Source organism: Eurosta solidaginis, chromosome 5 (assembly GCF_040869045.1).
Source record: "Eurosta solidaginis isolate ZX-2024a chromosome 5, ASM4086904v1, whole genome shotgun sequence".
Taxonomy (NCBI): Eukaryota; Metazoa; Arthropoda; class Insecta; order Diptera; family Tephritidae; genus Eurosta; species Eurosta solidaginis.
Genome location: NC_090323.1, coordinates 149104665 through 149248843, shown reverse-complemented (window position 1 = coordinate 149248843; position 144179 = coordinate 149104665). Strand labels below are relative to the sequence as shown.

At 38.5% G+C, this 144179-nt stretch overlaps 4 protein-coding genes across 12 annotated transcripts; 3 read left to right on the top strand and 1 right to left on the bottom strand.

The window, feature by feature from the left end:
• Nucleotides 1-7459: 7459 nt before the first annotated feature.
• Nucleotides 7460-17576, bottom strand: LOC137253830 (F-box only protein 33). 7 transcript variants are annotated; one of them, XR_010953897.1, is made up of 11 exons: nucleotides 17434-17576; nucleotides 16916-17218; nucleotides 16553-16708; nucleotides 16370-16474; nucleotides 14965-15196; nucleotides 14619-14891; nucleotides 14483-14557; nucleotides 14182-14421; nucleotides 13929-14132; nucleotides 13705-13735; nucleotides 7460-13614 (listed from the first exon to the last, which is right to left on the bottom strand). XR_010953897.1 is itself a non-coding variant. In XM_067791347.1 (10 exons), the coding sequence occupies exons 2-9, from the start codon at nucleotides 17053-17055 to the stop codon at nucleotides 13977-13979; spliced, it is 1377 nt and encodes a 458-aa protein (XP_067647448.1). In that variant the 5' UTR covers nucleotides 17056-17218; nucleotides 17434-17576; the 3' UTR covers nucleotides 7460-13735; nucleotides 13929-13976. The 7 variants fall into 7 exon arrangements, 6 of the variants coding, with proteins under 6 accessions (XP_067647448.1, XP_067647452.1, XP_067647451.1 ...); XM_067791347.1 differs by having other exon boundaries at nucleotides 7460-13735; XM_067791351.1 differs by having other exon boundaries at nucleotides 7460-13735; nucleotides 13929-14117.
• A 29538-nt stretch (nucleotides 17577-47114) lies between these two features.
• On the top strand, nucleotides 47115-49342 carry LOC137252212 (cytochrome c oxidase assembly protein COX18, mitochondrial). The gene is made up of 4 exons (XM_067787618.1): nucleotides 47115-47747; nucleotides 47811-48086; nucleotides 48742-48852; nucleotides 48917-49342. Exons 1-4 carry the CDS (start codon nucleotides 47196-47198, stop codon nucleotides 49148-49150), a joined length of 1173 nt encoding a protein of 390 aa, XP_067643719.1. The 5' UTR covers nucleotides 47115-47195; the 3' UTR covers nucleotides 49151-49342.
• Nucleotides 49343-83656: 34314 nt separating this feature from the next.
• On the top strand, nucleotides 83657-121879 carry teq (Tequila). Of its 3 annotated transcripts, XM_067791342.1 has the most exons (18): nucleotides 83657-84190; nucleotides 94321-95245; nucleotides 97482-97757; nucleotides 97832-98059; nucleotides 98139-98402; nucleotides 101406-101645; nucleotides 101716-102048; nucleotides 102122-102571; nucleotides 102628-103143; nucleotides 103204-103419; nucleotides 113387-113842; nucleotides 114887-115335; nucleotides 115399-115519; nucleotides 118735-119126; nucleotides 120061-120216; nucleotides 120503-121304; nucleotides 121371-121547; nucleotides 121609-121879. In XM_067791342.1, exons 1-18 carry the CDS (start codon nucleotides 84134-84136, stop codon nucleotides 121746-121748), a joined length of 6198 nt encoding a protein of 2065 aa, XP_067647443.1. In that variant the 5' UTR covers nucleotides 83657-84133; the 3' UTR covers nucleotides 121749-121879. The 3 variants fall into 3 exon arrangements, with proteins under 3 accessions (XP_067647443.1, XP_067647442.1, XP_067647441.1); XM_067791341.1 differs by having other exon boundaries at nucleotides 101406-101624; nucleotides 113387-115335; XM_067791340.1 differs by having other exon boundaries at nucleotides 113387-115335.
• A 6813-nt stretch (nucleotides 121880-128692) lies between these two features.
• On the top strand, nucleotides 128693-143528 carry LOC137252205 (uncharacterized). The gene is made up of 4 exons (XM_067787599.1): nucleotides 128693-129021; nucleotides 131623-131733; nucleotides 142602-143018; nucleotides 143093-143528. Exons 1-4 carry the CDS (start codon nucleotides 128842-128844, stop codon nucleotides 143249-143251), a joined length of 867 nt encoding a protein of 288 aa, XP_067643700.1. The 5' UTR covers nucleotides 128693-128841; the 3' UTR covers nucleotides 143252-143528.
• The last annotated feature ends 651 nt before the right edge of the window (nucleotides 143529-144179 follow it).

The window sequence follows — 144179 nt, the reverse complement described above, 5'->3', positions numbered from 1 at the left end:
AGGTCCAAAAATTTCTCACCAAAACATTGAAACCGGATATCTTTGTAAATAGGACATATCCCAATAAAATGAAAGGTGTCTTCAGCAGTACATAAGTTGCAAACCGGGCAGTTTACAGAAGTGACATTTTTAAAAGCTCTTGCATTGAGGTTTAGCAAGCCATCACTCTAGCGCGAAAGATCAGACTTATGGCGTAGGCCGAAAACTCATCGGAGAAGTAAGTGGCGTCCATAGGGATCAAGTACGGGTAAAGATCGTGTGACCTAGATTGCAGTGCACTCTCGGTGTAGCTAGCAACTCTCTTATTATAATTGTTTATTTTTAGTATATTAGTTTAAAACAAGTTTAAGCATGGATATTATGACTATTGGATTTCTCTTTTAAAATTCTCAATAATACCAAAGGATTTTTTTTTGCAAAAGTCAAAACGAATTGTCACGCAGAACAAACCTTGGAAATCGAATTAGCTGTTTGCGCAGTAAATTCAATTTCGGTTGCTCTCATACAATTTGTATGTAGATGAGATATTTTTGACAGAAAACTGCCGCAATACGTTTTTATTAGGTTGGCGTGTTATGGCGTTTTATTTTCTGGAAAAAATGTTACACTCATGTTGCACTCTTGAATTCTAACTCTTGAGCTGTCACCTGCAGCTACGCAAAATGGCTTGATTTGGGGCCCTATTCAGTAACTATGAGTATTGAAATGTACATTTTTCTTTCATTCAAATTATATGAAGAAAAAGTGTACATTTTAAAACTCACAGTTACTGAATAGGGCCCCTGTAGAATATTTTGTAAAAGGAGCCCGCAAACTAGTTTCACAAAAGTAAACGCCATTAGTTGCCTCGTTTGCCCATTTTTCCCAGGGGGTTGATTTTTCGCGAATAGCCTGCTCGATTAGCTACTTATTTACTTCTCTCATTTGTTGCATCTAATATTCGCTGTTGTCTTCTATGTATACATGTGTGTGAGTCATGTCATCTGCGCTGTTTGTTGCATAGTATATGTGTGAGTAATATCGTCTGCGCATTTATTTACTAGCGGCATTGTGACGTGTCGAAATTGCTAATATTCGCCACAATATTGTGACGAATATTAGTAACACTAAGGAAAACTATCATATCTAAGCGGATGCTAAGAAGTGACTTGTATGCACATCAATAAATCAATATACGTACACGCAGCGGAGAAGAGACGCACAAACACATGCAGATATCTTATCTGAGATGCTCCCAAAAGTATGCAATTATAATTGTGCTCACATATACACGCGCATATGAGAAGCTATAAACGTAGTAATTTTATAGCTGATAACCAACTGGTAAATTCTAGAAATGGAAGCGCCTAGAAGATGCGAACGAGAAATCACAGAGTATAAAAGGCAGCAACAGTAGAGGCACGACAATCAGTTTGGTTTAAGACGCTATCTGGCGAGCAATAGTAGTGTTATTCTGAAGTACTTTAATAAAGGCTATTTTGCATTATTGAATAGTGGAGTTATTTATTCAACAGTTTAGTGATTCGAACGTTAGCAGAAGGTTGCAAATAAGGGGAATTGCAGTAAATTCGTTACAATATATATTTTTTTTAATTACTTTGTAAAAACTTGCCCTACTTGTAATTTACAATCTTTTCCTCATTTAAGGTATATGTTTTTTCTTTGAGATATATCAAATAAGCTTACCTCATATTCGATACATTCGTTCACAGCACATGCAAATAATCTTCCAATGAGAAACGTTATCGGAGATCTTCTTCTTGTTTCAACAAAAACCAGTTTTTAAAGCGAAATCAAACCCAATTTTATGTGTTAAATCTTTATTAAGTTATTTATATACATATGTATGTACATACTATCAGTTTTATAAAAAAAAAAAAAAAAAACAATTTATAGTACATATACTGAAAGTATACGAAAATTAATAGTTGAATTTTTTTTTTAAATAACAATCGTCTTATGGTTTTAGAAATTATAAAAAAACACGTTTTCCATTTTTTGAGTGTGTTTTTTAAAAATAATTTCTGTCAATTTTTGAAATTCGATGTTCTGAATTAACAGGAAAATATTTTTTAAAAGAATCTTCATATCCTAGAAGCCGTAAAAAATTCAAACAACTTATGATTTAAAGTTTATTGAGCACATTTCATACAAGGACATTCACAGTAATCCTAACGCACTCGGCATATCACGTTTCAGTAAATTGTTTATGTTAAGAGGATTGTGATAAAAAAAAGGTGATTAAGATTTTTTTTCCGAAATTAGTGTCAATATCTGAAATCTGCAAAGATTTTTGTTATTTCTATCAAGTTTCGCTCGGACCAGCACAGCACAAGGCGAGTTCATACAACGTGATGGCAAAGCGAATTCAACCAATTCGCCGTGCAGAAGAATGTCAAGCCAAAAGAAATTTTTTTATTGATTTCAATTAACTGACATGTGTTGAAAAGAGCGTTTTATGAAAAATAATCAAGAGGGAGCAATGAGCTGTTGAGATAGCAACTGGTACTGAATTCGCTTTGGAGAAAGCTATCAAAAAGAAGCAATCAGCTGATGGAATACAGCACGTTTTACTGAATTCGCCTTGTATTCAGTAAAGTATTTTCGCTTTTTTTATTACAGTGGGAGCCAAAAACCCTCATACAAAATTCTACCAATTTTCATAAAATTTTAAATTTTGTCTTTTTGTTAAAACTTTTGTGATTAAAATATGGTTGCCACCAGTGTACGATCCAAAATGTTTTGCTCAGGAAAAAGTTGGACTACATAAAGCCCGATGTAATGTGTTGCCCTTTAACTAGTATTTTAAAAACAAATGTAAATATATGTGCATACACCTGCGAATAAAAAAATAGCAGCAACAATTATTTGCAAAATGTTTGCAGTTTGTATTTATTTTCGTTTACTTGATAAAAATTGCGTGTATTGTATAGCGAAAACTATACAAACCAGTTTCGAAAACGTTTATGAAAATTCGAAACGTTTTTAAATATTATTTTCGAATTTTCATTTAAAATCTCAGAAAGCTTTTTGGTCGGCAGTTTTGTAATTCTAGTTAAGTTTAGTTTTATAGAAACGAGGTTTGAATTCTCACAAAATTCGGTAATGATTTTTGAGAAATAGCTTTAGTAGTGCGTTTTAGAATTCTATTCTTAAAAAAATTTAAAGACTTTGCAAGAAAAAGAGCCACAGCACACTTCAGAAAAGAAAACTGCAAAAAAACCATTGCGAATTTATAGAGATTTTAAGCTTCTACTTTGTTGGACTAAAATTAATGCCTTTTGCTTACAATCGATTAATCGTGTGGCAACTTTTGCATTGATTAAAAGACGAATATCTGATAAACGACTTTTTTTATAAAACATGCAATCGACGAACTGTCATTATTCGAATGACAGTTTCTAAGATTGAATTTTTGTTCTTAAAAAAGTAAAATTTTGAAATTCATACTTTTCAACTTTTTGTCATAAAAGTTTAAAAAATGCAGATGGCTGACAATAACTCCATATCGCAGAACTCATTAAAAGTTAAAAAAAAAAAAAAAAAAATTATTCGAATCACTAATCCAATGCAAAGAACTAGTTGATTCTTTTACTAAACGACTAATCGATTATTCCAAATGTCCAAATGTCCAAATTATCAAGAAAAAACTATGTAAAAATTTCGAAAATTCCATAAACGTTTTTAAAAACCTATCGAAAATTTTTATTATTTTCACAAAGATTTCCCTATACTCGAATTTTCGTTTTTTTGGTATGAAATGTTTAAAATTAGTTGAGAGTAGAGTAGTTAGTATTCGTTATACAATACATTAACATTTTTGGTTTTTTAATTAAACAAAAAAAAAAAAAAACATCAATATCATATGCGCTGGTATTTTTTACTCACAGATGTATGTATATAGTTTTTGATGATTTCACAGCATAACTTTTAGCTTAATTTTTCTTTTTGACTAAATTTTGTAATTTTTAATTACTTATATGAATTAATTTCCTTATTTATTATTGATTAATTGATTTATTTACTACTTTAAGTTTTCATAATTTTTCTGCCTTTATATCTGTGAATTTAGTTGTTGTTTTTTTCTAATACTTAACCCTAAAGGGGTATCCACTTTTACATTGTTATTGCGATGAGAATTTTAGATGGCTTTGTGAGAATTCGTTCATAGCACTTGGTAACGAGCGTACATTAGAGTATGTAGATATAGATATTAATATTTCTCTTAAGGATGTTCGCCTACATATCTACATATCTCAAAACAATTGATTTTAAATGGTTTTTATTACAAATATTATCCTTCTCGGTTGTTGTTTCGTTTGTTTTTTGTTTACCGTTTTATTGGATTATCACAGCTCCACTTAATGATTTTATCATTGGTCATTCTTGTTGTTGTTATAACAATTATCCGTACATATTTATGTCTATAGTGTATGTATATGGATGTAAGATTTTATTGTATATACAAGCAAACATATGTACATAGTACTACATATTTATATCGGTGTCGTTAATAATGCTTATTGTTTATCATTTATATGTTGCTTAATTTGATTTTCTTATAAGCGTATTTATGTTTTTATACCTACATATATACATTAGCGTGTCCGCTATTTTGTAAATTGTTTAAATTTTACCTGCCACGAAAAGTTTTCGCGAAATTTTCTAAAGGAAAAAGAATATGAAATAAAAAATTTTTCTCCCGACAGGTTCCATAATCTGAAGACATATTAATTTAAAGTATTTAAAAAAAAATTCGAAATTTAAGAAATCTTCTTTCATGTAGTTTTTCACAAGTTTGAAGTCCCTTAAAATCGCAAAATGAATTTTTTATTGAATTTTAACTTGACTTATACTTTGGTGGACTAAAAAGCTTCATACAAAAAATTTTCTGAAGATCTTAATCAAAACTTTGAAGTTTGCTAATTTTTTCGAAATTGGTTTATGTTAAACGATTCATTTTGTTTGTTCTTCTCAAACTCTCATGTGGTAAAATTGGTTGTTTCCAACTACACTGTAAAACATTTGGCTGGGTATTGGACCAAACAAAATTTGTTTTTAGATATTAATCCATAAGTAAATAAGTAATTTCTCCGTTATGCGAAGTTAGCCTCCAAAACGTAGATATTGCATTTCATGGTTCGAAATTGCACCAATATAAGGTCAATTTTTTATTTATTATTTGATTTGTATATGTTCTTTTTATTCTCAAGATAATATAAAAGTTTTATATACAAGCGGTCACAGGGCAGATTTCCGATAAATTAAAAAAGTAAGAGGATGTGATAACGCGAATTATTATTTCTACGCATTTTGGTGTGCTAACTCTGAATCCAGATTTTTTTTTGTGGCTGCTCACAGATGCATTAAATATTTTATTAGAAGTGACATTTTGAGTTATTTTCCCTGAAACAAATTTCAAACTTCGCAAAACTTAAAGTTAAGAAGATGGCAATGAAAATAAAACAAACTTGCTAAATAACGGACACCCTAATGCACATATTTCTGAGTGTCTTTTGTTACCAATATCGTATATCAATATTCGTTTTTAGATGCAACTTTCTAGTTCAAATCAGTACCATTTTATAATATACATATATTTCAAGAAATCTATTTTACGTAAAAAAAATTGTAGTTTTAAAATAAGGATCCTTCTTAGCCTCCAAAATTCCGCCATAATAATGTAGGACAAATTTTGCCAGAAAAAACTTGACCTTTCAATAATAGAGTTTGTCCGATCCCGCAATTTTAAGGGAACAATCTGATCTGAGACTATGCCTTTTCAGTCACAGAGAATTTTAAACGTGACTGTAACTCAACAGTGAAAGAAGAGCATAATGATCTTAATCGCAGTTCACAACCACTCTTACAAATGCTAGCGATCACAAACCCATTGACACATAATGGCGTAATTGTAAACACCCACTCTCGCAGCTAAATGCGACATCTAGCATTAATTAGATAGCAGCACAAATCACGAATTCATCGACAGCGTCAGGTAGTGCTACCTAGTGGCAGCACAAATCATATGTTCGTTGGATTCATATGAGCTCAGCAATGTGAATGTGTCTGTGGCGTAATGGGTAAGCGTGAGTACGAACAAGACATTGATACCAATCATTTCAGTCTGTCACGGTGATTTCTTCCAAACTGTCGCTGCGATTTAATCTGATCTTTCAGTTGCTGAGGCAACTCGCAGGTACATGTATGTTCACCAACCCTACCATTAAAACACATTTGTCACTTAATTTATTTTGGAGATGTGGAGGCCTACAAAAACTTATTGTTCATAGTATGAGAAGTTAGGGTAAAGATATAATTTTGTTCGACTAAAGTCGATTCCGTTGCCAGGCGACAATTGCAACAGGCGGCTATATAAAATAATATAAACAATTTTATCTTAGCTTAAAAAACAAAGCTTTTAATAATTTTTTTGCTCATATAAGTGTTTACAAAATATTTGGGCAGCTCGCTTGAATTTCAGAATAAGTAATATTTGAAATCTACATTTTAATAGAAAGAACGACTTTCCGTATTTTAATCCGTAAGTATATTGAAACAAATATAATAATAATGAAGGAATCGGTGTTTATTAAATATTATATGTTGTTGTTATTGTTGTTGGGAGTGTTATCGATGTTGCCATTATGGTACGGGCCCACTCATCTCGGCAACAATTTAATATGACCAAATTATACCTTCTGCGCCATAACACCTGCTTCGGGATTGTTTTTAGGATTACTTCGGGATATTTCTAGATTGTTGTGTGTTTTATACAGCGACCTAGACAATTAATATTGGTCCGGAGCGCGCGTAAGGGTAGTATAGGACAAAATTGAGAGATTCGAGTACGGCACATTGCAAAAAACTGGTATTAATACAAAAAAAAAAAAAAAATGCCCGATAACACATTAGGAAGACTCGCTTTGCCTTGCAAACGGTACACGGATTTAACGGAATGTACGGATTGTAAAGTCACAACAAAATACATGCAAAATATTATATGCCATCTGTGATATTTATATTATGCTCAAATCTCTGTATATTTTCGTGAAACGAATGGTAGGAAATGAAAATAAACCCTGCTTCAACGGTATTCCTCTCAATCCTTTCATTTGCCTCCCGAAAGGGTTGAGCAATTGTTTTTATATTTTTTCGTATTTATATTTTTTGTATTAAGTTATTTTATGTGCCAATTTGTTGGCGCTTCATACTGATGCATGCTATAATTGCGCAATTGATTGCTCTCGACGTGCAATCCGTGCACCTTGCCAGACAAAGCTAATCCCCTATTATATAATGAGGATAACACAAATGCATATTCAATAAACTACAGTTATGTTTGTATTCAAGCGTAGATTTCAAATATTTTTTTGTTTCCCTTTGCTACTCTTAAGAAGGGCTGCAAATTATATGTTGTACAATTTTATAGTTGTAGAGTTTTGTAGTTTGAATACAGTTTTGTTTTTTTTTTAACTAAACATAGCATCAAATTTATTTATTTATTGTTGGTATTCTAAACAATTAACTACGTTATTATGTATGTTGTATAGCACAATGATGTTTATTATTATTTTTTAACAAGTTTGGCAAACTTTTCGTATTATATAATTGTTGTAGTAGCTTACGTTTTTTAACAGCTTTCTTTTTGTTGTTTGTTTCGTTTACCAATTTGTAATAGTTGTTGTTGTTGTTGTTATTTACTAAATTATAGTTATTATTAATATCACTTGTAACGCTCTTTATTTAGATGTTGCGTTTGTTTGCTTGTGTTGTTTTTGTATTTTTTTGTAGTAGGTTGCTTTCCGCTAAACTTTTGTTTGTATTTGTTTGTTGTTATTGCGGTTGCATATCACATTTAAATTAAATTGCAAAGTACATACACGCGTACATTTGTTTTTATAGGTACGTATCACACATAATTTGTATGCGGATGTGTGTGTGTGTGGGTGTTTTAGTGCTTTTGATTTTCGTTCTGAATATTTTTCAATTCATTTGCGCTGACTGCTTTTTTGTTCTTATAACTTATTCACATAGGAGTACGATTTTTTGTTTAGCAAAATTTGTTGTTGTTTTTTAGTTATTTTTTGTCTTTCATAGTTATACTTTTCATCACAATATTGTTTGTTTGTTGTTGTTGTTGCTGTTATTAGCCTAATTTACACACTTTGTCTTATATCGATTCATAATTTTGTGGTACTTTTTTAATTGGGTATCTCATTTATCTAAATTTGTACCGTTTTCTACATACATACATACATTGGGTTCTTAAAAACAATTTGTAATGCTGTTAAATAAAATATATGTACGTTTTTAAAAATATGCACATATACACACACATATTTGTATGCACTACTTATTCTTATTAGACTGTATAAGAAAACTTTATGTTCTCAATGTATGCGCCGAGTTAGTCTCTTTTTTCTCAAATTTTTTGCAATTGCCAAAATATTGTAAATTGCGCACGGCAAAATTTTTTTATACAGCCTAATGTTAATACATATATGCACGTTTTAACAAGCATCTTTGAGCATTGTTGACATTTGAGCTCAGCGTTTTAAAGTAACTGCATTTATTTTACATTCGCATCTTTTAGCAGAGAACCTTCAGAGTTACATACAGTTGTGGTAAAAAAAATAGCAGCAAAAGTTGCTAGCAGATTTTGACAGTTTTTTCCTTTCTCTGTTTCATATTTTAGAAAAGCGTTTGTTATGTAAAAAAACCTTCGAAAGCGTTTTCTAAAAAAACGTTTTGAAAACTACGAAATCAATCAATTCTGTTCCAATCAGTTTTAGTCCAATAGAGTACAAGTTTCAAGTCGCTCCCGATTCGCATTAATTTTCGAATTTTTTTAAGGGTGTTACTGTTTTTCTCCCATATGAAACTTTTAATTTTACGGCCCTTTTTGATAGAGAAGTCGTCGAAAATCAATACGAATTGTAAGCCGCTTTAAACTTGTAATTTTTATAATAATGAAATAAAATTGTTAATATTCCAATAAAATGCAGATTTTAAATACATAATTTTCCAAAAAAAGAAGAAAACTAACGGATACAGTTTCCTAATAATTTTTGCTGCCATTTTCATGTTAACACCTGGACGCAAAAAAAATGTTATAAAATACTACATCTGAAATAAGCAATAGCATCAGAATAGAAAAATCAGAAATAAAAATTAAGATAAATCCAGTACAAATTTCATGGTAGGGTAAAATCGAAAATGATTTATATTTAATATTTTATTACAAAAACTTAGAACCTTATGGATGGGAGCAAATATAAACGTTTTCTTCAAATATATGAATTTTATTACAAAGCTTCAAAACTTAGTTTTGCAAAAAATGGAAAATTTCGAAGACCTGTTCGAAAAAGAAATGAATAAATTCAAATATTTTTCATAAATATGATATTTATCACAAAACTACAAACTTTAACGAGTTTTGAAAAAATGTACAACTCAAATTTCGAACAAGTATTCGAAAAAAGAAAAAAAATTTTTTTGAAACTATCGTTATTTTTACAAATAATTTTTAATATAACTTTTGTGAATACTTCTTGTATAATACGGTATAAAATTCATTGCAGGTCTATAATGAAACAAAAAATTAAGTAAATCGAACTTCCCAATTGATTTCTTTTTCTTTTATAACAAAAATTACACTCACTTTGGTGACGTTTATTTATTTGTGGTTTCTCTCACAAACCTGCAAAGCTTTTTTTGCACTTTTGTAAGAAGTGGATTGCTCAATTTCGAATACGTGTTCGAAAAATAAATAATAAAAGTTATACATATCTTCAAAATTATACGAATAATCAATTTTTATCGTTGGTTTCCATTCTTTGCAGTAAACTTTTATCACTGAGTTTTGTAAAAAATGGGAAATTAATATTTCGAAGTGTTCAACAAATAAAAAAAAATTATCTTTTGAATAAATTCAAATGTTTTGCATAAAGATGGCCTGTAAACCTTTTCACTGCCTTTTTTAAAGAATGGGTCACTTTTTTCGAAATTAACGTTATTATTTTTTTAATTATTTTTTATTATAATTTTTGTATATACTTCTTGTATGATACTGTATAAAATTCATTGCAGGGCTAAAAATTAAGTGAGTTTCGAACATGATTATTATTCTTATTTTATAACAAAAGCTACTTTCACTTGGGTAAGGATTATTTATTTGTGATTTCTATCACAAAACTGTAAAGCTTTTTGCTAACCTTTGAAAAAAAAAATAGAAAACTCATTTTCGAAAACGTGTTCGAATTATAAAAAAATAGGTATATTATATAAAATTATAATTTTTTTCCATTTTCTATTCTTTTTACCTTTTTTCGTTGTTTTTTTTTTATATATATGTACATAGATCGTATGCTAAAACACTTAAAAAGTTCGAATTTTTAACGCAACAATAAACAAATGAAAGGAATTCAAGTTCATATATTATTAAACTTAAACAAAAATTTTGATTGAAAATGAAATTTCGAAAAACGATAAAGTAGAAAATTATTGGTGGCTTAACAAGTTTTACTTCAAATTTTTTTGTATAAGTTATTATTTTTTAATGATTTTTTGTTTGTTTGTGCCGTTTAGCCAGTAACTACTATTTTCAAGTAATTTAAAACAAAGCTCTCTGCCAACAAGAACGTATCTCATCCGCAATTATTCGTTCATCTTTTATCGCTGTCAACACGCTGTTCTTAACTTAACTTATCTAAACATTTTAATTGAGTTATGTATAATATATTATTTGTTCTTCATCTTACAATAGATTTTGTTGTTGTTGTTGTCCTTGTCTTCGTCATGTTGTTGTTGTTGTTGTTGCATTCTTAACGTATGCTGGCTTGCATTAAATCACAGCTTTGTTTCACATTTAACAAGATATTAATAATGATGTTGTTTGTTTTGTTAGTTTTCTTTAAGGATTTTAGACATTTTTAACTTTTGTTGTTGTTTTGCATACATCATTTAACTTACATACATAATTTAGTTTAATACGTTCACATTCGTTCTTATTACACGCAGTTTTGATAGTGATGTTTTAGTCTTTTAAATCTCTTTTATAGAATGTTTCTACACACAATTAAGATATCGACGAAGCTTTTGCAATATAAACCGTCATTGGCTTCAGATATCAGAGCATTATTTATTAAAACTATCATAAAATCATTAATAGAATATGTAAAATAACGCTTAAATCAAATATCGATTATAGTAGATGCGCTTGTAAGCGCTGTGATGTAAGTAAAGCAACTTAAGTTATCCATACAAAAAGCTTTAGAGAAATTAAGGTAAAGCTAAAGTTTTTTCGCTCTGCTTTTGATTGAGTTTTCAGTTGCTAATACGTGATTTTGCAGACTTATCGTCGATATATATTGCATTCTTAAAACAAAAAACATAAGTTTGCTGCTTGTAATCAATACATACATATATAGATATAAACGTTTCTGTGAATAATTACTTGGTAATTTATAGCTTTAGAAATGCACATATTTTTGGATTTTCCGGTTCTTTGTAATTTTTTTTTGTAATTGTGCAACGCCTTATGTATAAATTAAGTTTTTTTGTTGGTATATAAAATGCAGTTAACTAAAAATTATAAATCTTTAAAATAAGTATGCTTTTTGATAATAGTGATAGCACGAATTATCAACAAACTTATTTTAAACTTATTTCCTTTTTTATTTATTTCGTTAATTTTAGGAACTAGTTTAATTAATGGTATACTGAAAGCTTCTAAAAATAACTTCAAAAATGTTTTCGATAAAATTCCAAATTTTCACTTGTAAATTTCCGTAACCTTATTAGACTTTATTTATTCGTCTAAAAACTGCATAGTCAAAAATTTATTGAAAATTTCAAAATGTTCAAGGTTCTAAAGCAGTTCTCAAGTTTTCAAATTTTTTTCGAAATCTTTGTTGACATTTTTTTGCATAGTTTTCGTTATATAATAATTTAAAATTTATGTAAGTAAATAAAAAAAAATTAAATAACTTTAAAAATTTGTTAATAATTTTTGCTGGTACTTTCACGTTCACTACTGTAGGTTTTTTTTTGATGAAATGTAGAATAAAATTATCTCTCTTTATCTATTTTTCAACTTGCAACTAAACTTAAAAATTGTATCGTTAAACCATTCATAAAATTTAGTATCAGTACGAACCCCTTTTAATATATTTCACACGTTTCAGAATGTTTTGGAATTCAAATTTGCTATGCATTGAACAAATTTTATATATTTTGTTCACTTTATTAATTCATCTGAATTGAATTCCAGGACTCTTTCTCCGTCATACTGCCGTTTTTCATTGGTGAATACGAGTCGCAATTAGTGTTGAGTTATCACTTTTAAAACAAGCTTTTTTAAATAATATGTACATAAGTCAAATATGTATTAAAGTTTCAGTTCTCATTCATCCACATTTCATCAGTGATATATTATACAATTCATATTTACTTTCCTTTTCTGCTGCTCAAATCTTTCAGATTATGTTTAGTCTCTTTCAGTACGCCCTATTCTGTTTAGTAATTACATAATTTTGCAATTGTTTTTGTTATCATACTTTTTTTATAACATAAAATTAATCTGTTAAATGTTTACATGTTTACAGAAAATAACATGCAAACAGTGTTCACTTTAACAAAAAAAAAAAAAGAAAATCATTACGTAACCAATCAACACACAAATAAAGTAGGAAGTATAATTTTCTTTATAGAAGTTATTTTTTTTTATAAATCAAAGAAGAAATTAATATATGGAATATATACGTGTGTTTATATACATATGTAACACATTGCATATTTTAGTTTAGTTGCGTGTATCTAAGAAGTATGCTTATACAAAAATAATAATGACAAAAAAAAAAAAAAAACTACGCACGCTTTTGAAATGTACATTGTTCTTGTTGTTACAATATTTTGGTGTTATAATACATACATAGAAAAATAAATATATAAAAACTTCGAATGTTTCGTAGCATTATGCGGGAGTTCTATTTGTAGACTGTTTGCTTTTGTTTTCGTCAGACAGCATTCCATAAATTTTCGTTATTTCGCTATTCTAATGGCATTTCTGCGACACGCAATTGATTATGGCAATAAAATGTGGTAACAAGTACTTATTTACTTCATTTTAATTCGAATGTTCTCTTTTCTTTTTGTTCTTTGCTATGGGAGCTATTGTGGTTTCGAACGCACTTCTTTGCATTCGGTTGGCTTTTCACTCCGTGAGTCAACAGACAAAGAAATTTATTGCCCACTTTATCACAATAGAGGTTATTATGATTTATTCTTAAACTATTATCGCCTAAAAAGAATACGTTGTTTCGTATTATACGCAAATGTAGGTAATTGAGTTTTGATGCTTTGATGCTTCTCCAGTTATCTTTGTTGTGTTGGGTTTTGTTTTTATTTCTTATTTCATATATGATATTATTTGTTAAAAACTTTCAAAGAATGCTCTCGTTTAAGTTTAATGGCGCTTCGTTTGGTTATATATTGTATTTAATATGTTATGATTTTTAAAAGATATAGAAATAAAATATCACTGACAAGCTTTTCATCATCCAACTTTGCGTTATACTTTGGTTGTTGTTTTAATGAAGCTGTTGTATATTGCTACGATATTTTTAGAACGACGTAATTTTTGCTTAGTTACATGATGTTTTGCAGTATATGTTGTATGCATTAAAAATTTTGTATACATACTTTTATTGTTTGTTAAAAATCTACAGTACACCTGTAATTAAAATAAATTAGTGACTGTTGTAGAACCTAAATCAGGTAATATATACGCAGTGTAGAGTTTAAGTTAGACATCAAGTTTAAACTATTCCCAAATTTATATTCAGATATAAATATGTCTATAGCTATCTTTATTTCCGTATGCAACCAAACTTTACCACTGTTTATATTAGTTCCCTTCTACTAACCTAAATTCGCATAAAAATTGTGGCATAAGTTGCTGCAATAATAAATTTTTAATAGCCCATATCACGACGCATGAGATCGAAGACGTATTCATCACGGACATCATCTGACACTGGTATATAACCAAGTGCAGGATGTAAAGCATGTGGGTTGAGTGGTTCCCATTTTTGGCCCAGGAGAGTATTGATTTCCTGCGTATAATACAACTGATAATTTTTTTTAAAACTAAACATACAAACGTATAATAATACAAACTTCAATAAATGAATCCAAGCTTGCTTCTGTAGGAGTGTTATCGATCATGGAAACTTCTAAACGTTTCAGGGTATGTCCGCGTAGGCGTGAAATTCCTACAATGTTATGAGGATCCAAAACATAGCCATGTATAACGATTTCTTCTAAACTTTTACAACGCCAAGCCATCATTACAAACGGATCTTGACCGGATCGCAAGATTAAATCCATCAAATTGTTATCGGAATGCTTGTAGGCCTGCTTTGAAGGTAGTCTCAATAATTATATTTGTATCAAAAATTATTTTAGAAAATATACTAACAGAATCAATCCATTGAATACTTCTTAGAGTAGTACTGTTATTTATAGACATCCACTCTAAGGCCTCAACGTTCATCTATAAAATAATATCATATTGGTATATAAGGATTAAGTACGCACAATTTTTCAAAACTTACAAAGTCACAAAATAATACTCGCAAATGTGTTATCGGCATATTGTGACGTAGTATGCGCACTTGCAGCACTTCAACAGCTTCAAATGCATACACTAATGACACAATTAAATCAATATTTGGAAAGGTAGCTGCAAATCTAGCCCATGAAGTATCGGATATGCCGGGATGCTGACGATCCAACCCATGTATACAGATTAGGAGCTTTTTCAAAGGTAATATTTCCATGGAGTGCAAAAGATCCTCATTTAAAGTATCATAATCAATTGATAAGACCTATAGTAATAAAAGTTTAAAAATAATTTAAACAAATATTAATTCTAGCTTAGAAGTACTTTTGCTTTCTTACCTGTAGTGATCTATACTTTTGCAATAGTGAAGTTTCGATGGTAAATATAGGATAATGACTAGGATCAAATTTTATTGAAGCCAATGTCAGTTGCTGCAATCTTTCTGGTTTGCTTAAAGCCTTTAAAACATCTAAGCCGTAATAGGTTAAAGCTTCGATGGCACCCAAATCTAAAATCAGACATGGAAACTTTTTGCGATTTAAAAACATCTTCAATGGCTCCACAAAACATCTGAAATTGGAAGGAAAACACTTATTTAATATTATAAATTCGGTAGTTTGGGTGTATGAATGTCCAGGCGCTTGTCTTTGTGAAGGATGTGGATAAAATGGGGTTCGCGGGGACAATCCCCTGAAAGCAAATACCCACTATATTTTTTTGAAGAAATATAGGGTCTGTTTCAGGAGATTTCGGATTACTTCGGAGCTTTTTCGTAAACATTTCGCGAAAAGATAACTTCATCAATATCTCCGCTAGTTTTCCGAATTTTTTCGGGATTACCCTCAAGTAATTTAGGTCCAATTAATTTTCATATCGAAACTATTGAGGAATAATTTCGGGTCTATTTTCTGACCATGTCGAGATCAATTCCGGATCATTTCTGGTCTATTTTAGAATGTGTAGCCACTCTTTCCGACGGTTTGAGATAATTCCTCATACTCATTAATTGGCGCTCAAAGACCTACGAGAGTTTGGCTGATTCGTAACAAGTCATTCCAGTCATCCCTGTGCCGCCATATCGCCGCAATTGGGAGCACAAGGGCCATCATCAGGAAAATTATGATGATCGACTTGTAGAGCGTGATTTTTCGTCGTCGGGAGAGGTCATTACTTTTAATAGCCTACTCTGTCCAAAGTAGCCCTTTTAGCAAGAGTTTGTAGTTTCAAGCGGATATTGCTGGTGCCCAAAAAGACGAGTTGCCGTCACCTCAGTATAAAATATTTTAAGCTCCGATATATTATTGCTCTCTAAAGAGGTTTTAAATCTTTTATATTCATTTAAAACAATGGACGTTGTCTTAACTCTAGAGCAACTCCATGGCTGATCTATGTATCCAGGGCTTCCCTGTCAGTCAATCAAGAAAACAAATCAGTTAAAAAAAACGTTGCCGTGTTAAACGGGCTACTACCAGAAGATAAAAGCACACCCATATCAAGAAGACTTGCCTTTCTTCTACTAAGGTCGGGTTTTCAGTTCAAGCTCAAATTCCAGTTAATGTGTACTAGAGTTTAACCTTGCCAATGTGTTCATAGTTAAAATTGTATTGCACATCTCAGCTTAAGCGGCCGAAGTGGCAGGTAGTTTAAACTTGAACTTTAACTGCAGTTTAAAGTGGACTGTATTCGTAACTCCCCAAGATTCAATGAGACAAGATAGTACATTTCCACAAATTCAATTCTTACTGTTCAATATCGATAAGATTCTCTTCGCTTATATCGCCTGGTGGGACTAAGCCGACACTGTTAGTGCAAAAATGGAGCCCCTGCAAATTATCACAACGTGCAATCCTATAAACAAAAAACAAGAATTATAAAATAAAATATTTGTAGTAGAAAGAGTGTAAAAGACGTTCGTTACACACATACCTATAGAGAATACGTCTTATTTTTTCGATATGAAAAACATTAAGAAAATCAAAGATTAGTGTAACTTCACTTGCCAGATTACAAAACGTTTGACGAAAAAATGTGCACTGTCGATCATTGTTTATATGCAATTTAAACTTGAAATTGTTGAAAAATCTGTAAACAATAAATAAAATATTGCAATAACATACATATAAAGATAATAGCTCTTACTTTGCAACTTTTCTCTCATATCAATAACAAAACAATTGTATAAAGCAATATGAGCAAGTCTCGCTAATTCTTCCCGTTGATCATTTTATCAACTCCCTATATGCCTTATACAAGATATATTACATACACACAAACTTATATAATACAAACCTCTTTTGGAAAAGCACCCCACGCCAATGACGACATGTCTGCGATGCATTTAATCGATCCCGTGGCTCGAGATATTCATAAATATTACCCAAGATGAGAGTGGGCAGCTGTTCCCATTTAGGTGAAATGCAATGGCCCATCTCGTGGTATGTAATAATCACTTAGTTGAGTTAATTGCAATCACTTTTCTTTGCCCTTATCTGCGTCACTGTCACAATTTCTATTTTACGTTTGCTTCCGCCACACAACTCCAACTGCGAAGAAAAAAACAAATTCAACCCAAAGCTGCCGTTAATGGGACAGCTAAGATTTTATGCTGGATTTTTAGCTATCAGTTTAATATAAATTGTTTTAATTTTCAAGTATTTATTGCAAAACTAAACATTAAAAAAACGACGCAAAAATTGTTTGCTTAAATTGTAAAACTTTAAATTTTGATGAACAATGAAAAAATTTTGTTTTCTGCCCTTCCTCTACTATGTTCCCTTCTTGCACAAAAATAACAGAATTTTGCTTACCTCTTATTTGTATTTCAATCTTTTTCAATTCGTAAGTAATTTTCTTTATTTAATTTATACTAAAACAACTTTCCTAATGCGTTTTTTGCAAAATATATATTATTTTTGTATCGCATTAGATTTGCTTATTGACTACTTTTCATCTTTTTTACTCATATTCGACAGAATGAAGTGTAATGTTGCCAGCTTTGATATTTATTTGCCAGAAGTCAAAATATAATACCCCATTTTCATTAAACAGTGCCGTATTCAATAGCTCCTTTCAGCACTCGCAAAAGTATCGCATTGTTTTCTTAGTAGAAATGTTCATGTAATAACACTACATATTCGTTAAATGTAATATAATGTGTTTTATAAAGTTATGTGTAGATTACAAATTGTGTTTTATTTAACTAAATAAACTTTTGGTTTATATTTAAAAAATATAAAATCTTAATAATGTGCAATATAATAATCAAATTTACCTGAAATCTATTATCATAGTCGTATGATATAACGGAGCTACAAAACGGTAATATGAAATTAATGGACAGACTATTTCTACACAACATGTACAGTCGTGTGCAACTAATTTCAACATTAAATAACAATTTGGGAAAGCCTAGTTGAGGGGTCGACTGCTAATACGCTACCAAATACGTGTCTTTTGACACCTCTCTCGATATTTTTGGTAGCGTATCAGCAGTCGACCCCTCAACTAGATTTTTACCAACACTTTTAATTACTTCAAAATTTATAAAAAAAAGGAAATAAAGACATAAAAAATTTTACAATTAAACGAAATAACATATAACAAATATTGAAAATAATAAATAAAGGAGCTGGACCTACTGAAAATAACGGAAGAATATATAATTGATTTTGTGGCTGGGGTGGTTATGACAAATATATTTGACTACATATAAGGCAGTCGGTTCTATGTACCGGAGCGACTCGGGGTTTTTCCCGACCAAGGAATGTCATTTCAGTGTAACCCCATTTAATTTTTAGCGTCCCTCCCACAAATTGTCATCCTCCCAGCAGCTCCTTGCAGCGGGACTGCTACATATTCTCTTGCTCCGGGAAGGTATCGAATCCAATCCCTGTCCGTCTCCTGACCCCGGTCCTGAGAAATGGGTTTGCTGCATCTGCCGGAAAAGAATCTTTTTAGAACGGTCATACTCTGTTTAGTGTGTCTCGTGTAAGGGATGGTTGCATCGGACAGGTTGTTCTGGGCTTGATCCCAAAACCGACGTCCACGAAACTTTTATAAATCTTTTGTAGCCCCTTGCTGTTCACGTCCAAGGGCGTCCCGTAGTCTACGCCTTAGCGCCCCCCCCCCCCACTACCTTCCAGCAGCCCAATAACAGCAGCTGCTCAACAAACCACAACTAGTACCCGCTGCTGCTCTCGCCCCGCGGCGCCAACAACTCAATCAGCTGCTACCACTCATAACTACTATCTTCGTAGTAGAGTCGGAAGCAATGCTGAGCATCAGCCCCTGTCCCCATTTTCTCACCCCCACTTTTCCGGCAGCAATGGTTTAGGTCAGGGAAACAGACTCTTAGTCCCTAACCCCGTTTGCACCGTTTGCCAGCACAGAATATATATGTTTGCGACATCCGCCCAATGCAGCTCGTGCCTTGGGCGGTGCCACTTTCCTAGATGTTCTGGTCTCCGCGACGGCAACCCCCCGACGGGTTTCATTGCACCATGTTACCAGGTCGCAAACCCCAATCTACCGGGTACCCCAATGCTTGCCCAAGGATGCCCAGTGCCAGGGCCACAACAGCAGTGCGTCCTGGCCTTCCTCAACCCAGGCGTAGTCACCCGTCACTTACTCCCAGAGTGGCGACGTCTCCCCCTATGCACTTCAGAATTCTGCAGTTAAACTGTAATGGATTAACTGGGAAGATCACGGAGATAGTCGATTTCATGAAGCGGCACAACATCCGCATTGCTGCGATTCAAGAGACTAAACTCACAGCAAGATCTGCACTGCAAACCTGTTCTGGGTATAATGTCCACAGAAAAGATCGCGAGAGCGGAAATGGAGGCGGCCTGGCGTTTATCATACACCACTCTGTGCAATATCATATACTTGATCCTGGCATCGACCGCAGGGACAATGTCTTAGAACGTCAAGGCCTATCTGTCCGGTCAGGCGATGCAAACCTAGAAATCATCAACATCTACATCCCTCCTGCCACCTGTTACCCCAGTGGATACCACCTTACTCACTGGCAACAATCACATTATCTTAGGCGACTTTAATGCCCATCACGATCTATGGCATTCAAACTTGCGGGCGGACAGTAGGGGTGAGATGTTGGCGGATCAAATAGAAGATTCGATATTCTGCACAATAAACGGAGACGCCCCCACACGTGTGGCAGGAAGCTGTCACAGTTTGCCGGATATCTCAATCGTGAGCGCAGAACTCATAAACTGTGTCAACTGGCAGCCGATGGTAACATTGGCATGCGACCACTTGCCTCTACTTATTTCGTTCGAGCGTACCGCCGACTTCATAGTTACAGAAAAACGCACTTTCACAAACTTTAAAAAAGGAAAGTGGGAGGAGGAATACGAATCTTTTACGGACAACCTCTTTGCTGCCCTCCCTATCCCGACTGATGCCCGCCAAGGGGAGCGTGCTTTCCGCAAGGTCATTGAATCCGCCTCGGCACGTTTCATTCCCGCCGGGAGAATTACCGAAATTCGGCCCCACTTCCCGGCGGAGGCCGCAAATTTAGAGAGAGAACGTGACCTTATAAGACAGCTCGACCCAGGCGACCCCCAAATAAGGGACATAAACCAACGCATTAGATTGCTTGTGGATGAACACAAGCGGGCGAAATGGGAGGAGCACCTAAGAGGTTGTAACCTCTCTGCCGGTGTGGGTAAACTTTGGTCCACCGTAAAATCCCTATCGAATCCATCTAAGCACAATGACAAAGTTTCCATTACCTTCGGGGATAAAGTGCTGTCGGATTCGAAAAAATGCGCGAGCGCTTTCCGCCGTCAATATGTAATGCATTCGACGGTCGACAAAGATAGACGGAGGGCCAATAGACACGCACATAAACATAAATTTAGCGCGTCACCAATTACCATCACCGCTAGAGAGGTTGAAGGTGCCATTGGTCACGCTAAACCATCCAAAGCAGTGGGCCCAGACGGCATAGCCAGGCCGATGCTTAAAAGCCTAGGGAAAGAGGGTTTCAAATACTTAGCACATGTATTCAACCTGTCTCTTTCCACCCTTGTCATACCCAAAAAATGGAAAATAGCCAAGGTGGTCCCGCTACTAAAGCCTGGGAAACCAGCTAACATAGGGGAGTCGTATCGTCCGATATCTCTCCTATCGCCAGTAGCAAAGACGCTTGAAGCCATTTTGCTCCCCTACTTCCAAGCAAATTTGCAGCTAGCCTCTCATCAGCATGGCTTGTAGCGCACTACCCTAAGAATTTCCTACTGGGACATTCGAGTATCGAATGAGCACGGTAATCCGATGCTAGCCTCTAAAGGCAATATGTTAATAAGCATTTACAGACGTATGCACGTACATGTTCATAATGATACCGTTAAATCCAGCGAGCGAGTGAACTTTTTGCACATTTGCTTATAGCCGGAGTCATTGGTGCCGTATGTCGTATCGCTGTATCCGTATCCCTAACGTAATCAGCTGTTTATCGTTACGACGGTAAACCAAAACCCAATTGGTTGGCTACGATACGGTTACGACCTTAGCGGCACCAATAATCGATTGCATTGATTCTCATAAGATTGGTCGAATCAGCTGTTATACGGTTACCGGTACGGTTACCGATAAAGCACCAATGTCTCCAGCTTATGGCCTCTATTTGTTTTTAAAATTGCATTCCGATGTCTAGCAACAACTTGCTTGTGGACCGCTACCTGGCACAGAATAAATCGATGCTAGACAATTAATGAAGCCTAATTTGAAGCTGACTAGAAAAACAAGAGTCAGTTCCTGACAAGCATCGAGAATTAAAAGTCGCTCCGGTTATGAATAAAGCGGTAGAAAACCCGAGTGATAAGGAAGTGTGCTTTTGCTTTTTCTGCTGTCTGATGCACTGCTTATCAAATCATTGCATGTGATTTGTCAATTTAATTGATTTACTTTTAAGTAAAAAAAAAAAATTAATTAAATGCGCTAACAAAAAGCAATTACTACAGTGTATGACGACGATAAATACAATAAAATTATAAACTTGCACATTCACACAAACATAGATAATGTGAAGTGTAGGCAGTAGCCCTTTACCGCGGAATTGACCAGACTATAAAAGAAAAATCTTAATATTTAGTTTATCGACCGGCCATAAATATAATTAAAACTTTAATCGAACTTTAATAAAAAGTGCAGTGCAACAACAGCTAACTCAACTTCTTTTTGAAATACGAAGCAATAGATGAGAAATTGCAAAATACATATACGTTCATGTATTGCATATGCACCAAATTATGGAAACATAAATGTTCAATAAAAACTGTGAATAGAGATCGTGCATTTAAAGCAGCCACAAGGGCTGACATCCAACCGCCTTTAAACGGCTAATCAAAACGTCAATTTGCGATAAGAATCTCCTTGAGTTTAACATGAAACTTATTGGTATTTCATCAACAAGTCTGAGAGGGTAAAGGATAACCAGCTTTTCTAATGGATACAGGCAGATTTGCGATATATCCAAAACATCGGACTTTAAGTACCTATAATATCCCCGGAGGGATATCATTGATGTTGATTTGATAGATTATCTTAGGACCGTAGGCGTATTTTTCTTGCTAGCACATACATAAATATGATTAATGCTTCAGTGCAATTCTGTTAAGACGTACATAGCTATTAGTAATTATGTACTAACAATTGAAAGTTTGATTAGTTTCATTGAGCAGAAGTTTATTTGCTATAGCAGTCTGTTGTGGTGATTTCGACGATTTTAGGGTTCTTGCACCTAAATTGATATACAAAAAGGTCAATTAATAGTGTTAAGCAATAGTGCATAAATCATAATGTGATAAAGAGTTTCAAATTTTATATGTAAATTCATGTGTAAAAATTATATCAATTTCTTGGATATTCGCGAGATACAGTTTCAGGCGCAATAAAGCGCATCCTCATACATTCATCTATGCTCATACATCTCTAGTTATCAGGGTGTGTGCAAAACATTTGCTGTGCATGCACATGTATGTATGTGACGTACACAGGCATAATTCGGGTGTATCTATTTAGCTATAGAACCTCTGGTTCTAATTGATTATGATTCTTCAACTACACGCATGTTTGATTACAGCATAAACCTATCGCGTTTGCATCCTCGTCGTCGCTGGTACCAACGTCGCATCGATGGTGTAGCCGAGTAAGCGCATGTAAGTAAATCCGTTCACATTCTATTTTACATATGTATGCACATGTTTTATGTCATTATTTTTTTTTTTAAGTCAAGAGGGCATTATTTTCAATAGCCTCTTAAACTAAAATTTTCAATCCTTGGGTTTTAACCACGATCTCCAGGATATTACCGTTACATTGATATGCGCTTTTGATCGCATGTGTAGGTCGATTTAAAAATCGCGTGGTTGCAACAATTTGCACACCCAAGTTAGCTAAATATGTTTTGAGGAAAATACTACAAGGATAATTATGGTAGTAACCTTAACCAACTTCGTCCTCATATTTAGCCTACGTTCTAAATACATTCTAGTAAGCCAAATACAATTATATTGAATTTCTGTTTGTTAATACGTATATCTTCAGGGATATTTAGACTAATAGGCTATCTGTTTTGAACATGATGATAAAGTTGATTGAATCCAAAGTATTTCGTTTGGATAGATAACTATTAAATGCTAGTAATAAGCAAGCAGGGAAATTTTGTTACAGATTTTCTTATAAATAAAATGAGAAATTGTGAATTGCTAAAGATGGAATTCTAGGGCTTTATTGGCCGTTGACGAAATGTAGGGATATTGGTGGCTGAGATGAAGTAAGTATTAAGAGGGTTAACCGACGAACATACATTTTTTTTTTTTTGGTTAACAGGTCGGGTGGGTAGAGACATGGGGAGTTCTTCCAGCTTTTCTTCCCCATAAATGACGATTGGTGTAACGTTCCTCGTTCTTCTTTCTTGCCTTGTTCATTTTCCTAGTCACTTGGTTTTTTTCTTTGTTTGTTTTGCGCTGTCAATTTGCTGGCGCAATTCCGCGTGGAATACCCCTTTGTTACCGTAGGCATATATTTAAATATTTTTTGTGCGACTTCGTTGCGTGAGGCTGAAGCACCACCACCCCCAATTTCCCTGAGCTAAGCTGAAGCATAGCTAGATATGCCACCTCGCCTCAGTCCAATCGCACCTTTGTAAATTTTCCTTATTTGAACAACGTCGTGAGGAGAGGTTCGCTACAGAAAATAAATGGCGCCCAACGTGTGGGGCCCGAATGTAGGCATTTCGACAGTAGATAGAGTGTCTATATTGCGGATTAAGTCCCCATAAATTTTTTTATATTTTTACCGTTTTCTTATGTTATCGGCCGAAGAATGGGTAAGGACGCAGGACCTACAGATTTCTGGACAGCTTCGGAATCTGACCGCTTGTTTTTCCATCTCTTTTAGTTCGCTGATAAACAAATAGCAGTCACTCCAATATTTTTTTTTTGAGAGTTGTTAGAAAAGATCGGATTCTTGGCAAATTGAGTCATCTTGATTGCTTACCAGAAATCTAACTTCTTTCGATTGGATTACATTTTGGATCATAGTAATTGTTGGAATACAAGTTACCTATAATTTCTTTGGAAAGGTAAACGAAGTAGATCTTTGCTCTTGGCTCATGTCGATGGCATATCCTTCGAAATCGTCCCGAAAACTATTTTTTTACTTGATTTTTTTTATTTTTCGGAAGCTCTTATAGAGAAACGGCGTGAAGTGATACTTCGCCGTGATTAGAATATTTATACCAGCATTAGTTTCGGAATGTTACAACAACGCATCGTCAATTACTTAATTGTGTAGTTATATTAGCAAACTTCATCTTTAGCCATTGATATGCCCTACAGAATAGTCGGCCATATTAAATTAACACTTAGATTGATTAATCTTGAAATTTTTTTTTGCGAAGTCTGAATTGTGTAAAGGAAGATATACCCTTGTCTACCGGCTGTGAATAACCAACCTTAGGAAATTCAAACATTTTTTTGAAAGTTTAGACTTTCGAGAAAAGCCAAAAACGTTTACGTGACCCAGTGAAACACAGGAATTATAGTTTTTTTTTATAATGCCAGTAACCCATAGCCCTGATAAAACTTCGACTGAAGTTGCAGGAGATATAATGGACAGTAATATATGTGTGATTTGCAGCGAAATTCTGCAAGCGAACGGTGAACAAATAGAAACAAGATGTAAGCATCATTTCCATACAAGCTGCCTTCGCGCGTGGTTGGACAATAACACTTCGTGTCCTGTATGCCGAACCATGTGTACTTTGACAGATTTGAATAACGCCACTAGTAGTGCGACCACAGAAATGGCGGAAAATGTTCGTTCCACAGGTGCCATACCGCGGGAAAGGCCCAACACTCGATTTTTCGCCCAAACACAACAACGGGTGATGACTGCAGCTCCTCAAAGATCTGATGGAAGCCCTAGAAATAGGCGAGCACCTAGTAATTATCAGCAACAACGCTCGAACAACATTTCTGAGCAGAGAGTGCAACAGATAATAGCGGAGTCAATGAATGACTTTCGTACGCAAATCATGGCTTCTATTACGAACGAAATTCAGAATTTGTTGCAAAATATGAATATTGACCGAAATTTAGGTAGAACACCACCACCTGCCCATGAACAACCAGAAGTCCCCCCATAATGGCCACGTGATGCACCTTTCCAGGGGCAACACCCCATTCGACCCCCAACCCTAGAAGAGCGGATTCGATAAGAGGAGCGAGAATCTCCTTGGCCAATGAGAAATTGTCAAACCTTGTTAGGAACTGGCAAATTAGATTTAAAGGATCAGCCGATGCGATAACGGTGGATCAATTTATTTACCGAATAAACACACTTACGTCCCTCCACCTGAACGGAAACTTTGACCTTTTATGTCAACATGTGCATTCCTTGTTCGATGGTAAGGCCCTACAATGGTTTTGGCGGTATCGTCAAAACAGTGAAGATCTTAACTGGGTTGAGCTTTGTGAGGCAATGCGGCGTCAGTTTAAAGATTTTTCCACTAACTCTGAGATAAAAGACGACATCAGGAAAAGAAAGCAAAAACCGAATGAGCCCTTTGATGAATTTTTAGATGGCATTATGAATATGTGTGATAGATTGAGATCCCCAATGAATGACCCCGACTTAGTTGAAACGTTAATTAGAAATATTAAGCCTGACTTAAGACATGAGCTACTCCACTTGGACATTCATGACATTGCGACCTTGAGGAAAGAGGCTCGCAGACACGAAAAGTTCTTTCGGGATCTTCCTGGTTCCCTACCACGCCAAGCTCCAATTCGTCGTCAGATTTTTGAAGTTACTCACCATCCTCAAGATATAAATCACGGCGGCGAAAATGTTAATGACGAAGTTGGTGGAGAGATTGCTGCGGTAGACAGAAGTCAACTAAAATGTTGGAACTGCGAGGAGGGTGGTCACCGGTATCACGACTGCTTAAAACCACGACGGATATTTTGTTATGGTTGTGGCGCTGTGGATACGTATAACCCCACTTGTTCAAAGTGCACTCAGGGAAACGCAAGGAGGGAGGTTCGTCAACTGACAGACGGACGCCCAACCCATTGCCCTCGGAAATAAAAACAAACCAAGTTAGGTTCTGTAGTCATAATGAACCTATTTCACCAGATGTACAAGAAAATGTATCCAGAACGCCTTATAAAATTAATCGCGTAAATCGACCAGAAGATAGTGCTGACGCTGGTGCATCAAATTCGCGTAGCTTGCACACCAACGTATATCGACCGTATCATATCCGCTTAGCGGAGTATAAGCTTGCTAGGGCCCGAATCTTTTCAGAACCGGCCGAAAAACTCCCGACATCCCGATCAACTAGGGGCATACGCTCGTACTGGCAACGGAGGAAAAATCTGCGAAAATTTGTCATATCGTCGATAGTATGTAATGGCTCAGACATTCGACCGTACGCGAACTTAGTTGTCCTTGGGAAAAATTATTTAGCCTTGCTAGACAGCGGAGCCAACAAAAGTTGTATCGGATCGCAATTAGCCCAATCAGTCCTGGATAGCCCCAGTATAGAGTATAGGAAATTTTCAGGTATCGTTAGAACCGCTGACGGGAAGAAACAGGAGGTTGCGGGATCTATTAATATGACTATAACCTTCAATGACCGAACCCTTGCTGTGGAATTTTTGATTGTTCCCACAGTGACTAATAACATAATTTGTGGCATGGACTTCTGGGAGACATTCGGGTTGAAAGTGAGCATGGATGCAGGGTTAAATCAACTGACTGCGGAGGAAGAAATAGAGCGGGAAACCCTACCATTATCGTCAACACAAAGGCGGCAGTTGGAAATCGCGATAGCGGCGTTTCCATCGTTTGAAAGCGAAGGTCTTGGCCTCACGAATCTAGTCGTCCATTCTATTGACACGGGAAATTCAACACCCGTCAAACAAAGATATTACCCCATTTCGCCGGCTACGGAAAGTATCCTATGTAAGGAAATAGACCGTATGTTGGAATTGGGTGTGATTGAAGAAGCCGAAGGCTCTCCATGGTCGTCACCAGGGGTTTTGATTATGAAACCGGGAAAACCAGGTTCTGCCTAGACTCTAGAAAATTAAATGAATTAACGACTAAAGATGCTTATCCGATACCAAATATAGACGGACTCATATCGCGATTACCACCAGTGCACATCATATCAAAAATTGACCTGAAGGACGCCTTCTGGCAAATCCCTTTGTCACCCGATTCGAAGCCAAAAACTGCGTTCACTATTCCTAATCGGCCGTTGTATCAGTTTACGCGAATGCCGTTTGGGCTATGCAATGCGCCGCAGACGATGTGCCGATTAATGGATAAAGTGATACCTTACCATTTAAAGTTACATGTTTTCGTATACCTGGACGACTTGCTGGTCGTGTCACAATCATTTGAAGAACATCTGACGCATCTGTTAGAAGTAGCTGCGCAAATTAGAAAAGCGGGGTTAACCATAAACGTAGGTAAAAGCCATTTCGGGTTATGTAGGGTTAAGTATTTAGGATTTGTTGTGGGAAATGGGTCATTGTCCGTTGATTCAGCTAAGGTAGATGCGATTATTGATTATCCAGCTCCGAAGAATGTACGTCAGGTTCGTCAATTTTTAGGAATGACAGGATGGTATCGGCGCTTTATTCCCGAATACGCGAGTCTCACATACCCTCTCACAGAACTACTAACCAAGAAGAAAAAGTTCGTCTGGGATGTAGATGCCCAATGTGCTTTTGATGCCGTGAAAGAGAAACTTTCAACAGCTCCGTTTCTGCTACACCCTAATTATGCGAAACCTTTTATAGTCCAATGCGATGCAAGCCAGTGCGGCGTCGGTGGACTTTTGGCCCAATGTCATGACAATGGAGACGAAAGACCTATTGCTTACGTGTCACCGTCACAGAACTGGAGTGCCTCGCTGTCGTTTTGGCCATCAAGAAGTTCAGACCATATATTGAAGGTCACGAGTTTAAAGTAGTAACAGACCTTGCAAGTCTGAAATGGCTGATGCGACAAAAGGACCTAAATGGACGCCTAGCAAGATGGGCTCTAAAGCTTCAGGGTTTGAACTTCACAATTGAGCATAGAAAAGGTTTTGAGAATAAGGTGGCAGATGCTTTATCGCGCATACATGAAGAAGAAGGGTATGTTGGGGCGGTAGAATTAGAAACGTTGCCAGAAATAGATTTAGAGTCCGAATATGGATATCAAACGAAAGGTGTTAATGAGTATTTTTAAAAGGGAGTGGGGCTTAGTTCTATAGGTGGACGCCTTTTCGAGATATCGCCATAAAGGTGGACCAGGGGTGACATTAGAATATGTTTGTACGATATGGGTATCAAATGAAAGGTGTTAATGAGTATTTTAAAAGTGCGTGGGGCTTAGTTCTATAGGTGGACGCCTTTTTGAGATATCGCCATAAAGGTGGACCAGGGGTGACTCTAGAATGAGTTTGTACGATATGGGTATCAAATTAAAGGTATTAATGAGGGTTTTAAAAGGGAGTGGTGGTTGTTGTATAGGTGGTCGCATTTTCGAGATATCGCCATAAAGGTGGACCAGGGGTGACCCTAGAATTTGTTTGTACAATATGGGTATCAAATTAAAGGTATTAATGAGGGTTTTAAAAGGGAGTGGTGGTTTTTGTATAGGTGGTCGCATTTTTGAGATATTGCCAAAAAGGTGGACCATGGGTGACCCTAGAATTTGTTTGTACAATATGGGTATCAAAAGAAAGGTGTTAATGAGTTTTTTAAAAGGGAGTAATCCTTAGTTCCATAGGTGGACGCCGTTTCGAGATATCGCCATATAGGTGGGCCAGGGGTGACTCTAGAATTTGTTTGTGCAATATGGGTATCAATCGAAAGGTGTTAATGAGTATTTTTAAAAGGGAGTGGGCCTTCGTTCTATAGGTGTTCGCCTTTTCGAGATATCGCCATAAAGGTGGACCAGGGGTGACTTTAGAATATGTTTGTACGATATGGGTATCAAATGAAAGGTGTTAATGAGTATTTTAAAAGGGCGTGGGGCTTAGTTCTATAGGTGGACGCCTTTTCGAGATATCGCCATAAAGGTGGACCAGGGGTGACTCTAGAATGAGTTTGTACGATATGGGTATCAAATTAAAGGTATTAATGAGAGTTTTAAAAGGGAGTGGTGGTAGTTGTATATTTGAAGGCGTTTTCCAGATATCGACCAAAATGTTGACCAGGGTGACCCAAAACATCATCTGTTGGATACCGCTAATTTATTTATATAGGTAATACCTGCCAAGATTTTAAGGGTTTTTTATTTCGCCCTGCAGAACTTTTTCATTTTCTTCTACTTAATATGGTAGGTGTTACAACCATTTTATAAAGTTTTTTCTAAAGTTATATTTCGCGTCAATAAAACAATCCAAGTACCTTACCATGTTTCATCCTTTTTTTCGTATTTGGTATAGAATTATGGCATTTTTTCATTTTTCGTAATTTTCGATATCGAAAAAGTGGGCGTGGTCATAGTCGGATTTCGTTCATTTTTCATACAAAATAAAGTGAGTTCAAGTAAGCACGTGAACTAAGTTCATTAAAGATATGTCGATTTTTGCTCAAGTTATCGTGTTAACGGCCATGCGGAAGGACAGACGGAGGAGTGTGTATAAAAACTGGGCGTGGCATCAACCGATTTTCACAGAAAACAGTTAGCGTCATAAAATCTATGCCCCTACCAAATTTCAAAAGGATTGGTTAATTTTTGTTCGACTTATGGCGTTAAAAGTATCCTAGACAAATTAAATGAAAAAGGGCGGAGCCACGCCCATTTTGAAATTTTCTTTTATTTTTGTATTTTGTTGCACCATATCATTACTTGAGTTGAATGTTGACATAATTTACTTATATACTGTAAAGATATTAAATTTTTTGTTAAAATTTCACTTTAAAAACAATTTTTTTTTAAAGTGGGCGTGGTCGTTCTCCGATTTTGCTAATTTTTATTAAGCGTACATATCGTAATAGGAGTGACGTTCCTGCCAAATTTCATCATGATATCTCCAACGACTGCCAAATTACAGCTTGCAAAAGTTTTAAATTACCTTCTTTTAAAAGTGGGCGGTGCCACGCCCATTGTCCAAAATTTTACTAATTTTCTATTCTGCGTCATAAGCTCAACTCATCTACCAAGTTTCGTCGCTTTATCTCTCTTTTGTAATGAATTATCGCACTTTTTCGGTTTTTCGAAATTTTCGATATCGAAAAAGTGGGCGTGGTTATAGTCCGATATCGTTCATTTTAAATAGCGATCTGAGATGACTGCTCAGGAACCTACATACCAAATTTCATCAAGATACCTCAAAATTTACTCAAGTTATCGTGTTAACGGACGGACGGACGGACGGACGGACATGGCTCAATCAAATTTTTTTTCGATCCTGATTATTTTGATATATGGAAGTCTATATCTATCTCGATTCCTTTATATATGTACAACCAACCGTTATCCAATCAAACTTAATATACTCTGTGAGCTCTGCTCAACTGAGTATAAAAAGGTCAATTAATTGTGTTAAGCAATAGTGCATAAATCATAATGTGATAAAGAGTTTCAAATTTTATATGTAAATTCATGTGTAAAAATTATATCAATTTCTTGGATATTCGCGAGATACAGTTTCAGGCGCAATAAATCGCACCCTCATACATCTCTAGTTATCAGGGTGTGTGCAAAACATTTGCTGTGCATGCACATGTATGTATGTGACGTACACAGCCATAATTCGGGTCTATCTATTTAGCTATAGAACCTCTGGTTCTAATTGATTATGATTCTTCAACTACACGCATGTTTGATTACAGCATAAACCTATCGCGTTTGCATCCTCGTCGTCGCTGGTACCAACGTCGCATCGATGGTGTAGCCGAGTAAGCATGTAAGTAAATCCGTTCACATTCTATTTTACATATGTATGCACATGTTTTATGTCATTCTTTTTTTTTTTTTAAGTCAAGAGGGCATTATTTTCAATAGCCTCTTAAACTAAAATTTTCAATCCTTGGGTTTTAACCACGATCTCCAGGATATTACCGTTACATTGATATGCGCAGTTGATCGCATGTGTAGGTCGATTTAAAAATCGCGTGGTTGCAACAATTTGTACACCCAAGTTAGCTAAATATGTTTTGAGGAAAATACTACAAGGATAATTATGGTAGTAACCTTAACCAACTTCGTCCTCATATTTAGCCTACGTTCTAAATACATTCTAGTAAGCCAAATACAATTATATTGAATTTCTGTTTGTTCATACGTATATCTTCAGGGATATTTAGACTACTAGGCTATCTGTTTTGAACATGATGATAAAGTTGATTGAATCCAAAGTATTTCGTTTGGATAGATAACTATTAAATGCTAGTAATAAGAAAGCAGGGAAATTTTGTTAAAGATTTTTTTATGAATAAAATGAGAAATTGTGAATTGCTAAAGATGGAATTCTAGGGTTTTATTGGCCGTTGACGAAATGTATGGATATTGGTGGCTGAGATGAAGTAAGTATTAAGAGGGTTAACCGACGAACATACATTTTTTTTTTTTTTTTGTTAACAGGTCGGGTGGGTAGAGACATGGGGAGTTCTTCCAGCTTTTCTTCCCCATAAACGACGATTGGTGTAACGTTCCTCGTTCTTCTTTCTTGCCTTGTTCATTTTCCTAGTCACTTGGTTTTTTTCTTTGTTTCTTTTGCGCTGTCAATTTGCTGGCGCAATTCCGCGTGGAATACCCCTTTGTTACCGTAGGCATATATTTAAATATTTTTTGTGCGACTTCGTTGCGTGAGGCTGCAGCACCCCCACCCCCAATTTCCCTGAGCTAAGCTGAAGCATAGCTAGATATGCCACCTCGCCTCAGTCCAATCGCACCTTTGTAAATTTTCCTTATTTGAACAACGTCGTGAGGATAGGTTCGCTATAGGCTTCAGAAAACTCCATAGCACCACCACCGCGCTAAGTGCCATCAGCACCCAGATAAATTGCGGTTTAAACCAAAACCCCTACCATAGAACAGTACTCGTAGCGCTAGACCTATCAAAAGCTTTTGATACGGTCAACCATGGCACGTTACTGCAAGACCTGGAAGGGTCTACCCTTCCCCCATGTCTTAAAAGGTGGACCGTAAATTATCTGGGTGGTCGGTAGGCATCGGTGCAATTTAGAAACGAACCATCAAAACCAAGAAGAATTAAACAAGGGGCGCCACAGGATGGTGGCGAAACCTGGCATTATCACCGACTAAATCTTCCGCGACCTTATTTACAACATGGACGTCCCAAATGTCGACCATTTTGAACATCCACGTCGATGACACTACGCTACCGACTGTCCTACACCCCAAAATCTTGGGTGTGACGTTTGATCACGATCTACATTTTGGTGAGCACGCAGCCGCAATTGTTCCGAAAATCCAGAGCCGTAATAAAATCCCCAAATCCCTTGCTGGCAGTACCTGGGGAAAAGATAAAGAAACGCTCATTACTACATACAAAGCAATTGGCCAGCCGTTTACGTGCTACGCGTCACCCATATGGTCGCCAAGCCTAAAAACTACCCACTGGAAGAAGCTACAAGCCTGCCAAAATACTGCTCTCAGAATCGCCACGGGCTGCCTTCTTATGTCCCCAGAACACCATCTACATAATGAGGCGAGAATACTCCCCATTAGGGAGAGAAATGAGATGCTAACCAAGCGGTTCCTGTTGAATACCCAGAAACCTGGGCATCCAAACAGACATCTGATTGATGAGCCAACACCGCCTAAGGGCTTAAGGAGTCATCTCCATAAGCATTTTGAGGAAAAACGGCACCTGAGAACCCAGCCGTATGAAACAAAAAAACACAAGCAGGTCCTTGGTGAACTCCACAAACAGGCGTCGGACCTTTATGTCAGGAATTGCCCGGTGAATCCAGTACTCAAAGAAAAGTACCCAAAACTTGTGGAAGAGGAACGCATACTCCCCAGGGAAACGTGTGCCACTCTTGCTCAACTTCTTTCTGGATACTGTAACAGGTTAAACTCTTACCTATCCAGAATCAACGCCGACATACAAAATGTGTGCCCCGCTTGGAATGTGTCCCCACATGACACCAACCATCTCTTTAATTGTAATGTGGAACCAACGCCTCTAACACCCCTTTCATTATGGTCCACCTCTGTTGAAACAGCAATTTTCCTTGGACTCCCGTTAGAGGATGTTGATGACAATTTGTGATCGGTCGCGGCTGTTAGGTGGGGCGAAGCACTGCTACAACAACAACTACATATAAATGGGGGAAAAAGATCGGTCGCGGCTGTTAGGTGGGGCGAAGCACTGCTACAACAACAACTACATATAAATGGGGGAAAAAGAAAATTATTAAAATACTCCTTAAAATAATTGAACAAAGCTGTAAATTGAATTTAAAATTTGTAGTAGAAATAACTAATTTATACATAATTGAATAATGGAGATAAAATGAGATATTACAATAATTTTTTGAGCTGGCTATACACATTGAAATCACGGATACATTCACATGGTTAAACTAGAAGAGACATTAATTATTGAAATCCATACAACCTAAAGCGACTAAACTTAAATCTATGTTACAACTTAAACTCGTAAATAGAAAATTAATACTGTCAACTACTGTATTTTATGTGAATACAACTTGGCATACTAAATCTAAAGCATATATGACACTACTTTATTTTTGCTTGGATTCAAAGCTAAAAAAAACTGACGTAACTTTATCGGAACTTCCAAACACAAAACCAATTTCGCGGGTTCGAATCGAGCTCAAGGCCTAACAATAATTTTTTGTCATTATTGTTATGATAAATTTTTTTCCTATTTGAAAAAATTTTTAAATTAGAATAGAAGAAAGAAAAAATTTAGACAACTGCCAAAGCTCGTTGTATAGATCTATTTCGGGAACTGCTTAGTTCCTTCATCGGCAACGTTTGGGCGCCGCTGCTATAACCATTCAGCCATCACAGCGGTTTTTTGTTTTTCTTCATTAATCCTACTTCTATTCCATGGTTCAATTATGTACAGGTTGGCTCATGTCATCAGCTGGCATATGACACTATGGCAGCATTGCCATCAAACAAGTCCAATTTTCACATCCATTCGGCAACAGATGTCGCAGTGTTGTGAATATCAATTGGCACGAACCAGAATAGAAATAGGATTAATGAAGACAAACAAAAAACCGATGTGATGGCTGAATGGTTATAGCAGCGGCGCCTAAACGTTGCCGATGAAGGAATTAAGCAGTTCCCGAAATGGATCTATACAACGAGCTTTGGCAGTTGTCTAAATTTTTTCTTTCTTCTATTCTAATTTAAAAATTTTTTCAATGAAGGAAAAAAAATTTATCATAACAATAATAATGATAAAAAAATTATAGTTAGGCCTTGAGCTCGATTCAAACCCGCGATCTTAAAATCAGTAGGCCGATATAACAACAAAAATTGTCAAAAACAATTTCTATCGTGAAAAAGCGAGACCACTATTCTCCCAAAATTAGTGAGTTTGACATGTTTTTGTTTATGTTTTATATTTTATTTTTAGATTAACACTTTTAACAATAAAAGCAATGCAAATAACACGCGAAAATTATTTCGGTCTCTAATGGTTCACTTTTTTCACAAGAAAGTTGATTTTACTTGTGTTTTTATGCACCAAATTTTCAAACTAAAAACAATATTTTCATGTGTCAGAAAAAAATAAAGAAAAGACTGCCGAATGTCGAAAAAACCTATCGAAATACAAACTGGCTCGTTTGTTTTTAATGAATTAGATTGTATTTTCCTTGTATTTCGTTAGTTTTTTGAAATATAGTTTACACACTTACACCAGTAGTGAACCCGTATTAGGAGGGAGTGCGACAAAAAATTTAAGACAAAATACACGAAAATAAAGTAGTGCCATATAGGTATAAGGGAAAGAGCATCTAGGTAAAATAAAGATCACCTGTCACCAACTGGTCATGAGACAAAAAATTCACCTGCCAACCACTGGAATCGAAAGATTCGAAGTCACCACATATGGCACTATCTGGATGATTTAACGCATCAACATGAAAAATGAGTAACCACAAATAAAGATATGAGCTGTTATATACATTGAAATCAGGGATATATACAAATGCATCATTCATAAACTGGAAGGGACATTAACTATAGCTGTATTTCGTTGCTAACTATTACAATTAAAACACTAGCTAGCTTACCGAATTGCATGGAAAGTAACAATTAAAACTAATCGAGTTGAGTTGGCTAAGCGGTTTCAGTTGATACCAGATAGGTAATTGTCGACCTGATTGATAGTGTTGCTTCATGATGCAATTACAAGGTGACGGACGTTGGCAGCTTCCCTTTCTAGTCCGCCATCTTGAACTCCCACTCTGAAACTCAATTTGCCTCTTTACAAAACTACTTTTTTATTCAGAGGAAAAAGTGTAGTAAAAAACATACAAAGCAGCTTTCCTCCAAAAGTATGCAAAGGCATCACTTTTTTTTATACCTTTCATGAAAATGAAATGGTATATTAATTTCGTCACGAAACCAAAAATTGCAAGTCCTTAAAGGAAAATAGATAAACCCACCATTAAGTATACCGAAATAATAAGGATGAAGAGCTGAGTTGATTTAGCCATGCCCGTCTGTCTGTTTGTATGCAAACTAGTCCCTCAATTTTTGAGATATCTTGATAAAATTTGGTGAGCGGGTGTATTTGGGTGTCCGATTAGACATTTGTCGGAACCGACCGGATCGGACCACTATAGCATATATCCTCCATACAACCGATTTTTCAGAAAAAGAGGATTTTTGTAATATCTTACCCAATTTAACAGATTGAAGCTTCAAACTTCACCATATAATTTCGTATATTGCACATATTGTTGCCTGAAAAAATTTATGAGATCGGTCGTATATATAGTATATATCCCCCACAACCGATTGTTCAGATAAGGAACTTTTCTTAATTACTGCCCTATTTTAAGAGATAGAGGCTTCAAATTTCAATGAATGCTTACGTATATAGCATATATTGTTGTCTGAAAAAATCATAAAGATCGGTGGTATATATAGTATATATATGGTGGTATATATAGTATATACATATAGTATATATATGTATATATATATATATATTTTCGCAAATTTTAGCCCCATTTTAATACCTAGAAGCTTCAAATTTCACCGAATATTTACGTATATAGCATATATTGTTGTCTGAAAAAATCATAGAGATCGGTTGTATATATAGTATATATCTCATACAACCGATTGTTCAGATAAGAAACTTTTCGCAATTTCTACCCCATTTTAACAGCTATAAGCTTCAAATTTCACCGATTGCTTACGTATATAGCATATATTGTTGTCTGAAAAAATCATAGAGATCGGTTGTATATATAGTATATATCTCATACAACCGATTGTTCAGATAAGAAACTTTTCGCAATTTCTACCCCCTTTTAACAGCTATAAGCTTCAAATTTTACTGATTGCTTACGTATATGGTATATATTGTTGTCTGAAAAAATCATAGAGATCGGTTGTATATATAGTATATATCTCATACAACCGATTGTTCAGATAAGAAACTTTTCGCAATTTCTACCACATTTTAACAGTTATAAGCTTAAAATTTCACCGATTGCTTACGTATATAGTATGTATTGTTGTGTCAAAAAATCATAGAGATCGGTGATATATATAATATATATATGATGGTATATATAGTATATATATATAGTATATATATATTTTTTTACGATTTCGGCCCTATTTTAACAGCTAGAAGCTTCAAATTTCACCAACTGCTTACGTGTATAGCATATATTGATGTCTGAAAAAATCATTGAGATCGGTGGTACACATAGTATATATCTCATACAACCGATTGTTCAGATAAGAAACTTTGCGCAATTTCTGCCCCGTTTTAACAGTTAGAAGCTTCAAATTTCACAAAATGCTTACGTATATAGCATATATTGTTGTCTGAAAAAATCATAGAGATCGGTGGTATATATTATATACTTCATATAAACTGTCATTTTGACCCCTTTTTTACGGCTAGAAGCTTCAAAATTCATCAAATAGTTACGTTTACGTCATATATTTTTGAAATACGTGATCCGTAGTCATAGTTTTTACATGCAGACCACAAAAAACGTGAAGCTTTGCATCCTCACACAGATTACCTACCTATTTTTTATTTTATATTTATCTTAAAAATCGATAAGATATGTTCAAATTTCACCAAATGCTTACGTGTGTAGCATATATTGTTGTCTGAAAATATCATTGAGATCGGTGGTATATATAGTATATATCTCATACAACCGATTGTTCAGTTAAGAAACTTTGCGCAATTTCTGCCCCTTTTTAACAGCTAGACGCTTCAAATTTCACCATATGCTTACGTATATAGCATATATTGTTGTCTGAAAAAATCATAGAGATCGGTGGTATATACCCCATATGAACTCTAATTTTTGCCCCCTTTTTACGGCTAGAAGCTTCAAAATTCATCAAATTTCATCAAATAGTTACGTTTACGTCATATATTGTTGAAATACGTGATTCGTAGTTATAGTTTTTACACGCAGACCACAAAAAACCTGAAACTTTGCATCCTCACACAAAGTACCTACCTGTTTTTTATTTTATATTTATCTTAAAAATCGTTAAGGTATGTAGATCTGTTCACTATATATTTCTTATCTTATACATCCGATTATTCGGAGATTACGAACGGGATAAGATTATTGTTCAGCCCCATTCATGAAAGTCCCGTTCTTACTTGTTTCAATTCTATTTTGTGTTGACTTTTCTATCATTCAAATTCGTGATAAAATTATTTTGTTTACTAAACAAAATTTTAGTAATTTGAATATTTTCGTTAAAACATGAAGGTAACATGTTTAAAATAATTATGATAGCTCACTTTCTAAGCATTTTTCTACAAGTTGGTCTTCTCATTTCCTTTTCCAGGTAATCTGCCTTTTGCTGTCGCGAGTTGGATGCCAATTTGGGTTGCGCACATCCAAATATCCAAACATGTCTTCCACCTGTAGCAATCTTTTTTTTATTTTTTTCGACCGAAAGGCAGGAAAGGAGTATAAAACATGTCTCGGTCGCAAGCAAAGTCAATTAGTCTCAATTCATTGCAAGAGGTATTTTTGTAGGGGCTGAACCTTCCGGATTTGCGGCCAAATATACGTTTTGTCTCTGGCGTTGAAGTTGGCAGACGCGACTTTTTTAACATGTGCGTTACACGCGCTCCTCTTTCTACTACCACGAATCCGAAACCAAGCCTGCGTTCGTTGGCTTGACCACTTTCATTGGCCATATTTACCTTGTCTGTACGTCGCATCTCCTGGATCTTGTTATGTTTTCAAGGGAATGTGGTTTTACGTGCCAGATGCTCATTATAGCGCCTAACGCAGTTTGACATGTAAAGTGTATCATCACACCTTTGTACAGCAAGCTGCTAGCTGCCAAAGCAATCCATAAGAAGTTCTCAAAGATATTTTTATTTTATTACATCACCAAGCATCCCAAAAGAATATCTCTGGTCATTCCCACATGAACGGCCATTAAAAGGGTTTCTCCGTGAGTGAACTTCTACATACGACCCCAACCTCCTAGGATCTGTGGGTCGACAGAATATCACCCCTCCACTGGTTCGCTACTTAGTAGTTATTATAGGATGGAGTTATAAGACTAGCGACTTATAATGTCTCCGCCGATTTGATGCTGATAAACCGACACGGCAAAAAGTATTGTAGGCTTATGAGTAATTATAGAAGCCCTGCAAAATCTCCACTGACGGACACATTCAGTTCGCCCAGGCCAAGAGATCAGCCTAACGTGGACGACGCTGCTGTGATCGGGAATTTCAATTTTCGGCTAACACCGAGCTAATGGCAGAATACTCCACCCCCGCCCTTCAGTCTGGACCCATCCGTGATCAGGTTCACCAGCATCTCGGTCATATTAATTCCCAACTTCATTCATCCCTTAATGAATTATGAGTCGTGAATGTAGACGGAAATTGATCCAGCATGCTCCGGAAACTAGCTACATTAAGGTAATAAACCGATCCTGTCGAGAACGATTTGATATGACCGCGTTGAACACTATGTTTGGTGATTTTAGTCACTCCGTACGACAGGTATGCCTACCGCGTGAGTATCCTAAGCCCCTAAATCCGTTTGTTACATTTCCTGAAGCTATAGGCTGCACCTTTTTACTTCAATTTCAAGACCTTTCGAATTGAAAAAGAGCTCTCGTCACTCCTAACAAACATCCAACACCAGCTAGCTATACTACGTCGAATAGCAGGCAGTATAAGGAGAGGAGTGTGGTCTTTATTAAGTTAACCCCTACCGTGCGCTGACTTAATCTTCTTGTAATTCATTTTGCCTTCGTAACACAAACTAGGAAAAATATTTCAAGTTTGCCATATACACTCGAATTCAAAAACGCTAGGTCCAAGAAGCCTATGAAGAAAGAACAGTGATCTATCTTTGAGTGGCCAGCCTGCATGTTTTATGCAAACTTTGAACGGAATCTGCTTGGGCTGCTGAATTCTCTAAGAAACTTTTTATGGCAGAACTAGAAGTTTATTTGGAGAGCCTACCACTAACATATATTAATATAAGAAAATTTTCATGAAACATGTAAAAAATGTACTTATTTCTTTGATACAAAATAGTACTAAATTTAATACGACTTCACAAAAGGGCCTCTTCTTTTCTTCCCCTTTCTCTCATCCTTCCTTTTGTATGGGAGTTTTCAAAATGAGCTATCACTACATGGACCACCTTGTCGTTATTACATCATGGTGTTGCTTATTCAAAAATAGGGCACTATTGCGAACGAGCGAATGAAATGATCATACGAATGTTCAGATAAACGAAAATAACAAAATAACAGCGTGGCGGCAGGGTGACATCCATACAAACCAACACACGCATTGCACGTATTTTTTTGTTGTAATTCTCTGGTTGAGTGTCAAACATTGTAAATTTTACCAAGTAGCGCAACTAACAGCTGATCGGTGAAAATTCGCACATTCACACGCACAGTTCTCGACTCAGTTTCAAAAAAAACTTTAGATTATTTAACTCAAATTTTAAAGTGAGATAATCCTTACGAATTTATGTATATAGAATATATAAGGCGTTTTTGTTGTTATTAAAACAATATTTTTATTTATATTAAAGCTTTTATCATTTTTTTTTAAAACTTTGAAAAAACGCCGAACACCATTCCTTCATTATATGACATTCGACTGCCTAGTCCACTGTCTTCCACTCTATTCGCAACATAACCTCTATTTAAGCTGCCAAACTATATAGTAAACAATAGTCTCAAAAACATACTGCGCTAGAATTAGAAATCATAGTGTACAATTACAAGCGTGTTGACTTCTTTCTGACAGGCACTCGCTTAAGTGAGCATAACGGGAAAATCTGGGTTGCCATTGTAGTTTGGTTGAAAACGGTCAATTACGGTTCTGTACAGAGACCTTAAAGCTGGAGATATTGGTGCTTTATCGGTAACCGTATCGCTAACCTTATAACAGCTGATTCGACCAACCTTATGAGAATCAATGCAATCGATTATTGGTGCCACTAAGGTCGTAACCGTATCGTAGCCAACCAATTGGGGTTTGGTTTACCGTCGTAACGATAAACAGCTGATTACGTAGGGATACGGTTACAGCGATACGACATACGGCACCAATGACTCCAGTTTAAAAGATTGAATCGTGGTATATGTAGTCGCAAAAGTGTTGCTCCTGTTCCACAGCATTTTAATTTTATATCATGGCGAAAAGTGTTCAGTTCAGAGTTATTGATTTTCATTAAAAGTTTAATTTATTACGGAGGGTTACTCATTTAAGTGTAAAAAGCAGAGAAAAGGTAGAGTTTTTCAAATTATTGTGAAAAACTTTTTAATTTGAATTTCTGTACCCAAGTTCACTATATTTGTGTAACACAAGCATCTGGAGGTCAATTCCTTACCAATGAAAAACTTATAAATGTACACTTATTGAAAACTCATTTGCACACACAATTTACACTTTGAATTTAGTTGCGTTTTTACTCACAAAATTTTGAAACTAAAAACAAAATTTTCATTTGTCAGAAAAAATAAAGAAAACGCGGCCTAATGTCAAAAAACCCTATCGAAATACAAACTGGTTTGTTTGTAATGAACTACGTTGCATTTTTCTTGTATTTCGTTAGTTTTTTTTAAATATAGTTCACACTCTTACACCAGTACTGAAGCTACAAAAATTAAGGCGGATTTACACACACGCTTTGGTTGTATTCCATTCATTAATTCATCTCTCGGGCGAAGTATCGAAAACTTTACATAAATGCGTGCCTACGCTTTGACAACGCCATACGAAAAACAATGAAACGCCGTACGTTATCTTTGCTTTGAAGCGATCAAAGCTTTCATATAATTTTGCCCTTATGCATTTGTGTAAGCAGCCTTAGACAAGGTGCGCACGAGGCTACGCGTCATAGGCGCGTACAAGATATTTTATATAGATACAATTTCTCTACGCCTCACGATCTGCACACGAAGCTACTTTCGAGCGTCGCTACAAAAAGCAAACAATTATTGAAAAAAATAAAAAAAAAAATAAAATCTTCAGCTATATCCGTCCCCGAAACCAAAGGAAATTAGGTATTAAACGTTGTTTGCATCCCCGTACCTTTGTAAATTATGAAAGGCAATTTTAAACCACCGCGGACTAGAGAAAAGGGTGATTTCTAGTTTCCAACACTTTTTAGCCTTTTAAACGCTTCAACAATGTCTAACCAAGCTGTTTTGGGGTTTAATACTCTTTTTCGCTTTGGTAATATACCTTTCACGCACTTTTATTAACTAAAGTAACGTTTTTTAACTAATTACACAAATTTGCATACAAAAAAATATAAACAAACATCTTTTTCTTCCTTTCTTTCAAGCGTACGTACGCTCAGCGACCAACATTGCTGTGCGCTTAGCTACACGAAAATTTCATGCTTTGTCGCTTTCATGCAGCTGACGCCTCGTATGCAGCTCTCCATTCAAATACATGTGTTCAGCATCAAAGCGTACAAATTTCGCCTGCAGCGTCTATGACGCGTAGCCTCGTGTGCACCTTGCCTTAGAAGTGAAATTTGTCCATGCTACACGTGTGGCGCTTTATATTTTGATTCTAATTTAAATAAATTTTGCTGTCCGTATGTTTCCGCATTGTTGTAGGCTACAAATATTCTAGTATTCTTATTTCCGCGGAAATATGTATATGCAACTATTTCATCTTTAAATACTACAAAGTTTTAATAAACTATCAAATGCAACTCAGCCTGAAGTACTATTACTTATTTACTTAATTGGCGCTTAACCGTCTAAACGGTTATGGCCGTCCAACAAGGCGCACCAGTCACTCCGCCAAACGTCGCCAATTGGTCCACCAAGGGAGTTTAAATCGTTTTCCACCTGGTTCTTCCAACGGAGTGGGGGCCGCCCTCTACCTCTGCTTCCATAGGCGGGTTCCGATAGAAACACTTTCTTGGCCGGAGCATCATCTTTCATTTGCATAACATGGCCTAGCCAGCGCAGCCGCTGCGTTTTAATTCGCTGGACTATGTTGATGTCTGCGTATAGCTCGTACAGCTCATCATTAAATCTTCTTCGGTACTCGCCATCGCCAACGCGTAGAGGTCCATAAATCTTTCGAAGAACTTTTCTCTCCCAAAGCCGCTTCATCTGCTGTTGTCATGGTCCATGCTTCTGCCCCATATAGCAGGACGGGTACGATAAGTGACTTGTAGAGTATGATTTTCGTTTGCCGAGAGAAGACTTTACTTTTCAATTGCCTACCTAGTCCAAAGTAGCATTTATTGGCAAGATTGATTCTTCGCTGGATTTCAGTGCTGATGTTGTTGCTAGTGTTGATGCTGGTTCCCAAATAAACGAAGACTTTTACTATTTCGAAATTATGGCTGCCAACAGTAGCGTGGTTGCTAAGGCGCGTATGCGCTGACTCTTTGCTGGATGACAGCAGGTACTTCGTTTTGTCCTCATTCACCATCAAACCCATCTATACCGCTTCTTTTTCCAGTTTGGAGTAAGCAGAACTAACAGCGCGGGTGTTTAGGCCGATGATATCAATGTCATCAGCATATGCCAGTAATTGCACGCTTTTATAGTATATTGTTCCAGTGCGGTTAAGTTATGCAGCTAGTATAATTTTCTCCAGCATCAAATTATAGAAATCGCACGATAGGGGGTCACCCTGTCTGAAACCTCGTTTAGTTTCGAACGGCTCGGAGAGGTCCTTCCCAATTCTGACTGAGCTGATGGTGTTGCTCAACGTCATTTTGCACAGCCGTATAATTTTTGCGGGTAAACCAAATTCAGACATAGCGACATATAGGCAGCTCCTTTTCGTGCTGTCGAAGGCGGCTTTAAAGTCGACGAAGAGGTGATGTGTGTCGATTCTCTTTTCACGGGTTTTTTTTTCCAAGATTTGGCGCATTGTGAAAATCTGGTCGATGGTATATTTACCAGGTCTGAAGCCGCACTGATAAGGTCCAATCAGCCGGTTCACGGTGGGCTTCAATCTTTCGCACAATACACTTGAAAGGACCTTATATGCGATATTAAGAAAGCTGATTCCATTGCATTTTGCAGTATCCCCCTTCTTGTAGACTGGGAAAGAACAATTAGATTCCAACCGTCGGGCATGCACTCGTCCGCCCATATTGCTAAGAAGCTGCTGCATGCGCCTTACCAACTCCTCGCCGCCGTACTTGAATAGCTCCGCAGGCAATCCATAAGCGCCCACGGCCTTGTTGTTTTTCAATCTGGTTATTGCTATTCTAACTTCGTCATAATCGGGCAGGGGGACATATATACCATCATCATCGATTGCGGGATCGGGTTCTTCATCTCTGCGCGGTGAATTGCTGCCTCCATTTAGGAGAGCATAGAAGTATTCCCTCCATAATCTAAGCACTCTTTGGACATCAGTTACAAGGTCGCCGTTTTCATTCCTACAGGAGTTTGCCCCGGTCTTAAAACCTTCCGTCTGTCGCCGTATTTTTTGGTAGAATTTTCGGGCGTTATTCCTGGTGACTAGCAGCTCAAGCTCCTCGCACTCACACCTTTCTGCTTCTGCTTTTTTCTTCCGAAAAGGCGTCTGGCTTCCCTTTTCAGCTCACGATAGCGTTCACACACACCTCTTGTGGCGCTCGCTTTTAACATAGCCCTGTAGGCAGCGCCTTTTCTTTCGGTTGCAACGCGGCATTCTTCATCGCACCAGTTGTTTTTTCGTGGCTGCCGGTAACCAATTTTTTCCTCGGCGGCAGTACGAAGTGCTTTGGAGATATGCTCCCACTGCTCCTGTATTCCTTCAGGATGAGTTGTACTCTCAGAGAGCAGGTGTGGGAGTCGGGTTGCGAAATCATTGGCAGTCTGTTGTGATTGAAGCTTTTCGACGTCTAGCTTTCCTTGTATTTTTTGTTCCTTGGTTTTAGCCGCGTTGAGGCGGGTGCGTATTTTGGCGTATATTAGCAGCTACAGATATATGCACTAGGGTGTCCGATATTAACAAACTTTTTTTTAAAGCTAGTTTACACTAAGCGGCGGCCACCGTGGTGTGATGGTAGCGTGCTCCGCCTACCACACCGTATGCCCTGGGTTCACACCCCGGGCAAAGCAACATCAAAATTTTAGAAATAAGGTTTTTCAATTAGAAGAAAATTTTTCTAAGCGGGGTCGCCCCTCGGCAGTGTTTGGCAAGCGCTCCGGGTGTATTTCTGCCATGAAAAGCTCTCAGTGAAAACTCATCTGCCTTGCAGATGCCGTTCGGAGTCGGTATAAAACATGTAGGTCCCGTCCGGCCAATTTGTAGGGAAAAGCATGTGGAGCATGACGCAAATTGGAAGAGAAGCTCGGCCTTAGATCTCTTCGGAGGTTATCGCGCCTTACATTAATTTTTTATTTTTTATTTACACTAAGCAAAGAAAATCCTGAGCAAGCACAAAATAAAATGCCAAACAAATAAATATTTTTCCGTCATATCAGTTTTTTTTTACATATTTTGAATCAAGAATTTATATTCAAAGCAATTATTTTGAATTATAGAATGGATTTAGGGTTAACAAATTCAATACTTACAGCCTGTTATTGTTGTATTAACGATAAAGACACATACAACTGAACGATAAACGACAACGAAAGCTCCAGAGTACCATTAGCAGACGATACCGCTAACGCAGGTATTGTTCGTTAAGCTTCTCCTTCGCCAAACATAACGAAATATGTCTATGTAACCATGGCGGAACCAAGAACAGGTGTAGCAATGTTATTATTAGCTGTGGGTTTTAAACGATTTTATTTAGCTTGACTTGACAGGCCGGATGTTCGGCTGCACAGCCGTTGTGGATGAATTTTGTAATTAAAATTTAAGTAACTTTCCGATAAGCTACAAGCTTGAAACTTGGAATATAGGTAGTTCAGAACCCGATGACAATGCAATAATATGAAAAAAAAAACTCCGATGGGTGGCGTATGGATCGAAATATTTCAAAAAATCGTATTTGTGGCCCGATTTGGCTCATATTTGGAACACATAATACATATATGAATAGAAAGCGACATATGAAAAAAAATCGCTGCCAGGTAGGACAAGGATCGAGATATTGAAAAAATCGTATTTGTAGTCCGATTTGGCTCATATTTGGAACACATAAAACATACAAGAATAGAAAGAGACCTGTGAAAAAAAATAGCCACTGGGTGGCGCAAGGATCGAGATATAGAAAAAAGTCGTATTTGTGGTCCGATTTGGTCCATATTTGGAACACATAATACATACATTATTTATCAGATTTGCCAAGTTGATGCGACTAAATCGAATATCATAATGAAAATTACTTTAAAGCTCTCAGCAACAACTTTCATGTGATATCCATAATACACACATACATAGGGGTATCCGGGTCCATGTTTTGGTATATATCTCGAGACCCTAGTCACCCAGCGGTGTAAAACTTACTCTGTATTAAAGCACACATCAACAGCTTCAATTTGATACCCATAATGTAAAAAAACATTCTAGGTGTATCCGGGACAATGTTTTGGTCTATATCTCGAGACCCTAGTCACCCAGCGGTGTAAAACTTACTCTGTACTAAAGTATTCATCAACAGCTTCAATTTGATACCCCTAATGTAAAACCACTCTCCAGGCGTTCATGGCCCACTTTTTGGCCTATATCTCGAGACCCTAGTCGCTGAGGGGTTTGAAATTTACCCTCTACTAAAGCACTCATCAACGGCTTTCATTTGTTATCCATATTCTATAAAAACATTCTGGGGGTACCCGGGTTCACGTTTTGGCCTATATCTCGAGACCCTAGTCACTCAGGGGTTTGAAAATTACCCTCTACTAAAGCACTCATCAACAGCTTTCATTTGATATCCATATTCTATAAACACATTCTAGGGGTACCCGGGTCCACGTTTTGGCCTATATCTCGAGACCCTAGTCACCCAGTGGTATGAAAATTACCCTCTACTAAAGCACTCATCAACAGCTTTCATTTGATATCCATATTCTATGAACACATTCTAGCTATTTAACCTCTGTCGCTAGATATGTCTCCTACGCGTTATCTAAGCGAGGATAAGCGTTTTTCTTACGCGCAAACGTAAACGTATACGCGTGTAAAAAAAACACGGCTATTGGCAAGCATAAGATTGCGTTGGACGCTTCTATATGAAAAACTTCCTTGTGTATCGGCCATAGTGTTCGGTTAATTACCTAAACGCGGTATTATAAGTAGTAGTCGTTCTCTGCGTCGTTTACGAGCACTGATCAATAAAATTGTCATCACATATGCAGCTGTTTTTTATTTTATTTTTTTTGTTTTTATTGACATAACATTTGAAAGCGGTTTTTTCACTAATCTTAACTGAAGATGGTAAATTTAAGGATAAGCAGTGCATACTGTAAAAGTGCTTTAGCTATAAACAAGAATCTACCATACTCATTACAAGAACGTACATTTTCGTGCTTCGCTTTACCAAGTTCCTGTCAGAAAAATGAAAAGCCTGGGAGCACCAGAAGACCACCAAATCTTTCCCATTTACAAATGCAACAGCGAAATCTTTCAGAAGCTGCAAATGAAGCAAATAAACCAATTGCAAACCAAGTACCGTCATTACATTTCACGGGAATATGGGAAACCTTGTCCCAGAGTAAACCAGTGTGTTATATGCAAGATGCCTTAACAACGATACATGATTATAGCGGCATGCCATGGTGGGCATCTATTATTGTATCAACAGTGCTCTTTCGCACACTAGTCACATTACCACTAGCAGTATATCAATATAAAATAATGGCGCGATTAGAATTGTTAGCTTTGGAAATGCCTGCTATTGTTGCTGAATTGAAAAAAGAAGCTGCAATAGCGATGAAAAAATTCAATTGGCCGGAAAAACATACAAGATATGTATATAATCGATCAGTGCGTAAGCTAATTTGTGTTTGGGCCATATGTTAATGCATTATTTACCAAATATTTACACAGCTCAAAAAGCAATGGAATGCGCTGATAGTACGTGATAATTGTCATCCTGCCAAAACTGTTATTGTTCTATGGGGGCAAATACCTTTATGGATATGCCAATCGATAGCCCTGAGAAATCTTGTATATATGATGCCTGATCCAACAACATTGCAAGCACAAATTGTTTATACAGAAATGACAATTGGTGGTTTTGGTTGGATACCCAATTTAACAGAAGTCGATAATTCTTACATATTGCCGGTGGCGTTGTGTTTAATAAATTTGGGCATAATTGAGGTATGTGCTACAGAGGTGATACATATGTATGTATGTGCTACATATATCGCAGCAAACATTTAGAGACTAAAACACACAGGCCTAAACGGTTGGACGTGGTTTTATGAAATCGTTTCCCAAGTGGTTGGGTTAGTACCTTAGCGGTGCTAATTTCCGGAAAAGAAATCATGTATGGCTCCTTTTTTACGTGAAAAATCATAGTTTTTGAAAATACATATGTACTACGTTATAACACTGTAATTAGAACATACAATTTTTTGGTTCAAAAAGATGTCTACTAGTTACGATGAGTGTCATATTTATTAATTATTCGATACTCGTCAATTCTGTGCGCTCCAAAAATGTTTGCTGCACTGGATGCGCTACTTCGTCCCGGTTTTTCAGTGCGTGTTTAAACTCTAAGGGTAAAGTTGACTAGAGTTTAACCATGTTGTTGTTGTAGTTGTAGCTGTGAGTAGTAACCCCATTTAATTTGTTGCGTAGTTTAACCATGTCACTTTGTTCGATAACAAAAAATTTCGCTGCTCATATCAGTTGAAGCGGCCGATGTGGCCGGGTTAAATTCCTGTAAAATTTAACTGGAGTTTAAACTAGCACTGAAAAGCTGGCCCAAAGAAATTTCAGCCTCATACCAAATATTTTTTTTTTTTTCCAGTTGCAAACCATATTAAGAAATCGTCCAACGACACGTTTACAAATATATTCAAAAAATTTCTTTCGTGTTTTATCTGTTGCAATGATACCTATAGCTGGTACGGTGCCGTCGGTAAATAAAAAAAGCTCTTCAAATTTAAAATTGTTTAAGCATAACAATAAATTTACTATAACAGGCACTTTGCGTTTACTGGGTTTCTTCAAGTGGCTGTGGCTTAGCGCAAAATCTACTCTTGACTTCGCCGGCTGTGCGACGTGCATTTGGTATTCCAAAAACAAAATCGGAAGTAGAAAACCCATATGAACGTATTTGGAATAAAATGAAAGGGATTACAGAAAAAGACGAGCAAACACCTGCCACAGAAAGTACAAATGTAACCAGTAATAGTGAAATAAAGAAGTCTAAATAGAAAATATATGATATTCGTTTGTTTGAAAAATAGTTTTATTGTTTAGTCTCACCTATAAATTCTGATAGATTTGTAAATAAAAAACTATTTATAAGTTTAATATATGAAAATCATTTTCAAAGACACTAAATGTAAATATTAAACGATTCTTATCATAGATGTTAAATTTTTTAATTAACATCAAAAACTGAATTATAAAAATTTTGTTAACATAAAATTGGTAGCAAAAATTATTAACAAAATTTATCCGTTATTTTTTTAATTTTATTAACGTTCTCCCTCACTAGGGCAGGTACCTTGTCGTTGGTGTGAGGGCTTAGCCGAACTCCATAGTGCCCGACTATGAGCGGAGCTGTTTAGGATTGACATCTACGCCGTTTCGCCTCATAGGAGGGGGCGGGATGTCGGTGACCAAGAACTGCCAACCCCCTAATCCAGGGAGTTATGCGGGCCGTGCCTATTGGACGATTTGCAGCCAGGGGATAAATTCGGCTGTATTCGAACGGAGCCTTCCCGATACCGGGCCACCTCGGGAAGTATTTATGGCCTTACCACAGTAAGGGGCGCTGCTTTGGCGGACGGTTCTTTCCCCGTATATAATACTGGACCGCTGAGCCCGCCTTGTCGGGCAGGTGGTCGTACGACCAAGATGAACGACTCATTACATGATTGTAATAAGGACGATGTAAAGAGGAGGACTGAGTCGCAATCCAAGGACGACAAATACGAATTAAGCGATGCGTCGGACTCGAAGCGAGAGTAGAGCTGATTCAATGAATTCCGTGTTGGAGAAGCACCCAAATGAAAACGGAGTAGAAGGGTACGGAGCAGAGAAAGTAAAAGAGCTCTCTCGCAGTACCGTGCAGCACTAAGAATTGTACAACGCTTGGGAGCAGTGGTCGACCCAACAGAAGTGAAGATCGAGCGCTTGGAATGGGCCCATGAGGCGGTAGAAGTAGGCCGAAGGTAGTTCAAAAGGTTTGCTGCGAGAAACCCTCGGTTCTGCAACCGGTACGAGGAGGAAGAAGCATCGAATGGCAACGTTCGGTGGAAGGCGACAAGCCTGTTTTCAAGAGGCAGAAAGGACCCAGTCCTAGAGCAGCGAGGCATCGCAGTCGCATAGACAAGACAAGTAGGCCCAAAGCTGTAAGACAGATGGGCCCCAATAGCGAGGTAGCAACTACCTCGAAAGCTGCGAGTCAGAGGGAAGTTACAACTACGGAAGTAGGAGATAAGCCAAAGGGAGATAACGCTAAGACTCCGGCTTTCTCGGATGTGCTAAAGGGAGTTAACGCTAAGACTCCGGCTTTCTCAGAGATGCCAAAGGGGATAACACTAAGACTCCGGCTTTTCCCGAGAAGATAAGTGATGTGGCAAAGCAGTCACTGACTGTGACGCTGGTTGGTCGTAGCAGTCCTTTCGGACAGATGACTATTGAAAGGTGGAGATATGTAGAAAGGGAGCTTATTAGCTTAATGCTTAAGATGATGCGAGAACAACCAAGTAAGCCCCTTCCAACCTTTGATTTGGGGGGATGGTATAATGGTGTGAAGATGATAGCGTACGACAACATCGCTAGCTTGCGGTGGCTGGAGGAAGTGGTTCCAAACTTCCAAAGGCAAGGCACGAACGCGCGGTTTGAGGTGGTGGATAAAGCGCAAATCTCCACGGTACCAAAAGTTAAGGTATGGATACCATGCGTGATGAAGGCGGAGGATATACTGCGACTTCTGCAGAATCAGAATCCGAACATACCGACACAGGATTGGAAGGTACTTACTGTATCTCGGCCTACCGAGGATGGCCAGTCCTACATCTTCCAAATAAACAAGCAAGCGGGGGATATTTTGTACACGCAGCTTGGCAAAATGTCCTTTGGCACTGGCAAAATTTACATGCGACTCAGGAAAAGAAGTCCCGAGGATAAAAACCCCAACACGCTAGAGGTGGGCGAAGTCGAAAAAGACCTCAAAATCCTAAGGGGAAAAAGACAGGTGGAGGTCCCCGAAGAACCACGAAGGTGTTAGAAGAGGTCCAACCTCCAAATGGTGCTGCGATTCGCAAAGAGGAACACCCGGCACAACAGTCACGAGAGGCTGAAGGGGGCCTCGAATACTCTAAACCAAAAGGGCAAGGGGAGGACGACGACGTCACGATGAAGGTGCTGGAGGGGGACAAACAGCCCAATAGTGCTGCGAGTCCTACAGATAAACCTCCAACACAGTAAAGTGGCGTCGAGCGAACTCCTCCTAACCCTTGAGGAGGGTTCGTTTGACGTGGCGCTGATCCAGGAGCCGTGGCTCTCATCGGAAGGAAAGGAATCTGGACTTAGCGCGCGCGGGTTTGGCGATTACTACGCGCAAACGGAAGGACGGGTGCGAGCTGTATTAATGGTAAGGAAACAGCTGCATTCATATACAGGGCCGTAGAGAGAAAATTCGGTCCCGGGACTAAACAATTTACGAGCCCCCTATAAAAAATCCTTTAGTACATTGGATTAATTTGAATTAATGACGTCTCATTCATGAATCATTATTGATGGATTACATCAAAAAACATTTTTGCCACATCAACTAAATGATTTTTGGACTAAGAGCTGACAATAAAATTAACACAGATGTTATGGATTTTCAGTGGAAGCAGTAAGGAAGGCGGTCGGCATGATGTTGTGGTGCACAGTGGCTAGTCATTGTTGGCTGGGGCGGGTCCTTGCCAACCTTACTGTTTCTGCGCCATAAACAGAAAAAAAGTCATATCATGCCTTAAACAAACCAGAGAACTTAAACACAATGAGAAGGCGTTTTTGCTAGATTCCAACTTTTTTGCATGTGAACACGTCTTGCACTTCACCACACACAATCCAATTTCAATGTTAACCACCCTACAAAAAACGCTGATAGTTTTACTAATACACTCACACTTGTAATTGACAATGCTGATCCTGCGATGACGTAAACATTGATACTCAAATTTATGTATGTTCCTTTGTTCGCTCACGCATGTCTGCATGTTCCCAACGACAGTCTATAATCATGAAAAAGGACTCAAACTGGGAAGGCTTCGGACACCTGGTACAGAACAAAAGAACATACAGCCGAAACCATAATGCATGTGAGACAGATACATAATTCTCAACGGAATTTTATGTATGCGAGAACAGATTATCCGATTTAATCATGTTGTCACTACTGACTGTCATATGGCAATCAAATGATTATCACGGTTGTTTTGTTATTTTTTAAATTCCGCCATTTTCAAACGACGAAAACCATATAAAAAAGTCTAAAAAATGAAAAAGAGAGCATTTCCAAGCTCCATGCTAAAAGAAAAAAAAATCTAAAATAATATTAAAAAATACCAAAAGCTATCGGAATGTATGGGGCGCACTCAAAAAATTGATACGCGAAAAATAATAGTGGTTAGTGGTGATTCATTTTTAAATGTGTCTCCGCATGAGGAAAGCGCTCTTCTGTTGTTTTGTTATTTTCTGAATTTAAATTGAACATTTTGAACTCGAATTCTTATAAAACTATTTATTTTAAACAAATAAGAAACACGTATGCTTTTATCACGTACAAAATTAAAAACGTAATGAAATAAAGTAAATAAAAAGCAAAAAGCATTGTTTCATTTTTGGCGGAATATAACAATGGTCATTTATGATAGTATAACAGTCAAACCTGATATCTACAGTAAACTATCATTTATGACACTTTTTGATAGTTAGAGTGTCAGCACTGATCCAGGAAAAGGAATGAGAGTGAGCAGTATGGCTATATACTTAATCAGTAGGTCATGTTAGTGTATAAGAAGGAGACAAAAACTCACACGTACACAGTTGTTTACATCACATTTGCGCAAGTCCCCTTAAGTTTGTGATAGAAAGTTTGTATGAGACGCTGATCGTTAGGTTGACATTGCTGACAATCAGATGATAGTCATATGATAGTCAGTGTTCTTGTAGGGCAGTTAACAGCAGAAAATTCTCTGTCAACAGTTTCAACTGGTGTATAAATTCTCTGGATTTTCTCTTAATATGATTTCTTTGTGGGAATATAGGTATTTAGTAGGATTAATTAAATTTAAATTTTATCACTTGTAGCAATATATTTGCTTGTTTTATGTTGATGCAAATTGCAGAAATTTTGCTTATTTCTTTACAAACAAAAACCTATTCATATACCCAAAATATGCCCTTTCATGAAATGTATGTAAATTAATCATAAAATAAATAAATGTAAGGCGCGATAACCTCCGAAGAGATCTAAGGCCGAGCTTCTCTTCCAATTTGCGTCGTGCTCCTCTTGATTTTTCCCTACAAATTGGCCGGACGGGACCTACATGTTTTATGCCGACTCCGAACGGCATCTGCAAGGCAGATGAGTTTTCACTGAGAGCTTTTCATGGCAGAAATACAATCGGAGCGCTTGCCAGACACTGCCGAGGGGCGACCCCGCTTAGAAAAATGTTCTTCTAATTGAAAAATCTTATTTCTAAAATTTTGATGTTGCTTTGCCCGGGAGTTGAACCCAGGGCATACGGTGTGATAGGCGGAGCACGCTACCATCACACCACGGTGGCCGCACATCATACATAATCATACATTTATGAATTATCCCATCCCTTTTTGTTAATAAATTAAAATGTTAGGAAAATGTATGCAAATTGAAATATGCATGCAAATAGTGTTTTGCCGACGGCATTTGCACACTTGGAATTTCTGTGCACACGAAATCCATTGCATATTTATAAAACGTTAATTTGCATAAAATGTATGCATATTAACCAGGGATGCACCTTAACGTTAAGCTAATCGTTTATCAAAAAATTTCCACCGTTTCCGTTGAAACACTTCGAAATATTATCGATAAAGAAATTATCAAGATAAATTGTATCTCGTTTTTAACCGAAACGAAAAGCTTTCGTTAACGTTAAAAACGTTAACAAAAACGTGATACTTTATGTTTGAATTGTGCTGGCAATGCTATAGCCATGGTGAAGCCGTAAGGTGGCAACAACGAGCGCACATACACACACAAACTCTATGTAATTTGTTTGTGTAATTCGTTGGTGGTTATGTCAAAAATACTCTGAGAAATGTTTGTACTGTCAAAATTCATGAGAAAAGTTGCAATCAGCTTGGCTAATGCTTTCACCTTTAATGACTCCGCCATCAATCAGCTTTGCCAGCATAGTTTGAAATTAATAATCAACATAAACGATTTGATTTCGTTTTGATATGGCAGAAAACGAAACGAAATCATTTCGTTAATTTGACGATCTTAACGTTAATAAACGAAACGAAATGACTTCGTTTCGTTTATTAACGTTGATTATCGTAACGAAATGATATCGTTTCGTTGGTTAAGCATGCCTGTTCAGTACAATTATGTAAGTACCTATGTACTTGAGCATTTTCAAAGGCAGGTTTGATAAGCCAAGTCAAACATAAATACATTTGACCTGCCTCAAATCAACCCTTAAATATGTAAATAAGGCCAACAATACACAAAAGACATGTGCCTGTTGATCAGATGTTGAGCATTGTATCATTGAATATATATGTATGAAAATACAAACCAAAGCAAAAAAGTACAAATGTATTTAAATTCTCTTTAATTTTAAAATGTGTTTAAATTCTCTGTTTGTATATAGATACATAATGATTGAATTATTGATGCGAATTCACGTCACTGCTTAGCATCGGCTTAGAGATAGCAGCACGCCTTAGTTTTGCTAATATTCGTAACAATACATATTCAAGACTTAAAGAAATGTAAATGCTATTCCTAACCTAAGATGTCCCCTAGCAGTTCTCCAGATGCGTCTTCTCAGAAAAAGCATACTGTATGGAACCGGTGTACGGAAGTTTTGTGGTGTTTGAAACGCTGGTAAGTTAAGCTCGATATGCCTAGACCCAGCTTCAACATCCCCCATGAGTTACGATTGTCAAAAACATTACGTTACCATTATTTAAGATGATGATCATAGATGATGTTGAATGTTGTAGTCGTGTGTGAACATCGGTCAAGTTAATTATTGCCAATTACCTGCTGTTCAAATAGCTCACCTTCGAACTTTCGGATGCTTTCATCCGTTGATGAAATATGATTATTATATAGTATTTAATTATGTATTAAATATGATGGAAAAATTAATTATAATCGTATTCACAAATGATTCCAAAACATAATTTAATATGATTGAAGAATGCTCTTAAATATGATCAAAAAAATGATTGTGAAAAGTAATCAAATGTTATTCCAAAACAAGTAAAGCACAATCTTCCAAAAATATCAAATATGATGGAAAAAAAGAATAAGTGTTTAAAAATATCAATCATAAATGATTATTCAACAATAACCACATTTGAGGTACACTTTTCTCACGACCCATCTATCTAGAGATAGAAGACGATGCATTGATTTTGGAATAAAAAATACTTTTAAATTTAAACGTTTTCAATCATCTGGGAGTATGATATTTGAATATTTTTTGATACAAATTTTCAAAAAATGCTGGCTGGGTACCGAATCAACGATCACCAGGAATGTATTGTTTTTAAAGTCAGACTCTGAATCATCCATAATCATCTCATTTAAATTATCTTCAGGACGTCTTTTGGGTTTTCTCTTTCATATGTCCGGAAACTTTGGCGAGATGTTCAATTGAACAGCAACTGTTTTGCATTCGTTTAAAATTGTTTCCTGATCAACTTCAAATCAGCTAATAAGGCATCTAGACGTCGGACCTCAACATCTATGGTGTCGTCTTTAGCTTGGAGGACCACCTTTCTTTCATTAATGGTAGTCGGTATTTTGAACCAAATTGAGGACAGCAAGATACATTCGAACTTGTTGATGTACTTGAGAATGCCGGTAACATCTCCGTATGCTTGCGCAGTCAAATTTGGCTTTTGTCTGAAAGACTATGAACAGAGCTCGGTACATTTTTTTTGAGGATGTCCCATCGTTGTGGACTACTGCTGAAAATAGTAAAACATTTTTGTACAACTCCGATGAAAGTAATTGCAGTCGTACAACATTCTGCAGCATCAACACCACATAAATTGAGACTGTGGATTGCACAAGGCGAGTAATCAGCATTCGAGTTTTTGTCGAGAATGTGACGTAGTGCCCCGTTCTAAGCTCCTTTCATATTGGCGCCGTTATCGTACCCTTGTGCACGACAATCTTTTAATGAGATTTCATGTTTACCTAGAGTGTGGCAAATTAGATCAGCAATTTTCTGTCCAGTTTTTTGGTTACAATTCACGAAAGCCGAAAGCCGTTCTTGAATTATAAAATTTGTTGCTTTCGAATTGAAATGGAGTTAGCGCAAGATGAACGTAGTCAACGTGACTAGTACTTGGCTTTTTTGCCTTGATCTAATATAGTTTCCCTCACGTGCTTTGCAGAAATTTCTATAAAATCGTTCCGAATATCTGGGGAAAGATAGTGCACTTGTAAACATTTGTGCTGCTGTTGTCAAATCCTAACTTTCTCCAAATGATCTCAAAGTATCGGATCATAATGGCTTATGAGATCTTAGATACCCCAAAAATGTCCATTGTTTCGTTCACCAAGATATATACTTTAGCCTTTGAAAGCTAGGCCTCTTTCACCCAAAAATAAAATAGTGTCCAAAATTCTATATAAAATTTCTTTCCACTTTTGAGTTTCAGTGATTAGCTGTTCATTGGTAAGTGTATCAATTGTAGCCTCCTTTTGAATTAGATTTTGTAAAGATCGCCATTGAATATAGCATTTAATGTGATCTTCAGTATTTTCGTGTGATGGCAGTTTATCGTATAGCTTCTTCCCACTTGCAATTTCGAATATCCGCCAGGACAACAAATTTTAGGTCGATGAAAATATTGGTGCTTAACAGACGACATGGTAGGCAATAAAAAGCATTGCTACTGGCACTCCACACTAACCAGTCACGCTCCACTTTCTCTCCATTTGGCAAAATTCTGTTTAACAACGAGGTAGGAAATGCCTTGTCTCGTGGAAAAATAACAGGACACTTTTGATGACCTCGACGAATTATTTCGTTGACCTCTACAGATCGCAAAAAATCATTATTCACGGTACCGATATCGAAGTCGTTTAAATGGACTTTGATACAGAGTTGGTAGTATTTTTGGTAGACTTACATTGGCACATAAAACATCTAAAGACTCTCCTGAATTAAGAAAAATGTCTTAGTACCACTAAATCGCGGGCCCCTTGAAGAACCCCAGGCCCGGGGGAATCCCCCCCCCCCATTCCCCTTCCCCTCTCGTCATGCCTGTTCATATATGCTGCCTAATTACACCACTGAGGACCTTGCAGCGGTGGCCGTTGGCCAAAAGAATAAGTAGGCATTTATCCTGGCGTCCTGCTACATGGCCCATGCTGCGGAGGTTCCACCGATGGAGTGCAAAAGGCTAGCACAGGGGGAAGGGCGCAAAGGGCGGTTGGGCATAGGCGCAGATGAAAATGCGCACCACAATGCGTGGGGAGGAGCAGATATGAACGAGAGGGGCGAATCTCTATTTTGTTACATCCTGCAAACCAATTTGTAGATAGCTAACAGGGAAATGTCTCTACATACATTGGTCCAACATCCAGCAATGTTCTGGATATTACATTGAGCTCCGAGCGTGATATATCAAGGTATGATTGGATGGTTTTTGATAGACCATCCTTCGCCGACCATGCGTATATCAGCTTCAGCATCCCCCTAAAGAGGGTAGAGAAGGGAGGAACCTTTAGAAACCCTAGGTCAACGAAATTCCAGAAACATGTAGAAACAAAACTGGGACAACCCAAAGAGGTTGCCAATGTGGAGGAACTGGAGGAGTCGAATAATTCCTAACAAGGACGCTTATGACTGTGTATAACAAAGCTTGCCTTCTAAGAAGATTCAGAGGAAAAGCAAAGCCGCCATGGTGGAGGAATGAGCTGAGTCTTCTAAGAAGACAGGTAAAAGAAATGTTTAAGCTCGCAAAGACCGCGGAAAGCGAAGCGTGTCGAGACGAATACAGAGATCTACTGAGGATCTACAAGCGTGAAATTATCAGGGCGAAGAGAAACTCATGGAAAAGTTTCTGTACGGACATAGAGTGCTCCAGCGAAACAGCACGGTTGAAAAAAGTCCTAGCAAGGGGAAACATAGTCCAGGGACTAATAAAGAAAGATAACGGGGAATGGTCACGTAATAGTGAGGAATCCCTTGAGGTGCTTCTCGACACACATTTCCCATCGGGAGACGGTTTAGAATAGCCAGCAGACATCATTCACACTTCGATCGCGGAGCTAGTAGTGCCGGGCTTGGTGACTGATACCAAGATAGAATGGGCAGTGAAAACGTTTTTTAAGTTTAAATCGCCGGGCCCAGACGGTATATTCCCGGCCATGCTACAAGTTTCAAGTATGGCGGCCGTGGAATGGCTTAAAATAATATTCGATTGGTGCATAAGGCTGAATCATGTACCGTACTCTTGGAGAACTGCTCGTGTAGCTTTCCTATAAAAGGCGGGAAAGATCGGTCACGTGTACCCCAAGGACTATAGACAAGCTAATGGGTCATCATTTCTGCTCAAAAACCTTTGAGAGGCTGATAGATGTGTACATAAAGTCCAACGTGCTCTCCACAACTCAGCATGCGTACACCAAAGGCAAGTCGGTAGACACCGCATTGCATAAGGCGGTAATAAGCATAGAGAAATCCCTGGAATATAAGGAGTATGCTCTAGGAGTCTTCTTGGACATTGCCGGGGCTTTCAATATTGTTGCAAAATAGGCGAATATGGATGGTCTTAATTACATTAAAGTACATTCTGCCTTAATCAGATGGATCGGCTGCATGTTAAATTGCAGAAAGATTACATCACAATGGGGATTGCACGAGGCCACGAAATCAGTGGACAGGGGCACGCCGCAGGGAGGGGTGCTATCACCTCTGCTGTGGACGCTGGTCATCAACCAACTGCTCAGGCGATTCGATGAAGGCCGTAAAACTTACGGCTTACGCAGATGACGTTGCAATTGTCATTAGTGGAAAGTGCCTTCCAAGGATTAGTTCTTTGATGGATCGGCCGCTTCGGGATATTCATACCTGGGCATCTAATTTCGGGTTGAAAGTCAATGCGGAGAAGACGCATATGGTCTTGTTTACAAAGAGGTACAAGGTCCCAAATTGGACCAGGCCTAAGATAGGAGGTGTGACCTTACAGGAGAAACTTTGCACAAAATATCTGGGAATCATCCTAGACAGTAAGCTGTCATGGAAGCTCAACGTGGAGGAGAGGGTCAAGAAGGCCTCAACGGCACTCTATGCACGTAAAAGAATACTGGGGTATACGTGGGGCTTATCGCCCCATTTTTACAGCGATTGTAAGCCCTATTCTATACTATGGAGTTCTTGTTTGGTGGAAAGCCACACAAAAAACAACATACCTCAAAAAATTAGAGAGGATATGCAGACTGTCGATGCTTAGAATTACGGGAGCCCTGAAAACAACCCCGACGGCTGCACTGTATGCCATTCTGCACATTCCACCTGTAGACCTGGTAGCAAAGAACATAGCATTAACAACCGCAACCAGGCTCGGTGCCTCGGGGCAGCTTGAGCGCCGACCATATGACCATAGTAGTATAGCGTCATCAATCACAAGACGAACAGACTACCTGATTCCATATCTGCGCTTCGAGGGAGATCTTAAGGCCACAATAGAGGTGGACGGTTGGCGAAAGGGTGCGCAAATGGCGGACGAAGCGATACATGTGTACACAGATGGTTCCAAAGTAGTGGAAGGAGTAGGATCTGCGGTATACTGTGCTGATCCGGAAATAAGCAGATCCTACAGGCTGCCGGATTACTGTAGCGTTTTCCAAGCGGAAATATTAGCCGTAACCAAAGCAGTAGAAACCCTGGAAGAGAATAGCTTAAGCTGCAACCGTGTTAACTTTTATGCTTGAAACACAGTGCCGAGCGACGACGATATACGCTGCGTCGGGCGATGACATTTTTCAAATTACGCCCAGACATTTCGTCTACTTAAAACACAATTCCGGGCGAAATTGATGCTATTTATTCAGAGTGGCCATTATTTAAAAATAAAGATGAAAAAAATTAAAACTTTTTTAATTCTCTGCTTTAGCACTTGACTGCTAAAACACGCCCAAAGTGTTGAGAAATTAACAAAACAAAACAAAAATGTTAAGAAATTAAATTAAAAATTATATGTAAAGAAAAAAAAATTTGTTTTTGGATATTATGTTTTCTTTTTTTATACTTAAAAAATTGAACAGCAGCAACCCTTGGGATGTTTGTCGTCATCGCCCGGCGGCGACGATAGAAATAAATCTATCGTCGCAAAATGACGTCGCGTACATTTCGCTCTTGGCGTTCATTGTGTTCACCTTCATGTAATTATGGGGATTCTATTTTTGACAAGGCGACGTTCGTCGCGTTTATTTCGCGGCGTCAGGGCATTGTGTTTCAAGCTTTATATTGACAGTCAAGCAGCAATTAAGGCAATAATCTCGCATAGCACAGCATCTAAATGCGTGTTAGAGTGTAAGCAGTCTCTGGAGAGAATCGGGACAGGGAGAAGCATACATCTATATTGGGTCCCAGGGCATATGGGAATAGATGGGAATGAAAAAGCGGACGAACTAGCTAAAAAGGGCGCATCCCTTGAAGCTTGCTCCGTAGACGTCGAAGCGCGGGGCTGTAAAGTGTCGAAGATTATGTGTAGGTTTTACAAACTTAGACTAACAAAGTTGCTTCTATCATTAAAAAGAGAGGACTTTAGACTCATGACTTCTGATTGGACACTGCCTTCTGGCGTCACATGCCTTTAAATTAGGCTTGGTCAGTGATAGCAGATGTAGGAAGTGCGGGTTGGAGGAGGAAACGATCGAGCACGTTCTGTGCTCGTGCCCTGCACTTGCCAAGCTAAGACTCCAGCTATTAGGAGTGATACAGCTTTTAGATCTAGAAGCAGCAAGTGGCTTAAGTCCTAGGAAGCTTCTAGTATTTGCCAAGAGGACGAGTTATTTTATAACATAGGTTCTGGTTTTTGATAGGGTTTTTCAGTTTGGTCGTTAAAACAAACTTCTGGTAACACCACGGACTCAATCAGTCTATGTGAGGTCCTCATGAACCGGCCAGTTCAACCTAACCTAACGTTTGTAATTTTTGCACTCACTAAAATTTTCTTGATTTTTCAAACTAAATTTTCGAATTTTTTCGAAAACATTTTTAAAAAATTTTTAAAATTCTCAAAGTGCTTAGACTTTCATGTAATTTTCAAACCATTTAATTAGCATTTTTAAAAACTTTCTGAGCAGATTTTTTATGTGGAAGAAAATTTGAAAAATACTATAGCAAAACGTCAATGATTAACGCGAATTTTGTGAGGTTTTAAATTCTTTCTTTGCAGAATGGAATTACGAAAATTGCTTGCGCAACAGTTTTTAAAAATTCTACACTTTTTTAAATTCCCAAGTTTTTTGAAATTGGTTGTTGTTGTTGTAGCGATAAGAATACTCCCCGAGGCCGTGGGGAGTGTTATCGATACTGATCCCCTTTGCCGAATGCAGATCCAGTTCGTTCCGGTAACAAGCACATGAAACCTTCTAGGCCTTACCGCCCTCCTACCCCCTAGATCCATCAGGAGTTCGGAGTCGCCAGAGCCTCGGCTGTTGATGAAACAGGATGAGCAAGGGGTAGGCGAGGTTAACGGAAGCTTGCGGAAGCTATATATTGCGCTGGCAAACCCTTGAGGGGGTTGCGCTACACAACCCCTTGGATCAACTTGGTATTTTAGTCGCCTCTTACAACATGCATACCTTCCGCGGGTATATTCTAAGCCCCGTAACCCGCTGGGGCAATGGTTTTTGTAGTTAGTGATATACAATTCATTTTAGTTCTTCCTAAATTGATCAATTTTCGAATTTTTGTTCTAAGACGGTTTTGTAAGAACTCAAAAATACAGAAGTGCTTAAATCCTTATGAAAATTTCGAAACTTTTATTTTTTTATTATTTTTAAATCCGAAAAATACTTCGAAAAAGAAAAAAAATCTGATGCGATTTTTGAGATCTAAAAATTTTACTAAAATTGATTGAACTTCTAAACTGCATACTCAAAAATTCTCTAAAGATTCTAAGTAAATATTTCGCAAATTTCTTGAAGAGTTTTAAACACTTTTTTCGATACATTTTTTGAAATTAGTTTTAAGAGTTTGTGTCATTAAATTTATTTAATACAAAATTTGCAAAAAAAAAAACTTGATAAAATTAAGCAAATATTTTGTTGCTATCACATGATTTTCAAAGCGATTATCGTGTTCTCATCCTGTATCTCTTTCTATCACCCGTGGAAGATAGGCGACCGTATGCGCCGCCATATTAAACATCCTGTCAAAACGCTGCGAAAATGCCAAAAAGTAACCATCTTGAATATCTTGTCAGGCAGTTGACGGAAAAGATGTCACACTTGTTTTATCCACAATGGTTTTAGTGCAAATATTAAAAGACGTTTCAAAATCTGATTTCTATTTATGTAGTATTTCCAGATGCTCATTTCGAATGTGTACACATTTATTCCTTATTTCTAATTTAACATTTGTGAAAGAGAAAAATATCCGAAGCTTTCTAAAGTGTTAAAAGAAGATAATTTGAGCAGCTCTGTTTTCGAATTTCTTGATATTTTCGAATATCAATTCGGTCTGTGCAGATCAAAAGAACTGACCTTGGCTTAACCATTTCAATACCCTCAAAAGAAACCCTCAAACCTGAAGTAATGCGTAGATACAAAATCGATTTAATTTTTATACTCAGCTGAGCAGAGCTCACAGAGTATAATAATTTTGCTCGCATAACGGTACCCCGTAACGGTATGAACCTATCGAGATATATGTATATAGACTTCTATATATTAAAATGATCTGGGCGGAAAAAGAAATTCATTTAGCCATGTCCGTCCGTCTGTCCGTTAACACGATAAATTGAGTAAACTTTGCGGTATCTTAATGATATTTGGTATGTTTGGTATTTAAAATGAACGATATCGGACTATAACCACGGCCACTTTTTCGATATCGAAAATTTCGAAAAACCGAAAAAGTGCGATAATTCATTACCAAAGACGGTTAAAGCGATAAAACTTGTTAAGTGGGTTGACCTTATGATGTAGAATAGAAAATTAGTAAAATTTTGGACAATGGGCGTGGCACCGCCCACTTTTAAAAGAAGGTAATTTAAAAGTTTTGCAAGCTGTAATTTGGAAGTCGTTGAAGATATCATGATGCAATTTGGCAGGAACGTTACTCCTATTACTATATGTGTTCTAAATAAAAATTAGCAAAATTGGATGTCGAACACGCCCACTTAAAACAAATTTTCTTTAAAATCAAATTTTACACTATATACGTAAATTATGTCAACATTCAACTCCAGTAATGATATGGTGCAAAAAAATACAAAAAAAAAAGAATTTTTTTTTTTCATTTAATTTGTCTAGAATACTTTTAATGCCATAGTTTAGGTTGGGTGGTAGCTTCCTTGATAGGGGAAGCTCACTTGGGCAACATGACGGTCCGTTGTGATACCACATAGTATAATGAACTAATCTAACGGAGACGTAGATATAGGTAGGTAGGTTGAACTGGCCGGTCCATGAGGACCTCACCCTATCAAAAACCAGGACCTATGTTATAAAATAACTCCGTCCTCTTGGCAAATACTAGAAGCTTCCTAGGACTTAAGCCACTTGCTGCTTCTAGATCTGACAGCTGTATCACTCCTAATAGCTGGAGTCTTAGCCTGGCAAGTGCAGGGCACGAGCACAGAACGTGCTCGATCGTTTCCTCCTCCAACCCGCACTTCCTACACCTGCTTTCACTGACCAAGCCTAATTTAAAGGCATGTGACGCCAGAAGGCAGTGTCCAGTCAGAATACCCGTCATGAGTCTACAGTCCTCTCTTTTTAATGATAGAAGCAACTGTGTTAGTCTAAGGTTGTAAGACCTACACATAATCTTCGACACTTTACAGCCCCGCGCTTGAACCCACGCCTTTTTCGCTTGGTCGATCATGTGCACCTCTCGCCTTCGCTTAATCTCGCCCAATCTAATTGGGACGTCTACGGAGCAAGCTTCAAGGGATGCGCCCTTTTTACCTAATTCGTCCGCTTTTACATTCCCATTTATTCCCATATGCCCTGGGACCCAATATAGATGTATGCTTCTCCCTGTCCCGATTCTCTCCAGAGACTGCTTACACTCTAACACGCATTTAGATGCTGTGCTATGCGAGATTATTGCCTTAATTGCTGCTTGACTGTCAATATAAAAGTTAACACGGTTGCAGCTTTAGCTATTCTCTTCCAGGGTTTCTACTGCTTTGGTTACGGCTAATATTTCCGCTTGGAAAACGCTACAGTAATCCGGCAGCCTGTAGGATTTGCTTAATTCCGGATCAGCGCAGTATACCGCAGACCCTACTCCTTCCACTATTTTGGAACCATCGGTGTACACATGTATCGCCTCGTCCGCCATTTGCGCACCCTTGCGCCAACCGTCCACCTCTATTGTGGCCTTAAGATCTCCTTCAAAGTGCAGGTAGGGAATCACGTAGTCTGTTCGTCTTGTGACTGAGCACGCTATACTACTATGGCCATATGGTCGGCGCTCAAGCTGCCCCGAAGCATCGAGCCTGGTTGCGGTCGTTAACGCTTTGTTCTTTGCTACCAGGTCTACAGGTGGAATGTGCAGAATGGCATACAGTGCAGCCGTCGGGGTTGTTTTCAGGGCTCCCGTAATGCAAAGCATCGATAGTGTGCATACCCCCTCTAATTTTTTGAGGTATGTTGTTTTTTGTGTGGCTTTCCACCAAACAAGAACTCCATAGTATATAATAGGGCTTACAATCGCTGTAAAAACCCAATGAGAAAGAGAGGGCGATAGGCCCCACGTACACCCCAGCATTCTTTTACATGCATAGAGTGCCGTTGAGGCCTTCTTGACCCTCTCCTCCACGTTGAGCTTCCATGACAGCTTACTGTCTAGGATGATTCCTAGATATTTTGTGCAAGGTTTCTCCTGTAAGGTCACCGCTCCTAACTTAGGCCTGGTCCAATTTGGGACCTTGTACCTCTTTGTAAACAAGACCATATCCGTCTTCTCCGCATTGACTTTCAGCCCGACATTAGATGCCCAGGTATGAATATCCCGAAGCGCCCGATCCATCAAAGAACTAATCGTTGGAAGGCATTTTCCACTTATGACAATTGCAACGTCATCTGCGTAAGCCGTAAGTTTTACGGGTCCCTCATCGAATTGCCTGAGCAGTTGGTTGATGACCAGTGTCCACAGCAGAGGTGATAGCACCCCTCCCTGCGGCGTGCCCCTGTCCACTGATTTCGTGGCCTCGTACAATCCCCATTGTGATGTAATCTTTCTGCAATTTAACATGCAGCCGATCCATCTGATTAAGGCCGGATGTACTTTAATGTAATTAAGACCATCCATAATCGCCCATTTTGCAACATTATTGAAAGCCCCGGCAATGTCCAAGAAGACTCCTAGAGCATACTCCTTATATTCCAGGGATTTCTCTATGCTTATTACCACCCTATGCAATGCGGTGTCTACCGACTTGCCTTTGGTGTACGCATGCTGTGTTGTGGAGAGCAGCCCTTCATCCACGTTGGACTTTATGTACACATCTATCAGCCTCTCAAAGGTTTTGAGCAGAAATGATGTTAAGCTAATGGGTCTATAGTCTTTGTCGAAGTGTGAGTGATGTCTGCTGGTTCTTCTAAACCGTCTCCCGATGGGAAATGTGTATCGAGAAGCATCTCAAGGGATTCCTCACTATCACGTGACCATTCCCCGTTCTCTTTCTTTATTAGTCCCTGGACTATGTTTCCCTTTGCTAGGACTTTTTTCAACCGTGCTGTTTCACTGGAGCACTCTATGTCCGTACAGAAACTTTTCCATGAGTTTCTCTTCGCCCTGGTAATTTCACGCTTGTAGATCCTCAGTAGATCCCTGTACTCGTCCCGACACGCTTCGCTTTCCGCGGTCTTTGCGAGTTTAAACATTTCTTTTACCTGTCTTCTTAGAAGACTCAGCTCATTGCTCCACCATGGCGGCTTTGCTTTTCCTCTGAATCTTCTTAGAGGGCAAGCTTTGTTATACGCAGTCATAAGCGTCCTTGTTAGGAATTCATTCGACTCCTCCAGTTCCTCTACATTAGCAACCTCTTTGGGTTATCCCAGTTTCGTTTCTACATGTTTCTGGAATTTAGTCCAATTCGTTGCCCTAGGGTTTCTAAAGGTTCCTCCCTTCTCCACCCTCTTTAGTGGGATGCTGAAGCTTATATACGCATGGTCGGAGAAGGATGGTCTATCGAGAACCATCCAATCATACCTTGATATATCACGCTCGGAGCTCAATGTAATATCCAGAACATTGCTGGATGTTGGACCAATGTATGTAGGAACATTTCCCCTGTTGGCTATCTGCAAATTGGTTTGCAGGATGTAACAAAATAGAGATTCGCCTCTCTCGTTCGTATTTGCTCCTCCCCACGCATTGTGGTGCGCATTTGCATCTGCACCTATGACCAACCGCCCTTTGCGCCCTTCCTCCTGTACTAGCCTTTTGCACTCCATCGGTGGAACCTCCGCAGCATGGGCCATGTAGCAGGACGCCAGGATAAATGCCTGCTTATTCTTTTGCTCAACGGCCACCTCTACGAGATCCTCTGTGGTGTAACGCCAAACCCGCGCGCGCTAAGTCCAGAAACCTTTCCTCCCGATGAGAGCCACGGCTCCTGGATCAGCGCCACGTCAAACGAACCCTCCTCAAGGGTTAGGAGGAGTTCGCTCGACGCCACTTTACTGTGTTGGAGGTTTATCTGTAGGACTCGCAGCACCATTGGGCTGTTTGTCCCCCTCCAGCACCTTCGTCTTGACGTCGTCGTCCTCCTCTTGCCCTTTTGGTTTAGGGTATTCGAGGCCCCCTTCAGCCCCTCGTGAATGTTGTGCCGTGCGTTCCTCTGTGCGAGTCACAGCACCATTTAGCGGTTGGTCCTCTTCTAGCACGTTCGTGGTGACGTCGGGGACCTCCACCTGTCTTTTTTCCCTTAGGCTTCTGAGGTCCTTTTCGACTTCGCCCACTTCCAGCGTGTTAGGATTTTTATCCTCGGGACTTCTTTTCCTGAGTCGCATGTAAATTTTGCCAGTGCCAAAGGACATTTTGCCAAGCTGCGTGTACAAAATATCCTCCGCCTGCTTGTTTATTTGGAAGATGTAGAACTGACCATCCTCGGTAGGCCGAGATACAGTAAGTACCTTCCAATCCTGTGTTGGTATGTTCGGATTCTGATTCTGCAGAAGTCGCAGTGTATCCTCCGACTTCATCACGCATGGTATCCATACCTTAACTTTTGGTACCGTGGGGATTTGCGCTTTATCCACCACCTCAAACCGCGCGTTCGTGCCTTGCCTTTGGAGGTTTGGAACGACTTCCTCCAGCCACCGCAAGCTCGCGATGTTGTCGCACGCTATCATCTTCACACCATTATACCATCCCCCCGAATCAAAGGTTGGAAGGGGCTTACTTGGTTGTTCCCGCATCATCTTAAGCATTAAGCTAATAAGCTCCCTTTCCACAGATCTCCACCTTTCAGTAGTCATTTGTCCGAACGGACTGCTACGATCAACCAGCGCCACAGTCAGTGACTGCTTTGCCACATCACTCATCTTCTCGGGAAAAGCAGGAGTCTTAGTGTTATCTCCCTTTGGAACCTCCGAGAACACCGGAGTCTTCGCGTTAACTCCCTTTAGCGCCTCCGAGAAAGCCGGAGTCTTAGCGTTATCTCCTTTTGGCTTATCTCCTATTTCCGTAGTTGGAACTTCCCTCTGACTGGCAGCTTTCGAGGTAGTTGCTACCTCGCTATTGGAACCCATCTGTCTTACAGCTTTGGGCCTACTTGTCTTGTCTGTGCGACTGCCCTGCCTCGCGGCTCTAGGACTGGGTCCTTTCTGCCTCTTGAAAGCACGCTTGTCGCCTTCTGCCGATCGTTGCCTCTTCATTCTGCCATTCGACGCTTCTTCCTCCTCGTACCGGTTGCAGAACCGAGGGTTTCTCGCAGCAAACCTTTTGAACTGCCTTCGACCTACTTCTACCGCTTCATGGGCCCATTCCAAGCGCTCGATCTCCACTTCTGTTGGGTCGACCACTGCTCCCAAGCGTTGTACAATTCTTAGTGCTGCACGGTACTGCGAGAGAGCTCTTTTACTTCCTCTGCTCCGTACTCTTCTCCACTCTTCTACTCCGTTTTCATTTGTGTGCTTCTCCAACACGGAGTTCATTGAATCAGCACTACTCTCGCTCCCCGAGTCCGACGCATCGCTTAATTCGTATTTGTCGTCCTTGGATTGCGACTCAGTCCTCCTCTTTACATCCTCCTTATTACATTCAGGTAATGAGTTGTTGATCTTGGTCGTACGACCACCTGCCCGACAAGGCGGGCTCAGCGGTACAGTATTATATACGGGGAAAGAACCGTCCGCCACAGCAGCGCCCCTTACTGCGACGTAGATATAACTACTTAGAGAATCGTTGGGTAGCAACGATAAAGTTCCAAATGATCCCGATCTCAACCTTGGATAGCTCCTCTGGAGATCCAAGTGAGTCACGACCGAAATACTTTCGCCTAGTTCTGCCAAAAGCTGGGCAATCAAGCATAAAGTGATGGAGTAGGATGGAGTTTCCAATATATTGAGACGTACCGCATGGATACCCATGGGACAGTACCCTGTCAAAACCCCAATGGCCATTGATAGGTGAGCCTTAGTGAACCCAATTATTTCAGCAGACCTCTCGCCATCCACTTTCAGCCAGAAAGATCTTGCTACCCTGCAAGACGTAGTGTCCGCCCAACGTTTGCTGAGCTTTTTTTAATGTCATAAGTCGAACAAAAATTTACCAATCCTTGTGAAATTTGGTAAGGGAATAGACTCTACGGTAAATATTTTCTGTGAAAATGGGTGAAATCGGTTGAAGCCACGCCCAGTTTTCATACACAGTCTACCGCCTGTCCTTCCGCTCGGCCGTTAACACGATAACTTGAGCAAACATAGATATATCTTTACTAAACTAAGTTCACGTAGTTATATGAACTCACTTTATCTTGGTATTAAAAATGGGCGAAATCCGACTATGACCACGCCCACTTTTTTGATATCGAAAATTTCGAAAAAATTTAAAAAATGCCATAATTCTATACCAAATACGAAAAACAGGGATGAAACATGGTGATTGGATTGATTTTTTGACGCAAAATATAACTTTAGAAACAACTTTGTAAAATGGGTGTGACACCTACCATATTAAGTAGAAGAAAATGAAAAAGTTCAGCAGGGCGAAATCAAAAGCCCTTGCAATCATGGCAGGAATATTGTTCGTGGTATTACATATATAAATAAATTAGTGGTACCCGACAGATGATGTTCTGGGGCACCCTGGTCCACATTTTGGTCGATATCTCGAAAACGTCTTCACATATACAACTAAAGACCCTTTTAAAACCCTTATTAATACCTTTAATTTGATACCCATATCGTACAAACACATTCTAGAGTCACCACTGGTCCACGTTTATGGCGATATCTCGAAAAGGCGTCCACATATAGAACTAAGGCCCACTCCTTTTTAAAATACTCATTAACACCTTTCATTTGATACCCATATCGTACAAAAAAATTTTAGAGTCACCCCTGGCCCACCTTTATGGCGATATCTCGAAAAGGCATCCACCTATAGAACTAAGGCCCACTCCCTTTTAAAATACTCATTAACACCTTTCTTTTGATACCCATAACGTACAAACAAATTCTAGAGTCACCCCTGATCCACCTTTATGGCGATATCTTGAAAAGGCGTCCAACTATAGAACTAAGGCCCACGCCCTTTTAAAATACTCATTAACACCTTTCATTTGATACCCATATCGTACAAACAAATTCTAGAGTCACCCCTGGTCCACCTTTATGGCGATATCTCGAAAAGGCGTCCACCTATAGAACTAAGGCCCACTCCCTTTTAAAATACTCTTCAACACCTTTCATTTTATACCCATGTCATACAAACACATTCCAGGGTTATTCTAGGCTCATTTTCCTACATGGTGATTTACCCTTATTTGACAAAGGATGAAGGAAAATCGTTCCAAAAAACGTCACCCTTGCTTTACAATTTGGTCGATATTTCCCAAACGTATGCGATATGGAAATAAAAACCACTTATAAACCATCTACGAAACCCTACGAAACCAACGCAGCTAAGCTCTCAGCTGAGTATTTAATGTTCGGTTACAACCGAACGGTTGGTTGTACAGGTATAAAGGAATCGAGATAGATATAGACATCCATATATCAAAATCATCAGGATCGAAAAAAAATTTGATTGAGCCATGTCCGTCCGTCCGTCCGTCTGTCCGTTATCACGATAACTTGAGTAAATTTTGAGGTATCTTGATGAAATTTGGTATGTAGATTCCTGGGCACTCATCTCAGATCGCTATTTAAAATGAACAATATCGGACTATAACCACGCCCATTTTTTCGATATCGAAAATTTCGAAAAACCGAAAAAATTAGATAATTCATTGCCAAAGGCGGATAAAGCGATGAAACTTGGTAGATAGGTTGACGTTATGACGCAAAATAGAAAATTAGTAAGATTTTGGACAATGGGCGTGGCACCGCCCACTTTTACAAGAAGGTAATTTAAAAGTTTTGCAAGCTGTAATTTGGCAGTCGTTGAAGATATCATAATGAAATTTGGCAGGAACGTTACTACTATTACTATATATGTGCTAAATGAAAATTAGCAAAATTGGATGAAGAACACGCCCACTTTTTAAAAAAAATTTTTTTTAAATTCAAATTTTAACAAAAAATGTAATATCTTTACTGTATATAAGTAAATTAAGTCAAAATTCAACTCCAGTAATGATATGATGCAATAAAATACAAAAATAAAAGAAATTTTCAAAATGCGCGTGGCTCCGCCCTTTTCATTTAGTTTGTCTAGAAGAGTTTTAATGCCATAAGTCGTACAAAAATTTACCAATCCTTCTTAAATTTGGTAGGGGCATAGATTCTATGACGGTAACTGTTTTGTGTGAAAATGGGCGAAATCGGTGGCAGCCACGCCCAGTTTTTATACACAGTCGTCCGTCTGGCCTTCCGCTCGGCCGTTAACACAATAACTTGAGCAAAAACCGATATATCTTTACTAAACTTAGTCCACGTACTTATCTGAACTCACTTTACCTTGGTATAAAAAATGGCCGAAATCCGACAATAACCACGCCCACTTTATCGATATCGAAAATTACGAAAAGTGAAAAAAATGCCATAATTCTATACCAAATACGAAAAAGGGATGAAACATGGTAATTGGATTGGTTTATTGACGCAAAATATAACTTTGGAAAAAACTTTGTAAAATGGGTGTGACACCTACCATATTAAGTAGAAGAAAATGAAAAAGTTCTACAAGGCGAAATCAACAGCGTTTGGAATCTTGGCAGGAATACTGTTAGTGGTATTGCATATATAAATAAATTAGCAGTACAAGACAGATGATTTTCTGGATCACCTGGTCCACATTTTGGTCGATATCGCGAAAACGCCTTCACATATACATCTAAGGGCCACTCGCTTTTAAAACCCTCACTAATACCTTTAATTTGATATCCATATCGTACAAACACATTCTAGAGTCACCCCTGGCCCACCCTAATGGCGATATCTCGAAAAGGCGTCCACCTATATACCTAATTCCCGCTCCCTCTTAAAATGCTCAGTAACACCTTTCGTTATTTACCCATATCATACAAACCTTCTAGAGTCACCCCTGGCCCACCCTAATGGCGATATCTCAAAAAGGCGTCCACCTATAGACCTAATGACCACTCCATCTTAAAATGCTCAGTAACACCTTTCGTTTTATACTCATATCGTACAAACATTCTAGAGTCACCCCTGGCCCACCCTAATGGCGATATCTCGAAAAGGCGTCCACCTATAGACCTAATTCCCGCCCCCTCTTAAAATGCTCAGTAACACCTTTCGTTATTTACCCATATCGTACAAACATTCTAGAGTCACCCCTGGCCCACCCTAATGGCGATATCTCCAAAAGGCGTCCACCTATAGACCTAATGCCCACTCCCTCCTAAAATGCTCAGTAACACCTTTCGTTTGATACCCATATCGTACAAACATTCTAGAGTCACCCCTGGCCCACCCTAATGGCGATATCTCGAAAAGGTGTCCACCTATAGACCTAATGCCCACTCCCTCTTAAAATGCTCAGTATCACCTTGCGTTTGATACCCATATCGTACAAACATTCTAGAGTCACCCTTGGTCCACCTTTATGGCGATATCTCGAAAAGGCGTCCACCTATAGAACTAAGGAATCCTCCCTTTTAAAATACTCATTACCACCTTTCATTTGATACCCATATCGTACAAACACATTCTAGAGTCACCCTGGCCCACCCTAATGGCGATACCTCGAAAAGGCGTCCACCTATAGACCTAATGCCCATATCGTACAAACATTCTAGAGTCACCCTTGGTCCACCTTTATGGCGATATCTCGAAAAGGCGTCCACCTATAGAACTAAGGATGACTCCCTTTTAAAATACTCATTACCGCCTTTCATTTGATACCCATATCGTACAAACACATTCTAGAGTCACCCCTGCCCACCCTAATGGCGATATCTCGAAAAGGCGTCCACCTATAGACCTAATGCCCACTCCCTCTTAAAATGCTCAGTAACACCTTTCTTTTGATACCCATATCGTACAAACATTCTAGAGTCACCCTTGGTCCACCTTTATGGCGATATCTCGAAAAGGCTTCCACCTATAGAACTAAGGATTACTCCCTTTTAAGATACTCATTACCACCTTTCATTTGATACCCATATCGTACAAACACATTCTAGAGTCACCCCTGGCCCACCCTAATGGCGATATTTCGAAAAGGCGTCCACCTATAGACCTAATGCCCACTCCCTTTTAAAATGCTCAGTAACACCTTTCGTTTGATACCCATATCGTACAAACATTCTAGAGTCACCCCTGGCCCACCCTAATGGCGATATCTCGAAAAGGCGTCCACCTATAGACCTAATGCCCACTCCCTCTTAAAATGCTCAGTAACACCTTTCTTTTGATACCCAAATCGTACAAACATTCTAGAGTCACCCTTGTTCCACCTTTATGGCGATATCTCGAAAAGGCTTCCACCTATAGAACTAAGGATTACTCCCTTTTAAGATACTCATTACCACCTTTCATTTGGTACCCATATCGTACAAACAAATTCTAGAGTCGCCCCTGGTCCACCCTAATGGCGATACCTCGAAAAGGCGTCCACCTATAGACCTAATGCCCATATCGTACAAACATTCTAGAGTCACCCTTGGTCCACCTTTATGGCGATATCTCGAAAAGGCGTCCACCTATAGAACTAAGGATGACTCCCTTTTAAAATACTCATTACCGCCTTTCATTTGATACCCATATCGTACAAACACATTCTAGAGTCACCCCTGCCCACCCTAATGGCGATATCTCGAAAAGGCGTCCACCTATAGACCTAATGCCCACTCCCACTTAAAATGCTCAGTAACACCTTTCTTTTGATACCCATATCGTACAAACATTCTAGAGTCACCCTTGGTCCACCTTTATGGCGATATCTCGAAAAGGCTTCCACCTATAGAACTAAGGATTACTCCCTTTTAAGATACTCATTACCACCTTTCATTTGATACCAATATCGTACAAACACATTCTAGAGTCACCCCTGGCCCACCCTAATGGCGATATCTCAAAAAGGCGTCCACCTATAGACCTAATGCCCACTCCCTCTTAAAATGCTCAGTAACACCTTTCGTTTGATACCCATATCGTACAAACATTCTAGAGTCACCCCTGGCCCACCCTAATGGCGATATCTCGAAAAGGCGTCCACCTATAGACCTAATGCCCACTCCCTCTTAAAATGCTCAGTAACACCTTTCTTTTGATACCCATATCGTACAAACATTCTAGATTCACCCTTGTTCCACCTTTATGGCGATATCTCGAAAAGGCTTCTATCTATAGAACTAAGGATTACTCCCTTTTAAGATACTCATTACCACCTTTCATTTGGTACCCATATCGTACAAACAAATTCTAGAGTCGCCCCTGGTCCACCTTTATGGCGATATTTCGAAAAGGCGTCCACCTATAGAACTAAGGCCCACGCCCTTTTAAAATATTCATTAACACCTTTCATTTGATACCCATATTGTACAAACGCATTCTAGAGTCACCCCTGGTCCACTTTTATAACGATATTCCGAAAAGGCGTCCACCTACAGAACTAAGGCCCACTCCCTTTTAAAACACTTATAAACACCTTTCGTTTGATACCCATATTGTACAAACGCATTCTAGAGTCAATCCTGGAAAAAAAAAAAGAGTCAACCCTGGTCCACTTTTATAACGATATCTCGAAACGGCGTCCACCTATAGAACTTAGGCCCACTCCCTTTCAAAATACTCATTAATACCTTTCATTTGATACCCATATCGTACAAACATTCTAGAGTCACCCCTGGCCCACCCTAATGGCGATATCTCGAAAAGGTGTCCACCTATAGACCTAATGCCCACTCCCTCTTAAAATGCTCAGTATCACCTTTCGTTTGATACCCATATCGTACAAACATTCTAGAGTCACCCTTGGTCCACCTTTATGGCGATATCTCGAAAAGGCGTCCACCTATAGAACTAAGGAATACTCCCTTTTAAAATACTCATTACCACCTTTCATTTGATACCCATATCGTACAAACACATTCTAGAGTCACCCTGGCCCACCCTAATGGCGATACCTCGAAAAGGCGTCCACCTATAGACCTAATGCCCACTCCCTCTTAAAATGCTCAGTAACACCTTTCGTTTGATACCCATATCGTACAAACATTCTAGAGTCACCCTTGGTCCACCTTTATGACGATATCTCGAAAAGGCGTCCACATATAGAACTAAGGATGACTCCCTTTTAAAATACTCATTACCGCCTTTCATTTGATACCCATATCGTACAAACACATTCTAGAGTCACCCCTGCCCACCCTAATGGCGATATCTCGAAAAGGCGTCCACCTATAGACCTAATGTCCACTCCCTCTTAAAATGCTCAGTAACACCTTTCTTTTGATACCCATATCGTACAAACATTCTAGAGTCACCCTTGGTCCACCTTTATGGCGATATCTCGAAAAGGCTTCCACCTATAGAACTAAGGATTACTCCCTTTTAAGATACTCATTACCACCTTTCATTTGATACCCATATCGTACAAACACATTCTAGAGTCACCCCTGGCCCACCCTAATGGCGATATTTCGAAAAGGCGTCCACCTATAGACCTAATGCCCACTCCCTTTTAAAATGCTCAGTAACACCTTTCGTTTGATACCCATATCGTACAAACATTCTAGAGTCACCCCTGGCCCACCCTAACGAAATCTCGAAAAGGCGTCCACCTATAGACCTAATGCCCACTCCCTCTTAAAATGCTCAGTAACACCTTTCATTTGATTTCCATATCGTACAAACACATTCTAGAGTCACCCCTGGTCCACCTTTATGGCGATATCTCGAAACGGCGTTCACCTATGGAACTAAGGATCACTCCCTTTGAAAATACTCATTAACACCTTTCATTTGATACCCATATCGTACAAACATATTCTAGAGTCACCCCTGGTCCACCTTTATGGCGATTTCTCGAAAAGGCGTTCACCTATAGAACTAAAGCCCATTCCCTTTTAAAATACTCATTACCACCTTTCATTTGATACCCATATCGTACAAACACATTCTAGAGTCACCCCTGGCCCACCCTAATGGCGATATTTCGAAAAGGCGTCCACCTATAGACCTAATGCCCACTCCCTTTTAAAATGCTCAGTAACACCTTTCGTTTGATACCCATATCGTACAAACATTCTAGAGTCACCCCTGGCCCACCCTAACGAAATCTCGAAAAGGCGTCCACCTATAGACCTAATGCCCACTCCCTCTTAAAATGCTCAGTAACACCTTTCATTTGATTCCCATATCGTACAAACACATTCTAGAGTCACCCCTGGTCCACCTTTATGGCGATATCTCGAAACGGCGTTCTCCTATGGAACTAAGGATCACTCCCTTTGAAAATACTCATTAACACCTTTCATTTGATACCCATATCGTACAAACACATTCTAGAGTCACCCCTGGCCCACCCTAATGGCGATATCTCAAAAAGGCGTCCACCTATAGACCTAATGCCCACTCCCTCTTAAAATGCTCAGTAACACCTTTCGTTTGATACCCATATCGTACAAACATTCTAGAGTCACCCTTGGCCCACCCTAATGGCGATATCTCCAAAAGGCGTCCACCTATAGACCTAATGCCCACTCCCTCTTAAAATGCTCAGTAACACCTTTCTTTTGATACCCATATTGTACAAACATTCTAGAGTCACCCTTGTTCCACCTTTATGGCGATATCTCGAAAAGGCTTCCACCTATAGAACTAAGGATTACTCCCTTTTAAGATACTCATTACCACCTTTCATTTGGTACCCATATCGTACAAACAAATTCTAGAGTCGCCCCTGGTCCACCTTTATGGCGATATTTCGAAAAGGCGTCCACCTATAGAACTAAGGCCCACGCCCTTTTAAAATATTCATTAACACCTTTCATTTGATACCCATATTGTACAAACGCATTCTAGAGTCACCCCTGGTCCACTTTTATAACGATATTCCGAAAAGGCGTCCACCTACAGAACTAAGGCCCACTCCCTTTTAAAACACTTATAAACACCTTTCGTTTGATACCCATATTGTACAAACGCATTCTAGAGTCAATCCTGGTCCACTTTTATAACGATATTCCGAAAAGGCGTCCACCTATAGAACTAAGGCCCACTCCCTTTTAAAATACTCATTAACACCTTTCATTTGATACCTATATAGTACAAACAAATTCTAGAGTCACCCTGGTCCACGTTTATGGCGATATCTCGAAAAGGCGTCCACACATAGAACTAAGGCCCACTCCTTTTTAAAATACTCATTAACACCTTTCATTTGATACCCATATCGTACAAACAAATTCTAGAGTCGCCCCTGGTCCACCTTTATGGCGATATTTCGAAAAGGCGTCCACCTATAGAACTAAGGCCCACGCCCTTTTAAAATACTCATTAACACCTTTCATTTGATACCCATATCGTACAAACAAATTCTAGAGTCACCCCTGGTCCACATTTATGGCGATATTTCGAAAAGGCGTCCACCTATAGAACTAAGGCCCACGCCCTTTTAAAATACTCATTAACACCTTTCATTTGATACCCATATAGTACAAACAAATTCTAGAGTCACCCCTGGTCCACCTTTATGGCGATATCTCGAAAAGGCGTCCACCTATAGAACTAAGGCCCACGCCCTTTTAAAATACTCATTAACACCTTTCATTTGATACCCATATTGTACAAACGCATTCTAGAGTCAACCCTGGTCCACTTTTATAACGATATTCCGAAAAGGCGTCCACCTATAGAACTAAGGCCCACGCCCTTTTAAAATACTCATTAACACCTTTCATTTGATACCCATATTGTACAAACGCATTCTAGAGTCAACCCTGGTCCACTTTTATAACGATATCTCGAAACGGCGTCCACCTATAGAACTTAGGCCCACTCCCTTTCAAAATACTCATTAATACCTTTCATTTGATACCCATATCGTACAAACAAATTCTAGAGTCAAGCCTGGTCCACCTTTATGGGGAATAAGATACTCATTACCACCTTTCATTTGGTACCCATATCGTACAAACAAATTCTAGAGTCGCCCCTGGTCCACCTTTATGGCGATATTTCGAAAAGGCGTCCACCTATAGAACTAAGGCCCACGCCCTTTTAAAATATTCATTAACACCTTTCATTTGATACCCATATTGTACAAACGCATTCTAGAGTCACCCCTGGTCCACTTTTATAACGATATTCCGAAAAGGCGTCCACCTACAGAACTAAGGCCCACTCCCTTTTAAAACACTTATAAACACCTTTCGTTTGATACCCATATTGTACAAACGCATTCTAGAGTCAATCCTGGTCCACTTTTATAACGATATTCCGAAAAGGCGTCCACCTATAGAACTAAGGCCCACTCCCTTTTAAAATACTCATTAACACCTTTCATTTGATACCTATATAGTACAAACAAATTCTAGAGTCACCCCTGGTCCACCTTTATGGCGATATCTCGAAAAGGCGTCCACCTATAGAACTAAGGCCCACGCCCTTTTAAAATACTCATTAACACCTTTCATTTGATACCTATATTGTACAAACGCATTCTAGAGTCAACCCTGGTCCACTTTTATAACGATATTCCGAAAAGGCGGCCACCTATAGAACTAAGGCCCACGCCCTTTTAAAATACTCATTAACACCTTTCATTTGATACCCATATTGTACAAACGCATTCTAGAGTCAACCCTGGTCCACTTTTATAACGATATCTCGAAACGGCGTCCACCTATAGAACTTAGGCCCACTCCCTTTCAAAATACTCATTAATACCTTTCATTTGATACCCATATCGTACAAACAAATTCTAGAGTCAAGCCTGGTCCACCTTTATGGCGATATCCCTAAATGGCGTCCATCTATAGAACTATGGCCCACTTCCTCTTAAAATACTTTTTAATACCTTCCATTTGATACACATGTAATACAAACACATTTCAGGGTTACCCTAGGTTCTTTTTACAACATGGTGATTTTCCCTTACTTTGTCTCCACAGCTCTCAACTGAGTATGTAATGTTCGATTACACCCGAACTTAGCCTTCCTTACTTGTTTTTGTTAAAATCGGAACAAGATTTCCGAAGTTTTAAAAACTCCAAGGAATTTCAAACAAGGAAAGCATTTATTTTCACATATCGAATGCTGAGTAGAATTTCAACCCATATATTTCGTCTGTCGTTTCTAAAACGCCTTTCTTAGATAGGGCGTTTTTGAAACAAATACTGAAATGTGTTTTTTTTTGAAAATTATCTTAGATGTGACCTTTTCGAAGTAGCAGCTGAGATGGGGTAATCCTCCACCCTGTCGTCGATAAATTGCACTTTAGACTTCCTAAATCTTTGCGAAAATAGTTTAAAAATTAATTTTGTAAAAAAAATCTTAAAAAGTTTCTTCGGATTTCCTCTCTAAAAAAAGAGTTTAGTAAAAAAAGCTTAGCACTAAATTCAGCGGACCAGAACAATATTTTTTATACAATAAAATATTACGCATCATAACGATAATAAATAAAGGCAAAGGGCATGGCCATCACAAAAATGGGAAGCAAAACAAACAACAATGGAAAATCGATCTATTTATTCTAAGAGAAACGTAAAGTAATACACTATCATGTGGAAAGCATTGATAATGCAAAATAATGTGGTCCTGTTAACTTACATATGTATAAGTTTGTTTTCTTTTTTCCTCAAAGCTCGAAAATTTTGTTTGGGAATAAGTTATTATATTATCTTGGTATAACGGTAATCACATTTGTACTGCACTATCATTGTTCCATTTGAATTACATACATATGTATATTATCAGTAACTATTTCACAATAATAATTTTCGCTTTACATATTTAATTTTTAATATGTTTACATATTATCAGTGTAATTTTTCAACTTTCGTTGCCTTTGTGTCGCGAATTGTAAACGGTTAATTTAGATTTGCTTCAAGCCATGGATCTCGCCAAAGATATGCGCGAGGAAGTAAAAAAAACGCTTCCCAAGGCAGTCGATTTTATGTACCGGAACGACTCAGGATTTTTCCCGACCAAAGAATGTCATTTCAGTGTAACCCCATTTAATTTGTTGTGTCCCTCCCACAAATTGTAATCCACCCATCAGCTCCTCGCAGCGTGTAACAAAAAAGGCGACCTTATTTAAACATGAACGTCCCAAATGTCAACAATTTTGATCATTTACGTCACTACGCTACCTGTCTGTCGTACACCCCAAAATCGTGGGTGTGACGTTCGATAAGGATCTACATTTTGATGAGCATGCAGCCGCAATTGTACCGAAAATCCAGAGCCGTAATAAAATCCTCAAATCTCTTGCTGACAGCACTAGGGGAAAAGATAAAGGAACGCTCATTACCACTTACAAAGCAATTGGCCAGCCGATTGCATGCTACCCGTCCCCGATATGGTCGCCAAGCCTAGAGACTACTCACTGGAAGAATACCGCCCTCAGAACCGCCACAGGTTGTCTTCTTATGTCTCCACAACACCATCTACATAACGAGACCAGAATACTCCCCATCAGGGAGAGAAATGAAATGCTAATCAAACAGTTCCAGCTGAATACCCAGAAACCGGGGCATTCCAACAGACATCTGATTGATGAGCCAACACCGCCCAGGGGCTTAAGGAGTAATCTCCGTAAGCATTATGAGGAAATACGGTACCTGAGAACACAGCCGTATGAAGTCAAAAAACACAAGCAGGTCCCCAGTGAACTCCACATAGGCGTTCTATGTTAGGAATTGCCCGGTGAATCCTGTACTCAAAGAACAATACCCTAAACTTGCCCTGCTTGCAATGTGTCCCCACATAACACCAACCATCTCTTTAATTGCAATGTGGAACCAACGCCTCTAACACCCCTCTCATTATGGTATACCCCGTTGAAACAGCAAACTTTCTTGGACTACCGTTAGGGGACATTGATGACAACTTGTGATTGGTCAGACCTATTGGATGGGGCGAAGAATTGCTACAACAACAACAACAACAACAACAACAGGAAGTAAAAAAGAAGACGCATTTTCTGAAATTTACGAAGCATCGAAAAAATTTGCTGAAACTCTTGACATTGAGATTAAATACAAAAGAATAGCGTGTAGACAAAAAAAAAAAAAAAAAAAAAACATGCAAATCAGACTTATTGGATGGGGCGAAGCATTGCTACAACATCAACAACAGGAAGTAAAAAAGAAGACGCATTTTCTGAAATTTACGAAGCTTCGAAAAAATTTGCTGAAACTCTTGACATTGAGATTAAATACAAAAGAATAGCGTGTAGATAAAAAAAAAACGGGCAAAACCTGAAGTTCAAAGTACAAAAGATTATTTTCGTGTATCTGTGCTCAATCCTTTCCTAGATTCTTACATCGTGGATCTTGGAGAAAGATTCATTTAACATGAAAATATACTAGGAGGATTTTCGGCTCTTTTCAAGAGTCGAGTTTTATCATGAATTTCTCACTGCGGGGCCACCTGCTATTTTTGCCGAATTAGAAGTGTGGAAAAGATATTTGATTCGTAGAGGCGATATCAAACCTGGAAACTCTTTGGATGCGCTTGATTATTGTCCAGAAGAAAATTTTCCGAAAATCAATGTATTGCTGAGGATATTAGCTACTTTACAGAAATGGATAAAGACGATTCTGAGAAACACGAGAAAAGAAATAAGTAATTATAGTTGCTTTAAGATCAATGAATTTTATTCTTAAATTAATTTTTTTTTTGTGAAACGGTCTAATATGCACATATTTTTGCTGTATGCTTTATCTGTTTTACTGAAAGGTCTATGAAGATCGCCACATGCGATAATCGATGTTGATAAGACTTGTATAATTCTGTTACAGCTTTTAATTTAAATGTGTGATTTTTTGCCAAATGAGATGAGAAAGCTCGACTTGAGGTTATTGTTAGAGGATTTGATTGCCTGACTAATGTTATAAGGTTTGCGCTACTCACTATAATTTGTACAGATGTTACAAAATGATTGCAAAGAATTGGCTCTTAGTTTTTTGACTAAAACTAAATACATCGCAGGGGTGACATAAGGTCAATGGTCACAAAGTCAATTAAAGTTATGAAATGGCCACAACTTCAAATAACAAATTACGGAAATGTCACCGATATTGGTCATAAGTCAACTTTTTTTTTCTCAAGTGGCCATAAGTTCAGTTATTTTGTTTCACACCTCCAGGTATTAAAATGTTAATAACCATTGAATTATAAATAAATAAATGTAAGGCGGGATAGCCTCCGAGGAGTTTTGAAGCCGAGCTTCTATTCCAATTTGCGTCGTTCTCCTTTTTTTAATTTTTCCTACAAATTGACGGGACGGGACCTACATGTTTTGTGCTGACTCCGAACGGCATCTGCATTTGAGATGAGTTTTCACTGAGAAGCTTTTCATGGCAGAAGTACACTCGGAGTGCTTGACAAATCACTGCCGAGGGGCGACCCCGCTTAGAAAAACTTTTTCTAATTGAAAAAACTTGTTTATTAAATTTTGATGTTGCTTTGTCCAAGGTGTGAACCCAGGATCTTCATTGTGGTAGGTGGAACATGCTACCACCACACCATGGTGACCGCCTATTTTGAACCATTGAACTGCAGCTACGTTTTATTTTTTTCGCTATAATCTTGTTCAGTAGAATGGAAAGAATTTTTTATATTTCAAGATAAAGAACTGGCACAAAGCGGTTCTCTCTAAGATAAGAATAACTTATTTAATTAAAAGTTAAGAGACATTTTGGAATATAACTCGCGCGATTTTTCGCCTGCACTGCTACTTTTTCTAAATCAGGTTTCATTAGGTGCTAAATCAGATTGAGAGCTGGGCCGGTGGGGATTCCTTTGAAATGAGAATATATTCAACTAAGCGTCTAACCAATTCCGCGAAAGTTTTTGATTTTGTGCTAATCTTGAATTGCTGTATAATGTTATGGTCTTCTTCCAGAAATGGTCATATGGTCAAACAGAAATGGCCATAAGGCCAAATTAAGAGCGATCATATTGTCAATTGACCTTATTGCCCATTTGAAGTGGACATACGACCAATTGGTCTTATGGCCATTTGAAGTGATCAACACGTCAACTGACCTTATGGCACCCCACGAAATATATTGGAACATAAACATTTATATTTATATACAGATCATATTTGAAAATACATTGATTTATGTAGGTATGTACATCAGACCGTTTTTGAAAAAGGTTTTTTCCAAAGATGCTCGAAAGTTCTAATATTAATATTAAAGACGCCACAATAAAGTCTTATCTTTGACCCAGAGCACTGAACTTTAGAGAGCAGCAAAGAAATTTGAATATATGAACAATTTAAAGCTTCATTACCTCATGCATGCGAGTTGCTTGCCATTGCATTGTCAGAGTAAATGTTTGAATGAAAAAGGTATTTTTTTACGAAACAGTCTAATGTCAACCAATACATACGAACATGCCACAGCATTCATAAAACGAATTCATTGAACATCCAATTAGATTAAAATTTTTGCTCTCATTTCAGTGGCGCAGTCCGTCTTAATTGTTGTCTACCAGAAGATACTCTGAAACTCGCTACTGAACGAATTGTGGGCGCTTAATTGAAATTAAAACCATTTATTTGCTTTTAAAAGGCAAATAATTCTCGGTGGGAAAACACGGAAAAAGTTGCGTAGTTATAGAGTACTGGCATACCACATTTGTATGTACTGTATTTATTTACTGTACGCGATTCTTAGTGGTGACTGTTTAAATATTTAGAAAAATTGTTTAAGGAGTGACTAAAAGAAAAGAGATAGAAAGAGATCAAATAATCTTATCCGTGTAAACAAATATTTTTATCTATGTGTGAATTATTTTAATAAGGGAATAGTTCATTCTCCCAACGCGTATAAAAAAACTTATAAAAAAATTTATTTTGAAACAAACATTTACATGAACACATTTACAAAAGGCTTTTATTTGTGTAAAAAATTTTGTAAGTGTAAAAGTTGCCAATTTTGAAGTTAAAATGTTTTTAAAACTGTGGCTTTTGATTTGTGCGACTCAACTTGTTATCATTAACGGCGTAAGTACATACTTACATATACTGTATTTATTTTATTTTGTATATATTTTCTTATAATTTGTTGTTTCATTACCAAAAATAATAAAAACTTGTAAGGAAATTTAAGTTCGAATCGAATATAATGTAATCAGTTTTGCGATGTTGTCGTTGTAGCGATAAGGACAATTCCAGAAGGTTTTGAGGAGTGTTATCGATGTTGATGGCGCTTTGTCGGGTAGATCCGGTACGTTCTGGTAACAAGCACAATTAAGGTATTAGCCCCACCATCTCGGGAACGATTTAGTATGACCAAAAACCTTCTAGGTAATAACCGCGCTCCCACCGCCTAGATCCATGAGGAACTTGGGGTGGCCAGAGTGTTGGCTGGTAAAGACACAGGATTCGCCACGGGTAGGTGAGGTCGACAATTGTGTTGGAGAAGCTATAAATTGCGCTGGCAAACACTTTAAATGGTTGCGCTACACAACCCCTTGACTCAATTTTTAGCCGCCTCTTACGACAGGCATACCTGACGCGGGTATATTCTAAGCCCCCTAACCCGCCGGGGGGAGTTGTGCATTGCGGCAAGTGGGTGTGATGTTTTTACAATTTCTAGTAAACTTTAAATTATAGAGGTTCTAGATAGACAGCAAGGGAGATGAGAAACCTGAGCTTACAAAAAAACACACACTGCAGGAGGCTATAGGATTTCCGGTAAAGGATATTAAGGCGAATTTGTGAGTAATCGCGCCTATTGGATGGGTTAAGCACTGTTACGAGAAGAATAAGAGGGAACCCGATTCCTGACATCGAAGCATGTGTTCCGTTAGCCGACGAAATGAGAATGTTAATATCGCGACTGAAATACATCAAGGAGCTGGGGAATGACGGACTACCCGTCGAGCCTCCAGTTTGAAATTTAATCCACAAGATAATGCTGGAAAAGATATTTAGCAACTATGCTGATGATATTTATATATTTATGATGATAAAACGCGCCGTAAGTTCTGCCTTCTCTGAATCGGTAAAGAGGCGGAAATGAATGGTGTAGAAAGTGTTCCTATCAGTACCTGTATTTGAAACTAGACGAAATAGGAGGGTTAGCAAGACGAAGACCTGAACCGTTAATAGGCGTGTGTTAACGCGCAACAGGGATAGCTGAAGTGACTTGGTTCGATACAGCTAAAATTGCGTAAGCGCCCTTTATTGAATGACGATGAAGACTTCGAATGTATTTAAGTACCTCCTCTGGCCTTTTACTTTAACGGATTAAAAGGCTCACCACATTTGAAGAGAATTGAGGCGGAGTTTCATATTCCGCAATTGGATAGTGTATTGAATAGAAATAACTTACTTAGGTGATATCGTAGACTACAGTGTTCCCTCTAGTAATTTGAATAGGTCATGGCTTGTATTCTTTTTCTTGTGGCGATAACGACAATCCCCGTAGGTTCTGAGTAGTGTTATCGATTTATATGGTACTTTACAAGATATAGAACCGACCAACTTGGACAAAATTAAATATGACTACATTGAACCTTCTAGGTCATCCCACATGCTCTGCATGTTTATTAACTTCATGTTTCGCAAGCCCGAAATCCAATCCTAACAAAACTTGTTTCTCGTTCCTAGTTCACTGTGTACTCTAATCTACTGGCCCAGAAGTAGTTGTGAAAGATTACGAGGAAAGCATTAAGGCATTTAGTGCACCGGCAGAGGGCGTCTCATTGTACCTGTTATGACACAAAGCACTCGATGCATTTTGCTTAATTTGATTATTGTAGTCTTCGGTCACCAGACTAATGAAGTTGGTTTCGCAACATAATTAAACGACCAGTATGCAATTTTTAGTGATCGCATTCACATTTTGTTGTAAATTCAAGTGCAAACGACAGAAGCCTTTAATTCTTTCTTCACGGAAGCCTCTGAATGGGCCTTTAACTAGGCGGTTGTGCCCAGGGTAGCCCTCAGGGTATTTTGCTTCAGTTAAAAACGGACCTAATATGCATAGTTTGTTTCTCCGGGTAAAAGGTACAATGACAATTTCAATTTGACTGGCAGCTAATCTCTTGATATCACGCCATCTCTCTCTGATGGGCAGTCCTTATTGAATGCGATCCAATCGTTTCCTCATGCATCTCCTTTAAATCATCTGTATAGTCTTGTGTGTCAAACTTATGGGTTTCTAGTAGGTAAGACATTCGTCTATGACTAGCGAACACAAGAGAGGTGAGAGTTTACTGATTTGGGGCCTCCTCTGGCTGTCAAAATTGACTTCATTGTCCCTTCTAGCTTCAGACTGATTTTTCTTCTCTTTAACTTGGACAGCACTTAGCCAATAATCATTGTGCTTATACTTTTGCCACTCATAGCTTTCTTAGCCTCTGAAATGCCGATAAGGCACATTTTAGACTCCAAATACTTTTAAATTTTTCCCGTAAGGCTATGAACAACACTCTCCTTGGATTTTCCTAACTCGTAGTGGAATCGATTCCTAGACATAGAAAGTGACTATATATCGGGGGTTTACATTCCATAGTACAACTGTGCTTTCATTGAATATACGAAAGGACAACCACCTTTAATATTCGGAGACCCATAATTTGCTGGTACACAATTTTCTCCACATCCTTAAGAAAGAAAAAGCTGCGACTCATTGGACGATACGACGAAGGTTGTTGCATTATTGGGTTATTTGCTAGTGCGGCCATACCATTGCTTGCAGTCCAACCTTTTGAGGCTTGTCTACATTCACTTACGCAATGAGAGGATTTCCTTTTTCACCATATTCTGAGAAGGGGTGCCACTGGCTGTCGTTTAAGCCCCCTCGCGCCCCAAGAGCGATGAATACAAAATTTCGGACATTTTAGATGGATACAAAAAAATATTGTGTACTATCAATGGAAGCTTTAATTTTAGAGATACAATTAGCAACATTTTTTTCCAGCCAGTCTAATATGCACATATGTTATTTATGTACATGACGTGCATCAAAGTTATGATAAAAGCTTGCCAGTTTCGTTTTGATAACAGTTTTCCCAATTCGCAATTACGAGAAATGATTAAATCTTTAGCCAAAACTTCCTGGTGATATGGGTTCATGAAAACTTAAAAAAAAAATAAATAAATGTAAGGCGCGATAACCTCCGAAGAGATTTTAGGCCGAGCTTCTCTTTCAATTTGCGTCGTGCTCCTTTTAATTTATCCTACAAATTGGCGGGACGGGACTCTCAGAGTGCTTGCTAAACACTGTCGAGGGGCGACCCCGCTTAGAAAAATTTTCTTCTAATTGAAAAATCTTGTTTCTAAAATTTTTGATGTTGCTTTGCCGGGGGCGTGAACCCAGGATCCTCGGTGCTCGGTGTGGTAGGCGGAGCACGCTACCATTACACCACGGCGGCCGAAACGAAAACTTAGAGTCAACAAATTGTATTACTCATTCATTAACAAAAAAAAAAAAAAAAAAAAAAAAATAAAAAGCAGAAAACTATAAACGACATAGAACGTAGCTGATAATGAAACTTCATTTACGGAACATGGCAGAAGCTTCAACTTTATTCGACTCGGCTTTAAAGTAATAACTAGATAGTAGAACAATATTTCTACATTCCATAAAGTCTGAGTACTGCACCAATCAAATTGTTAACCTCACCTAAAAGTAGTGAGTCCTTCCTCCTCTTATTCTCCTCAAATATACTCAATAAGTTGGATGCAAGGGGATGTTAAGCGCAGTAAAAAACTTTATAGCTTCCAGCTTCCAAAACGCAACTATCAATGTCACTTACACGACGCCAATCCGGCTACGAATGTGAATGTATCATACACATATTTAGAAGATGGTCGGGCTAGTACCCTAATGGTGCTTGTTACCGGAATGTACAGGATCTATATCCGACAAGGTACATTCAAAATCGATAACAGTCCCCAAAACATTCGGGGAGTGTCTTCATCGCTACCAGAAGAAGAAGATACTCAGCAATTGATTGGCATTTATGTGTAGCAATACTAAGACGCTGGCTATATGAAGTGTAAACAAGTTCACTCCCAAAAACAATTTACTTCAAATCGTTATTATACTGTTAACCAAATATATTGGGTCATAGGTCACATAAATCGAGAGGTCATAGATCATATAGATTTGGAAAAAAGTCAAGGGACATTCCTTCCACTGGGACACCGTCAGACTTGATTTCGGAATCAGATCGTACAGTTTTTGGATCATGCAGGAACTATTTCCAAGATCTTTTATGATAGCCCTACAAGAACAGTCACTATCAGTTGACCTATATATAAATTGAGTGGGCACGTTGAAGAAGACATCTAGCTAGCTACAAAGTTTCTATAACAATGTTAAAAGCCACGTCACAAAAGATTTTTGATGCAGCATAGTACGTTCACAGATGAGTAGATTGCGTGTAGCGACAAGTAGTGCATCACCAGCGCCATCTGACATGCAAAAGTAGAAAACTTTCAACTTTTGTTGCAAGCAAACATAAGAAAAAGAATTTGACGTTTGTTTTGGCAATGAGCGCTTTCAGACATTGCAAGTGTTATTATTTTTCCCACTCTATGGTACTTTTCCAAAGTTTTCCACAATTAAAAACTGCATTTTAACATAAAAATAGGAGACAAAATATGTTAGCAAGTATTTTTATTGTATAGCAAGATTTGTTTATATTAATGGACAAGCCGAAGTTCTGTTTACATTTACAAACGCAACATCTTGCGCGACTGTGATAACGTTCGCTTCTTCATCAAAACTTATGTACGTGAGAAAATTCATTGCGGTGCGGTCATAAGAGTATAATGCAGAATGAGATAAAACTATATATTTTCCATCAAACGTTTCTTATAGGGCCCGTCGTGGCTCTTTCAAGATTATTACGTAACTCAGAGTGATCACGATTCGCGATCTCTCTGGAATTATATTCGAAACTATTTTGGGATAACCTGAAAACCACTTCGCGATAATTCTGAAATTGTTTTTGGCTCAATTTAGACATATTAACGGACTATTGCGGGACTGTTTTCGAATCAATTATAGAATTTTTCAATATCATTTTGAAATTAATTCAGGATAATTTTCGAATCATTTCGGAATTGATTTCGATTCTATTTCGGAATAATTCGGAATTATTATACGGCTATTTGAAAACCTTTTCGGGATCATTTCTAATTTTTGGATCAATTGCGATCGTTTCGAAATTGTTTGCAGGATAGTTTCTGGACCATGTTGGGAATTTATCCAGAGTAACTCGGGATTATTTTGGAATTGTTGAGGCCATGGTTTATTTCGGGATTGTTTATGGTCTAATTTTGGAATTATTTCTGGTTCAATTTGGAATTGTTAAAAGTTATGTTGAGGTTTTTCCCAAAGATCAATAAGAAAAAACACGAGTGTACTGTTCAACGTTTAATAAGAGACTCAAAGTGTCAAAAACAATAAAAGAGTGAGATTATCTGACATACGCATTGTTACAAATTTAGGGTTGCTATTTTATGTATCATATTTCAACACCCCTCCTCAATGCGAATGTTAACAATTTCATTAAATCTGTATGTTTCTTCTTCGACAAATTTTTTGTTAAAATATTAGCTATCATGTTATTAGTTGATACATATTCTAACTTTATTTCACCTTTCTCAACAATCTCTCTAATAAAATGATATCTGATATCAATGTGCTTCGATCTAGCATGATGCACTGGATTCTTTGCCAAATGTTGAGCACTAACGTTATCCCCGTACAATATCGTTGGAGTTTGACCGTTACCACATCCAATCTCAATTATAATACGTCTTAAATGTAGTGCTTCTTTTGCTGCCGATGACATGGCCATGTATTCGGCCTCGGTACTGCTTAAGGCTACACAATCCTGTTTTTCTGACTTCCAGGAAATCGCCCCTCCTGCAAGGAAGAACACGTAGCCGGTGTATGATCTTCGATCAATTCTGTTGGCGCCCCAATCGGCATCTGTGTAACCCTTCAACCCTTGACCGCATGCCCTATATCGCAACTTCATATTTTTGGTTGATGCTAGGTATCTTAAAATGTGCTTTATGCCCGCCAAATGTTCGCTATCTGGATCATCTTGGCTACCGAATGGAATATATCCGGTCTTGTCGAAAGCGCCAGCCACATCAGCGCCCCAATCGTAGATTGGTATGATATCTGATCAACCCTAGTACAACGTTCATCATCACACGCTACTTGGTAACCAGCATCTAATGGTGTCGATGCTGACCTACATACTTCCATACCATGCTGCGTCAATAAATCTTTGATATATTGGGATTGAACAATGGTGATATCACCTAGTTCACCTTCACGCTCAATCTGCATACCCAAAAACATATGAAGGGGACCCTTGTCAATGCATTCAAAAATATCACATATATTCGCCTTGACCCTAGTCATGATTTCCTTCGATTGGCATGCTAGAAGCAGATCATCAACATAAACAAGGATTAAGCAAAGGTTACCTTCTATATCTTGTTTATACAAACAGCGTTCGCTCTCGCACTGACTGAAACCTAAACTTCTCAACGCTTCATCTAACTTGAAATTCCGAGCTCTTCCAGACTGCTTCAAACCGTATATGGCTTTGTTCAACCTTAAGACTTTTGTTGGTTGACTTTCATCACGGTAACCTTGTGGTTGTTTCATGTAGACGACATCATCTAGTTCGCTGTTTAAATATGCTGTGCATACATCCATCTGGTGTACATGTAGTTTCATCTCTGCTGCTAATGCCAATACCAACCGTATGGTCTCAAACCGACATACTGGAGAAAAAGTGTCAGAGTAATTCACTCCATACTTCTGTGAACATCCCTTTGCCACCAACCGTGCCTTATACCGCTCAATGTCACCATGTTCGTTGCGCTTTAGGGTATATACCCACTTGCACCCTACTATTGACTGGCCCTTTGGTAAGTCTACCAAAGACCATGTATTATTTCCAACCAACGAATCGTGTTCTTTTTTCATGGCGGCCTTCCATAAATCAACTTCATCGCTACTAATTACTCCTCGTATGTTTGAGGAACAAGCACCTCCTTAGTGCTCATAGCATTTAAAACATTAAATACTTTTCGTGGACGACCTCGTTTACCATTACGCACGAGCTTAGGTCTACCACGCCCAATGTGCTCAACTTCTTCTTCGGCACTCGCATAATATCGCTTGCATTATCATCGCTACAGATTTCTTCATTATCATCGCACAGATTTCTTTATTATCATCGCTACAGATTTCTTTATCAGAATCTACATCACCAGCAGTACCAGTGTCAGCTTGAACCTGATTGTTATCAAAAAAATCGAATGTTATTTGTTCGTCGTTACACGCTTCCACGCTATGGCATTCATCAAATAATACGTCGCGTTTTTCAACCACCTGTCTAACATCAGGATCGTATAGTCTATACGCTTTTGAAACCATTGAGTAACCAACCATTTTGTATTGTTTACCCTTCACTTTAAATTTGCTACGCTGCGTTTTATCTAATGCCACTGCCGTAGAGCCAAATACTCGCAAATGTTTTATTGTAGGTTTCTTACCACACCATGCTTCATATGGTGTCATATTATTTAATGCCTTAGTTGGCAATCGATTCCGCAAATACACGGCAGTTGCCACTGCCTCTGCCCATAGCGCCGCACACATACCCGAATGTGCCAATAAACACCTGGCCATTTCAACCAACGTGCGGTTTGCCCTCTCAGCCACCCCATTTTGCTGAGGAGTGTAGGGAACTGTTAATTGCCGCACTATGCCATGCTTATCAAAATATTCATTAAATGATTTGTTGACGTACTCACGTCCATTGTCACTACGAACTGCTTTCACTTTTCTGCCAGTTTGTCCTCTACCATTGAGCAAAACGATACAAATTTATCAAAAACTTCATCTTTTGATTTTAAGAAGTAAACAAAAACTCGCCTTGACATGTCGTCAATAAATAGTAAAAAATACTTCGCACCACCAAGTGAAGTTGTTTCAAATGGCCCACATACATCCGTATGTATCAATTCTAACAAATTCTTTGATTTATTTTCTGCTGCACTTGGAAATGGTTGTGTGTGTATTTTGCTAAGCATACACGTTTGACACGATGGCTTCACAGAAAAATCTACATTTTCTAAACCATTTACAATGCACTTGTTTGACATTTCTTTCAAACTCGCATAATTTATGTGGCCAAATCTATTATGCCACATTACTGCGTCACTTTGAATAGCAGCAAAACGACCACTTTTCTCATTACTCAACATAAACAAATGCTTTGTTCTTTTTACACGCAAAATATCGGCGCCGTTTTTCTTAATTGTTGCAAATTCGCTGCCAAAAACTACTGCGCAGCCCATCTCGACTGCACGGCCGACTGATATAAAATTGCGAACAAAACGTCTTTTAGTGTCACAACATACATGTCCGTTTGTATTTTGACATCGCCTTTACCTTCTGCACGAATGCTGTTGTCACCGGCCAATGCTATCCACTCTGTATGATTCACAAAGTTCGAGAACAATTTTCGGTCGCAACACATATGCGCTGTCGCGCCGCTATCTAAACACCACTTTCCTCTGTCGAATGTTTCGCAATCTGTTGCACCCAAAGCAGTGAAGGAGCTTTGTGGTTGCTGTTTAGCTGAATCGTTTTCTTTCGTAGATTTGTTTAATTTCGCCGAACAATTGCTTTTTATATGGCCCTTTTTTCCACAACGATAGCAAGTAACATTGTTGTAATTACCTTTTTTCTTCTCTCTGTTGCCGCTAGACGTCGACTTCGCTGCAAACGCTTGCTGTCCGCTAAATTCGTTAGCTGTATGTTCATGCATGCTACCACGATGCTCGCCTTCTTCTAGAAGCTTCAATTTTAGCACGTCAACCGCTGGAAGATTGTCCCTCGTTTCCATCGCAATGACAAAATTCTCGAATTCTTTTGACAAACTAGATAATAATATAATGGCAACCAGCTCTTGATTTAGCTCTATGCCCACTTCAGATAGTTTGTCCATAATTGTGGTGAACAAATTCAAATACGCCGCAACGTTTTCACCCTCTGACATTTTTAGGCTCAATAACTTTTTATAAAGTGAAACTTTTCTTACCGGACCACTTGGCTGATAAACTTCTTTAAGTTTTTTTTTCGACGCTTCTTCCGACGTTTTGCAATGCCGCAAATAATTCAGTTGCGTTGGCTTCACGCTTAATGTGACCATGGCCAAAGCCTTCTCATCGCGAGCAATCCACTTCGCCACTTCGTCAGCATCACCTGTGTCGTCTCTTTTGCACTCCCCTGAAGTTATTTTCCATAGCTCAGAATGCACCAACACACTGCGCATCTGAACGGACCAAGAATCATAATTCTTATCGTCCAGCTTCTCGATCTGGTACATCGAACTCATTTTACGAAAAATATACTTTTTAACTTTCAATTGAACATGCGCTTACTGGGCCCATAACCTGTTAAAAGTTATGTTGAGGTTTTTCCCAAAGATCAATAAGAAAAAACACGAGTGTACTGTTCAACGTTTAATAAGAGACTCAAAGTGTCAAAAACAATAAAAGAGTGAGATTATCTGACATACGCATTGTTACAAATTTAGGGTTGCTATTTTATGTATCATATTTCAACAGGAATCATTATTTAAATAATACTTGGCGCGATTTACCTCCGAGCCGATTTATGCCGAGCTTTTTTAGTTTTGTTTATGATCTAATTTTGGAATTATTTCTGGATCAATTTGGAATCATTATTTAAATAATACTTGGCGCGATTTACCTCCGAGCCGATTTATGCCGAGCTTTTTTAGTTTTTCCCTACAAATTGGCGGGATAGGACCTACATGTTTTGTGCCGACTACGAACGGCAGCTGCAAGGCAGATACATTTTCACTGAAGAGCTTTTCATGGCACAAATACACTTGGGCGGAGCACGCTACCATCACGCCACGGCGGCCGCAATTTGGATAATTGCAGATAATCTCGGAATTAATTTCAATATAATTTAAGGATAATTTCGGCACTATCACATGATTATTTCCGGATTGTTTAACTACCTCTAATACAATATTGCCTTTGCATGTTTATACATACAAAGCTACATAACATTTACTAAGAATTAAAATATCAATAATTTTCAGACATACGACTCAGCTTATGGCGGTATTAAGACCAAACCCTATCAAAGAGGCTATCCAAATCCTGAAGAGCATCATCACCACCATTCACCAACCGATGAACTTTATCCAAATCCATCAACCTATGACATAAGAGCCAGCAGTTCTGGCTATGACAATTTAAATAAAGGCGATACTTCAGCGAGGTTATCACCCAGTGATGCTCACCAACACTATGTTGTGCCAGGCAATCAGCAAACACTTTCACATAAACAACAACAGCATCAATATCAACAACAGCGTTCGACGCCACAAGCAGACGCTTATCAACAGCGCAAATTACCCATTTATGATCGTAATGCACACGTGCGTCATACGCCAACAGTGACGGGAGCGTGGAGTGTTGGTGCTGCGCCTAATACTATAACCGACTTCCCCACTGGTTGTCCACCAGGACATACAGGTCCAGTACCTTATGCTTATGATTGTCGACGTTTTGTAAATTGTTGGCATGGGCGTGGTCATATACAGAGCTGTGGACCTGGTACAGTTTTTAATCCTGAAACACTCGAATGTGATCGACCTGATAAAGTTGTATGTGGTGGTAGTCCAAATGCCAAAGATATTGGCGACAAGGAGTTGAACGAAAAGCAAATAATGCCTCGCAATGAACCCAAACAAAATGAATATCGTGATGGCCGATTGCTGGATGCAAACAACGATAACGTGCAAACTCTTTGTCCTGTGGGTGTTGACGGTTTGGCACCACATCCGAATGATTGTACGAAATTTCTAAACTGTGCTAATGGCAAAACACATGTTCAAAGTTGTGGACCCGGTACAGCATTTAGCATTTCGATGAAGGTGTGTGATTTTAAAGAAAAAGTTGATTGCATTGGCCGTGATGGTGGGGTTGGATCTCTTAGTAGCCGTGATGCTCGAAAATATGGTAAGTTAAGAATTTTTCGTTTTACTCCATTGTGTTTATAACTAGGAAAAGGAGGGGGAGGAAGAAAAAGAACAAATGTTTCAGACGGCAGAGATTTTAAGATTGAAATTCATGTATATTCCGTTAAGTTGCATATCAACTCATAAATTTGCCTGGGAAATCCCCATAAAAGTTGGCCTAGAAGTTTTTTGTTTTAAATAAAGTTTAAAATCTATCCGTCGTTTTCTTTAAGTCCTGTTGTCATTAATCGGCAGATTATTTGACAGATCATTGATCTGTTTTAGTGAAATAAAATGCCGCCAACGTCCGAAGATTGAAAAGATAATCCTAATCCTAATGTTCAAATGCCTGCCTTGATATAAATTCATGTAGCCTCTGTTAATTTAGTCTATCCGTCATCATTATTTGGTGCTTAATCGTCTAAGCGATTTTGCTCATGGAGGACATCATGAATGAAGGGCTAGTATTTGAAAATCGGGCAGTACCTTTGGCCCTCCCAAGTAAAGTTTTTCTCTAAATCAGTATGGGCAACTCTATACCCTTTTTTCCAAACAAAGGATACTTGGTATCTAGGTCATATAGATCGAAGTCTAAAAAGTTTAGAAAAATGCAAAGCCGCCCCCTACCATGGATTATTTAAATACTACTTTGGAATCTTTTCGGGACAATTTCAGGACTGCTTTAAATATCATATCGGCACTTTTTCAGTACTATCTTTGTATTATTATTTCGAGATTTTTTGAGGGTTCTTCTCGGGCTGCTTTGGAATATTTTCCAGGACAACTTCAGGACTATTTATGATATTTTCGAGGTGTGTCAAAATGTTTTCCTGATCTATTAAACATGATTTTGGAACTATTTTCGTATCATTTCGCGAATATTTTAGTATAACCGCGAGAATATTGTCGTGATCCTTTAGGAGATATTTTGGGATAGTTCCTGTAAAATTTTGGAATCATTTGAGAACCACATATATCCGGATCTTCTTTTCTTATTTATTGCTTTTAACATTTATTGGTTACAATATGTTTCGGGATAATTTTAGGAATGCTTTCGGAATCATTTTAGAATTTTTCGGAATAGTTTCAGGAGTATTATGTGGCCGATTTGGGATATTTACGGGCCTATGTAAGGGTAATTTCGGAACTATTTCGGCATTATTTCGGTATACCGTCGGTATGATCTCTAGATTGTTTCGAAATTGTTTATGGATAATTTCGGGACTGTTATGAGATTATTTTTGAATCGTTTCTTAACTATTTTGAGACTGTTTTCGGATCTTTTCCGAAATGCTTTGTGAGCTAATCTCAGAGATATTTCGAGCGCTTTTTGGGCAAATTTTTGTCATTTTAATTTGCCATATTAGGATTAATTTGGCATGGCTTTCGAAATCATCCCGGGCATTACATTAGGGATATTTTGTAACTATTTTCGGATAATTTCGGAATTACTGTCGGGATCAGTTAAGCCCCATATTGGAACATTTCTGGACTATTTCGAAATCGTTTTTACCCCAACCTCAGGGAAATATGTGATTACGGAAGATGTTGTAAAATTGCAGCCGGAGAACATTACACCATTTTGCTCCATTAACTTTCTTATGAAAGAATGGTTGGTAGTTATTTTGTAAGTCCTTATAAAGTCTCATTTAGTAGTCGCATGGCGGAACCATACAAGATGGCACGGAGACATACATACAAACATAAATAGAAGTTCCATGTATTTTGTTTTTGTAAAAAGGTGGAGTTATGTTGAAATCGCATTGCGCTTGAAGTTTAAGTGTTAAATCATATTAAAAATGTACCAATCAACTGATTTCCGGCTGTCACCTGTTTCTGGTTCCGCCATGAGTGGTCGATGAGGGATGTAATGTTATAAAAAAATATTTGCTGGATAGTTTTATTAGAGAAGCTTTCAAAGAAAATCTTTTATCCAAGAAAGTGAAATCCCGCAGAAAATAAAATACGAAAAGCTTGATCGGGAATTATTCCCCACTGAATTGGAATCATTCCACTCACTCTGATATTGGATTTTCATTTTTCAAGAAATACGATGTACTAATGTTATGAGTAGTAAGTATTTGCAAGAGGGCGTATTTTTTTATAATATATGTCTGGGTTCCCATATACATAGGTCCTGACCTAACGTATGCTACTATTAAAGCAAGCAAATTTTTTTGTAAAAAACTCCTTCTTACTTCTATATAATTACAACAATTTTTTAATTGCGTTTTAAGACCCGCCAAATTATCAAGATCGCAATCTAGGAGGCAATGCATTACAAAGCTATGAAGATGAAAACAACATTTTCTGTCTACCAGGCTTATCGGGCCTCTTTCCATATCCATTTGACTACACGAAATTTTTAAACTGCAAATCTGGAAATACAGCCATACAAAATTGTATGCCAGGTACCGTTTTCAGCGTTTCTAGGAATTATTGTGATGAAAAAGAGAAAGTGCCTTATAGTGATCACATCCCTTACACTGTATCCGAAGCCGGTTATGAATTTTGTGAGTTGAATAAGAAGAGTTGTGTAATTCCTTCATTTGATTTCAATAACTAGAAATTTAAAATTTTTACATAGCACTGTCGATGATTAATTGTCCACCATCCACCGATGGTATCCACTTATATCCATATGGTCCAACCAAATATATAAATTGTCAACGTGGACAAATGACAGTAATCGCATGCCCACCAAATACGCAGTTTTGTCTTTCAACAAAAACGTGTCGCCCTGAATATGAGGTGGTCACTGGCGATCGCGTACGAAATGCTGTGGAATTGAATTCTAATGCAGACAACAGAGATTGTAAGTGTTTTTTTTTTTTTTTGATTTTGTGCATGCAATGAATGTTTCAATTGGGTTATAGAGAAATATCATTTTTTAGCTAGACACTCAGATCTTCAATACTTAGATCAGTTGTTTGAATGTCCTAAAGATCAATCTGCATTATATCCACATCCTTTTGATTGCAATAAGTATTTACAATGTCGAAATGGAAGGTTAACTATCGAAACATGTAGACCGGGCTACGTTTTTAGTTTATCTGCCAAACATTGTGATCCCAAAGCACTGGTCGGTGCTAAACAGCAAGTTCAGTTTGAACTTGACGATGGACAAAATAGGCAGTCAGAGAGCGGTTATGACTACAGTGAGTGAAGTTGGAAAAAACTTAGAAAATTTAAGAAGGTAGAGGTTAGTCTATAGTTTTTACTTAATGATTTCTAAGTAAAATCGGGGGCTATGATCAAATTTTTTACTTATTTTTCTACACACAAACAACATTGTTTTGTGCAAGGGAAATGTAGTGGAAGTAAGCAAAGTTGGAACAAATATAAGGTAAGAAACATTGGAGAACAAACAAACAATACTAACAACAGAAATAAACGGGGCAGAAAAAATTACGAAAAAATAAATAAATGATAAAACAAACAAAGAAAGAAAAGATAAATTAAGAATATAAAAATCAAAAGTTAACCAAATTCGGAAACGTGGCAGCAAACAAATAAAACAACTGAGAAAAAAAGAGGAAGAGGGAAATAAAGCAAGAATAACAAAAAGGAAACAAAAACTGAAAGGGTCAAAGTAAACACCAAAGAAGTAAAAAAATAATAATTCAAGAAAAAAGGGGTTGAAACGAAGAAGCAAAGCAGGAAACAAATTCTAAAGCTACTAAAGTATTCACAATCAAACAGGACTAAAGAAGAAAACAACATTGCCTAAAACAACACAAAAAAACAAGAAACGTGCAACGAAAGAAGTAAAGCCAAAGAATAAGAACCCGATAACAAGCTAAACAACAAAAACATGCAAAGGAACAGACCAACAATAAACCAAAAAAAAAAAAAAAAATAAGACCATCATAGCTACAAAAACAATATCAGAATAAGCAAAGAACGAAACTAACTATAAAATAAATAAACAAAAAACGACAGCATCAAACAAGAAAATTTGAAAACATGTAATGAAAGAAATAAACAATCTTACAAACAATGAAATCAGCATTAAAATAAATGAACAAACAACTACATATATAAATACGAGAGACCGTGCAATAAGAAATAAATTTTAAACTAAATAAAAAGAAAATATATAATTAAGAAAAACAGAGATAAAACTAAACCAAAACTACGCAAACGAATATCGAAATAAGCAAAGAAAGAACAAAACAAACTTAAAACAAAGAAACAAGCCAGCAAAGGAAATATCAGAAGGAAACAAATTTAACCAAACAACATATAAATTTAACAACCGAAAAAAACAATAAGCGTAAAAAACAAGAAAAAATTCAAAATAAGCAAAGAAAGAATAAAAAAACAAAGACACCAAGCCGAATTCAGTATCAGGGATTGTCATCCCAACAGCTGATTGCTTCTTCTTGATTATTTTCCATACAGCGCCTTGTACTTTAATATATCAGTTAATCGAAATCAATTCAAATTCTTTTTCACTTGATATTCTTCTGCACGGCGCATAGGTTGAATTTGCTTTGGCACCACCCAAGGCGAATTCAGTAGAGGTGGTGCTATCTCAGTAACTGATTGCTTCTTCTTGATAGTTTTCCATACAAAGCCTTGTACAACAATATGTCAGTAAATCGAAATCAATGAAAATATTCTTTTGACATGACATTCTTCTGCCCGGCGAATTGGTTGAATTCGCTTTGCTACCACCTGGTATATTATATTCGCTTTGAAAGAGACGAACATTAAAAGCAACAGGCAAAAAGCTGCATCAGTAGGAGACACACACACAAGCAAGGCGAATCCATACCAGTTGGTGGCAAAGCGAATTCAACCAATTCGCCGTGCTGAAGAATGACAAGTCAAAAGAAAATTTTAATTGATTTCGATTAACTGACATATTAAAGTACAAGGCGCTGTATGGAAAATAATCAAGAAGAAGCAATCAGCTGTTGGGATAACAACACCTGGTACTGAATTCGCCTTACACACAATAAAAAACGGATCACAAACAAAGAAACATACAGTGAAACAAACAAAGTAAGCAAAGCAAAAACTAAGGAACGAAGCGAACAAAATAATATCAAAAATAGTGAAGAAAAAACAAAAAAACGCAAGAAGCAAACAAGCAAGTGTTTAAATATATAAAGAAGGAAAGAACTTTTAAACAAACAAAGCGAAAGCAATAACAAACAAATAACAAACTCAACAACAAAGAAACATAAAGCGAAAGGAGAAAAATAAATACAGACATCCCCGAACAATGGGACGAACAAGAAAAATTCGAAATGATTAAAGAAAGAAACAAGAAATGGATAACAAGCTTAATAAAAAAAAAAAAAATACAACGATTTGTTAAACAAATAGAAACAAACGAATTACCCTGCATAACAGGCAAGGCGAATTTAGTACCAGATGCTGTTATCCCAACAGCTGATTGCTTCTTCTTGATTATTTCCCATACAACTCCATGTACTACAACATGTCGGTTAATCGGAATCAATGAAAACTTTCTTTTGACTTGATATTCTTCTGCACGGCGAATTGGTTGGATTCGCCTTGCATAAAAGGCATCAACATTTAAAAGTTGTTGAGAGAACTCTGTTTAAAGAATCGTTCGTTTTCAAATTTTGAAGGCCAAGTTTCAAAAATGTATGGTCTAAGTAGTGTCATTTGCGACTCGTCCTCTGTGCCTTAGCCTTAAACTTCAAAATCAATCGATATTTTGTTTTCCAAGAATAACACTTCATTTAAGGTGAATCGCCGCCAAAGCCGAGTCGCCAGTTTAAAAGAAATGGCAATAGCGATAATATTTAAACTTTACTTAGTTCTTGTGTAAACTCCTCACAACATCGTAGATCCTGGTACACCTTCTTAATTTTCTATATTTATTCCTGTTATGACGTTGGTATACATTGGCATGCTTGTGTTTACAACTTTACTAAGACTAGAAGATTTTCAAAAACTATTTACAGTGTTTGGAGTCTCGCTGCTTTGTATATCTATATGTATATCTGGTTCAATGGTATTAATCTTCATTGTAAAATCATTGTTCCAAAGCTACCGCGGTGAACGAGATTCAATACCTAAGCTCACTTGTCTTGTTTGTGTCCACAAATATGCCTCTGTAGAATCAATCAAGAAATAAATTACCCTCTATCAAACATTTTGTATGATCTTTTAAAATTAAGGAACAATACAACTAACATGCCCCCCGAATGTGAATGGTTATTTCCTCCATCCCTTCGATTGCACCAAATATCTTTTGTGTCATGATGGGCAGAGTCTAGTTGAAGCTTGCAAATCTGGTAAAGTGTTTAGCATATCACGTAGACAGTGCATAAATCGTAATCAAGTGGATGCATACGATCGTGTAGAATATCAAAGTGAGGTTAAGCATGAGTTCTCAACAGAGTTGGAACAAACTAAAAGTGAGTCGATTAATTTGAAAAATTCTGAAAGCTAGAAACAAGTTAATAAATCGGAACTTGCTATCACTAGGTCCGGGGTTGGAAAAAATGTGCCTCAGAGCTGCTAGCGGTTTTCATCCACATCCCACTGATAATACAAAATATGTGAAATGCACAAATGGACTTGCTATGATAGAGAGTTGTTTAGAAGGTTTGATATTTAGTAAAGCCAGAAAGCACTGCGACTATGAATCGAAAGTTTTCGAATATGATCGTGACTATAGCGGCTTTATTGGAGGCAACGAAAGTGAATTTAAAACTCAATCGAAAGTTTACACTGATGAAATTAATAGTGATGGATATGACAATTGGAAAGCATTTATTGGTGGGGAGGCATCAAGAGATTTCTATAATGAGAGGGCACGTAAGTTCTTGCCTATATATTGTTGAGATGCCTTCTTTTACATATGCACATTTCCTTACATTAATAAAAATAGCCGTGAATGCGGATTCCGGCGCTCCAGTTCAATGTCCAGCCAATGTGGAAGGCATGTATCCACACCCGCTTGACTGTCAAAAGTTTCTAATATGTTCCAATGGTATTACGCATATAAAAGACTGTGCTCTTGGTACTGCATGGAATGTCGAAATGGAGGTATGTGATTTCGAGAATAACGTCAAATGTGCGCAACACCCGAAACCACCATCGTCAAAGATAGGGCATGTAATATCAGACAACAAGATCGAATGCCCACCAAATGCAAAAGGCCGATATTTGCATCCATTTGATCCTCGCAAATACATCAATTGCAATGAAGAAGGAACACGCATACAAAATTGTCCCAGCGGAAGTGTCTTCAGTATCTCACGTAGTATGTGTCTCGTTGAGGAAGAAGTTAACACAGTGGACTTTGTGCAATGTACACAAGATTACTCAATGGAACTTTGTGAGTAATAAAATAAATTTGCTTTGCTGTGCTTAATCAATCAATTTATCTTACAGCGCCTACTTATTACAATTACGTTGCTTGTCCACCTGCAGCTCTTGGTTACTTCATATATCCATTTGATGGTTTGCTCTTCATAAGCTGCCATAACGGACAAACTATGATACAAAATTGTTCGCCACAAACACTTTTTAGTATTTCTAATAAAATTTGTATACCCATTAACGAAGCCGAAAGTAATGATCATTTGTGGTTGGGCTCCGATAGGGAAGATGCTAACCTGAAAAGCTATGGTGTTTATGATGGAGCAGGGAGCACAATTATCCCAACGAGTGGTAGTACTCACACACTCACCTCTGCACAAACTTTATCATCTCCAGTTTGTCCAGGTGATGACGGACTTTATCCCCATCCAACAGATTGTACACAATTTTTGAGATGCGCAAATGGTATAAGCTACGTTCAACAGTGTGGACCAGGTACTGCCTTTAATGCGGCGCTTGAAGTATGCGATTTGAAAAATAGAGTTGATTGTTCGGGACGTGAGTCTCTCGCAGCTGGAGAAAACAGAGGTGATGAATGAGATTTATTGCTTACCAAAATAATATTTTACTTGACCAAATCTTACGCAGATGTAAGCAGCTATTCTGTCGCATGTCCATCGGGAGTTTCTGGAGTCTATCCTCACCCTTTTGATTGCAAAAAGTTTTTGAATTGTAATAATGGTATTGAAAATATACAAGATTGCGGAGCCGGAACAGCATGGAATGCCAAAATTGAAGTTTGTGATTTTATCGAGAGAGTAGATTGCTCGAACAACGGTGGACTGGTTGCTGGAGAGCCTAAAGGTTAAACACAAAGTCATTTATTATTACTAAAGAAATGTTTCGTTAATCTAATGGTTTAATTGGCATTTTCGTCGTTGTGATGCTTCAATTAGACTGTCATAGAAACGCTCGGAAGTTCAATATTCGCGTCAGATAGGGTTCAACTCCGTCTAGAATGAAACTGGCTGTAAAATTTCTATACTCAGATGAGCAGAGCTCACAGAGTATATTAACTTTGTTCGCATAACGGTAATCCGTAACGGCATAAACTAATCGAGATAGATATAGACTTCTATATATCAAAATGATCTGGGTGAAAAAAAATTATTTAGCCCCATGTCCGTCCGTCCGTAAACACGATAACTTGAGTAAATTTTAAGCTATCTCGATGAAATTTTTTATGTAGTTTCCCGGGCACTCATCTCAGATTGCTATTTAAAATGAACGAAATCGGACTTTAACCACGACCACTTTTTCGATATCGAAAATTTCGAACAACCGAAAAAGTGCGATAATTCATTACCAAAGACGGATAAAGCGATGAAACTTGGTAGGTAGGTTGACCTTATGACGTAGAATAGAAAATTAGTAACATTTTGGACTATGGGCGTGGCATCACCCACTTTTGAAAGAAGGTAATTTGAAAGTTTTGCAAGCCGTAATTTGGCAGTCGTTGAAGATATCATGATGAAATTTGGCAAGAGCGTTACTCCTATTCCTATATGTGTGCTAAATAAAAATTTGCAAAATCGGATGACGAGCACAAACGAACGAACGAAGTCAAATTATAACAAACAATTTAATATATTTACAGTATATAAGTAAATTATGTCAACATTCAACTCCAGTAATGATACGGTGCAACAAAATATAAAAATAAAAGAAAATTTCAAAATGTGCGTGGCACCGCCCTTTTTCATTTAATTTGTCTAGAATACTTTTAATGCAATAAATCGAACAAAAATTAACCAATCATTGTGAAATTTGGTAGGGGCATAGATTTTATGACGATAACTGTTTTCTGTGAAATCGGTTGAAGCCACGCCCAGTTTTTATACATAGTCGACCGTCTGTCCTTCCGCTCGGCCCTTAACACAATCACTTGAGCAAAAATCGATATATCTTTACTAAACTAACTTCACGTACTTATCTGAACTCACTGAAAAAAGGGATGAAACATTGTAATTGGATTGGTCTATTTACGCAAAATATCACTTTAAAAAAAACTTTGTAAAATGGGTGTGACACTTTCCATATTAAGTAGAATAAAATGGAAAAGTTCTGCAGGGCGAAATCAAAAGCCCTTGGAATCTTGGCAGAAATACTGTTCGCGGTATTAGATATATAAATAAATTAGCGGTATTCGAAAGATCATGTTCTGGGTCACCCTGGTCCACATTTTGGTCAATATCTCGAAAACGCCTTCACATATACAACTAAGGGCCACTCTCTTTTAAAACCTTCATTAATACCTTTAATTTGATACCCATATCGTACAAACACATTCTAGAGTTACCCCTGGTCCACCTTTATGGCGATATCTCGAAAACGCGTCCACCTATAGAACTAAGGCCCACTCCCTTTAAAAATACTCAATAACACCTTTCATTTGATACTGTGACGAATATTAGCAACACTGAGGGATACTATCATATCTAAGCAAATACTAAGCAGTGACTTGTATGCACATCAATAAATCAATCATTATGTCTATACATATGTCCATACAAGCCGCGGAGAGCAACGCACAAACACATGCATATATCTGAGATACTCCCAAAAGTAGGCAATTATTTCTGCAATTATCACTCACATATACACGCGCATATGAGAAGCTATACACGTGCATCTGTAGTTATAACTTTATAGCAACTAAGTAAATTCTAGAACCGCGTAGAAGTATCGAACGAGGAAATCGAAGAGTATAAAAGAGCGCAATCTGAGCAATCATAAAATTGAGTTTGATTTAAGCACGCTATCTGTCGAGAAGTAGTAGTGTTATTGTGAAGACTTTAATAAAGGCCATTTTGCATTATTGAATAGTGGAGTTATTTATTCAACAGTTTAGTGATTCGAACGTTAGTAGAAAGTTGCAAATAAGAAGAATTGAACTAAATTCGTTACAATTTTAAAATTCGAAGCGATCGCCCGGCTGCTTCAGCGAGTAATACGAAGGTAAAAACTCCATCTTTTGACGGTTCTGTTCCTTTCCAGGTATTTAAGCATCAGTTCGAGAAGACCGCAGCAGTGAACAACTGGAATGCTGAAGATAAAGTTGCTGCACTGTTCGTGGCATTGAAAGGGCCTGCAGCTGAAATCTTGCAGACAATTCCAGAGTACGAACGGAATAACTATGAAACATTAATGAGCGCTCTAGAGAGGCGATACGGAAGCGCACACAGGAAGCAGATATACCAAATAGAGTTGCAAACCCGCTACCAAAAAGCTAATGAGACTTTGAAGGAGTTTGCGTCAGATGTCGAAAGGCTTGCACATTTGGCGAATGCCGACACCCGTGAAATACACGGAAAGGGTAAAAATTCAGAGCTTTATAAATGGCATACGGTACGTCGAAACCAAGCGAGCCACATACGCAAACCCAAAGCCAACGTTCGCAGAAACGGTATCACATGCATTGACTCAGGAAACTGCCTCACTATTGAGTAAACCAGCTTACAAAGCTCATCGTGTGGAAGTGGAAAGAGCATAGTGGGTAGGCGCAATTTTGGAAGCATTTAAGGGAACGCAGCAGAAGAAAAATGATGCAGTCAAATGCTTTAAATGTGGAAAGCCAGGGCATATTGCACGTTATTGCAGTACCAACCCTAACAGTTCTAACAATGTGGGTGGCCGTAAACGCAGAGCTGAAGGAGATGAGCAAATCTCCAAATCTACTCAATCGTTAAACTAAACCGAGTCAGCCGCAGGGGGCGACAGCTGGTTCCCGCAATTGAATGCCCCATAATCTCTATCTCGCAAATTGGAAGAAGGTCAAGCAATCTTACTGTCGGAGTACATTTGGATGGAAAGGAACGTTTACTGCCTGTAGATACGGGTGCATCTCATTCCATCATTCGATCAGATTTAGTCAACAAGAAGGTAAGACCATTGCTTGGAGTAAGGTTACGTACAACCACGGGAGAGGACACCCAGGTAATTGGAGAAGTAGCAATTGGGAACGTCACGGTACTACACAATTTTATAGAGGCAGAGATTGTTGATGAAATCATAATTGGAGTGGACTTCTTAATCGACCAGGGCATCAAGATCGGCATGCAAAGCAAGGCGATGCGATATAAGAACATGGATGTACCACTTAATTTCGGCTACGAGAAGACTACAACAGTAAACGAGTGCTGGTGGAAGAGAGTCAGAAAATACCACCAAAATCAGAAGCAGTCATCTGGGCAAAGGTTGATGGAGATTGTGGGACAAACAAATTGTGGGTTGTCGAAGCAGCAAACAAATCAGCACCGAACGTACTTGTAGGAAAAACCCTGGCTATGAAAAAACAAGATGGACGTATTCCGGTAAGAGTACTCAATTAGTTCAAGTCACCACTCAAACTGACCAAAGGAGCTATATTGGGAATATGTCAACAGGCTGAAGGAGTTATTAACTGTGAACAGCTCCAGGGACACGTTTCAACTAGTAATACGAAGTACTAGTAAGAAGGATGGGAAAATGAGATTTTGCGTGGACTACCGCAAGTTGAACGACGTCACGAAAACGGACTACTGGCAAGTTGAGGTGAAGGAGGCAGATAAATAGAAAACAGCCTTCAATGTCGGTCATGGTCTTTGGCAATTTACAGTGATGCCTTTTGGGCTTTGTAATACACCAGTTACTTTTGAGAGACTCATGGACCAGGTACTGAAAGGACTACATTGGAAAACATGCTTGGTGTACCTGGACGACATCATCGTATTGGGCAAAAATTTTGATGAACATCTTAAGAATTTGGAGGAAGTTTTCCAGAGAATAGCTGGCGCTGGTCTGAAACTAAGTACCAAAAAGTATTCGCTGTTTAAAAAGGAAGTAAATTATTTGGGTCACAAGGTAACGACAAAAGGTATCTGTACAGCGAATGAAAAGATAAGGCAGTAAAGGATTGGCCAAGACCACAGAATCTGCATGAATTGAGAAGTTTCCTTGGGCTGTGCACATATTACCGCCGATATGTACCAAATTTTGCCAGCGTAGCCCATAGTCTCCACGAGCTAACAAGAAAAACTAAAGCTTTTGAATGGAAGAAGGAGCAAGAAGTAGCTTTCCAAACATTGAAAGAGCGGTTGTGCACTGCCCCAATGTTGGCATATCCGATTCCAGGAGCAACATTTATTCTAGATACAGATGCGAGTGGATATGCTATAGGGGGCGTTTTATCACAACTGGTCGATGGACAGGAGAAGGTAGCTGCATATTACAGTGGTTCGATTGGAAGTCCAGAGAGGAACAATTGCGTTACACGGAAAGAGCTTCTGGCATTGGGTGAGTGCATTAAACATTTTCACAAATACCTCTATGGCCAGCGATTCCGCGTCAGGACAGACAACGCAGCGTTGAAATGGCTTCTGCAGTGCGGTAATCCGGAAGGACATTTGGCACGGTGAATCGAGAGACTACAAAGCTATGACTTTTACATTGAGCATCGAAAAGGTAGTACCCATGGAAATGCTGATGCAATGTCACGAAGACCATGTAGTTTGGAATGCAAGCACTGTTCAAAGGCCGAGGCTAAAAAAGACATTATAGATGTCCCGCTAATGACCATAGCATGTACAGATGAATGGGACAAGGAACAACAAAGAAAGTGTCAGCTAGAAGATACTGACCTGTCACATGTTATGCAAGGGCTCGAACAAAACGAAAGACCAAATAGAGAGGAAATGTCAGCAGAGAGTCCCATTGCGAAGTCATATTGGGCACAGTGGAACAATTTAGAATTGATATCCGGTTGCTTGCATCGAGTATGGGAGAGTGAGGATGGTCAATACAAGAAGAAACTGATAGTTGTTCCCAGAAAGAGGATTCCTGACGTGCTCAGTGAGCAGCATAATGGTCCAAGTGGAGGTCATCTTGGAATCACGAAGACGCTCGAGAAGATTAAACAGAGATTCTATTGGGTTGGTTGCCGTCGGTCGGTCACTGAGTGGATTGCCAACTGCGAGGTATGCAGCAGAGGCAAAGGGCCCAAAACACGAAGTCATGGCCAGATGAAGCAGTATATTTCAGGTGCACCATTTGAAAGGATCGCCATGGATGTCGAAGGTCCATTTCCTACTAGTAACCGCGGAAACAAATACATACTGGTGGTTATGGATTATTTCAGTAAATGGCCAGAGGTATACCCAATCCAAAACCAAGAAGAAGAAACAGTAGAAGAAGTGGTTACAAACGATTGGGTTGCAAGGTATGGTGTACCAATGGAGTTAAATTCTAACTAAGGCAGAAATTTTGAATCAGCTGTGTTCCAAGAAATGTGTAAGAAGTTGGGCATTCGAAAAGCACGGACAACTGTATTGCATCCTCAGTCCGATGGTGTGATGGAACGTTTCAATAGAATATTGGAGGAGTATTTAAGGAAAGTAGTAGACAAGTACCATAAGGAGTGGGATACACACATATCATTGATGACTTACCGATCGGCAGGGCATGAGACAACGGGCCAAACTCCCGCAAAGGTAATTTTTGGCAATGACCTTCGACTGCCAGCTGATTTGAAGTTTGGGATAGATGCCGATGCGGAGAGAAATGTCAAGAAATTCACTGGTGTTTTGGAGGAAGAGCTGAGAGGGATACACGATCTTGTAAGGCAAAGAGCAAAGATTATGAGTGACAAGATCAAAGCCAGATACGATACAGCAATTAATTCGGAAGGTTTTCAGGAAGGAGATTTGGTGCTGTTATACAACCCACAACGAAAAAAAGGTTTGTCCCGAAACTGCAGTGTAATTGGGAAGGCCCATACAAAGTTGTAAAACGGATCAACGATGTAGTTTACCGCCTAGAAACCATTGGCAAACCACGAACCAAAATGAAAGTGGTTCATTTGGAAAGGCTGGCAGCGTTTAGATCGAGATATTTGTCTGATCGGGACGATCAGACTTAGGTGGAGGGAAGTGTGACGAATATTAGCAACACTAGGGGATACTATCATCTCTAAGCCAATACTAAGCAGTGACTTGTATGCACATCAATAAATCAATCCATACAAGCAGCGGAGAGCAACGCACAAACACATGCATATATCTGAAATACTCCCAAAAGTAGGCAATTATTTGTGCAAGTATCACTCACATATAAACGCGCATATGAGAAGCTATACACGTACATCTGTAGTTATAATTTTAAAGAAACTAAGTAAATTCTAGAACCGCGTAGAAGTATGGAACGAGGAAATCGAAGAGTATAAAAGAGCACAATCTGAGCAATCATAGAATTGAGTTTGATTTAAGCACGCTATCTGTGAAGAAGTAGCAGTGTTATTGTACTTGAATAAAGGCCATTTTTCATTATTGAATAGTGGAGTTATTTATTCAACAGTTAAGTGATTCGAACGTTAGAAGGAGGTTGCAAATAAAAGGAATTGCACTAAATTCGTTACAATACCCATATCGTACAAACAAATTCTAGAGTCACCCCTGGTCCACCTTTATGGCGATATCTCGAAAAGGCATCCACCTAAAGAACTAAGGCCCACCCCCTTTTAAAATACTCATTAACACCTTTCATTTGATTCCCATATCGTACAAACACATTCTAGAGTCACCCCTGGTCCACCTTTATGGCGATATCTCGAAAAGGCGTCGACCTATAGAACTAAGGCCCACTACCTTTTAAAACACTCATTAACGCCTTTCATTTTATTCCCATATCGTACAAGCACATTCTAGAGTCAACCCTGGTCCACCTTTATGGCGATATCCCGAAATGGCATCAACCTATAGAACTGGCCCACTCCCTTTTAAAATACTCTTTAATACCTTCCATTTGATACCCATGTCATAAAAACACATTCCAGGGTTACCCTAGAGTCATTTTCCTACATGGTGATTTTCCCTTATTTTGTTTCCAAAGCTCTCAGCTGAGTATGTAATGCTCGGTTACACCCGTACTTAGCCTTCCTTACTTGTTAAATATAATATGGCTTGCCTTAGTCGGAACTGACTGATCAATGGTTCGAATTTACGAATGTGAGGGCTCATTATCAATTTTTTTTTGACACACGCGGTGTGCCATCTTTATTGCTATTTTTCGTTTGGACAACTTTTCTTCGAATAAAATAACTAGCAGATAAAAGGAAGCTCATGCTTCGTCGTATAATATGAGTTTTGTCTAAGGCACACTCAGTCAATCTAGGCACAAGTAGAGGTTCCAAAACCCCAGATGAATAAAAGCAGGGGTAAGATCAAACACGCATACGAGCATACACACGTGGTTTGAATTGTTGGGAGGGCTGCAGTTTTCTCTACCAAGGTGGTCGAGCAAACGATAGTGAGCGTAGCCGAACGAATGAGGCGACAAAAACCTGTGGTATCATATCCGCCAATTTTAATTTTGAAAAACTGACATCTGATTAAAAATCAACAACCTCGCTAACTCTCGAATACAGAGTTTCCTGAGAATCCAATTTCTTTTAAAAAATTGAAAGCCATATTGTATCCGCAATTTTCGAAAACTGATATCGATTTTGTCGTCTTCGACGTTATGTTCCTAGGGAAATTTTGAACAAAACCCAATACGCCAAGTGGCCAGAACTACCGTTTTGGTTTTACGGATTTCAATTTCACTACATATTTTTAGGCGCCACGCTCATTATTACTTATTATTATCCAAGGCAACTGTGAACTAAGATGAATCATTCCCAATGAAACACGAATTGAAACATGCAGAAAAATATGCTTACTTAAACACTAACATTTAAAGAAAATATGAAAATTTAGAGTATCTCTATTTTTTTTATTAAAACGAACGGCGCGAGCTCTAAAATCCCTTTGTCTTAAAAAAAAAAGTGTCTCTTCATCTTTGAACCATTTTGATGTATATATACCATTTTGTGGATGCCGTGGTGCTGTTGTTGTTGTATTAGCGATAAAGACACTGCCCGAACGGTTTGGGGAGTGTTATCGATGTTGATGGTCCTTTGCTGGATATAGATCCGGCACGTTCCGGTAACAAAGCACCATTATGGTACTAGCCGGACCATCTCGGGAACGATTAATATACCACATTAAACTTTTTATGCCATCCCGCCCCTCACACCTAGTTCCATGAGGAACTTGGGGTCGCCAGAGCCTCGCCTGCTATATATGTGTATGATATATTCATATTTGTAACAGGATATCCCTCGCGTAGGTGAGGTTGACAACTGGGTTGGGAAGCTTTGAAGCTATAAAGCTTTGTGCTTATGAACCCCTTGAATCCCCCGTGATGTGGTGGTAGCATGCTACCACAACGAAGATCATCAAAAGTTTAGAAACACATTTTTTCAATTAGAAACAAGTTTTTCTGATCGGAGCCGCCCCTTGGCAATGATTTGGCACACCCTCCGAGTGTAGTTCTGCAATGAAAAGCTTCCCAGTGAAAACTTAGAGATGCCGTTCGGAGTCCGCGTAAAACATGTTGATCGCGGCCCCCCAAATTTGTAGTACAAATTAAAAAGGAGAACAACGCAAAGTGTGTGGAGAGTATCAAGCGCAGAAGATTGATGCACTTGTATACTAATGGATCCATTTAAATAGCAACTGGAACACAAAGTTCAACACACTTTGCCTGCTCTTTAGCAGAAGAGTTTGGAGTCAGCGGAGCAAATGTTTGGCCTGCTCTATCTTGTGCACAACATTTACGAGCGTTTACGTGCACCCGGTGCCTCGCCTCTTTCAGAAGAAAATGCCACTCGCTTTATTTTCAAAAATATATTTGGTTAAGTGACCCAATATATTAGGGAGGAAAAAATGGGGGAAACCGGAAATTAAAGGCAGAGGATTAGGGAGAGAAGAGACCGGTAACGAAAAGATATAGCGTAGGGAAAGACTGAGAGGAAGAATGAGCGGAGGAGGAAGAGGAAGGGATAGTGGGAGAGTAGGAGAAGGAAGCATGAGAGGAACGGGATTGGAATATTAGTAAAAGAAAAAGCGAGAAGGGGATGAAAGACGTAGTGAGAGTGGGTTGCGGGAATTGAAAGTGAGCAAAGAGAATGGTATTGAATAGAATGCAGGAGTGAAAGAGAAATTGAAAAGTAAGAAAGTAAGGTAATTTGAAAGGAGAGTGGAAGTGGAAGAAGAAGAAGCTAGGGAGCGGGTCAAGAAGTTGGAAAGCTAAAAGGAGGGAAGGAATGAGTCGAAAGCAGCACAGTTTCAGAAAATTTAAAGGAACGTGATAGGCGGAAAAAGTAGGAAAGGTGTGGCAAATTAAAGAGCATTTAAAGGGATGTGGAACGGGAGTTGGAATGGAAGAACAGAAAAACAGAATGCGAAGATTGAAAGAAAGCGGAGGGGGATAAGGCAGATAGCTATGGAAACGGAGAGAAAGGGGATGAAAAAGAAGAGAAGCATTGAGAGTAAGGGCAGGTGTAAAGCTACAAAGAAAAGGTACAGGCAAAAGAGAGGAACGCAGGGTGGCGGGGAACTGAAGGAAACATGGAAGGCCAGGAGAGATTGAGAGGAAGAGATACGCATAACTCTATTTGAAAGGGTGAGAGAGGAAGAAGGAAGAGGAAAATGGGAGAAATTAAATTGGAACAGAAGACAAAGTGGAGTGAATAGGAAGAGGAAAGTAGAAAAAGTAGGGAAGAGGAAAAGTGGCTAAGGAAACTTCTTTAAATTATTTCAAATTAAGCAAGTAAACTAAAATCCGGGAATGAAAATGCCTGCCGGGTTCGCTAGTTTATGGCACGAAGAAAACACTAAGAGGCAATATTTTCTCACAAAGTTTCGGAACTACATATATATTTACACTTATTATCAATACTTGTTTTTATTTCCAGCTAATACCGGCTACGGGCACAATATTAACGCAAACTTACAACCACCAGCATTACCATCCCAACCTTTTTATATAGGTTCAACAACGTCACAAAGCAATTGGCCACAAGATGGTCGGGAGGCTCCTACTCCATTCCAGCGTGAAACACCATACGGAAATCCAAATATTAACAGTAATTTGCCAACACCAACGCCACCGCGTGCTTATGGTGACCGTTGGTCTAACATGAACAGACAGCGTCCTCTAGCGAGTGATTCAATTTACACACCCGATAGCTTAGATAGACAGCGTCCCCTAACGAGTGATTCAGTTTATGTGCCTGAACGGACGCATAGTTCAGGATATGATCGTCCACCACATCGTACTTCACCCAGCTGGACAGGAACAGGTTCATCAACTTCGGGTCAGACGCCGGCACATACTACTATATATGAAGAAGGATCTTTAGTACCAAACCGTAATTATAATACCATCAACACAATAACTTCACCTCTAGCACCATTTCACTCTGATTCCACATTTGATTCATCCGTGAAAACGCAAACATTTACGAATGCTACAACAAATATTTATTTTGCGGAACCAGTCGGTTCAGAGGAGAATTCCGATGAAGTTTTTGATGGCAATGAAAGTGAAACTAATAACAAAGTACCTACAAAGCAATGGATACCAATACCTAATCAAGAGCTTCTACCACCAAAGCGTAGCAACGATCAGCCGGGAAATAATCAATATGGTGCTGCAACACTTCCAACGCGTCTCACACTTAGTCCGCACCCTTCCCAGACAACGTTGCCTCCATTAAATAATTTTGATTCTTCTAATCTTTATGGTGGGTTGCAACCACCACCGCCACCTGCAACTCCACAAAATGCCTTGCCTCATGCTTCAACGAAAAATACCCCCTCCCATTCCATACTTCCTCAATCTGCACGTCCTTCCGGTAGATCTATAGATAATATTGAACCTATCAGAGCATTTAGTACAAATACTAATGGTCAACCTCATCTGCTGAGCTCACCTTCTAACACAAACTTATATCAAACTAATAGTCTCACAAGCACGCCAGCCACATATCTTCAACCTCCAACAATGCCAACACCGGCAGCTAGAACTCATACGACAGCTTCAACACGTCTCAAACAAGTACCACATCCTTTGCTTGAGCATACTACCATGGCCACATTCTCTAAAGATCCCCACTATAGTAATTCTTATTCAAATGTTGCACATGTTAAACCCGTCCAGTCTGCTGAGCCACAAGATTTCCAAAGTCCTGATGATTTAGCAATGAATGAGGCGTTGCGCTTACTTTTACGCCCATATTTTAATCGCAGCGGCACAATCTCAGACGAAAGAGCAGATAAAGCACAATCTCATATAATGTCACTTACACCTCATCTCACACATTCGCCGACGAATAGCACAGCTTCATCACAAAATGATAAAAACCCAACAACTGACCCTCACAATGAAACGGAGGTTGAACTTATACTTGCAGGTGAACAACATAGTTTGACCACAAACCCAACCCAAACTAGTCATTATCCAGACCCAAGTAAAGAGTTATATTCAAAGAATACAAAACACGAATCCAAAACTAACACTAATTGGCAGACTAACGGACATAATCCCGAATTTCATCGTAGTCATCCAAATTTGCTTAACCCTTTTGCCGGGGATGAGTATTCAAGTCCTCATAACCATCATAATCACCACAACCAACTTCATAACAAAGCATTTCATCAACGGCATCCTGAAATGCCTAGTCCGTTTGTTGCACCCACGATACCACCCGCCACACATGAGCCAGCAACAGAAAGAGAAATTCCTCAAAATCCGCGCGCAGAGTCAACGACTCCATTTAGTGTTCGACCGGAAATTGATTTGAGATCTGGTTTTGACTGTCAGTTTGATTGTGGTAATGGAAAATGTGTAAAATCTTTTGAGGTGAATATAATTTTACATGATCGATGGTTGATACATCTTATTATTGTTATTTTTTGGTTTTAGGTGTGTAACGGCATCAACAATTGTGGCAATCGGAAAGACGAAGAAGATTGCAAACATTTGGGCTACGAAGTACGTCTTGCTGGTGGTGAAAGTCCCAATATGGGCCGTATTGAGGTGAAAAGTAAGTATTTGACAGTAATATTCACCACACCCAAACAAATTGTTTCCTACTCTTCAAATCCATTCCGCTGTGTTATTAGCTGAGACTATTTTTTGCTGGAGCGAGCTTCCGTTTTATCCCCGCTGGACAGCTTGACCAATCTAGTAACCCAGCTACTCCACCGCAACCACAATAATTCTCTTATTTGTTTGTTTAATTTATGTTGTTTTCCAGATAAGGTGGATAATTGATGTATATTGGAACCCCTCTCCTCAGGACGAAAAATTACAATGAAGATGGCACAACACCGAAACATGTTTGTATCCAAAGAAAATTTTACTAGGGATGACGGAAAATCTTTTCAATATACCTATATTTGTTTGCTTATTTCTATGGGCCACCCGATTCGGACTCAGCCGCAATTTCGACAAAGATGAGCTTGTCTTATATACCCATCGATACAAAACTGTGGTAATTGCGCCTAAAATGAAGGACAACGTCATTTAGCGCAAAAAGGAAGCCTACATTGAACGGCAGGCTTGAATAAGGAGTCTATTCAAGGGACATTGTCTACAACTCTCCTTCAGACCACCCGTCTGTCTTCCAGGCAGAATTATCAGTCATCATGGTAGCCGCAGTTAGGATAGGAGTACAAAATATCGGCAACGAAATCTTTATTTTCAGCGACAGCCAGTTGGCCATCAAATTCCTTAGCTCTTACTCGTTCAATTCTGAACCAACACTTAACTGTCGCCGATATTTTCAAGAATTATCCCAACAGATCCATGTACACCTCACATGAGCCCAGGGCACAGGGTCATAGAGGGAAACTGCATTGCAAATGAGCTCGCTAGGCGGGGTAAGAACAACTAATTATATGCTCTTAACGTGAGTACTTGCCTCTTAGGCTTAACCTCACGGTGTCAAAACACACGGATCTAATTGCATTGCCCAACTACCGAATTCATGTTCCCTAACCTAAACACTACGTAGCCGAATCATTGGTACCAAATTGGGTTGAAATCGGGTGTACAATTAAAAGGTCTTATCTTGGTGAGGTTTTTTTTCGTTTTTTATTGGACCCTCAAGTGACGCAATGAAACCAGGCTAATTCTGTTCTTGTGTCCGCACCCTGTGGGACAGCCGTAAGGCATAACGTCAAACATGCATCAATTTCGTCATAACTATAAAGGCCATCTTGCTCACAAGGTATAGTGCCCTTTTCTCGATTCTTTCCACCGTTCTTGCCACCTAACTATTGTTCGTGACCTTGCGCTTTTCTTAGCATCTTCAGATGGTCGGCTGATCCCAATGCCATACAGATCGGCTATTTCACCAGAGAGTAGATCTACTGGGATTTTCCTGGAAAAAACATGGATTTCGTCGTCGGACACAGTCCGATCAGCACATGCTATTCGTATACGGTAGGCTGCTAGTATATCTTTTTGGTGGACCATTTTAGATCCGTGTCATACTGGTGCTGCATATAATATTGTAGAGCTGGTTACGTTGGATAATAGCTCACGGGTAGCTTCGCCTGGGCCGCCGATGTTGGGCATTATTCGCGTCAGAACTCCACTAACTCTAGAAACTTTCTCCCACACCGCCCTGAAGTGCTCCTTAAAAGTTATTTTTGAGCCAATGATTACTCCTAGATAATTCAAGGAGGATTTAAATTTACTTGATAATCTTCTATGGTTAGGACTGGCGCATACATAGTCCGCTTTGATCTCACCAAAACAACTTCTGTCTTATTGCTAGCCATCTCCAGCCCCATGTTCGTCAGCCATTCCTTTATTCTGCCCTAGTATTAAGGGATGTGAACAACCTTTTCTAATCACCAGGATATCCTGCATCACCATTAAGGGATGTGATTGCAATCTTGTCATCACATAAAATTGAAATGTCCGTTCGCTGTAGGATAACTACCTCGACGTCTTCTGTTCAAATCATCGATAAGGCATCTTCATTAAGCACAGTTACATTTACTCTAGATTCGATGCCAACCTGCCAACAAAAACATTTCAAAAAGAAGAGTGAGCACAAACCCACTCTTACAATTATCAACTGTTATCCAGTAACGATAGGCATCTGCTTGTCACTTCCAGGATACTCCAACCAATTTAGGAATGTTTTCAACCTTATCTTTGACCTTCCGAAGAAGAATATTTGAAATATATATGCTTAGGTAAGAATAAGTGCCCGCATTGCTCCCTTTCGAGTTAATACCACTCAGGATTGGTTAGCCATGGTATTTTAATCGCCTTCAACGATCGGTACCGCGGGCATATTCTTGACTCCTTACCAGTAGGACGGGGGCCGTGGTAAGAGCAGGCAGATTTTTCCTGTCAAATGAACGTTTAGGTGTGCCCCTTGCCACATGCAAGCTGATGCTAAAAGAGCACATCTACCGTCAAGCCGACGAAAGATACCTACTAAGGGGGTGTCAAGCATCTAAGCAAACCTGGCCAAAATGGGCACTTAAAAGATCTCGTTACGTTACAGTTGCAGGAGCACTAACTGAATTATATGTAGACATGTCGTCGTTGCTGCAAGAGTTGTAAAGAAGATAAAGAGGACGACGCAAGACAAAGCTAAGAGGTCCCTTTCTGGATAATCTATGCCAGATAGTGGAGTAGTTATGACATCAAGGATTTGGTAGCCTTTATCAGGTGATCAAAGTGATTCAAATAGGAAAGGTAACGTTGGCTTTTCGTGGTAATACAACGGGCCTAATGTCACACCTATCCTTGCTAATTCCTTCCATGACAGCAAGTCCACCGCGGACCTAATTCCACCGGTTGTTCTGGACACCAGCCCACTGCTCACCGAGCCATCGGAAGTTTGGTGTATCAGTTACCCGATTCTTTGTTACCGCATTACGCTGGTTATAGCGTGAGCCATCTGTTAATCAGTCATTCGGCAGCTCTGGCACTGTACACCGACTTCGCCGCTACCCCCCGCTTGTGCTCTTACCCAGAGCCGGTGACTAAGTAATCTACTGCTCATCTATATTTCATCCCGACTTGTCACAAATCTCAGATTTGATGTGTGTGTTTCTGCCTCAAATAACACCAAACATTTAACATGCACGCAGAAATTAACATGTATTCTGAAGATCTCTTCGAAAAGAAGAACTAGCCTGTGTAACTCCTCTCCGATTCTTTGAAGTGAATACCACGTCTTTTTAACTTTTAAATTCATTTAATTCTTAAGGTTTCTCTTCTGTTTTACAGTTCTTGGAAAATGGGGTTATATATGCGATGACAAATTTGGTCTTCGCGATGCCGAGGTGGTTTGTCGTGAATTGGGCTTCAAATTGGGCGCTAGCGAGGTCCGTGGCTATTCATATTATCCACCAACGACATCAGATGTGTCATTCGTTATGGACGAAGTAGATTGTCGTGGCGATGAGTCTTCGCTAAAAGATTGTAACTTCAAGGGATGGGGTGTGAGTAATTGCGGTCCGGATGAAGTGGTTGGTGTAGTTTGTAAAGTACCACAACTTAAGTGCCCCAATAATTACTGGTTATGCACTACATCACAGGAGTGCATACCACCGGCATTCGTTTGTGACCATACACCAGATTGTGCTGATAAGTCGGATGAGAGTCCGAATGTTTGTAATGTGAGTATGACTATGTGTATGTATTATATGTATCGGGTTTGAAGCAAACTTAACTAACATTTCCTAGTCACTTTTATTTATTGGGGTTTCTATGTAGACCCTTAGAACTTCCAATATGCATGAGGCATCTCGAGGATAAGTAGCTAACACCGCTGGGACTGCGCAGGATAATAAGCGCACAGCATTGGGCAGTGCTCTGCCGAGCACTTGAAAAAATGTTATGTCAGCCCAGCAACTGCTTTGTTGGGCCGAAGCTACCTGTTTACAAAGAACAGTGGAAGCGACCTCCGCTCTTCCGCGGCATAGAACGGCATCGGGGGCGTTCCGTGACTAAGATATGCCGGCTTTCGAATTGTAACACGCTGAGATAAATCACTTAGTATTTAATAAGGAAGGTAAGGGTAGAATCGGGTCGCAAGCCCGGAAGATGGTATCGCTACAAGGAATGGGTGATAAGTGTAGAGCAAGGGAGCTGAATGAGGAAGGATACCTTCCAGACACAGCAATAGCCTGTATTCACGCGTCCGAATACTGTCAGAAGCAGAGACCACTAAGCAGTTATCGGTGCATCATTGTAGTACTGTTCTCTTTGGACACCTCCACCCCCAACACTATCGCACTTTAGTAAGTTGGAAATCTTCGCCAACTTCTGCAGTGAAAACGGCTTGAAGGGGGAGGGGCGTAGCTCTTAAGGCATATCTACTCTCATGACCATGCAAACCGTCCATAAGGTAACACCAGTGCCAAATAAGGAATATCTATCATTCGAACCATTCCAGCTGTCCAGCCGGCGAAATAGTCAAGCTCGAAGATCCCAACTCGTGCTAACTTATCTAAGGAATGCTTTATCTTGTTCTGTTGCGACTTTGTAATGTGAAATTAAGCAATTTTCTGATGAAATCTAAATACTATTCTAAATTTTATATATTTTTAGTCTCCTGTAAAATACCGTATGGGAGGTGGACGTAGTCCAAATGAAGGTCGTCTCGAAGTAAGATACCATGGTGAATGGGGGACAGTATGCGACGATGATTTCGGCATGAAAGAGGCTCAAGTGTTGTGTAATTATATGGGATTCTATGGACTACCGGTAAGAAGGGGTTTTACTTAAACATTTAGAAAATCTGACCTTGAGTTCTTCTTTAAGTATTTTTGAGGAACTTTAAGGCCGTTTAATTTGAGGCAAACCCACATTTTCCTTTTCCTCAACTCTTCAGTGGTCTACTGTATTTGATAAAACATAAATCAATTGTCAAAGACAGCATAATCCATGAAGAAGATTACGAAAGGTACCGAATCGCTCCGTAAACCATGTTTTTTGCCTCAAATTAAGCAGCCCACATAATTGAACTAGAGTCCTTCTTTTCTGTCAAAAGCATATTGAAAAAAATAAATACGGACCCGGCGCTGGCCCCATTTGGTTAGATCAAGTATCTTGCTTTGGCAACGAAACATCACTGGACCAATGCAATCATTGGACGTGGGGTGAACATAATTGTAATCACACAGAAGATGTCGGACTCAAGTGTACAGTGGGTGCGCCACCGAAAAAGAGAACTCAAGCAGCCTCACAAAAACTAAACACCGATGAAAATGCACAAAAAGACTTGGATGATGCACAGCAAGAACTAGAAGACATTGGTCTTTTTCCCGATGAGTGGGAACGTAAAAGCAAAGCCGTTGGTACACAGCGGCGTTGTGGACACTTCAAAGACAATATAAACGATGAGTATGCACATCCCGAAGAGCGTGTTGTAAATGGCAGTACGGCCAAGCGTGGCCACCATCCATGGCAAGCAACAATACGTACACGGGGGCGAGGTGGCATATCGAGTCATTGGTGTGGCGCTGTTTTGATCTCATCACGTCATTTACTCACCGCAGCGCATTGTCTTGCCGGCTATCCAAAGGGGGCTTACCTCATACGATTGGGTGATCACTATGCAAATATAGCCGAGTCATCGGAAATAGATTCCTTTATTGAAAATTGGTATGTTCATGAAAAGTTCAGGGATGCCACTCACATGAATAATGATATTGCGTTGATTGTGCTGAAAACGCCAGTGAAATTTAATGATTACATACAACCGGTTTGTTTACCGTTGAAGGGTGCGACGTTGACAGAGAATCGTAAGTGCACGATCTCTGGTTGGGGTTCAATTAAATCTGGCGTTTCTAGTAAGTTTTTGTTTTTAGAGCTGCCAATCTCATTTTTCATTATTTTTTCTGTTTTCGATACTTTAGCGCCTTCCAATATTTTACGCGCTGCAGAGTTGCCAATTTTGTCGAATGAAGTTTGTAAGCAGCCGCATGTTTATGGCGCCTCGCTGACCGAGGGAATGTTTTGTGCTGGCTACATGGATGAGAGCGTCGACGCTTGTGATGGAGACTCGGGTGGTCCGTTGATTTGCCATGATGAAGGTAATATTTGACAAGAAGTAACCGACTCTGAAGCTTTATGGCTCTTTACCCTCTCTTTCAGATGGTGAAACTCTCTATGGCATTATATCTTGGGGTCAGCACTGTGGTTATGCGAACAAGCCCGGTGTTTATGTGCGTGTGGAGAAATATGTCGACTGGATATTGGAGAAGATAAATTTTTCAATTCAAAATACTTCGTAATGTAAATGCATTTAAGTTCTGTCAGATGCTTTAAACTTTTATTACAATAATTTTCCTATCATTAGGATTACTTAGTAGCTTTAGAATTTGTATTCAATAAAAATAAATAAAGAGTGTCTCGAAATGCCAAATCTCCTGGTCGGCGCGTTTCATTATACATACATATGTATGTATGTATGTAAAAGCTTAGCCTTAAGTCCGAGAAAGTTTTAATACTTATCCTGAGGAATTGAGATTAGATTTACATACATCAGCTATCATCGTTCCAAAACTGCCCCAACATCAGTGTCAAAACTGACTTAACATCGGTGTCTAAACTGACATGAACTACATCACGTTGTGAGGATTAGTGTTGCTCCATAGCGTGCGGCTTGCATTTACGTCGTACTGCTTCATATGATTTGCAAGTCCCCTTGTTCAGTTAGGGATTATATTCGCCTGTATTTAAATGGTACCTTTCGGCTACTGGAAGTAATGGGGGCTTTCTCCCAGCAAGAAGCACTGCCTTGAACAGAAGTTCTTCTCTTGTCGTTCAGGGGGTCGTCCGAGCAAGACAAGTAACCCGAAGACTTTTAACAGAGAAAATAATGAAAAGCCTCTCTATAATGGCGTTTTAAGCTGATATAAGAGCTTGGTTCGGCCCTGGATATAAAGAAAGCTTGAGATCGGCGAAAGAGCGCTCTTTGAGCTTGGGCATAGAAATAAAAAAAAGAAAGAGTTGGGAAGGAATCGAGTAGGGGAAGGAGTAGGACCCGTACACGAAATAAATGTCTGTAAGAGAGAGAGCGATTGGCAGGGGCCCATAAGCTGTTTGCTGACAAGGACCGTACTTCGAGTAATCCTCAATAATGCAACTAGATTGAGGAAGAAACTCTTCGGCGGGGAGCTAATTTTTAAAAGGCGGACTTAAGAGGTGAAACGTTCCAGTCCCAGGATCGTGAGGCAATCTAGCCGCGTTGACAAAACTTGCACTTTTAAATCTGCAAGGCATAGCGAAGGAGGGAAGCTTCAAAGCAAAAGGAGGGCGGAAGAGATGGTATTATGCAAGAGGAGATGAAAAGGTTGACAAATTTATTAGACATTTTAAAGGCAGCTAGCGTTGGAACTGTAGTTGTTGTTGAAGAGATTAACGAAGTAACAGAGCAGTTCTTGATTTTACTTCTAACATATCGCAGCAATCCTTATGTGTAGACGTCTGCCGAATTTGGAGATATGCAGAAATGGCCTAGCGTCCTGATCTTAATAATGCGAGAGACGAGCAAAATACATCGCTACATTTCTAAACCTCCGCATGAAGGCACAATGGGATTCAATTGGAGAGATGAAATAAAAATGGAACGGCTAAGGGAAGTTGTTTCAGACCTCCAAAAGCCAAGGCTTTTTTCACTTTTAGATGTACCTATGTAAAATACTTTGAATCCATTAAAAAAAATAATCGGTTATCTCTCGGCGATCGACACTCGCAATAGAGGGTAGAGTGTTGATCCCCCGATTTATCTGGGCAAAGTTGATGAAACGCTTGAGCTGCACTTCTACTTTTTAATTGATTCGTCACGCCATCTGGCGCTAATTGGAAATATTAAGGAAACTCAAATATAGTTCTGCTTGGGGCTTGCAATAGAGAGGTGTTTTTCTGGTACCCCTCCTTCCATAGATGGGTGTCTATAAGTTAATTTGTTGGGGCGGATCATCTTATTTCATTCGCATGAGCGCGAAAAACACTACCTAAAATCCAATCGTTTAGACATTAGACTTGAATATACTAGAATTAGGATGTCAAAACCGACATAGCATCATACACGGACGTCAAATTCAAAGAAAAAAATATATATGTACTTCGAATTGGAGGAGGGCTTAGATCCGGCTAAAAAAAAAAAAATAATAACGAACTGGGATGGGCTATACTGTACACGTGTACGCTAGGCTGGAAGCATTATCCAACGAAAACCTTATGTGAGAGGAAGCAGCTGGTTGGTATTACAGTTCAAGCAACCAAGGTAACTATCTTTGTTGCTAGCCAGGCTGCTTCAATCATATCGCACAAATGCTACGAAAGCTGTAACAAAAGTTGCTTACCTATGGTGGAGGTAAAGAAAGTATACCTTTAGTTCTTCTCAACCTAACTTTACTTAGTCGTGAGTACTGCACTATAAAGATTATTTTTCTCACAAGGGAAAGAGCCTATCCAACAGTACCCGTAGGGATACAAAGAGGACCTCTCAACAATACTCGTAACGGGTATAAAATAGAGTAGACGGTCTGACAGGGTATAATCGGGACCAACACTAACCGTTCAGGCGTAACTAGGTACAATCGGCCTCTCCATAGGACATGCACCAACAAAAGGATCCTCCAATCCATATAAAGAGATCAAACCTGGCTATAGTCGCTCTGCAGAAGATCGTGTGATTAATCCCTAAAGAGAGTCTGAGATTGATCTCTTTTGTCTTTATTAGGGTATAATTGATCCCCTCTTGTCCCTTTTGGGTATAGCTGGGATTAGTCACTTTGAAATTGAAGAAGCCAATTTTAAGAAACGGTAACGAAGTGGGTAAAATAAAAAAAGAAGTGAAGTCGAAACGAATTATTTAAGAGAAATGCGGAGCCCCTTGCGGAGTCTAAAATACCAATCGTCCTATTGTCGTATTTCTTTTATTTTTATTTTTCTACCATACCAATACGAAAAGAAATTAAGAATATTGTCTAAATAAATAAATAAATAAATAGTTAAAAAAATGATATAATTGGTAAGAGTTTCCGTACGGGAAAAAGAGGACCTATCTTGCAGTGCCAGTAGCGGTTGAAAGCGGACCTAACTGATACTAACCGTAGGAGTACAAAGAAAACCTATCGCGCAGTACTCGTAAGGGTTATACGAGAGAGTAGAGAGAGGATCTATTTGACAGTACCCGTAGGGATAAAAAAAAAGGACAAGTCCGACACTACCAGTAAACAAACGCAAACCGGTACTATATCACATGCTCAAATAGAAGAGATCAGTCCAACCACTATAAAGAAATCAAAACTGGCTATCTATTATAGCCTTACTTATTTTCCACTCATTACGGATTCATCCTAGACTGATGGCACTTTTTACAAAGCGCATACTCCGGATTTATCGCTCCATCTTAGTGCCACTAAGAAATGTACTGTGCATTGGGTATACAATATTTTCTTGCTTGTCCTATGATATGATTCATACAAACATTTAACAAATTGGACCATTTTATAGTAGAGCATATATGGTCAAAGCCATTTAAGGCGGTATAAAGGGCATCACATCAGCCCCCTTTGGCGAACTCAGAACATTAATTGATAAACATTTTAGTTTAGCGGAGGCGTGCGCCAATTCTCTTTACGCTCCGCGCTTGAAGCTTTTCCAATTTATATTGGTATGCAATTTCAAAAGCACATTTCGACCCACTCAAAATATACAGGCACAAACACATTAATATTTATATTCTTATGCCATTTCGTTTATGATCGTACAAGTTATACTCGTATAGGAAAATAAATGTACCTAAGTGAATGAATATATAGTTAGTATATACACATATATGTACATATATATACGTATGTATGTATATACCGAGTTACAATTGTGCGTACGGTTACTCTTTTATATGCCCATTAGAGCGTATCGAGACCCTAACACATCTCCGAATCGATTCCGAAATAGTTCTGGAACGGTCCCTAAAGTATCCTGTGATCCCGACATAGACCCGATGCTGAAGAAAATACTGAAATAACTCTTAAATAGTTTCGACGTGATCCCAAAGTGTTCCTGGAATATACGCGACAGCATCCAAAAAAAATTCTGAAATGATAGCTCTTTAAAATTCAAAAAATAGTCCGAAAACAACCCTGTAACAGATTCGGAAGAGCTCCGAAACGATTTAGAATACAATGCTTGAACTGTCCCAAAATATTTACATGTTTCTGCATGCTTTGCAGATGCCGTTCGGAGTATTCGTTAAATATGTGGGTCCCGCCCCGCCAATTTGTAGGAAAAATTAAAAAAGGCGCACTTCGCAAATGGGAAGAAAAGCTGGGCATAAAATTTCTTTGGAGTTTATCGCGCCTTGCATTTATTTTTTTATTTTTGTTAAACCCGAAATAATCCAAAAAAAGTTTTCAACGTAACCCGAAATGATTCCGACACAAATTTCGAACGTAACCTGGAATGTATCTGACCTAATAAGAAGATAAACCCGAAAGGATCCCAAAAAGTTCAAAACTGCTCAGACATCGATCAATGTGATCCATATACTCGACAGCATTGCTCTAAATATAATTCACACACAGCTTAATTTTCCAATATTACCTAGACTCGATCACACCAAATCGTATTGGCCCAGGTCAAATATAGTCAAAACTCTACCGATTTGGAGACATGTTCCTTATATTGTGCCCAGGAGGCATGTAACCCCATCTTAAAAAAAAATAATAAAGACTGTAGATCCTTCTCGATTTTTATGTATCAGTGAACCAAAATTATACACGAGGATCGCTGGACCGATATTTCGCAAAGATAGAGGGGGAGAGCTAAATTCACTTTCTATTCAACACCTTTGTACGGCTAATGGTCAAAAATAATAAGGTCTCGCATATAGAAGGCCTAACACGTGCCTGACAATCGTAGGTAAAGGGATCACATCCTCTTCTGCCTAGAGGGCGCTTTCAATTATTTAGGAACAACGGTAATGGTTTTTTCCTTCCAAAGAGGTGGAGTAAAGTGCTACATCTTTGGATGGCAGCAATCGATGCTGGAGAACATAATCCGGCAAGCAGAAATATTCCCGATACGTTTGGAATGTCACTCCTAACTAGAAACTGTGGCTTGAAGACAAAGCTTTTGAAGCGGATATACAAAGCTGTTATAGGATCTTGTGCAACAGGATGAGTCATTGAGCACTGGGCATCTGGGTGCTGTGAAGAAAAGCGATATGGGTACAGTAATATCATGACTGGAACTCCTTTGGGCTTCTTTTTTACTTTGAAATTTTGAAAATAATTTTCATGTCAGTTTCCACTAGGGAAGAGTCTGAAGAGGCGTCTCATTAGTTTTCCTTGATCAGATAATATATTTCGATTGAAGGAACTGACTTCGACTGATCAGTTGCAGAAATTAAGACTTTCAAATAACTGTCATATGACGGAACTCTAGTTTATTGCATGAATTGCGGTCTAGATGACAGCGAGTGTAAAGCTGTAGCTAATAATCAAATTGTTTTTGTTGCTGTCTGTTGTTCGCGTTATCACTTAACAGTGCTATAACGACGCCACAATGCATTCTATGTAAATCCGGTCTATAAAAATATGAAAGGGTTCCATTAAGAATATCTGGGGATGTCCCACTCTCCTTCTCCCTCCCACTCCCTTTTTCGTTTTCGGTTTCCTTTCCCACCCCGACTCCCTCTCTCCCCCTCCGTCTCCTCAGCCCTCGGCCCCTCTCCCTTTTTCTTTTCCCTTCCATTTTACTTTCTCTTTCCCCCGGTCTGGTGAACGTTTTGTTATATTTTTTTTTTTTGTTTTGCGATTTATTAATGATATCTGTACCACTATAAAATATTCCAAAATCTTAATGTATGCTGATGATGTAAAACTTTTTAGGTCTTATGCGTCTATCGAAGAACGTCCCTTGCTTCAAACAGATTTAAACTGCCTAGTTACTTGGTGCCACGTAAATTCAATGCCGCTGAACCTCAATAAATGCAAATACATGTGCCTATCGCGAAGATCTTTGCCAGCAGCCTCTTACGTAATTAATAATTTTTGTCTTCTATCAGTAAACTATTTTGTGCACTTGGGAGTAACGATAGATGCTAAACTTAGTTTCCAGCTTCATATTAATGCTCCTGTCAATAAGGCTAGAGGTGTTCTATCATTCGTGAAACGATGGTCTAAAGAATTTAGTGACCTTTATTTAACTAAAGCGCTTTTCATCACTTTATTTAGACCGATACTAGAATACGGATAAATAGTTTAGAATCCACAATATCAAGTTCATGCAGATAGACTTGAATCAATACAAAAGCAATTTCTGCTTTTCTCTTTAAGGAATTTTCAGTGGGACTCTGCGTATAATCTTCCAACTTATACTAGTCGGTTAAAGCTTATCAATCTTCCAACTCTTGCAAGTCGTAGAGAAATGCTAGGCGTTATATATATGGCTAAACTCCTGAATGGACTGATTTCTAGTCCAATTCTTTTGAACGAAGTAAATTTTAACGTCCCATCACGGGTTTCAAGACATTACAAACCTCTTCTTCTGAGGCAGTGTAGAACTAATTTCGAATTAAATGAACCTTTTCGGTGTTTGTGTCATGATTTTAACACTCATTCTAATTCATTTGATATAACGGATTGACTTTTTACCATAAAGAAAACTGTCTTATCCTATCTTAACTCTTAACAAAAAAAAAAAATCAAATAAATTAAAAATGTTCACTTATTTAACAATGTAGTATGTATATGTATAATTTCTAACTGTTATGTAATTTCTAACTGTTATGTATAGTACTCAGCTGATGATTTTTATTCTGTAGCTGAGCAGTCTTAGATCTCGACGCTTAACAAACCTCCGCCTATCAACAACTCGGCAATAACAAATCCGTGCGTCATTCGAATGCGCCCCTCGCGCCGGTCGGGCGGGCTTTGGAGGGTATTAATCCGTTGGGTATTATTATTATTATTATACCCTCTAATGCCTGTATGTATATTAACTATATAAAAGCGAATTCTGCATTTAAATTGGTACGGGCTTTCCAGATGCGAGAGCATGATGTTTATGGAATAACAGTAGCAGCCCCGCCCTCTTTATTAATGTCAATAGATAGTAGTAGTAAGTAATATCAAAAAGAACATACAAACATACGTACGGACAAAGTTACACAAATTTTAAACACTACTGGTGACTTAGCGCTCCTGATCTGTTTAAATGATGATTCCGCCCGCTACAGTATGAGATTGTATTGTGAGCTTTAACGAAGTTGTTTGCGCTATTACGATTACGAATTACGATTATCAAAAATTGCTTTTATTAAGTGTTGCAACAGATTTTTTTACAAATCGATAAATAAAAGTATTTGAAATGAAATTGAAATTGTTTATTACATATCTTGTGTTTCAACATTTTGGTGTTTTTTTTTGTTTTGCCATAAATCAATATCAAATTTACGATGCAATATCAACAAGCACGGATCGAAATGTTTACACAAATTCATTGTTATGCATGGATATTAAACCCCAACATTCTGTGGATATAGGTCAAGTGCGTATAGTTTTGTTCAAAATTTAGTTATGAATTTTTTAGGCTGTCCAACTAAATTTATATTGCTAAGCCTAAATACTTGAGGAGCTCCGCAAGTTATGAAATACTCTCCAAAAATAGTTTTCAACAGGTACAATTGCAATGTTTTCCTTTTAACACCGAGGTCTGTAAAAGTGGCTCCAAACGACCTATAATATTCTTCGATACTTTGTCACGTAACACCTCAGGCTTTTTTGCTTGGCAAGAAACATTTTGCTATGGAAAAGGTACTTACAAAGTAGTCATCTCATGATTACTCCCCTCGGCCCTCCTCCTGCGCACTGAGAACAATCCTTGACTTTACTATGAGCCTGAGCAGTGGGAGCACATTTTTCACTCACTACTGTTGCGGACACAATCAGTTCCTAATGAGCCAGAAAAGAAAAACTGTTGGTCTGGAGGAAGAGTATCGCTCTACCTATAAAGCCGCTCTGAGTACGGCACTAGCAAGCCCCGAGGAAAGAAGGGATTCGCCATATTAGAAGAAAGAAATGGTGGATGGAAAGATGTGAGTACTAGGAGCTTATGCCGGGGGATATGAATAATGCCCACAATTAGCGGCAGAGCCTTGGTCAGTGGTGAGACAAATCAGTGGTTATAAGACACCGTCCTCTGAAGTATTCCTCCACGGGTGTGTTGTATGGTAGTACTGACTGTAGAATGGCAAAGGCAACCTCCATGCCGAATTTCAACACGATATCTTCAACGGCTTAGGATTTCTGGCTTGGAAAACTTTCAAATTTTCTTCTTCTAAATGTAGGCGGTTTCGGTCCCACTTTCTTAACCTTTTCCAAATTTTTATTTCCTGTCATAAAATCAACCTACGTTTCAAGTCACTTTATCGGTCTTTGGCAAATAATTATCGCTCGTTTCCATTTTTAAAAATTCATAAATCGAAAAAATTCGTGCTGTTATCGATTTCGCCAATTTTCGATAATCATCTATTCTGGGTCCAAGGTATCGTGGTAACGGACGGACGGATATGACTTAATCAAAATATTTTCCCGATGCTCACAATTTTGAAGTCAATATCAATCTCGATTCCTTTAAGTCAGTGGCTTTCAAACTGTTGGTTGCAACCTTTTGTTGGGTGGATCTTTCTCGAGGGTCACAAAGTAAAAATTAACTTGTACCAAAGTGTGAAAAAATTACCTCATAAAGATAAGAGGTTGAAAATTTAATGAGAACATTGCATGCTTTTTTGATGAGTTAGGGTACTCTAGTTAGGTCGAAATAGGTACCCTACTCAAGTTAAAGCGAACGCGACAGAAAGAAAAAAAGCAGAGGCAGAAAGACGTGAGTGCGACGAGCACAGGTGCTAGCCATCAGGAGTAACGCCCACACATTTTACGAAAAAGCGAAGACGGCGACCTGGTAACCGATGTACAGAGAATGCTTAGATTATGGTGAAAACACTTCTCTGTACTCCAAAATAGAAAGAGCGATGAAACACCCAGGGCGGATTATGAACTCGAGCTCACAATCGATAATGATGGAATAAGTGTTCCCCCAAACGACTTTATAATGGATTGCCTACGAAGGTATTCATCTATTATCTCTATGCAAAATATGTTCGAACGAGTGCATGTCCGGCAATTGGATTCTATGTGCTCTTTGCCCAATTTACAAGGAGGAAGATCATGCAAACTGCTCCAACTATAGAGGAATCAGCTTTCTTAGTATCGCATATAAGATCCTGTCAAGCTTATTATGCGAAATATCGAAGTAAATCGGCTGGGTGGACTTTATCAGTGCGGCTTCAGACCTTGCAATTCTACCATCGATCAGATTTTCACTAAATCTTGAAAAGAACCCGTTAAAAAAAGATGGACATACCATCGCCTCTTCGTCGAAAGTCGCATTCGAGAGCACGAAAGGGAGCTGCCTATATGCCGCTACTCCTGAACTCCCCGAAAAACTTTTACGGTCGTGCAAAATGAACTAAACAAGGTTTCAGACAGGGTGACCTGTGTAGCCTGGGCGATTTCTGTAATTTGATGCTGGAAAAAATTATACTAGCTGCAGAATGCTGTAAGTTCTGCTTACTCCAAACTTGAAAAAGAAGCAGAAGAAATGGATTTGATGATTTGAATGAGGACAAAACGAAGTTCGTGCTGTCATCAAGCTAAGAGTCAGCGCATTTGCGTTTTTGCAACTACGTCACTGCTGGCGGCCATAATTTCGAAATAGCAAAGGACTTTACATTAACATAATCAATTCCAAGACGAGTAATTTTCAATAGAAAAAATATCGTCAGTATGGAAAGGTTGATATTCATGGTGGGCCGCGAGTTCGAAAAGTTTGAAAGTCACTGATTGATGCCAGTACCGGCATCCAATAAAAGTTATAATACCCTTGTAAAAAATCTTCGATTCGATCTATCATCTCTTAAAAAACTTTAACTTCCGCATTCACACCCACATTCCTAACAACCCTAATACAAAACAAAGGGCGTGTAGCAAATATTCACATTAAAAGGCAGGAAAGGAACTAAAAACTATAATTTTCAAAGAAACTCCATGTAATTAAGGAAACCATAAATATTTCTTGTTTGGTTGGCAGATAACTGGTTTATGGTATGGTAACGAGATCATTGTTCACTCACAGGATATACCAGGTGTATACCAGTATGATAGCTGCGTAATTGTGCATCTCAATGACATAACAGATCAAGTGAGTACATTTATTTTATTTTATTTTATTTATTTCGTATACAATTCTTTAATAAGATTTAGACAAGCTAGAGTAGAGTAAGTTAATTATAAACAAGTAAGGAAGACCAAGTTCGGGTGTAACCGAACATTACATACTCAGTTGAGAGACAAAATAAGGGAAAATCACCATGAAGGAAAATGATCCTAGGGTAACCTTGGAATGTGTTTGTATGACATGTGTATCAAATGGAAGGTATTAAAGAGTATTTTAAGAGGGAGTGGGCCATAGTTCTATAGGTGGACGCCATTTAGGGATATCGCCATAAAGGTGGACCAGGGCTGACACTAGAATTTGTTTGTACGATATGGGTATCAAATGAAAGGTGCGAATGAGTATTTTAAAAGGGAGTGGACCTCAGTTCTATAAGTGGACGCCTTTTCGGGATATTGTTGTAAAGGTGGACCAGGGTTGACTCTAGAATGCGTTTGTACAATATGGGCATCAAACGAAAGGTGATAATGAGTATTTTAAAAGGGAGTGGACCTTAGTTCTATAGGTGGACGCCTTTTCGAGATATCGCCATAAAGGTGGACCAGGGGTGACTCTATAATGTGTTTGTACGATATGGGTATCAAATTAAAGGTTAATGAGGGTTTTAAAAAGAAGTGGTGGTAGTTGTATATGTGAAGGCGTTTTCGAGATATCGACCAAAATGTGGACCAGGGTGACCCAGAACATCATAACATATATGTAATACCACGAACAGTATTCCTGCCATGATTCCAAGGGCTTTTGATTTCGCCCTGCAGAACTTTTTCATTTTCTTCTAATTAATATGGTAGGTGTCACACCCATTTTAAAAAGTTTTTTTCTAAAGTTATATTTTGCGTCAATAAACCAATCCACTTACCATGTTTCATCCCTTTTTTCATATTTGGTATAGAATTATGGCATTTTTTTAATTTTTCTTAATTTTCGAAATCGAAAAAGTGGCGTGGTCATAGTCGGATTTCGGCCATTTTTTACACCAATACAAAGTGAGTTCAGATAAGTACGTGAACTGAGTTTAGTAAAGATATATCGATTTTAATAATTTTTTTAACTTGTATCGTGTTAACGGCCGAGCGGAACGACAGACGGTCGACTGTGTATAAAAACTGGTCGTGGCTTCAACCGATTCCGCCCTTTTTCACAGAAAACAGTTATCGTCCTGGTATCTAAGCCCCTACCAAATTTCACAAGGATTGGTAAATTTTTGTTCGACTTATGGCATTAAAAGTATCCTAGACAAATTAAATGAAAAAGGGCGGAGCCACGCCCATTTTAAAATTTTCTTTTATTTTTGTATTTTTTTGCACCATTATCATTACTGGAGTTGAATGTTGACATAATTTACTTATATACTGTAAAGATATTAAATTTTTTGTTAAAATTTGACTTAAAAAAAATTTTTTTTTAAGTGGGCGTGGTCGTTCTCCGCTTTTACTAATTTTTATTAAGCATACATATAGTAATAGGAATAACATTCCTGCCAAATTTCATCATGATATCGTCAACGACTGCCAAATTACAGCTTGCAAAACTTTTAAATTACCTTCTTTCAAAAGTGGTCGGTGCCACGCCCATTGTCCAAAATTTTACTAATTTTCTATTCTGGGTCATAAGTTCAATTCACCTACCAAGGTGCATCGCTTTATCCGTCTTTGGTAATGAATTATCGCACTTTTTGTGTTTTTCGAATTTTTCGATATCTAAAAAGTGGGCGTGGTAATAGTCCGATTCCGTTCATTTTAAATAGCGAACTGAGATGAGTTCCCAGGAACCTACGTACCAAATTTCATCAAGATACCTCAAAATTTACTCAAGTTATCGTGTTAACGGACGTACGGACGGACATGTCTCAATCAAATTTTTTTTCGATACTGATGATTTTGATATATGGAAGTCTATATCTATCTCAATTCCTTTATACCTGTACAACCAACCGTTATCCAATCAAAGTTATTATACTCTGTGAGCTCTACTCAACTAGTATAAAAATCCGGATTATGTTTTTGATGCTCACTTTACTTATGAACATAATAAAATAAAAGCGAGCTTTATTATCATTAACGTTGACGTCTGACTATACTATTAGGAATACAATCGATTGCGCTTATTAGAAGTTAGCCAGATGCGTATCTTCTATTGCTGAGTCATTTGACCTTGTAAAGGAATAATGAGAAATCTTTATACGCATCGAGGTAGCGCATGTGAATGATAGGTACATAGGTGTTTTTCTTGGTAATACCTTCTATCAAATGCATTATTTGAATTACAATTATGGAACAGGAGATTGTCAATGTCAGGGATATGCAATTAGCTCATATTTGCTCTTAAATAAAAAAAAAAAAAGAATAAATGTAAGGCGCGATAACCTCCGAAGAGATCTAAGGCCGAGCTTCTCTTCCAATTTGCGTCGTGCTCCTCTTGATTTTCCCTACAAATTGGCCGGATGGGACCTACTTGTTTTATGCCGACTCCGAACGGCATCTCCAAGGCAAATGAGTTTTCACTGATGAGAGCTTTTCATGGCAGAAATACACCCGGAGCGCTTGCCAAACACTGCCGAGGGGCGACCCCGCTTAGAAAAATTGTCTTTTAATTGAAAACCTTATTTCTAAAATTTTAATGTTGCTTTGCCCGGGTTGTGAACCCAGGGCATACAGTGTGGTAGGCGTAGCACGCTACCATCACACCACGGTGGCCGCCAGTTATTCGTTCTTAGATAAGAGCATTATTGAGGTAGTCTCCTCAACGCAAACAAAGGAGTCAATACAAACGTCTTAGATACGGATCGGTCCCTGACTCGCAGAATGTCGAAATAAATGCCGACAGAAACGTATAAGTGTGGAGCTTGGTGAAAGGCACCCGCAAATTTTACCAGAAAATTCAGGTACAGACGAAAGGTTTCCAGCCCGGGGCGAATTTAGATGTCCATACAGCGATAAGATTTTGGAAGGAAAACTTCTATGCCTTCTTTAATGGAGGGTAACTATAAAGCATCCAGATAAGTTCCTAAAGATAAGCCCACAACCAAAGACGATTGAGTGAATGTTCCCTCGACAGACAATGACGACGTATTAACAGCAATATTCGAATTAAAAAACAATAACATGTAGGGGTTGATACTTGCATAGCCATTAAAATACGGCGAAGAAGAGTTGCATCCGCTTTTATATAGGACATGGTTAGGCGATTTGAGGTATTTTTCTTCTTCTGCTTCCATAGATGGGTGTCCAAGAAGTTTCTATATACTATGTTCATCTCTGCGTAAGCTCATACTGCACATTATTAAACCTTCTCCATTTGCATCACCAGCAGGAACACAATGGGGGAGAACTTTAGTAAAGACTTATAGCTCAACAATTGGCCCGAAAAAAAGTCTTAGCCCAACGCTTGTTTTGCTAACTCGTGGTCTGTTCAGATACTGAAAGCGATGGCCCAACGGAATCTTGAAATCAACATGGCGACCATGTTCAGTTCACAAGTGCCTGCGCAGGACGAGATTACAGCCAATTAGGTCAATCAACCTAATAGCCCTCGACTTTACGGTGGCTGAGTTAATCGCTAGCCATTTAAAGCCGTTTTGACGCCATGTAACTCGTCTAAAAACCTACGGAATGTTACGGTCAATGTATTACAACCAGCCAGAGTTATTGATAAAATTAAGAATATTCGGGATTGCTATCACAGATAAACCTCTGAGGTCTTCTAGAAACGGGGTTCCAAGGAACCTTAGTCGGTCATTTACACATAAAGTGTTCTATTGTCTCCCTGCCATTTGGATCTTTGCAGCTTCTGCAGTAGTCATTATACGGAATGCCATCTTTTCTGCATGCGTACCTAATGCCAAATTTTTGGTGCAGACTGCTATCAGTTTGCGTGTGTTGGCCCTGGATTTATTCAGAAGACTTCTCGTCCTCTTTCCATCATATTTTGGCCAAATGGATTTTGATATTGCAGAGGTGGTGATGTTATTCCACTTTGTTTGTGCTTTCTTCAAGTAGAAGCTTTGGATATTCCCCTTGGCTACTGCTAAAGGTATGCCTACTTCGACCCTGGTTACTTTCTCATTCATCTCCGAGGAGCCCCTACGTGCCAGTTCGTCGGCCTTCTCGTTATCCTCTATCTCCCTATGACCCGGGACCCAGATAACGCATAGTTCTAGATTGGTGGATAACTGGGATATGAGTCGCTTACAAGCCCACACTAATTTTGAGTTAGTGTGTGGAGAGGAAAGCGCTTTTATCGCTGCTTGGCTATCCGACAGGATGCAAACTTTACCAGCTACATTCAAACCCTCCGGTGATTTGCAGGCTTGCCAAATCGCGAGGATTTCTGCTTGAAACACGCTGCAGTGCGATGGGAGTCTGAATGATGCAGACAAATATAGGGAATCAGAGTAGACTCGGCCCCCACTCCCGATTCCATCTTGGAGTCGTCGACCCATATATCCGGGTTTCTCTTCCACTCGTTCCTGCTTGGAATGGCGGTATTACAACCGTACTCAAACTTCAGTTTGCGAGGGTAGTAATCTGTCTCGGTACTACATGTACTATCCGGAAGTTTCTTTAGGATACTACCCTTGCTGAGTATCCTTCCAACACCCAGACTCCCTGAGTCTCAGTGCGGTTTGTGACGATGTACAAAGTATATGCAAGTCGATCGGAAGCAGGTACCAAATGGGGTTTAAAGCAGCTGTGGGGAAAGTGCGTCCGGCCCCTATGACACCCACACACGCAGTGCGCTGGACTTTTTGCAGGCTGGTGAGATTGTAGCTCTTACTAAGAGCTTCCCACCAGACTATGGAACCATAGGTAAGCACCGGTTGCACCACCGCCTTGTACATCCAAAGTACCATGCTTGGCTTGAGTCCCCATTTCTTACCAAACATTGATTTGCAGGCATAAAATGCGATGCAGGCCTTCCGTATCCGCTCTTCGATGCATACTTTCCAATTCAACTTGCAGTCAATTGTTAGTCCCAGATACTTGGTACTCGGTAACAGGGTTAGTTGCTGGCCATTTAAGAATGGTAGTCTGAAGGCAGGTGGCTTGTACTTCCTCGTGAAGAGAAGCAGGTCCGTCTTGTCGGGATTTAGCCTAAGGCCACATTCCTGTGCCCACCTGCTGAGGTTAGCCAAGGCCCTTTCCATGATTTCGCTCATTACGGAGGGGAAAAGACCAGAGACCAAGATCGCCACGTCGTCGGCATACGCCACGATCTTAATCCCCCCTGCGTTAGGTTTTCCTAGGATTTCAATTATGGTTATCAACCAAAGCGGAGGTGAAAGCACCACCCCACTGTGGTGTGCCTCTGCATACCTGCTTGCCAACAGTAGCTCCGCCTAGCTCTGCTGTTATTTCGCGGTTGCGAAGCAGGGTTGAAATCCAAAGCCGTAGTGGCTCTTCAACCCCTGCCCTACCGAGGGCAGCCTCAATCGCTTCGGCTCTTACATTGTTCAACGCCCTTCCACATCAACAAACGCAGCCAGATTGAACTGCTTGTGATGAAGGCACTTTTCCACTGTTCGAATTACCTTATGTAGCGCGGTTTCTGTGGATTTCCCTCTCAGGTACGCGTGCTGTGCCGTGAAAAGTGGAGCCTCGCCTAGAAGCTCCCGTATATGTATATCTAGTAGCCTTTCGAACGTTTTCAGAACAAAGGACGTGAGACTTATTGGCCGAAAGTCTTTGGCTACTTCATGCCCCCTTCTGCTGGCCTTAGGGATGAAAACCACCCTTGTTTTCGTCCACGAGATCGGAATGTGGTTGAGACGAATGCATGCCTCGAAGATCTCCTTTAGTTCCTTAACCAAAGGTTTCTGAGTCTTCTGCAGCATAATAGGTAGAATACCATCCACGCCTGGTGATTTATATGGAGAGAAGCTATCTATTGCCCAGGCAATTTTCTTCTCCAGTAAAAGGTTCTCTATGATGCCAACAGGTACTTCCTTATGTGCCGTCTCTATATCGCGTACTCCCTTACATTTTTTTTTACAAAATAGTACTTTTTGTTGCTCTGGTTCAAAAAGAGGGGTATGTCCTCAAACTACATATTGAACAACTTTGCTCAAGTTACTATTGCGCCGGCTGAGTGGAAGATAACTATATCTGGGTTATCTTTTCAAAAACGTCGGATCTCAGAATTTTTGTTTAAAAACGGTTACCTGAGATTTTTGTTGAAGGCTGCCTATCTCACAATTTCTATTCCTGCAAAAATTGTTACACAATATTAAAATAACACGCTGCTTTGCTTAGTTTTTCGTTATACTATGTACAAACACACACCAAATTGGCAATTTATACCATTTGGACAATTTATTACGCAATTTGTCATATAATAAATTGTAATAATAAATTGCCAATTTAAAAAAATTGCGTAATAAATTGTTTCAAAATGCAAATGCAACCTTGTAAAGTGCGTTTATTGAGTAGATTTAAACGTCAGTTTACGCATGGCTCAACTATATGGCTGGCTCATCTCATCAGCTGATTTTATTTTTTTCATTTCACTGGAGTAGGGATTGTCAAAAGAAGATGGCAAATATCAAAATGAATCCAAATCATTGAACACATTTTCTTACAACACACAAAAATTTCAAAGTTTTGTGTTTTCATTCCATTCCATTCGCCTAATACCAACACGCACATTTTGACAGTCTGAACAAAGGTATGTTGTTGCTGTAGAGATTAGCCAATCAGCTATCAAATTACTATTGTGTAAGCTAAATTGAGTTGTATGAACACCACTAAATTTAAATCGAATTTGCCTCAATTAATTTTCCTGTTTTAACATAGTATTAGTATTTATTACAATTAAGGTAACAAAAACTCATAGGTATACATGTAGCCATGCATTTAAAATAAAAATAAAACTTGAAAATAACGCCCCAGTAAGAAAGTTTTAAAATAAAATATTTGGCGATATTGAACCAAGTGAATAAATAAAACAATCAAATTGTTTTCCCTAGCTTTTACTTAAATTTTAAAGCTTTTTCCATACAAAAATTATGTCGGATTTCCGATAACTTATGTAAAATCGTTTGCTAATTTTTTTATTCACATGTCCCATTAATTGTATATTCATACTTATCTAGAAAAAATTTTATTTTAATTTAATATTAAATTAAGACGTCTTGACTTTTTAGCGGCGAAGTCATTTATCAGCTCGTCTGTTTCAATTTGAAACCGACGATGTGTACTCATTATGGCTAAGCCATTTAGTCTTACCTCTCCAGTGGAATTTCTCAAAAAAGTTTTCAACCTCTTCAGTGTTGAAAAAGATCTTTCCGATGTGCATGTAGTGACGGGAATTGTAGCAAATACTTTCAGCAAAGAATATATTGCTGGACAAAATTTTTTATTGCACTCGTCTAAAGCTTCAATAGCAGATGATGGACGTGTACAACTTTCTTCTTGACTCCATTTTGCTTTCCATAAAGTGAACTCAGAAGCAATTGCTGCGGTGTCAATTATATCTTTATATATTTCAAGTTCTTCTGCGTCAGACTCGCTGAAGTTTACTTCTTTTAAACAACAAATCGATGGAACAAAGAAAGAAAATTTCTAAATAATTGATTTATGTTGAACAAGTTTGTCATTCAATTGTACAGAAATATCGTCTAAAAAAGGAATAGCAATAGTCACCCTAAAATATGCTTCAGGATCTCTTGTACTAATTCCCGTTCGCTCTAGTTGGATATAGGCGATACGTGGAAGCTTTACCTCCTCATTAATGGACGTTAAAAGCTGGCGTACTTCTCGATATGCTCAATTGCTTTTGGTAAATCCAATGAAACTGATTGCAAAGTCTTACATAATGGCAGAGTCAACGAGAACACCGTTGATGCCATAAATAAGCTCACAACAAATTCGCAGCTTGTTACAGATTTCAAAAACGAACTGGCCTTAGATGAATCATCAGTATCTGGGTCCAGAAGTAACTCTTCAAGAGCCATAACTATTGCAGGAAGCATTTCTTTAAACCTGAGTAAGCTATCATGATTTTCCACCCAACGAGTTGCGCAGAACGAAGTTAGCTTATTAGATTTAGCTTGCGGAAATATTGTTTTGATTATTTCAGTTAAATTTAGTGATCTTTTAGCAGAATTTTTGGAAAAGGACATAACTGTCTTGAAAATACCTAAGCAATGTCAATGTAATGCACCTCACAAGCATGTCCCAATGCCAGGTTTAAGGAGTGAGAGCAACAATGTACATATAATGCTGCAGGAAAACGTTTTCTTATAATTGCTTGTACTCCATTGAAACTCCCCTTCATTGCTGCTGCGCCGTCATAACCCTGCCCTATCATATATTTTTCGTATATACCTACTACCCTTATGGTTTTTAAGATAACTTCTGCAATATGATGGCCCGTAGTATTTTGTAAAGCTACAAATTGTAAAAAGTCCTCACGCATAATGTATTTTTCAGAATCGCCAACGTCAATATAACGAACACAGAGAGACATTTGTTCAATTTGTCCAATATCTGTTGTCTCATCTACTAAAATCGAGAAAGATTTTGCCATATTTATCCTTTCCATTATTTTACGCTGAATTATTTGTCCGCAAGTTGCGATTATTTCATTCTGAATGGTCGGGCTTAAACAGTTCGCATTTTTAGCAGCATTTTTAAAATGATGTTTCGCAATTTTATCGCCACAAGCTATTCTCATACGTAAATTACCATCATTGTGCTCCTGCTCTTTAGCAAGCATTCCACAGTCATCCGTTCCCCTTAAAGCTAGTTCTTGCCGACCACATAACTTGATCACCTCAATAATTGGAACAAGCTTACTTCTGTTCGATTTTATTTTCTCCATACGTGTTATATCAATATGCGATCGTATATCAGGTACCGCCCTTGTCCAAACTTTTATAAAACTATTAGCATAAATAATGCTAGAAGCGTGATATTGGCACTTTCAGTTTTCAAAGTTTTCAATGGCATCTTTCCATTTTTGGAATGGTTTAGTCACAAATGAGTTCAACTGTTGGTGTTTCCCTTTTCCAGCATATTCATGGGGGAAAAGAGCACAATATTTGCACAATGCACCTGCTCCTTTGGCTTGCGTATAAACAAGCCATTCATATCTATAGAATTGTCACAACTCTATAAACATAAAATAGCATTAATTGCAGATAATACCTTCTCAACCAATGATGTTGAAATTTTATATTCCTTTTTCCCACTCCCGAAAATGTACAAGATTCTTCAGGTATCCACGGCGAAGTAAGAAGGTCATATTTTTTGCTATCTTCTACTGCTATTCCTAAATAGCCACCAATGTCCATGATGTTCATATCTGAATGCCATACAGTTTCTGAACTACTAGCTACTTGACTTGATGTCTTGAGGACTTCCTGCTGTCCAGGAGTACTTTCGTTTTCAACTTTTTTGCTTTTAAAACCATAATCGAGCAGCGATTTTCGTTTTACACTCATTTTAGACTCAGAATTCAATTCACTTTATTATTTTTTTGTAAAGCAAATGTAAACAAAAATCAGCTGACCATCAGGATTCACTTGCTGCTATCATGCATGGTTGTAATGAAAAGTTTGTACGTTCAATTAAAGGTATAAACACAATGACTTTTCGTTGAGTGGCCATTTGAAAGAAAAGAAGCAAAGAGAATAAGAAAATGAAAAAAACTACACAGATGGACTAATAAACGACTTTAGTAACTACTTGATTTTAAACCAAGGCTTGGAAAAATATTTGTATATGAATTTTAAAGAACAAAAAACTTTATCGCAATATTTTAACGAAAAATAAAATGCGGATACATTTTGTGTGTTTGCCCGGCGGCGACGATAGCATTAAATCTACCGTCACGAAATGCCGTGGGACAAGGTTTTCTATAGCATTTTTTGAAGGTGCCAAAAAGAAGCCTCATACAAACTTTCAAATAAAAGTAGCGTCAAATTTGGCTGGCAGAGCAAAAATAAAACAATTTCTTGAGCGTTTTCTTTTGTTCTGCGTACCCCAACATTAACTTTTAATTTTTATTTTAGGTGTGGTCAATGGTAAAACATATTAACACAATATGCATTTGGTTGTCTTTGATTGGAAGACATTTAAACTATGGTTTTCAACATGGTAGAAATAAAAATTAGCATACTTGTTTCAACATTTCGGGGGGAGGCTTCAAACCCCCGTAACCCGCCCCCCCTGGCTACGGCCTTGGTAAGAAGGGTACCGCTTATTCCGCTTAGCACCATTTGCTATCCAAGTCTTATCGGGTAAGAAGTATCTAGTGCTGTTCATCAGGTCAGAGAATCGGTTTGACCACCACATCATACAGCTTTAGTGAGACCTCTCAAATTTTATCAGTGACTCCTCGACAGCAGTATAAGGCGACGGTAGTCTTCCTTGTCCTGCCACCTACAATAAGCTCCATTACAGCTTTATTTTTAGATTAATCACAAGGTAGTTAACCGACTCAGACACCACCAACGGCACTGCCCGTTACTTATATCAGAGACCGACAGTTTAAGGAAATTTTGAAAGATCAAAATATCAACCATTTACTTAGAAAATCAAGGCTTTAATGTTTATTAGACCGTTAATTTTCATACGCCACGAGTTTATACTGGTTTAATTTCGAACGGCAATACGACACCTGAATGGTGCCAGTTGTAGGTTAGGTGTCACGCACCTTTTATATATCGAAATTACAAAATTGAATTTCATATAGATTTCGGATTTTCTATTATAGGCGGAAAATATATTAACTTTTATATATTTAGTTAACAGTGTTTCTAATTTTTTGGCCTGCAACTGTATTAACCACATAAGATATAAGTTAGTACACTTTGCACGTAATTTTTATTTCAGATGCAAAATCATTATAATAATCGTCAGAATTTGCAACAATTTAATCAAGAACGAACACGGAATAACCAACCACAACAACAACACCAACTACAACTACAACAACACAACCAACAACAAACACAAAACACCTACAAAGATTATATGCCCGTACGATATTTGCGTTTAATTTGGAGTGAAGGTGACAATAATTTAGAATATACATTTAACTACACTGAAAGAAATCCTGGTTTATGGATTAATATGGGTGAACAACGTGGTTCGTTGGTAGCGCTCAACTCATATAGACAATTCACTGGCACAGTGCAAGTGGTGAAAGCTGTTAATGATCATTTAGTATTAACATTTTGTGGTAATGATATGCGTGGCTCGATCTATACGCTGGTACTAAGTCGAACGGAGAAGGGGCTGAGCTTAGAGGTTTGTGTGATTAATTTGGATTGATTTTCCGATAGGAATTTTTGTGTGTTTAATAAAATTTTTTCTTTCGATAGGAACTACGAAGTATACGCGGTTTGTTATCCAGACGTGGTTTGTATACCGAAACAATTCGAAAGGTGTGCAGTTCGGCTGCTGCGTGTGTTGGCGTTAAGAGTATTTTCTTGCTGCCTTTTGTGGGACTTTTAGCTACTTTTGCAAAATTTTATTTTTAAGTCATCTGCTGATACATTTCAAATGTTTTGCTAATTTTGAGATTGCGACTAATTTAATACTCATATGTTTATATTTTAATTTTGTACTTTTTTGTACAAATTACTGACTTGAATATTATACAAAAAATCAGGCTTGGAAGCTGTTTTTGACTTTACATTGCAATAATGATTTATACAAACATACTTACTAGCATCTGTACATATATATTTTTGACAGTAATCATAAGTATATTTGAAATTGTATCCAATTAAATTCAATTAAATTAGTCATCATGAACTCCAGCGTTAGTTTGTGACACGATGGGAATGCTCGATATGGGTAATAATATGAAATAATGTTTTTTTTTTTAATTTTTGTGAATTGAATGTCTGTAAATTGCTCGGCTATAACTCCGAACCGACAACACGAAATACCGTTAAATTGCTTATAGCTACTTAATTCTATCCGATGATCGTTATAGGCATGTGTTTTTTTATCACCGAATAAGGTCTGTCCCAGAACCTATTCCCAAAAATCGTATTTATTAAACCATTTTTTTTAAATACGGCACATACATACGTAGGTTCTTGCCTGGGCTAGGTAAGGCTGAACTGGCCTATCAACGAAGACTTCACACATACAAGGTGTCCCTCTAATGTTACAAGAATTTTTTTTGGCAAATAGTAAAAGTTTTATAGGATCTAGCTTAATTGCTGCTTCTAGATTTGGCAACTCTACCATCCGTAGTATATGGAGTCAAGGTTTTTATTAAGCAAAACTTTTTTATTGAAAGTAGACCAGGGACTAACTTATTCCAAAAAATTTCCTTTATTGAGCGATTTGCTAGAAATTTTGTGCATTGGTAGCTTTTTGCAAAAACTGTTTCCACTAGGTGTAACAAGGCACTATGTGGTACCTGACCCAGTTAAAATTTAGAAAAACTATCAT

Excerpts from the sequence above, each read along its gene's own strand:
- LOC137253830 (XM_067791347.1), bottom strand. The coding sequence starts at position 17,055 with ATGGGCCATTGCATTTCACCTAAATGGGAACAGCTGCCCACTCTCATC. Across the intron at positions 16,475-16,552 it reads ATAAGACGTATTCTCTATAG|GATTGCACGTTGTGATAATT; the intron begins GTATGTGTGTAA and ends TTTTGTTTATAG. Across the intron at positions 15,197-16,369 it reads AATCTTATCGATATTGAACA|ATGTTTTGTGGAGCCATTGA; the intron begins GTAAGAATTGAA and ends TTCCAATTTCAG.
- LOC137252212 (XM_067787618.1), top strand. The coding sequence starts at position 47,196 with ATGGTAAATTTAAGGATAAGCAGTGCATACTGTAAAAGTGCTTTAGCT. Across the intron at positions 48,087-48,741 it reads TAAATTTGGGCATAATTGAG|TTGCAAACCATATTAAGAAA; the intron begins GTATGTGCTACA and ends TTTTTTTTCCAG. Across the intron at positions 48,853-48,916 it reads TAGCTGGTACGGTGCCGTCG|GCACTTTGCGTTTACTGGGT; the intron begins GTAAATAAAAAA and ends TTACTATAACAG.
- teq (XM_067791340.1), top strand. The coding sequence starts at position 84,134 with ATGTTTTTAAAACTGTGGCTTTTGATTTGTGCGACTCAACTTGTTATC. Across the intron at positions 95,246-97,481 it reads CCGTGATGCTCGAAAATATG|ACCCGCCAAATTATCAAGAT; the intron begins GTAAGTTAAGAA and ends TTGCGTTTTAAG. Across the intron at positions 121,548-121,608 it reads GTTGATTTGCCATGATGAAG|ATGGTGAAACTCTCTATGGC; the intron begins GTAATATTTGAC and ends CCTCTCTTTCAG.
- LOC137252205 (XM_067787599.1), top strand. The coding sequence starts at position 128,842 with ATGAAATTGAAATTGTTTATTACATATCTTGTGTTTCAACATTTTGGT. Across the intron at positions 129,022-131,622 it reads ATTCTGTGGATATAGGTCAA|ATAACTGGTTTATGGTATGG; the intron begins GTGCGTATAGTT and ends TTTGGTTGGCAG. Across the intron at positions 143,019-143,092 it reads AGAAGGGGCTGAGCTTAGAG|GAACTACGAAGTATACGCGG; the intron begins GTTTGTGTGATT and ends TTCTTTCGATAG.